Source organism: Pipistrellus kuhlii, unplaced genomic scaffold (genome assembly GCF_014108245.1).
Source record: "Pipistrellus kuhlii isolate mPipKuh1 unplaced genomic scaffold, mPipKuh1.p scaffold_m20_p_10, whole genome shotgun sequence".
NCBI lineage: Eukaryota > Metazoa > Chordata > Mammalia > Chiroptera > Vespertilionidae > Pipistrellus > Pipistrellus kuhlii.
This window is the reverse complement of record NW_023425405.1, coordinates 36,791,789-36,935,967: the sequence shown is the minus strand read 5'-3', so window position 1 is coordinate 36,935,967 and position 144,179 is coordinate 36,791,789. Positions and strand designations below refer to the sequence as shown.

Genomic DNA, 144,179 nt, shown 5'->3' with positions numbered 1-144,179 from the left:
TCCTGAAGACCACCAGGCTGGAGGGAGCGGGGCTGAGGGTGGAGATGGCTGAGGAGTCTGAGCAAAGCAAAGAAGCATCTTGTGGCATTATCTGTTTTTATTTTCAAACGGAGAGAAATACTAGTTCTAGTGAGTTCAGCTGAGTAAAAGTGTGTTGAGAGAACAGGATTCGCTCAACCTGGAACTGAAAGAAGTAGTGAGAGATCAGAATTTACCGGCCTGGAGATAGTAAGAAAGATAAAGGTGGCTAACCTATGGGGTAGATAGGAATGGGTTGGAGAGGGAAAATACTAGTGCAGAGGTGCTCACTTGGAAAACTTTGAATAAGGACTAATAGAGGGCTCAGTGAGGGGCTGGCAGTGGAGATAGGAGAATAGCTTTGAGCTCTCAGTTGGAGATAGAATCAGGCCAAGCTTCTGATGGGTAAGGACAAAGACAGAATCAAGGATGACGTCAAGGATATTAATTTTGCAGTACAGGCAGCCCTTGAGTTACAATAGTTTGATTCACGATTGTTTGACTTTACGAAGGTATGAAAGTGATGCGCGTTCGGTAGAAACTGTGCTTGGAATTGGCAATGTTGATCTTTTTCCGGCTAGTGCCACGCAGCAGCATAGTCTGTCCTAGGCTGGGCAGTGGCAGTGAGCTGCAGGTCCCTGTCCAACACTCGACCACCAGGGTAAACAGCTGCAATTCTACAGCAGCCATTTTCAACCAGTGCGCCACAATAATTTTTAAAACATGCAATACCTGTCTATTTAGTCAGGGGCACTGACCTTGTTTCCCTTAGGTCACATGTGTCAAACACAAGGCCCGCGGGCCAAATCCGTCCTGCCAGGCCTTGCAATGTGGCCCGCACCGCGCTGTCATCACTGCACTCCGCTGCGTTTCCATCACAATGACAGTTTATGACTGTTCAGTAAACCATTCGGCCCGAGATTTAGGCTGGATTTTAGATTTTGGCCCCTTCTCTGATTGAGTTCGACACCCCTACCTTAGGTTGTCAAATAAAATAAACGACAGAAGCCAACACAATCGCTGTATGATGGGACTGGATCAAAATTATACCCATTTTTGGTCAGATCAGCAAAAATAGATAATTTTCAGTGTGCTGATTTTTAATAATTAGTTTATGTGTGCCGTGAGATTTTTTTAAAGAAGGTTGAAAATCACTGTTCTACAGTATACTGTGTTGACAGTGTATTTCGGATATTGTGTTCTGCACATGGTTAACATAAGCTAGGCTAGTGGTGGCAAACTCATTAGTCACAGAGCCAACTATTAACAGAACAATGATTGAAACTTCTTTGGAGAGCCAAATTTTTTAAACTTAAACTTCTTCTAATTCCACTTCTTCAAAATACACTCACCCAGGCCATGGTATTTTGTGGAAGAGCCACACTCAAGGGGTCAAAGAGCCGCATGTGGCTCTTGAGCCGCAGTTTGCCAACCATGGGGCTAGGCTAAGCTATGATGTTCGATAGGTTAGTTGTATTAAATGCTTTTTTATGGTATCTCCAACTTGCTTTCAAATAGCTCAGAAAAACAAAACCCTCTATACTTGAAAAGACACAGCAATGCTGCAAGCTGATGGCTGGTGATTGGTAGATGTAGGTAAAGTGAATGCAGGCAGTCATGGAACTGGCTTTTCATTTTTTCCCCAGCTCTAAACTTTTCAAAAGTTGGGAGGAATTGGTATCTCCAAATTGTTCTCTAATCACATTTGCTGTTACTTCTAATCACTCAATCTAATAAATCTATTTTCTCATTTGTTGAATCTCCCATTAGAATATAGGCAGTGTCTGGTTCACTATTGTATCCTAATGCCTAACTCAGGAATGGCTACAGAGAAGCTATTTAGTATACTAAAAATTTTAAAGTGAACTAAAAGTTATTTTTTGTTGTTAAAAACTATACTAGACTCTTTTATCTTCTTCTCTGTATCTCTTATTTTTTAATAGAATAAAAATCTTGGAAACCAGGAGCAGAAAGCTAAGAGAGCTACTGGGATCCTCCCAACCATTCTCCTTCTCTCACCCATGGAAATTCTTTCATGGAAATCCACGTGAGTAATGAAAAGTACAAGTAGCCAAAGAAAGGTGCGGGGGGTGGTGTAGTGGTGGGTGCTATCAGTTCTTCACTGCTTTGCCAAGTACATATTCCCCCGTCTATGTAAGTTGTGACTCCAAGAAATAATTAAACTGAACAAATCAAACTCTAGAAAAAAGATCAGCCTTAGATTATTTATTATTAACCAGTTACATAAGCAATACACAAAATGAGACCAAAAATGCTGTAATGTAGCTTATATTTTATTTTCTTTGTTCCCCGTATGAGATATTCATGTTTACATTTAGCTGTTGTAGAAGAATGGAGGCAGTGTGAAAAAAACCAAAAGGATATTTATTATCACTCAACCAGATCTCAGATGAAAAGGAATTAGCGCACAGACACACACACACACACACACACACAGGCACAGGCACGTGCTCAAGACCTATGTCCATCTGGTGGTGGCATAGCCCAATTGCAATTTCAGTCTTTTTTACTGACTTGATCTCTTAATAACCAACCAAATTGTGAAAACTCAATATGTGATCACATAAGAGCACCATAAATAAACACACAATATACTTATGATATTAATAGGACCCTTCGTGGCCCAGAGGCCAAAATTTATTTAAGAATTATTTTGTATTTCTAAGACAAGGAATACATGTGCTTATTAACTTATATTTACTTTTGTCCAAATAAAATTTTCAGTAAGTACAATATAAACAGTTTATTTTGTACCTACTATATTCTGATACTTTTAACAAAAGTAGCTTTTTAGATAGTCATTGTTATAATCTAAAATTAAAATTTATGCTTCTTGGTTTTGGCTCCCTAGTGAATAGTATTTAATCTTGCTTTGTTCATCTATGACTTAACATTTTCCCATGGATAATGGAAACAGCAAAAAAACAGTAATTCTTTTAGCAAAAAATAGTTCCAAGACACTTTAGTAACAGAGTACTTAAAAATTAAATAAAAACACAGGCCAAATGAAGAGAGGCCAGGTTTAAGAAAACGTCTATAATTTACATGAAAAAGCCATTAAATGACGCATCTAAAAGCAGAAATCCAACTAATATATAAAAAAAAAAAATGAAAGAAACTATATATGAAAGAAAAGAGTAAACAACAAGATACTCGTTAGTTCTGTGGCAATAGCTTTCTAGAAAGTGGGAGCTGGTCCAGCCTCTGGCATCAGAAACAGAGGACCACCCCTTCCTGGGTGTGTGACTGAACATCTGTGAAACGTTAACAGTGATATAACATCAGTACCTACTCTCTCAGGGCTGTACTTGAAATATAGTGGCAACCATACTTTGGTAAAAACTGTTTGAATTTTAACCCTTCTAGTTTGGCTCTTGCACCTGATTAAACACGGGGGGGGGGGGGGGGAGACACGATGACGACTATTTACCTTAGCTTTCAGGTGGAGACTTGGAGGCTAAGGCAATTTTCCCTTGCCTAGGACCAGGACCACAGGAGAGTAATTCTTACTAACTCAGTAACCGTCGGAGATAGAAACTGTAGATAACCTCTGAGCTCTCCTTCTGTGTTATTGGCTATCGCAAGATAGAGCCACATTCCAATGTCCAGCAGGATGTGATTAGCAACGACCCTGCTGGGCTGACCCCAGTCTTTAGAATGTAGTCTTTAGAATTTAGAACAAAGGAAAATTCCTGTGGTTTGAACCTTTAAAAGGGACTTCCTACCCCTGAAACGGTGCAGTCGTGTGGAGACCACCTGCGTGTGATGCTCTCGCGGCTGTCCTGGCCAGATATTTCAAACATCTTTGCTTGCTTTTTAATTAATTATCAGCCTCTGGTGGTCTTATTTTGAACCCAGGGTTCGACCCCACAACAGTATTTAGGATTAAATGAGATAATGAATGGGTCATTTCTAGTGCATTATTTGGCACTTGGCAGGTAACAAATATTTTGATGATAATGATGCTGAAGATGGGGAAAACCATGAGAAGTGCAGTAAAGTGCTTTTTGGTACGCTACCATGGAAAGTCTCTCTCAAACGCTTAAGATGGGTTTCTAGGAAGTACAGTGAGTGGAAAGAACTCTCTGCCATGAGGCACACACCCTTGGCTTTCAGCCTAGGCCCTGGACAGCTGACTTCAATCTCTCCTGATGAAGTTCACAGTTGAGTTCAATGAGGAGGTTGCTTGGCCTTCCAGCCCCAACATTGATCTCTTCTTTGTAGGTAAAGTAGGAAGAGAGCTGATGGAACACTCCTTACTGATAGAGAATTTGAGTTGCCCTATTTAGTTGATTGTTTTATTTTATGCAAATAAAGAGCTCCTTGACATTCAGCTTTCAATGAGAAAGGAGAGAAATCAACATTGCCAAACACTGCCATGCCTGCTTGTCCCAAAGAAACTCCACGAGGAAACAGCCACGTTCCCATAGTCCCCGAGGACCTGCCTTGAGAATGAAACACAGACCCAATGATGATAGGATTTTAGTTAATCTTTAATACAACTCTAACTCTTTAATAGTAAACAGAGATGTAAAAACAGAACATCCAAACACGCTACCTATCAGTAGTTCCGAATGGTCACAGTGGTCACACTGTTAGAGCAGAGGTCACTCACATGTTAAGGAAATGGGATCTACCCTGGTTCAGTGGAATCCGTGCTCTGGCAGGTGGAAGGAGGAGGGGAGCCTTATTTTGTGCAAAGTATATTCACTTTACCAAGAGCAGCTTTCTTCTCTTTCCTTTACTTGGCATTAAACACACACACACACACACACACACAAAACAAACCTGTTCTTTTTCCTTTATGTTAAAAGTGCAACAAGGACTTAAGGGGCCTTTCCTTCCTAAAATAAAATTAACTATACACATCATACTTCCTGGCTCAACTTTACTAGTTACATTCCCTCAGCAGGAGCCATTCATAGAAAACGAATTGTTAAGAGAAGTGAGCACACTGGCATACCCGAAGTCCACGTTAGAGCTCACAATACAGGGCTCTGTGGTACAAAGTGCCTATGAGCAGCTTCCTATCGTATACAGAGGCCACGGAACTTCCCTGGAGAACAGACCCATTGTTGGCATAAACGATGGTCACTGTAGGCTTCTCCGAGAGAATATTCTGGATGCGGAGAACCTATTCAGGGGAGACAAAGGATTACTATAGAACCACCATACATTCACATCTCTCCATCACCAATGATCCCTGTCTCCCACAATGAAACAATGATTAAGAGAACATGCTGTTGAAAAATAGCAGTTACCAACCTTTTTTAATGCTTAAATTAAAGTACTTTCTTAAACCTTCAAGGAAAGTACTTTCTTAAACTATCTAGTTATTTCCTGCCAACACAGGATTTAGTGTTATTATAGTAATTGAGCATTAATAGGAATACTTCCACACTAGTGTGCCTACTTTGACACAACTTTAGTTCCAACAAAAGCCATGTCATGTGGTGAGCTGACAATAAGCCAGTTATTTAAAAATTGCCAGGATACCACATAGGGGGCCCACATGCCTTTATATAAATGCCTTTTGACTAGCTGCCACCGTAATTTCATACATCAAAAGACTACCTTTCTAAAAGTATTTGAACAATGTGAAAGTCTGCCAATTATTGGCTTAAAGCAATTACAAAACCACTACATTAGTTTACTGTATTATTGGTTGAAAAGGACTACATAAACCATCCCCATGACAGTTTATTGTACTAGTAGTTCAAAAATACTTGAATAATTAAGGTTGAAAAATGAAAACTTAAAAACCTGTGAGGAAGGAGGATTGTTCGGATCATAAATGAACAGCTTCTGGCCGTTAGGATGACAGCCTACCAAGATGTCCCCCGAGGAAGGATCAATAGATAAATTATCCACCAGGGTATCCAACTTGAGTACCTTCCAAATTAAAAATGTCAATAGTTAAATGATGTGGGAAACGTGATTAAATAATTTAAGGCTAACCTTTCCTGCCTCAGTGGCTGAGAAAGGGGGGATTACACACACCTCCCTGCTGCCAGCCTCTTAACAACAATATTGGTTCAAATAAATTTAATCAACTGGTTTAGAGTCACTTTTCATCTCCCCTGAAATTAAGGAAGTTAGGCTAATAACCAACCTTTAAAAAAAACGAACCCCTTAAAAGGTGCATAATGATCAGTGAGTTCAAAGAACTCATTCAAACCAAAATAGGAAATTCTTAACCAATCTAAAATAGGTGTTGTCAAGTAGGAAGAACATAATAATGGTGTGGTACCCAATTTCTACCTTCATTTATTATTGAAAGGAATGACAGCATGCATAAATCTTCATTTCAGAATTCATCTATTAGTCTTTTCAATTGAGAAAATTCTTATTGGAATGCATCCGGTGACATATCACTCCCAGCCCACCACCACATGTAATGCCGGTCAGTTCTCATGACTGCTGGAACAGAAGACTTGGCCGGTTATATCACGGGGATATTTAAAAACCCAAAATAGCAACACTGGCATCCATAGTCTGTTCTATGTGAAGGTATTGCAAAAGCATAATTTAACTATGCAATTTCAAAGTATATTAGATTGATGTTGACTTTATATATATATATATATGAAAAGAAATATTTTACCTTCACTTGTGTTAAATTCATATTATGCTGTTTTTCCAAAACATGAATTTCATGAGCCAATATATCAGCTACATAGATGTACCTTTGCAGAAAGGACACGCTGGTTAGGCTCCATGACAACATAAAGATTCATTAATACAGTATGCAAGAATGAGTCTTAATAACCTGCCAAGAAGTTAATCAATGATGGGCCCTCAAGCAATGCTTGATAAAGGTCAATTTTTATTTAAAAAGCAAGCTTTCAAGATCAATTCTGTGTTGCTACACCAATCACAGAATTGTTCAATTATTTTTCAAAAGGTTTGTAAGGAAAAGTTAATATAGGATGTCATTGTGAATATAAAGTCTGTGATATTTGCCACTGAAAGGACAATAAAATAGATGTTTGGCCTCAGAAAATAAAGGTTTTATATTCACAATATAATTTGATACTTCTAGATGTCATTTACATGTTATGGTACAGAGCAGAACACTAGAATGTGTATTAGCGTACTTAATAGCATATTTATTTACATATTGAGAATTTTAAGCGTAAAAGCTAAGAATGTATTCAGAACAGTCTGTCTGAAGGGCGGATTAATGGACTACTTTATGGTAATTTCACTCACTGAATTGACCGTTCCTTGGCAACTGTTCTATTGAGCAGTTATCCCGTGTAAAGCCATGAACTCAGTATTGTGACAGATAGAAACATAAAAAAGACAGCCTTTTTCCTGAAAAGTTTATAGTATATTGGAACGATCAGACTGGCTTATACACATTAAACAAATAATGCAGCATGACGGCTACTATAAGAAATGCTTCCGGTCTAGAGGCTGAAGAAATATCATAACTCTTGAGAACACAGAAGGGCTCACAAAGGAAGGGGGATCTGCAGGGATATGGAACTAGAGGCTGGAGTTGAGGCTATGAGGATAAAACACCTTCAAGACAGGAGAAAACATGTGAGCAGAGGCACGGGGGCAAGAATGAGAAAGGCATATTTGCTAAATAATGAGTTCTTTGTCTAAGCATGGACTGTACTAGAACAGTCGAAAGGGGAGGCCTGAGTTAGCCTATCAAAGAAATTCCATCCTTTAGCCTGCCTTGATTTAGCAATTGGGTTCCACTGAATTTTTACAATAACAATGAGGCATGATAACAAATGGTCATTTCCATCCAACAATTACTGGGCATTTGCTTTGCACCTGGCAGTGCTGAACATGAGTCAAAGATTAAGCAGACAGAGCTCCCTCTTTTGGAGGCTCGTAAAGGCTAGAGAAATATAGAGAGAAAAATTGGCAATGGTGGCAGAGAATGGAAGCAGACTGGAAACAAGTTGGAAGGATTTCTAACACTCCAGCAGAGAGGATGAGAAACTTAAGATGTCAGAGGAAAGGAAAGAGGGTGAGAGTAGGGGACAGACACAAAGGTAGAACCAACACAACCTGCTCACTGTTTAGCAAGGAATGGTGCAAGAGGAGGAGTTAAAGCGAAAGCCCCTTTTATTATTATTTTTTAGCTTGAATGATTGCAAGGTTTGACTCTCAGAAAGATGAGAGTTGGAAAGAAAAACAGATTTGGCTGGACAGGTTGCACTGGGTCAGTTATAGACAATTTAAATTAAATGATTAGACTTTCATTTTCTGTAGTCAACAAGAAAGAAGAAATTGTGTCATGAAAATAAAGACATTTAGTTGTCAAGGACTGCAAAATTTATTTCATATTTGTAGTAGTTTAAATTGTTCAGAGGGTTAAGGCAGTACAAGGGAAAGTTAATAAAGACTATAAGACTATATCATCCTGCCATGGCTGGTTTGGTTCAGTGGATAGAGCATCAGCCTGTGGACTGAAGAGCCCTGGGTTCGATTCCAGTCAAGGGCACATGCCTGGTTTGTGGGCTTAATCCCCAGTGGGAGGCGTGCAAGAGGCAGCCAACCAATGATTCTCTCTCATCATTGATGCTTCTATCTCTCTCTCTCCCTTCCTCTCTGAAATCAATATATATATATATATATATATATATATATATATATATATATATATATATATATATATATTTTTTTTTTAATATATCATCCACCGAAACCGGTTTGGCTCAGTGGATAGAGCATCGGTCTGCGGACTGAAGGGTCCCAGGTTTGATTCCGGTCAAGGGCATGTACCTTGGTTGCAGGCACATCCCCATGGGGGGGGGGGGTGCAGGAGGCAGCTGGTCGATGTTTCTCTCTTATTGACATTTCTAGCTCTCTATCCCTGTCCCTTCCTCTCTGTGGAAAATCAATAAAATATATTAAAAAAAGAAAAAAAAACAATATATCATCCTTTCTATAAGCTGTGGTTTGAATATATAAAAATAGTAAGATACTTATGGAAGGCAAGTTGACAGTATCTATTAAAGTTGTTTGAGAGGCTCACTCTAAGAGCAATCAGGTCTATTTGAAGGGTCTGTCTGTGCAAATGTGTAAGAGGAGGGGCTCGTTAGCACCACATTTAGCCATTGCCCATCTGGTATTTGAACCAGGGTCTGTATGACTCCCAGATCTGAAGATTTAACCATTATACTATACAGCTACCCTAGGAAATTTTTCCTTTTAAAATATTTGGATAAATTTAAGGGGTAAATGAAAAATATAAGATGGTATTTATACAGAAGAAAATTAACAACCTACATATCCATCAACAGAGAATGGGTTAAATTAGTTTAGTAATACATAGCCAATATAACAATGAGATATTCACTTAAAAGGAACCACCTATCTGATACTTTGATATGTATATATATGATCCCATCTTATTAAAAATTACATTTATAAAACTAGATTCTATAATGATATATACCAAAATTTAGATATTGTATATAAACATATACAATATAAATACTAGAGGCCCCATGCATGAAATTTGTGCACTCAGGGTGGGGAGTGGGCTCAGCCCGGCCTGCACCCTCTCGCAGTCCAAAAGCCCTTGGGGATGTCTGGCTGATATCCTTAGTGCTACCATGGAAGCAGGAGAGGCTCCTGCCACAGCCACTGTGCTTGTCAGCTGTGGCCCTGCTCAGGGCTTCTGGCTGAGTGGTGCTCCCCCTGTGGAAGCACACTGACCACCAGGGGGCAGTTCCTGCATTGAGAGTCTGCCCCCTGGTGGTCAGTGTGCCTCATAGCGACCAGTGGTTATGCTGTTCAGTTGATTTGCATATTAGCCTTCTACTATATTGGATAGTACATATAATTTCATAATTAACATATTAGATATACATATTTGTGTATCACATAATACATATAAATATCATATTATATAATAAATATGTAATGATTATAATGTTATGTTAATAATATAAAATACATATAATATTTATTTAAAATAGCTTCAGTAAGCTATTTCCACACTGCAGAAAAAACAAAGTGAAGAATTTGGCCCATGACCATGACTGAGAAGCAATAAAATGACTTTTATAAGGGATCATACTTTTTATCAGGTGAAATGTTGATTCCATTAGGTGAGTCAAATCCTTCTGCTACCACTTTAACTTCATTTGGACTATAGTAAACAACATTTGTCCAGTGTAAGTTCAAGTATGTTTCCAAATACTTTAAGAAAGGATCAGAGAAATAGTGGTCATTGGTGGCATAGAAATGTGCAGGTCCAACAGCTATGATATCATTCACACTGAAAGAGAAGAATAACATGTGAGAGGACATAAAAAGCCAGTTGGTCTCCACTTTAAAAATTAGGACTCCAGAAGGTTTACACAATACATGCTTTAAATTTTTGGTAAGAAGTTTCCCAAGAAAAGCTCAGCTAAAATCACATGGCTAAAAAATAAAATAAAATAAAATCTCATGGCTATTGTCATATACAATCTACTATAAAATCATTTGCCAAAGAACAATTTTGTATGGTAACAGGTCATTGGAAGACATGTCATTTAGCAATGAAGGCAGGAATATTATAAAAGATAAAAGGTCTTGGTGCCAACAGTATGTTTTTTAAAAATATTTATTGACTTCAGAGAGGAAGGGAGAGGGAGAGAGAGAGATAGAAATGTTAATGATGAGAGAGAATCATTGATCGGCTGTCGCCTACATGCCCCACACTGGGGTTTGAGTCTGCAACTCGGGCATATGCCCTGACCAGGAATTGAGCCCTGACCTCTTGGTTCACCAACGAGCCATGCCGCTGGGCAACAGTATTGTTTTTTGATAGCAAGAAATGTAGGGAACCAGCTATCTTTTATAGAGCTGGATGAGGAGCCTCCTTGGCTGGTGAGCTGGTTGGGAAGCCAATAACATTTGCCTTGCTTCCATTTACTAAGTTGCTGGATTTTCCCAAGTTTCTCTGCTTAGTAATTAGTCAAACTCAGGTTGACTGTTCAATTTTTACCAAATTCACAGAGCCAACCAGCCGAGAATGAACAGGCACTCCTTAAACACTTGCAGAGAGATGGATGATGAAATTGCCATAATACCATGCTTCAGGTGAGAGATTTATATGCTAAAAACAATTACATTTTTAAAACCAGTTAGGCAAAAGTGTTATTAAATTTAAATTCCAATTACCCGATGCAAAACTGTCTGAAAGAGCTGCTTCCTCCTTTGTTAAATAAAAATGGAGCTACAGGGTCGGTGGGTCCCCTCATTCTGAAAGAGCTCTGTCATGCAGAGGCTCCCAGGGTGGTATTTATGTTCCTATTTATTATGAATCATTCCAGAAGAATGATTGGAAGTTACATGCTTCCCTAGTTAGGGAAGTAGAAATTAAAAATATCCATCAAGTTCAAACTTTAAAGAAGCAGTCGGCTAATGCAAACTGAGCTGGAGAGGAACACAATTCTCTCTCAGTCCCATTGTCAACCAGTTGTGTGCTCTTGAAGTAGTAGCAACCCACTTCCAACCCGAATCTCCAGTTCTGTAGCCCACAGCTACCACTAACCCTGTGAAAGCTCTTTGTGTTAGTCCCATACAAAACATGCATACTCCATATAAAGCAGGCTACCATTCTTTGACAGGCCAGGTATTGTTAATTGGGTGCTGAGTCATCTGAGATGGAAGGTGAAAGCAGGAGAAATGGTGAGGTTTGTCTAATACTCCCATGATGGCCCTGAAGAGCATCTCCCCTGTACCACGCATTTCATCATTTCTCAAGAGAGTCCACATTGAACACTGATTACTGTCATGAGGGACATTGACTTTCCCTACTCTACAAAGACACACACACACACACACACACACACACACACACACACACGCATACGTGAGAGGACCACCATGATGGGTATCTGAAAATGTTGGAGATAGCTTGGAGAATGAACAAAAAGACTAAGTACCTTGGCAGAAGCTCATGCCTGACTGTTTTCAGATGCAAGAGAGAATTATCTTCTTCTTGAAATTTAAAAATTTCCACCGTATTCTTGGATTCTGGGTGGTTTACCACAAAGAGATAAACTGTGTCATCTGAAAAAAATTGAAAGAACAGAGTTAATTTACAAGACAGCCATAGTACCTTCAGGCAGACCCTGACATTTAAATACCAGGCAAGGAAAGGTTAAATGTCTAAGCTGTTAGATGACCTAACAGATCATTCTTCTTCCCTGTCTTTCTCATCACAACTTGTCTGGTGTTATTTCTGATCATTGGTCCCCTGACCTTTAAGAAAGAGTGTTTCTCACTCCACACACAGAACTCATGAATAATCTGTTTATAGTTTAATTCATAAATATAGCTATTTTTTAATGCAATGATCATAGGTATGTAAAAAGGTCATGAAATCTAAGCTTTCTTTAAGGCGCTGTTAAAAATTTCAGAACGCGGCATAACTTAACAGCTAGTGGCAGAGGCAAGAAAACTTATTTGTATGAAGAATTCAGGAATAATTCATGAGTTAATTGTTCTCTTACTTCAGACATGATCCGAATCTATTTTCCACAGTCATTTACAAACCATTATAAGTTTCTTAATGTTGGGAGCTCATCAGCTCTTACCGCTGTCTATGAAAGTGCTGATACCATGTGGATTAAATGAAGCCAAATTAAACCCACGGCTAATTCTTAATTCCAATGCCCTGGGGTTTTCGTCTTTTAGATCCATCATTAGTATTCCTCCAGGCTTGTCTGGTGCAAAGCTGTGAAGTCCTGGATATTTTAGACCCTTTTCAAAAGAGAGAGAAAGGTTAAGTATAAAGGCTTAAGTATTTTTATGGACTAAAGTGGGAACTATAAATAAAAGATAAATAGAGGCTTTGGTTAAAAGGTGATGGCATAAAGCTACAAACACAAAGAAAGCCGAGGGGAGACAATAGGAAAAAAAAATAATTGGGAGCCGAAAAGATGAAAGATGCACAATAACTGATTTTTCTGAGTAAGGGTTCAGTCTCTTCAGAGGGCATCCAGAAGGTTTGTGGACTAGGAGACACCCGGTGGAGTTGAAGGTGGGAGTACAGGAAAGTTTACATACTGGCTGTGGACCCTCGAGCCCACAGCCTGCACTTTGCTTCTATGAAGCCGGAAGACTCGGTGAATGGAGTCAGTCCAGACTCCCCTCTTTGTCTCACATCCTGTTGACTCTCCTTGAGAGTATGTCCCTTCCTAAGGATGTGAACATCTTTCACCACTTCCTCCATGACTGCCCCTGTCCACACCACCACCACAATTACGCAGTAGCCTCCTAACTGGCCTTTCTGCTTCTGTCTTTAAGTCTCTGCAGAAATCTAGTCTTACATCGATATCCAAATTTTGTCAGATGATGTCACACATTGGATCAAAAACTCCCATCTTACTAGGTTAAAAGCAAAAATTCCTAGGATAGCCTAAATGTCCTGGTCACCTCCTTTACTGTACCCCACCCCAAACATCCATCTCTGCCCCTTCACCCCCTACCCTGTCCTCATTCATGTTGCCTTGGCCATTAATGCTCTTCAAACAAACCAAGCACATTTTCTCCTCAGGGCCTTTATACACCCTACCCCCTTTGCCTTGGAATCCCCCCCCCCAAAAAAAAAAAAAAAACACACAAAAAAAAACCACACACACACACACCATGATTTAGGACTGCTTCCCCCAATTTCTTATATCTACACCAAATGTCACTTAGTGCTATTTGACATATACTCATATATATACAAATATAAATGGCAGTCTGACGCTACCCTCACCTTAGCTGCCACTCTCCAATGCCTCACCTTATTTTACATGTTGCTCAAATGCTGCCACTCTCTGACATGTATTTGTTCTCCCCCCACTGGAACATGAGTCAGAACTTTGTCTCATTTGTTCACTGCTTGAACCCGGAACTGGGTCAGTGTGTGGCACCCAGTCTGTCCTTTTCCCACTGATTCCGAATGTCACCTTTATCATGCACTACATTCCTGTTTACATACTGGTCAGTTTGGGGACTAATGCATCTTCACATGAATTACTATATTATTATTAATTACTATAGCTTTATTTATAAGATATGAGATATAGATAGATATGGAAATATATGTATATGTCCCCATATTGCACACTCATCGCTTGGTCTTTACACAATAGTCTTAAATATTTCTGCTCATTTATTTTTCTGTATAAATTTTGGAGAATTTGGTGTGCTGAATAAAACATCATCATCATCATTATTATTATTATTATTACATTTTCTATTTGGTTTTTCTTAGTGCATGAGAAAGCCATTTAGTTTTATATGTTCATTTTGAATCCAACCATTAGAGAATTTAAAAACCAGACCCCCACACTATCTGAAAATAATAGCAGTTTTGTCTGTTTTTTACTTCATATTTCTTTTTCTTGGGCTATGAAGAACTCTAGTAGATTGATAGTGGTTATAGTATTAGGGGGGAGCATTTTCTTCCTTCTCTAAACATTAATGGGAAAGCAGCTAATATTTAATCACTAAGAACTATGTTTGCTATAGGTTTCTGTAAAGTTATCTTTTATTTCTAGTTTTCATGGACCTTTTAATCAGGTTGAATTTTATCAAATACTTTTCTGGCACTCACTGAAATAATCAAGGTCTTTCTTCTTTTAAAAGTTTTCAGTCATATTCTGTGCAAATTTAAGAGTACTAAAAGAAGTCTCATTCTATGCACAAAATTGGACATAAAAGAAATTCTCTCCAATTAAAAAGAAATCTATCAAAATGACACAACTTCATGGCTGGCAGGGCCAGCAAGTAGAATAAACTGGAACTTCGCGATTGCGATCTGGCAACACCACTTCAGTGGTTAATAATCTCTATTCTTTATCAATATCCCATAAATAGCAGGGTTTCCACACACAGGGGATGGTGATGACTATTCCTGGTTATTTTAATTCTCCCTAACATTTAAATCTGTTTTTCCTCTTCTTAAAAACATTATTTTATTTTTACTCACAGTAAAAGGCACACAAACATACCACTTTCACCATACCAGGTGTACCGTTCAGTAGTGTTAAGAGTAGCCATACTGCCATTTAAATCATTTTTTACGGTCGACTCTATGTCATCCAACTCCTCATTAAGTGCGATGTTAATTTTGAGGTGACCCTCAAATCCATTACCGATGAACAGAATGTGTTGATTGAACTAAATGGCTTGGAAGAAGAACAAACAACTGACGTGATGTAGGAGTCAGTCATGTGGAAAGGAGCACGTTCTGGGAAATATTAGAAACAATGCTGAGTAAATGAAAGAAACAAAGTGGGCTCATTTCTAAATTTGAAAAAAGGAATAGAAAAGCAAGTTATATAACCAAGGAAGGATATATACACACACAAAACCAAACACAAAACAAAACAAAAAAACACCAGAGGCAATTCTGTTGCAGACAGTTATAAGATCACTGTGGCTACCATAAGCCCCTCTGCTGAAACTGCTCTCGATTTATGTAGTAGGAGACTTCACTCCTCCAAATTCAGATTTATTCCTGTGGGGAGAAAATCTTGAAATGGGGGTGTTCTGGGTTACACAAATCTCTGACAACACCTCCTTTTCAAAAAATTAAAAAAAGCATCTGCCTTCTACTTTACTCAGAATTTTTGCATCTCTAGTTATGTATAATTTTAACTATTAGTCCTACTTTTTTTTTCCCCCCTAAGCCAACAGACATATGTGCAAACAGACCCAAGGTCCTACAAGAAGTATCATTTTACTAATTCTGTGTAGGTTATTACATCAAACTTTTTTTTTTACAACTGTCTTTTAAAAATGTAATATCAACAGTGGTGTTTCTGCCAAAGCCCACGGCAGTTCCCTTTCCCCTCAGTGCTAACAGCCAGCCGCTCACTGTCTTTCATATAAACACCACCAGGAGCCTGGCGAGCGGTCTCGCCTCATTCTCATCTAAGCTGAGTTCTCTCACCTTCCTCCTAAGTCTGACAACTGTTTGATTAGTGTTGTGACTCTCTTCTAGAACATCTTCAACTTTTTCACATCTTCCAGAATCTCAGAGCCTGAGAATAAGGGATGCTGAGAGGGAAAAGAGTAATGACAGGCTGCCTTCAAACCGGAGCCTGCCTCCTCAAGCAAAACTGAACCCACGAAGATGCCCACCCCGCACCCTCACTTGGGCCTTGGCCAGGGAAGAAAGGCGGTCAGAACGTCCCCTCAGCCCACGTACACAGTTTTCCAGTTGCCCTGTACACTGATGCAAGCCAGCATTCCACAGGCCAATCACCCTGGAGGTCTTTCTAACGTATGCCTGCAGAGGTTATTGCTTTTAAGCATATAAGCATGGAGGAACAGTGAAGGGGTGGAATAAACTCAGTGAATGACTTTCTATTTATGATAGGCTATTCAGCGGGAAAGGAAGAGAAAGGAAAACATTGGCCTTGTCTGGGAAAGTTGTATATTGTCTGAAAATAAACACATAAGTACATAAATAACAGCAAGAATATTAGTTCCAAATTGAATATCGAATGGGGAAAAAAAGGCAGATGCTGTATTTGAAACAATATAATGTAGTCTCGAATATTCGCAATAATGCCCCAAATAATCTTTTTCACAACAAACTTTTAAGACACAGATTGCCATGGAATATTTAGTGCAATGGGATATTTAGTGCAATGCAGCGGGGATATAAAGAACAATAAATCAACTACTAAAGAATTTTTCATCTCTGAATTCAAATAAGTTTGAGGTAGTTTTCAAAAATCCTATTTGATCTGTGTTGGTTTTTTCCTCCCTCAAAACATGTTTTTAAAAGTGAGGAATTTAAAGCATAAGATACTGCTCTGCGGGCCTCATCAAACCCCCTGCACCTCCTCCTCTTGGATTGGGGCAAAAGAAGGTACTCACCACACTAAGGAAAGCCAGGCCATTGGGAAGGATGTCAATGTCTTCAGCGCCAGCTTCTGCAGGTTCAAGAAATACACAAATGTCACATTCAAATTCTGTTGTTTGTTAAGCAGAGCATAACTAGGACTTTGTTTACTCTACCAGTGTCCATCTTTAGGAATGGTTCTGACTTTTTTCCAAGGAACTACCCTCTTCAATAAACGTCAGTCTAAATCCCTGCATGCAGTGAACTTCTGACTTTAAATGTTAGATATTTTATGTTTACTCCCATCAAAGTCAAGTAATCACCACATTTCCAATGATAATACAGAAAAAGTTGACATCTGCACACGCTGCCGATAAAATCCAGATGTCTGCACAAAAGTAATTGACATCAGGGGAATATTACTTTCAAAATGAAGGGCTCCTGGCCATTTAACCATGCAAATAGCCTTGTCCCTTTCTCTGCTCATTCAATCTGAAGCAATCACAGACATCTCCCTCATTAACGGAGATAAAACACCTGGGATTACATAGTCCCTCTTTAAAAAACAATGCCTGCTTGTTCTCATGAGCAAAGAAAGCTTTCTGTTTAATCTTTAAATTTGGGCTTTAAATTACAGGGGGGGGGGGGGGGGGACAAAAGAAAATTAATGAAAAATACCAGGCACCTAAGCCAGTTGAAGCTTCTAACGCTTGTCTCTGAGGCAGACTACAATTACTATTGATTGTTTATCGATTGTCTGCAGTACACTCCACACAGCACAGCAAATAATTAGACATAAAGGCCTTCCCAGCAGTCTCACTGTGTAAATTCCGCAGACAGATAATAGACCCAAACACAAGAAAAGAGAAATAAAAATGGCTTAGATTAAGCCAAATCATGACATATTCTTTGAGTCCACAAAATCCAATCTTCCCTTTCAAGAACTTTCCATAGGATTATTGTCTAGGTTGTCAAAAACAAAAAAAACAAAAAACACAAGAAGAAGAAAAAAACAACAACAAGCAAACAAAAAAGACCAGCATCTACCTGGCCATTTTCGTTTTGATTCATGAGTTTGCATTTGGCTGGTTGTTTCCAGTGTTGCTGGCTCTAACATAGCAGAGAAAAGGAAAAAAAGGAAAAAAAGGAAAATGCCAAGAACTTCACTTTGTAAAGATCATCTGCCTGTTCCTTAGAAAGGAGATTTAGTGAAAGAACTTTTAACCTGGGGTCTGTGAATCCCTAAGGAGTCAAAATGGGTTGTAAAGAGTCTATGAATCTCTTGAAATTCTAGGCAATGTAAAATGTTTTCTGTATGTGCAGATATTTCTGTGAAAAGGGTTTTGGGCCTTTAGCAGATTCAAAAAGGGTTTGAGATACTCAAAAAATTTAAGAACCACTAGGCTCTAGTCCCATGGTGGGGCTCAACTAGTAGCGAGTAGGGACCAAAGGAACTCTACAGTACATATACGTGATGTCCCAAAAATGTATGCACACTTTAACAGCTTTTTAGCTCAATTTTGGAAATGAATTATGTTTTAATAAATGCTTTCTTTATAATTATTCAAAGAAATAACTGTGTGTATATACATTTTTTGGGACACCCTACACACACACACACACACACACACACACACACACACAATTCTAGTTCAAGTTTTGCTTTCTGGATCCATTTAGTAGGAGCTCAATTAAAAGTTGTAGTTCCTAAAAATTATTTAAGATCATTATATTTCATTGTATACATCCTTACACACAGGGGAAAAAAATACATAGAAAAAAATCAACAATGTTTCTTTGGATATTAGGACTATGAGTGAATGAGTGATTTTCATTCTCTTCCTTATACTTTTCTTTAATTAAAATTTTCTACAAAATTAGTATTGTTTAAATAATGAAGAAAGAAGAATGTTTTAAAAATATATTTTCATTTCAACTGTATTGTAACTTCTTTATGTTGAATCCCACGACCTAATTCCAAGGGGGCGGGGAGGGCAGAAATGTCTTACCTGTAGCTTTCTTTAGAATGTTTTCCAGATCTACTCCCTCATCTCCATTTCTACTGCCATTACTATAGTAGGTGTTTATCACCTCTTCTCACCTCTGTGACCTCTTAGGTGCAATTACTGAAAGGTAGTCAATGCTGGAGAAATATTTTCTCCAACAATAATCATAGTAAAGTAATGGGAGTAGCTATTTACAAATATTGTTTACCAAGTATCAGGCTCCTTTTAAGTACTTTATATACATCTTTTCATATAACTTTCATAACCCTAGAAAGGAATAATCATTATCTCTTATTTTGGGGTACAAACTATGGAGATTTTGAAAGGTTAAGCAAATTATTCAAGATCACAGACTGGAAAGCTGGGACTTAAATCCTTTTGTTCTGACTTAAAAGCACATTGGGGGAGAAATACAACCTCACATTTAATGAATTTTCTGTCAGAACCATCCCCTGGTTCCTCTCTACAGACACTTCACTTTGTAAATTCAACTGCGGTCAATTCCATATGTTGGCTTTTGCCCAAAAATGCTTGCTTCCATGCCTCTCACCAAGATCTTTACCAGCTCATATCCTGTTCTTTTCTTTCAAACTTTTCAAAACTTTTTTTTCTAGACAGTCTTCTGGCTTAGCACATCTGATTTTGATCCCTTCTTGTTCCGCTAGCAATTACCTCTCTGTGTCAGAGATGGCCACCTGCTCTCCAGTATCCATATTCCCCCTTTTTGGCTACAGGCACATGGCAACAGAGCTTTGGATATTTCCTGCTCTTTCCTGCTGGTCATTTGTCTACGTTTAGGTTAATGGGATCTGATAGTACAAGATGTATGCAACTACCAGGTAAAATAAAGTAAAACTAATATCCATGTAAAGTTTCATTCTTCCCCTTTCTGATGGGAAATGGCAACTAACCCGAGTTCTAGTCTTGGACCAAGAAAGAAGCGATATGTAAACAGGAGTTGTGTTGCTTCACCAGCCTTTGTCCCAGGATGACCAATGCCATGTAATCACTAAGCCATTTGCTTATCTTTGGACTATCATGTAAGGGGAAATAAGTTTCTCTCTTCTCTATGATCCTTATTAAAACTTTAGAACAGCAAATCAGCCCTTGTCATACCCAATAGAGTGTCCAATATGTAATACAGCCTATTTTTTCTACTTTTAGTTTATCACTTAGGCATGTGTATGAATCACTAAGAGAGAGCGATACTAGAAAGAGAATTTGCAAAGGTTATTCCATCTCTCTGAGTCTTGGGTCTTTATCTGTTATAAAAAGAAAAGAAAAGTCTATATCTCTTAGTAATGGGTTTTTGTTGTTTTCCTATTCATAGGCATACTATAAAGTACTTAATGACAAAGGCTACAAATTTTAATGCTGTTTTTAAATCTCCCAAGTAGCAGTTGTTGTAAAGGTCTTGATTGCCAAGTATATAAAACTGTTAAATCACTTGAGAGAGATAATATATTCAAAATTTTGTTTTAGTTCATGTCTCTGAACGCAAGCATTAAAAAAAAAAATTAGAAAATTTTGCAAACTTTCCAGCCTCAAACAGAGTTAACTAGTTCTTATTGTTATTATTTCTATTATTTAGATACTGATAGAATGCCAAATCTTGGTTGGGTAAAATTTTAGTTTATTTCTGTAAGATATACTGGGAAGAGAAAAAAAAAATGGAATAGTGTACTCATTCTCTGTTCCACAGGAGGTATATATCTTATATTTTATGTGGTAGGTGATTATTATTTATTAAAACAGAGTATGTACCTATGTATAAAGCACCCAAGAGTTGCAAACAGTTTATTTCCAGCCATGGTAAATGCAGAGTTGGTGTGTGTAGCATTGGGGAGCAAGGGTGAGGGGAGGAAAGGGTCCCGGGGTAGTGGTCTTATCTTTTGGAGGAATTACTTGGTCTCAAGTGTAGGCTACTACTGTTTCCAAGATAGAAACTAAAAATGAGAGCCTCTCTATCCAGGATGCATACCCTGAGCAGTGCTTTTGCCTACATGGGAAAGTATACCCAGCACACCGCTACTCCTTGTAATCAAAGACCACCGGAAAGACAACTGTTGTTAAAAACGTGTAACTTGTGGTTACGAGCTATTATTATCCATCATGCATCGCTAACATAGCGTTCGACAAATGTTCCTATAGTGTGTGCTAACCACAGAGCATAAGCCAAAAGAAAGAAAGGGGGGGGGGGGGGGAAGGCCCAATTCTAATTAGATCTAAAAATGTATCCCAAATGTGCTTCTAATCACTCATCGTCTCCGCTCTGTTGCCTTTTGAAGCGCCTCAGAGGCATTAAGCACTTTGCGGGAGGGGCCACAGGTGACATATTTCCCGTTCTTTCCCATTCCAGACAGCAGCTCACACACATCACCACATAAAGGTCAGCAGCACAGACAGATGTTCGTTCGGAATACAAATGTTGTTGGGCTTGTTTTTCTCGGAGGAGCCGTCCCATCCCAGGGAGTTGTAACAGCAACCATTTGGCAGTTTGTCCTGTTCTGTGTCTGGCTGTGCCCTCCTGTCTATTCTGGGACTTGAATTCACAGGAGGCGGGCTTCACAAGGCCACGGGCCGCTTAATAATTGGACGATTATTAACTCAGCAGCGAAAGGAACCTTAAAGATCACTGCCTCGACCTTCCAACCTTGTACAACACTCCTTCCCGATGCCATCTGGCTTTGGCTTGGTGACCAATTCTGAGGGGGGGCTCTTCCTGATGGCAGCCAGAAGGCAGGGGGCCTGGCTGAGTTTCTTGGGATTCCAGGCAACGTTAGTTCTAGAACTGTGTGATCCGGCGCAGATCTGGCCCATCTGGTCCTGGAATATGCAGTGTGTATCCTCCTGTGAAGTGTTTGGGCAACTGCAACAAAGAGAAGCCCCTCGAGGAAGGAGTCCAGGGGAAGAGAGATGGGACCAGGAAGAGCAGAAAAGCAGCAGCGGAAACAAGGAGCCAGAGCACATAGGAAACAGATGTGCGGAGGAGAGGCGAGGAGCGGAACGGAAGAAACTTTGAAGTGCAAGAGGCTCTCTGCAAACGCAGAGGGGTCACGAGCGTGGAGCCTTCCTGGGTGTGACTAAGAAAGGTCACTGCACTTTTATTTCTGCCGGAAGAACACTTTGAACCCTGGATGGAGAGAAGGTGGCCATAAATATGCAGTACTGAGACTATGCGTGGTACCTACTTGAGGGCAATATAGCACTGACTACCCAAACTTTAAACATATACACTCACGGAACAACAATCCACTGCTAAGGATTTATCCTACAGACAAACAAATGCAAGAGCTCTGCCTACAATGATGTTCCCTAATATGTGTGTCACTGCAAAAAAAAAAATTGTAACCACGCAGATGTGTATTAGGGGGAAATGGTTAGCAGAGTCATGGTACGTGGAAATATTAAAAAGAATGAAGAACGGGTTAGATACCTGAGCTGATGTGGGAAGCTGCTCACGTGTTTGGAATACAGCAGGTTGCAGAACATAATCTTATACTAAGATGCCACTTGTGAAAAAGGGTAGATATATACTCGTATGTGCTTCCCTGATGTTGATTGTTTTACAAAGTAAAACAAAGACCCTCCACTAGCAAAAAGACTGCAGCTCACTTGATTGTGATAGTCACTTTATTGCAATGGTCTGGCCCCAGACCAGCAATATCTCTGACGTATGCATGTATTTGTTTACATCTGCATTGGAAATATCAGGAATAGAGATGTTTGTGGAGAGATTGCTATTTTTCTATTTTATAACTTCTTTTCCTTCTGTCTTACCGCTACTAGCTGACTACTAGGCTAATGGAACCCAGACCTCCGTGGCCAGATACCATAAGGAATACATCCTTTATAAAAAATAGTTCAGAATGTCACTGAGCAAGCAAGAAAGCAAACAATAAATGTAGGATTATACAAGTAATAAATTACAGTGAGAATAAAAGAGAAGATTAAATAAATACAAGGGGCATGAGATCAAAAGAGATTGGCTAAACATTTAGTTGTTCTCATGTGATTGTTCCTCTGATAAACGGTAAGTGGCGTGCCAGAACACTGTTAATGAGTGGTTGGATGTTGGTGGCCAAACAGCGGAAGGTATACAAGCGTTTTCTCGTACTCACCAATGCCTTTAATCAGGCGGCAGTTCGGAAGGTCTACGGATTCTACTTCACTGGAGGCTTTAAGTCGGTTCCTGTTTAAAAAAAAAAAAAAATTCACCTGTTGATGTATTGTATTCCCTGCTTTGTTGCAGAAGGGGTTTAAGAGGGCTTACAGCCATCCAGAATACACAGCATAAATCTAAAGCAGAGAAAAGAGAAGACAGGAAGACGAGGGAAGGAATATAAAACATAGAATGACGTTAAAATAACAATGCATATCACCAAGTTCCATAGGTAAATGTGGATTGTGAAAGAAAGTCAACACTCAACTAACGCGAGTTTCTGTGCAAATGTGCACCTGGCCGCAGGTCGCACAGCTCTGGTCTTGTGGGAAGAGCCCAGGTGTATAACCAGAAGCCCTGTCTGCCCTTGAGGACCCAGGGGAGCCAGGAGATGCAAAAGGGAGGCTGAGAGAGAAGGGCCCTGTTCAGAGTCTGGCACATCAGAGCCTGGCACACAGAGGACACGCCACAAGCAGCTATTCCGGGAGAAGTGGAGAGGGTCCCATCCCAGGGACAGTATCTATTGGAGTGAGAAGGTTGGGGAACACCACTTACTCTGGAAAAGTACTTGCTGTTGTTGTTTCAGGAAAATTAAAGTGCAGAAATAATGATGTTGAGCTCTAATAAAGTATCTTCCCTCTCCCCTCTCAGAGTAGGCCACAAAGCAGTCTGGGCAAACACATTTGGGTTATATTGTTTTGAAAGCTATGCACTGCAGGATTCCCCTCTCCTCTCCCACTGTCTCACCTTCCCTGGGTGTTCTCTGCAGTCATAAATAATGCCAAGAGTGCAGAATAGTTTACATTTTCAAAGTAGTTCACCCATCCACACTTTTAAGAGACCAAAGGACAATTTGCCACTTGTCTCTCACCTATTTATCTCCTTGACAGCATCTGACTTCCAGACACTGAATATGGGGGAGAGACTACTGGTTTCTCAATAAACACGCGCGCGCGCACACACACACACAACAACAACAACAAAAACAAAAACAAACAACAACAACAAAAAACTAAGCCTAGATAACCTAGAATTACCAGCAGCTGGTGGCAGCTACTATATATTTTGGCATATGTCAAGTTTCTAGTTAAAGTGTTAATCACCATGTATTTGAAATCATAGAACTCGAACAGTGGTAAATTTCTTGAAACAATATAGCAATAAAGCAATAAAATATGAATGAATAAAATAAGTCTATAAAATATATGAAAATGAAAAATAAAGTAACTAAAACTTAAAAATTATAATAACTCACGTTTGTGAGTTGCCGGAGTGACTTAAAGGGGATGACAGCTATATTTAGCCTAATGTAGTAGCAGTGATGAGGATGCTGTGGCTGATAATTATGGGTGGTAAAAGGAAATCAATAATAAAAACAGCTAAGAGGTCATTGATTCTGCCACGATTCTATGTGATTTCCCTGAGTGAATTCATTTAATTCTCAGCACAGCTCTAGGAAGTGGGTACCACTATTCCTTTTTCAGAGATGAGAAAATTGACTCAGAGGTGAAGCTGAGATTTGGCACCCAGCTAGGAGGTTCCACATTGAGACAGTACTCGCATCGGCTCTTGCGTTTTTCTCAGAAAGGAGTGAAACGCTGTGTTTCTATCGCAGCAGTAAGACTGCATGACCACCATCAAGTCAGTCCATTTCCATAGGCCTCGGTCTGCTTTAGGTGTGAAATAAAGACGAGATTAGATGACCTCCCAGGGTCAGCTGATTCCAGGTGAAGCTAGGTCAGTAGGTCACAGCTGCAGTATCGCTTTCTAAGTGCCGATTTTATACAACTTACTATTACACCCATTTGACTGTACAAAAACAGGGATAATGATGATTACATCTACCTTTTTCGGAGATGAACTATATGGATTAAATAAAACCCAGATGTGTCTGAACAGTTCAATATGGGGTATTTTTCAGAGTCAACTTAGTTTGCATAAGTGACTGATGATTACACTTTGCTAATAGGGCAATCTTCATCAGCTAGTTTAGTTATGCAATATTATCTCTCGACATGCAGACTGCCTGCTATGAAAATTGACGAGTTACACAAGGGCCATGCATAACTTCTAGTTAATCAAATCATGTTTTCTTGTCTTTCTGATAAAAGAGAGAATTTCACTTCCAATCTTTGGGACCCATCACGTTTCAACTTCTTTCAGTAGAGAACTGCTAGGCTTTTCGTTGGCAGAACTACCGGTTCCCTGCTCATTAGTGGGCCTCTAATTCCAGAATGGCAGACCCTACTAGCTGACAAACCTAAAGTCATTCTAACCCTCTTTCTTCCTCGGACCTTTTCACTGCAGAGGCGGGCAAGCTGAATATTTGCTTTCCCGCTCCCTTTGTATTTCAGGATAATCATATAACCCAAGCTTTTGGCAAAGATAGTTTTTGTTCCTGATGGAAAAGGCAGACACAAGAAGAGAGCTGACTGGCACCACTCTTTCAGCTTGGGACTATAGCGACCATTCAGCATCCTTAACATGACAAGTGTGAAGTCATAAAGCCGTTAGTAAAGGATCTAAGAACAAAAATATAAGAACCTTGCTCCTTTATGTGATCAGTGACTCAGTCGACAAGCTCTGAAATGATTCACCTACCTTGCCCAGCAGGTGTGGCTCAGTGGTTGAGCACTGACCTATGAGCCAGGAGGTCACAGTTGGATTCCTGGTGAGGGTACAAGTGTGGGTTGCAGGCTGGATCCCCAGTTGGGGGCATGCAGGAGGCAGCCAATCAATGATTCTCTCTCATCATTGAGTTTTCTATCTCTCTCTCCCTTTCCCTTCCTCTCTGGAATTAATAAAAATATATATATTTTTTTAAATGATTTACCTACCAAGTTTTTATAATGTGAGAAAAATAAGCCTCTATTTGTAGAAGCTACCATTAATTTGACATATGTTCCTACAGTTGAAAGCACTCCTAACTGGTAATAGATTTAAGAAGTTTGGAGAATATATGAGAGCTATACAAACTTGTTTGTACTAGCAAATTAAAAGGCCTAAATACATTTATGCTAAAAACAAAACAAAGCAAAAAAACAAAAAGAAAAGAAAAAAGAAAAATGGTACAAACACAAATAAGTGATATTTTTGCTACTGCTTATTGCTCCCTAACACTTTATGTCCATAGCATGCTTATGAATGAACTAAGTCAGATGGTATTAGCTGTTTCCACTCCATTGTCATGCAGACATTGCTAATCAATCACAGAACTCCTTCCTATAACCCAGAGCTAGCTTCAGACACAATGTTCCAGGAAACCACTACCAGTATATTAAATTGGACATTGAAGATGAAGGCTATTTGCCTTCTGTTTTAGATTCCTTTTGTTTTTCTCACTTTCCTTTTCTTTTTTCATTAAATTGTACTTATTTTCCTTTTAGTTACAAGTATACACTGGGTGGCCAGATTATGCATTCAGAGATCATAATAGTCTGGCCCCTCAGTGTATGGTAGGTGCAATACAGGAAAGAATACGTACTGCTTTTCTTTTTTTCTTTTTCTTTTTTTTTTTTTTTTTTCAATTCTCCAGATGACAGCCACCAAAAACATATACCTCAGGGTTCTCAAACTGGGGTCAGTGACCTTCAAAAGAAGTCCATGGGTTAAAATTAAGGAATCCATGAACTTGGATGGAGCAAAAATACATCTTTATTTAAACCTCTAACTGAAAATGATATTTCCTTTGATGATGAGTATAGGCAACAAACCATAGAATCTTCTACCAGCAGTACCAGCAACTCTGTCACTAATAGAAATTACAGAATTGTTATATCACATGTCAGTTGTGGTAGAGATATCTAAATATCATTTATACTCACCACTACTTCAAAATATCTACTGTTAGATATGCAATTACCTCTAGATATTTTTAAGGCTTTAATAAAGAAGGCCATGTTGCCTGGCTGGCATGGCTCAACGATTGAGTGTCTACCTATGAACCAAGAGATCATGTTTCGATTCCCAATCAAGGCACATGCCCTGGTTGCAGACTTGATCCCCAGTGGGGGGCATGCAGGAGGCAACCGATCAATGATTTTCTCTCATTGTTGATTGATTCTCTCTCATCATTAATGTTTCTATCTCTATCCCTCTCCTTTTCTCTCTGAAATAAATTGCATAGATAGATAGATAGATAGAGTGAGCACCAGGTTACTATATCATATATTGGATTTAAAAAATATTTTGGCAATAGTATTTAAGCATTTAAATGAATTGCCTTAGTGTTTAAGTTTGTCTTGTGCTCCCATGTATTTTCTTTTATGCTTTTAGAAACACAATGCTGAGAGTCAAGGCTTCAGCAGACTGCTGAAGAGATCTACCGCATAAAAAGTCTAAGAACCCTGCCTGCACATCCTTGCCATCACAGGTAATTTTACATCACATGCGTCTGACATTGTTCTATCACTTTCCAAGAATGACCTCATTTATTTTTCTCTGCCCCACTATGGAGCAGGTTGGATTATTATTATTCCCATCCTCCAGGTTAGGACACTGAGACACAGAGGTGAAATAAAAAGCTAAGGTCTCATATAAATAGTGGACCTAGGAAAGGAATTCAGGGTGTCTACCCACAAAGCATGAATCAATATTATTACTATGAATTAATCAGTATTTCATTCAGGAGAAATAGTATGACCCACCTGGAGGGGACTAAGACAGGGGCGGTTGGTTACTCCCTCACCTTGCTGGGCGGTAGCAGTAAGGGAGCACCAGGCTGTGGTATTAACATGTCTTAAGCAAACTGGAACACGGACTTACTTCCAGGAATTACTTTGTTCCTTATCTCACAGCCTGAATGTATAAGCCACTGATGGGGCTTTATCTTTTAAATACAGACTTAAATATGGACAAACAGGGGCTTTATCTTTTGTATACAGACTAGTAAAACCCTTCGGAATTTACCAATTGAGCCTCTGTAATGCTTGCACTTAGTAACCTAGAATTTGGGCTTAGGCACGCAGAGTTGGGGAAAATCTATTCCAATGGCAGCCAAGCTCGGAGGCTGTGGGGGAGCTGGTAAGCGGTATTTGGGTATTTAGCTTAGTGTACAGGATCAGCACTAATTACCTGTTGAACTAACCGGTTAATGTCTCCCAGCCTCAGTTTTTACATGTATAATATAGAAAGGAAGGTATAATATAGAAAAAAAAGGTATATATATATATATATATATATAGATAGATAGATAGATAGTCAGAAATGTAAAAGGGCCTATCTTCCAAAGGTCAGAAAAAGTACATGTTGGTTTAATATAAAGAACTTGGACACTTCTGACACAGCGACAAGCATACTGTAGTCACACAATAAATGCTAAGGAGGGTGGGGTTTAAGGAAAGAGCCTGACCCTTCAGAGGTATTCAAAAGCTGACTGGATAGCGTCCGGGGGAGCTGTCAGAAAGGGTGTCAGGAAAGAAGCAGAATGTTCAGGCGCTTGTTTGGGGGTTTCTGCCCACACACAGGTCTCTGATGTACTCAAGTCCCATGATTCATTCCAAGGTGTGTACTTTGCATCAGGGAGCAACTGGCCTGGGGATGCCTGTGTGTTTTCTATTTTCCCTTTTATTGTTCAACCAGGGAAGAGTAGGAAAGTTGGGTGTATTATACCATCCTCCCCTGGGAACCTTGGCCAGTTACAGTTCAGAAGGAAAGAGACAGCTTTGATTCCATTTATCCATCTGGGACATACTTATGCTAAAAAAATATTCAGTGTTTATCTGAAATGCAAGTTGAAATTTAAGTGAGCAGACTCTGGAGGAGAAAAATAACTTGAGTGCCAAAGTACCGTCTCTAAAAATCTATACTATCGATACGTAATAAAAGGGTAATATGCTAATTAGACCAAGTCAACTGAACATCTTCCGATGACCGACTTCCTTCCAGACAAAGCCACAGTGGCGGGGGGCCTAGGCAGAGGTGATTAGGGGTGATCAAGAGGGCAAGAGAGCAAGTCTTTAGGGGCGATCAGGCCTGCGTGGAAGAGCAAGCAGTTAGAGGTGAGATCAGGCCAGCAGGGGACAGCAGTTGGGGGTGATCAGGCTGGCAGGGGAGCGGTTTTGGAGGCAATCAGGCAGGCAGGCGAGCAGTTAGGAGCCAGCAGACCAGGATCATTAGAGGGATGTTCGACTGCTTGTTTTGGGACTAAACTGGCAGTCGGACTTCCCCCGAGGGGTCCCAGATTGGAGAGGGTGCAGGCCGGGCTGAGTGACACTGCCTCCCCCCATGTACGAATTTTGTGCACCGGGCCTCTAATAGAATAATGAAATAGCAGGTACCAGATTACAGCAAAAAATAAACCAACCACACGCACACCCCACACAATTTTTGAAGAACCATTTCTTATGGGGATATGGAGATATGCTGCTTTTCAAAATAGACTCTAAGGTTCTGAAAGGAGAAATGTTATGTATGCATTTGAGCGCTCCACCAAACTCTGTAAACAATAGGTACTTGATATTCTACAATCATAGAGTGGCCAGCTACAATACAAGATTCCCAGTTAAATTTGAATTTCATATAAATAATGAATGATATTTTAGTATAATTATGTACTAAGTATTATATATGTTATGCTTACACTAAAAAAATCATTCGTTGTTTACCTAAAGTTCAAATTTAATTGGGCATCCTGCACTTTTATTTGTAAAATCTAGCCCCCCACCAGTCATTCCAACATTCTCACATCAATCCATTTGGGACTTCAACTATCCAATGAAGCTACTACCCTATAAAGTCTCTGCTCAATAACATGTATTATAGTCAAATCTTTATTAAAAAGTGCATTAAATTGCCCTGACAGGTTTGGCTCAGTGGACAGAGTGTCCACCTGCGGACTGAAGGGTCCCAGGTTCTATTCCGGTCAAGAGCACGTACCTTGGTTGCGGCACATCCCCAGTAGGGAGTATGTTAGAGGCAGCTGATCGATGTTTCTAACTCTCTATCCCTCTCCCTTCCTCTCTGCAAAAAATCAATAAAATACATTAAAAAAAAAACTTTAAAAAAAATGCATTAAATTATAAATTATCTATCAGGTACATTTTATGTACATAAGCTTTATTTACTTTTTCTTAGGTTTACAACAATGACATCATTTAAAGGAACTTAATTGTAAAACCTTAAAATCAGTAAGAAGAAAAGCTTGTTGAGAAAACTTCAGCTGGTAGTAATACTGGTGGTTTGAAGTTTAGGGACAACTTAATGAGCTTGTTTGAAGTTTGACGGACTTGCCTTGGGAACTGAGAGCTGGTCAGATCAGACAAAATCATCCAACTCAAGAATGTTCCGCAGAGCAGGATGGGCATTTACATAACATGAAAATTAAGGTTAACATGCCCATTGTCATATCATTAAGCGAGCCTCCTCCAACTCTAACTACTAACACACACACTCACTGGTCCTCCTCTTTGCATCCCTTCATGTGCAGATGAAGCGACAGCTACTGGACAGTAGAGCTGAGAACTCTGGTATCTATCACCTGTGACTGCTCTCATTTCTGGGGTTCCAGCGTTTGGGCCGCTGCTATTCTCTCCAAGCTATTGCAATACCTTAACTAGTTTCCCTATGTCTATTCACTCTCTAGCCTAGTACTTCTCAACTCTTAATTGCACATAGAATGATCACAAATTTATAAAAAACACACATGCCCTGGCCCCACCCAAACAAAATGAATCAGAATCTGTAGGGGTACAGCCCACATACATGCACAGCCAAATGCACTGAGAACTACCGCCCTACTCCAATCCATCCTTCCAAGTTCATCTCTACCCACCACAGCTGGCTGTGCTGTGTGTGGTTTCACAGTTCTTGTTTAAAACAAACAGAACATATAACAAACAAACAAAACATAAACAAGCATCACTGCTTCCCCTTTGCCTATCAAAGCAGGCTCCAATTTTATACCATAGTTCAAAATATCTCATCTCAAATCTGTCCTCCTCTCTCTTCCTACTATTCTCATTTGGGCCTCCTTCTTCCCATATATGTTCCATTCATCCTTCAAGGCCAATGTCCAATGTCTCTGCCCCCTGAGCTCTACCCGTAGGGGATGTAATCTTGCCTCCTTTAAACCTGTAGGGGTAGATTGTACCTGCCTTGGAGACATACACTGAGTGGCCAGATTATTATAATCTCCTAAACGCATAATAATCTGGCCACTCAGTGTATATCCTATATAATCCTATATAATAAAAAGCTAATATGCAAATTGTCCTTTTGACCAGGAGTTCGACCAACAGGCAGGCCGGCCAACCAACCATGTCCCTTCCCCCTGGCCAGGCTGGCCGGATATATCTTCAATATATATACTGAGTGGCCAGATTATTATGCATTTAGAAATTTAAAGATCATAATAATCTGGCCACTCAGTGTATATCCTATATAATAAAAGGCTAATATGCAAATTGTCCCATTGGCCAGGAGTTCGACAAGTAATCAGGCCGGACAACCGCCCATGCCTCTCCCTCTCCCCCCCCCCCCCAGGTTGGCTGGACCCCACCCATGCACAAATTCATGCACCAGGCCTCTAATATATATTATATATATACTGAGTGGCCAGATTATTATGTGTTCAGAGATCATCATAATCTGGCCACTCAGGGTATATGCTTTTTTCTCCTCCCTGTAATAAAGTAAACCTCTTAAGGGTAAGACTGTGCTTCATTACAGGAGCCTAGTAAAGCGCACTATACACAGGAAGTGCTCAGTAACTGGAATTCTTTTGCAAGGTGGCTTATAAAGTTTGAGTTGGTCATTTAGGAACGCTGACGTCCACCCACCCATGTTTTTTCACAATCACTAAAGTGTGAGATGGACTAGGCTTGTGCTGCCTGGCACTCAGGCTTCGGGGTTCCCGAGTGAAGAGGTAAATAAGGAAGTGATGTAAGACCAAAAGCTGGACATTGCAAGTATTTTTGACCCGCCCTGCCTGAGCCAGAGAGCCAGCTCCGCAAACTAAGCAGCAGGGAGATGGAGCGCAACTTGATGAAAGGGGGGAAAGCTGGTTTGGGCGCCAGAGAGCAAGCAGCGGCAGTGACCCGGAATGAACCTTTACAATGAAGTTTCAATGCCTGAGGAATCGAGTTGTTTTCCAGTGAAAGCGCTCAAGTTTGCCCCTGCGAGGGCTTGCAAAAAAAGCACTTGCTTGCCCATCAAGGGAGAACAGAACTTTGCAAACGGCAAAAAGAGTTGTAAACTTTCCAGAAAGTCTCCAGATTCAGCCCAAACGCTGAATGCTGGGTTTTGCTGGAAGGTGGGGGTGGGCCCAGGGGTTCCATGAGGGGAGGGGAGAGGGTGCACAGAGCAATCAAGAGAGCCATCACCAGGCCGATCCTCGAGCTAAGCTAAGCCCTCCGCGGCCTCGGCCCCTCCCGCAGTCCCGGCCACCGGAGTGCGGGACACGCGGGCGGGCGAGCGGGGCTGGGAGGCTCTGGGCAGCGCCCGGACAGCTGGATCCCAGGGGGCCCCACTTACCTGAGCGCCAGGAGCCGCTCGCCCACCAGCCCCAGCGCGATCCCCAGCAAGCTCAGTCCCACCAGCCGCCCCATGGCGCGGAACGGAGCTGGAGCTGGCGCTGGAGCTGCGGCTCGGCCGGGTAGTACTGTGGGCGGTGCCCGCGTCCGGCTCCAGGGCGCGGGCCGCTCCGCCCCGTCTGACCCCGGCGGAGGCGGGTTCCTGACTCTGGGCCGTGGCGACTCCGCCCTCGCCTGGCCCTGGGCCTGTGTCAACCCAAAGCTTACCTCCCCTGACACCTAACCCGGGACAGGGAGCCGCCCTCCCCTGCCCCAGTTTAGGCTTTCAAAGGGAATTCCCTCCCCTCCTTTCCCAAAGAGCAGGCCGCCCTGGGCCTTTCTCACTGCCCTGGTCTCCAAAGACAGTTCTCACCCCACCTGCCCCGGGAGAAGCTGGAGTCGAGTTTTAAAGATTCTTTATTACAGGGAAGGATACAGGGTCCACGTCTTGTAAATAGTTCATGTTGGAATCACTACTTTTTATGATAGGATGTGATGTGGGTGAAAGGTAAGAAACATCCAACTTTTAGTAATGCTTCATCCAGAGACATAAGGACTTGGGCGCTGCTTTTTTACCTAAACTTATGGGAATAAGGATAGTCTTTCTTTCTTCCTTCCTTCCCTTCCTATCTTCCTTCCTTCCTTCCTTCCTTCCTTCCTTCCTTCCTTCCTTCCTTCCTTCCTTCCTTCCTTCCTTCCTTCCTCCCTCCCTCCCTCCCTCCCTCCCCCCCTCCCTCCCTCCCTCTCTCTCTCTCATCTCCCTTTCTCTCTTCCCTCTCTCCCTCCTTCCCTCCCTCCCTCCCTCCCTTCTTTTTCTTTCTTTTACTTTAACAACCATAACACGAATAAAGAAAACAGTATAAAAGAGAAACTTACCCATTAAGATGGAGACGGTCATAAAAAGTGAGCAGGCCTGAAATAAGCTGCTCATGGTGCCAGTGTTTAATCGCCACCTTACGGTATGTAGGCAGAAGATGCCACAAGTGCCGAATTTCAGCTACTACCAGTTTTTTAAACAAGTAATAAATAAAAGCCACCTGGCTGGGTGGTCCAGTTGGTTGGAACATTGTCCCGTACACCAAAAGGTTAAGGGTTTGTTACCCAGTCAGGGCATATCCCTAGGTTTTGAGTTTGATGGGAGGCAAATGATCAATGTTTCTCTCACATTGGTGTTTCTCTTGCTCTCCCTTCCTTTCTCTCTAAAGTCAATAAAGATATATCCTCAGGTGAGGATTAAAAAGAAAAAAAAAAAAAAAGCAGATGCCAGTTTGCCCCTTTCCCCCACTTAGAAAAAAAAGAAAAAGACCCTTCTACTTCTGCTGTGTGTATCTCTGATTGAGTCCTAGGGGATATTAATTTATATGCATGTTAGGTACAGGACTAAATAGCTGTCCTTTGAAAGCCCAGGAGGTTTACCTTGCTTTGTGCCACCGGCCCCTCTAGCAGGCGTACAATCCTATAATATAGGGGTGTCGAACTCAATCAGAGAAGGGGCCAAAATCTAAAATCCAGCCTAAATCGCGGGCCGAATGGTTTACTGAACAGTCATAAACTGTCATTGTGATGGAAACGCAGCGGAGTGCAGTGATGACAGCACGGTGCGGGCCACATTGCAAGGCCTGGCGGGACAGATTTGGCCCTCGGGCCTTGTGTTTGACACATGTGCTATAATACATCATCTGAATACTGTATTGTGTATTCACCACCCCCAGTCAAGTCTCCTACCATCACCATTTATTCCCCCATAACCTTTTCTGCCTCTCCACACCCTCTTTCCCTCTGGTAATCACCAGGAATTTTATTGTATATAGCTTAGCAATCTTTTGAGATACCTGGGTTTATAGGCTTCACCAAGAATACAACCCAGGGTTCATGCTATTTCTTGCGCTTAAATAATCAAGTTACTGAATACAAACAAACTTGTTCTGGAACTTGTTTGTATGCTGGCAACTCCCTTCACTTGGCATGAAACACTGTTTCTCAAATAATGACATGCAACTAGTTTACAATTAGAAATGTAATGGGACTTTGGCAAAATTTCCCAAACAATAATACCTTTTGTCAGTGCTTCTTAAATGATGTGTAGTGAAGGACAGATTTTTCTTTGACTTTCGAAGTACAATGAAAATGAATTACCAGGAAGTGAAATAAATGAAGTAAAAAAAAATCAGACATACAGAAATACAAGCTCGAATCTTTTATTATTTGATTCAACAGATGTAAAATTACTTTGTCAATTTTCTATAATAGTTTCTAAATGCCTACTCTCCAATTCTCTTACTTATCTCACCATGGACCAGAAACAAAGAGTCCACTGACTAAAAATGCTCCTTGGAGCACACTGTCAGTGGACTGCCTTTCATGACTGTACTTCTAACTCTTTAAACTTCTCTGCAGCATGTTATAAAATACAGTGTTCCTGGTAATGCCTGAAATAAATGACTCATGATTATGGCCATTTTATATCCTATGTGTTAGGGAGCTGGTCCCTCCAGATCCCTTTTATTTCCTTCCTCTCCTTACCTCTGTTTTAAAAATGGGGCAAATCCTTTAACCCCAAAATACCTTCAAGGGATGTTATAAAGGATCATTATTACCAGTAAAAGAAAGATTTGCTTTGTAAATGCTTCCCTCTAGGGCTTCTCAGATGGTAAAGGAGACCCCCCCCCCCGCCCCCACTCCACCTCCCCCACACACACCCGCTCACACTCCAAGCCATTTTCTCAGACTTTCAATACATTAAAAAGTGAAGATAAGAACAAACAGAAAAATGATTGCATATATTTTTTAATATTTATAGTTAACAAATTAATATTCTTCAATTATTAGTTTGAACAGTGTGAATTTGTTGTTTATAGAAAACACACACAAATATAAAATATAATTGAGTATGCTAGCTACAAATAATTATGCAATTTATTTTAAAAAATACTTATTTCTGGTTTACTATAGGAGTGGTCCAGTAACAGAACTCAGGTTTAAAATGAATGAGTTTTTCAGTTGTGTCAATGTATCTTTATGGCAGAATAATAATAAAAAAAAATTCTATGATAATGCTGAAAGTCAACCAGATGCTCCACCCGCCCCTGCTAGACCCAAACCTATTTCTACAGGAGGCTGTAGGATTGGTCTTCCAGGAGCAGTCAGACCCTGAAGGGAGAGGAATGAGGGCTAAAAACACTGGGAGAGAGAAAAATCAGGGACATCAAGGACAAAAACTTTCACTTTCCTTCATGGGCTGTCTATGAGATGGCCTGAACTCTAGAAAATATATGCATGTTTTCCAATGTAGCAATAATGTTTCTAGATTTTGTTTTTGTTTTTGTTTTGTTTTTTTAATGGACTGCACTTACAATTCTTTCAGAATAACCACCACAGCTATTATGAATTGAACATTTCCTATTCCATACATTTTTTAAAAATATATTTTATTGGTTTTGTACAGAGAGGAAGGGAGAGAGATAGCGAGTTAGAAACATCGACGAGAGAGTCATCGATCAGCTGCCTCTTGCACACCCCCCACTGGAGATGTGCCCGCAACCAAGGTACATGCCCTTGACCGGAATCGAACCCCGGACCCTTCAGTCCCCAAGCCTACGCTCCATCCATTGAGCCAAACCGGTTTCGGCTATTCCATACATTTTATATCTACCACCTCATTAAATCCCCATATCAACCATGTGAATTAGGTACTATTATTATTTCAATTTATGAGTGGTGAAACTGAGGCAAGAGCTTAAGGATCTTGTCCAGGATTACATGCTTGGAAAATGATAGAACCAGATGTAACATAAGAATACCCACATTTCCACCTTGGATCTATCTTTTGCTAATTATCAAATTAAAAAGTTGCTATTCCTTTGCTATCCACAGCAAGAACAGAGATGAATGAGCAGGTGGTGAGAATTGTAGAAACCCATCTCTTGTCAAGTCTTGTCACTGGTGAAGGGGTTCTTGTTCTCCCTCAAGATAGAAATCAGAAGAGGTGGCAAAACAGATTCAAAAAAGAGGTTTACTGAAAACAAGGTGGAGGGAAAGGGGAGAGGGGGCATCAAGGGAACATACACTAATGGAAGGACGTCTGCCGGAACTGCTGGGTTGGGCTTATGTAGGGCTAGGTTCTTCACACAGGCGCGGACATTTCTGTGCTTCCCAGGCGCCAGTGCTGGAGTCTCCCACTGCAGGTGCAGAGCGAAGCTCTTCAGGGAGTGCTGAAAGAGAAACTTTAAACTTATTTAGGAGAGGTTTAAAAAAAAAAAAATAACTGCCATCCGGTTTGTGTATTGACCCAAGAATTAGCTGGATTCCTGGTCAGGGTTCAATCCCCAGTAGGAGGCATGCAAGAGACAGCTGATGATGTTTCTCTCTTATCGGGGTTTCTATCTCTCTATCCCTCTCTTTTCCTCTCTCTCTAAAAATCCATAAAAACACTAAAAAATAAATAAACAAATGCAGAGTATTCCCTTCCATTTAAAAGAGGCCCAGCTGCTGCAGTCTTTTTCGCCACAAGGGTTCAGGAATCAGGAGAAGGGGTTGTGACGTAAATGAATTGAGAGACTAGACAAGAAATATAAATTTGGAAGGCATGGGGGAAAGCCAGGCAGAAATTTAGCTCTAGTGACTAAGCTCTCAGAATCTCTGGACCCACGCTTTTTAAACACATTTTGCCTTTAGCAAAGCAGATATACATATCAAAGGTAAGGTTTGCTAAACAGTGAAGGATTATCAGATTAGGGGAATTGCCTTCAGCTGTTCGAGCAGCAGGTAATAACATGCAGATTTTCAGCCCTGCTGAAAGAGTCCATTCAACATTTTGAGGACTTCTTGCATTTAGTATGACCCACTGGACTTACATTCCAGCACCCAGCCTGTCTCACTCTCATGAGAGCAAGTCTTTAAAACTACCTTGCTTTTGCCAAAACCGGTTTGGCTCAGTGGATAGAGCATCGACCTGTGAACTGAAAGGTCCCAGGTTCGATTCCGGTCAAGGGCATGTACCTTGGTTGCGGGCACATCCCCAGTAGGGGGTGTGCAAGAGGCAGCTGATTGGTGATTCTCTCTCATAGATGTTTCTAACTCTCTATCCCTCTCTCTTCCTCTCTGTAAAAAAAATCAATAAAATATATTAAGTAAACATTTTTTAAAAAGGGGGTGTGCAAGAGGTAGCTGATAGGTGATTCTCTCTCATCGATGTTTCTAACTCTCTATCCCTTTCTCTTCCTCTCTGTAAAAAATCAATAAATATATTAAATTAAAAAAAATACTACGTTGCTTTTTATGTTTCCTCTACCTGCTAGCATTACACCAGTTAACATTTATTGAGCATATTCTGCATCTCCAAGCAGTAATTGGGAATTCAAAATAAAGGAGGCACATTTTCCTGCCTTGTGCGAGGTCATAGTCTAGTGAGAAAGAGAGGCCGCTGGACAAACATATGCGGTGTTCCATGTCAAAGGCTAAGAACTTCGATCTGTATTCTGTTTGAGAAGGGAGAAACAGCTGCGTTTTACAAAGGTCATTTCGCTGGCTGTGGGAAGGTGAGTTGGAGTAGATTTCCCAAGTCTACTAGAGAGAAGTTACAGATCTGAACAAGGCAGAGGCAGTGGGGAGGGAGAGGAGTAGGAGACTGAAGGAATTTTAGAAGTTGAATGAATAGAAATGGTGACTAACATGATTTGGGGGAAAGGAGAAGGTGAAGATGACTTGGTTTGTTCAAATGGGCAAGTGGGTATACACTAACTGGGATGGGGTGGCAGGGAGAGGAAGGATTGAAGAGCACATTTGATGCAACGAAAGCCCAGCAGACAATTTCAGGCAAGTTCTGGTTCTCGGGATTGAGGTCTTGTATGGACATGGGGACTTGTATGGATAGAAACACTGATGAGAGGGAAACACCATCCTCAGCAGAGAGTGCAGCATACAAAGCAGATGGCCTTCAGGGAGGTTCAAGGTTGTCACCTGAAGTGAAATGGTACATGTGAAGGTCCTAAATGCTTTGTGTGAGTGTTAGTGGTTAAAGGCAGGCTGAAAAGTGGGGAGTGAGATGAAGAATTAGGAATTGAACCTAGTTTAGGGATTGCCTTAAACTAGGGAGAGTAGACCCTGGTATGGAGATGGCCGCTTGGCTTGCCTTTTCTCCTGAATCTGGATGGGGCTTTGAAGTTGCATCAGAAACTCACTTCCTGTCCACAGAGAATGAAACCCGTTTGCTCCCCATCCCTAGGGACTGGAAACCACGTAGAAGATGAAGGTGGAAAAATTGCAAAGAAATCTCCAGAGTTAGTTGTGCTTGACCTAAAATAGCCCCTCTCCTAGCCTTTACATCTCCTCTGGCCGGAGGGAGAAGAGAGCCCAGGGTCATGCTTCTGACAAGAATTCTCTTTTCGGCACTCTCTGCCTCTCCTCCAATATCTGTGTCACCTCATTAGAACCTTTATGAATATGATATGCGATCACCATGAGACATCCAGGCTCCCTAGTAACTGTCATCCTTCAGATTCTCTTTCTTTATGGCTGTGTCCTTTCTCCCATCTCTCTATTCCCAACCCCAACTTCCCAAACTCTTTTGTTGTGTCCTCTGGAACTCATTGTCAGTCATAACAAAATCATCTTATAAACATGTGTCCTCAGCATCTTCTCTAAACATTCTCTTCAACTTTCTGTGTTATGTACTGACCTCTAACCCTGGGACACTTTCCTATCTGTCCTAGAAGGTTCTTGCTCTTGGCTCACAGTCAACCCCTTTTATACTACATTGTGAATATTCTCGGTGATTTAATCATCCACATGTATAACCTTTCCAGACCCAACTCTTTTGTTCCACGGGCCCCTTTCTGCCAATGGCTTGATCACCTAGGTCTATGGTGATACTTTAAGATGTTGCTATTGCCGGTAATTACACCACCTCCAGAATCTCAATTTTAGAGTATCATTTTACAATCACCACCTCTCATCTTTTTAGCTCCCTCCTTCTGGTACTCCTCTTTCACACTGTTTGGATGTCTGACTTCTTTTTTAAAAACCATTGCTTTTCACGACATACTAACTCCATTTAATTCCCCTTTGCACAGTGCCAGCTATTTATAATGTGATGTTATACTGAATTAGCATAGGCATTTGTCAATACAATGTAGTATACTGTAACTATATATATTCTTCCTAAATTCTGAGGGCATCCATATAATCTTATCCAGTAAGAACTGGTGAAAAACTATTCTGGCATTTTCTTCAAGTAGAGGAGTTTTCTGAAAAACATATAATTTCCTTCTTGAAGTGCCCCTGCATGCCCTTTGTTCTTTGTTGTGGTGAACAGCTTTGACTCATACAGCAGGAAGTAGAACTGGACCTGCCACAGGAAACAAAGGGAGAACCTCAGGATGGATTTTAGTTTTAGACAGAGACTGAAGGCTCATTCAAAGAAATATCCGAGGGACAGAAGTAGAGATTAGCCAGCTGACTGTCGGATTCTGACAGTAGGCCTTGACATTGTCAGGGACATTGTGACCTGACTACAGCCTGGTCAAGAGGACAGGCCAGTGTCTTAAAGAGTGGCAGCTGAAAGCAACCATTGTTGGGGTCAGAGAAGGGACAGCAATGGGCAGTAGGAGAGGCCAAGAGCTGTCTCCGGAGAGGGCGATGTTTTAAACACCAGGACACTGCTCCCTTGGTTAATGCTCCCATTTCCAGAAACACCCTTTCCCCTTTGCTCATGAACTATGTGTGCACAGCACAGATGAGCAGGAGGAATTTAGATTTTATTATCTATTCTTTTAGAAGCGTAGAACCTTAAGGAATTATTTTGGAGACCTATTTCCTTCTCTGCCTTTCATTTATTGTTTTTCTGCGAGCAGTGTTTTATTATCATTATTTCTTTTTCAGCCTGTACATTTTCTTTTATTATTTTATATTTCACAGAAGCTATCGAACTTGAATTTGTCTGGATGCCTTAGGGGGAAGATGAGCTCACTTTTAGTGTGGAAATTGCAGGGCTGGCCAATTCCTTTCTTTCAGACACAGATAGTGGTTATCATACAGGTTGACCTAACACGCTATGATGTAAAAGCACACTGGCTGTTTACACAAAGTATGATTAATTGCAGAGCCGGAGCAAGGCTGCTAAATTAAGTCCTCAGTATTCTTTGTAACCTGTGATTCATATCTGATAATTTCTCTTACATTCTTTGACACTGATACACATGTATAAACCTGTCTCTTTAATGTATTTGAAAACTTGTGCAAGCCCATTCTCACAGAATCTAGTCCAAAGATTCCTCAGCATGAAGTTCAGGCATCACCTAAGCTCAGTTCTATCACCCTTCTTTCTTGCTTACTTGGAATTCTCCACCTCTGCTCTGTGTCTTCTCTCTCTCCTCTCCACCCTGTGGTATGCAGCACCCAAAGAACTAGCCAGATAATTAATGCATATGGCACTGAAGATTCAGGTAGTGGGGGATGGAGGAGAGTCACATCCCAGCTCAACCAAATGCAAGTTGTTATTAAGTATCCCTATCATGCCTGCCCTTGTTCTAGTTCTCACACATCTCCATCCCTGGACACCTTTTTCTGGTCTTAGTTCTTTTTTTGTGCCCAGTTATCCCAATCCATTTATCCAGTCTCTCTCTCTCTCTCTCTCTCTCTCTCTCTCTCTCTCTCTCTCTCTCTCTCTCTCTCTCTCTCTCTTTCTTCCTTCCTCCCTCCCTCCCTCCCTCCCTCCCTCCCTCCCTCCCTTTCTCCCTTCCTCCCTTCCCCCCTCCCTCCCTCCCTCACAAAGGACAAAAACAGGATTCTTTTTTTTTTTTTTATTGCCCCAGGGGAGCACTGAAGAATGTTTCTCTATAAATCCCTATTGCCCTTTCATAGATTAATTGTATCTAACATCCTATGTGGGAACAAAACTGATCTTTATTGCCAGAATCCCTAGACACTGCCCTCTGTGGTGGTGGTGGGGTGTGGCAGCCACTGGCCACCTAGGATTCCTGCAGAATTAAGTTCTGCCCAGAAATTGGGTGTCTCACCTGGATAGCCTGGGACTTCAAGGCTTAACTTAAAGGAAAATTGGGTCAAATATTTCAGCTCCTGGCTCTGGTTTCCAGGTCACAGTGGGGCTGTCTCCTGATCCAGGCAAGTTTTTATAGATAATTTAAGCAATGAGTTTTGTAATCCTATTAGGTATTACTAAAGCTTTAGCCATGGAAGACAAAATGTACTAATGATGTTTTTCTTAAGGGAAAAAAGAAAATTTAAATCCCATAATTTTACAACCTAATAAAATGGTCTAAGCACAAGTTTTTAACAGATAATAGAAATATGAAGTAAATGTCTCATTTTCCAGGAACTTTTGTGTACCCGCTCCAGTGTTGCCTATTTGTTCTTTAGGACAGGACCATAGATAATAATTTTAAAGGGACCTTGTTCCAAGGATACTTGGCTTCACTATTAGGACCCTCCCAGCTTTGCCCTAAAATGCAATCCTTATGCCAGGGATTTGAACCTTCTCTTTGTTCTGCCTTCTCTTCCAGATCACACCCTAAAGCCTACAATTTCACACCTAACCTGGCTGCAGGTTCTTTTGCTAGCAAACAAACCAAGAGACCTAGCTCCTCCTTTAGCTCTTTAAAAATAAGTGTTTCCATCTTGAAAAATATGGCCTTGTGTGTCAATAGCTCGCCATCTCAGAGCTCCTTTTCAATCATGCTTTCCTATATCTTTCATTGACATTCCTTAAATTATAGGATGTTTCACCCCTCACCATGGTAATATTGACAATACAACTAAACACTCAATGGTGGCATCAAAATTATATTCTGAGTCTTAGTTGTATTTTTTAGTTTTACCCATTATATAGAGCCCCTCAACTGGGGAGGTGGTTGTAAACAGTAGTGCTAGGACAGTGGTCGGCAAACTCATTAGTCAACAGAGCCAAATGTCAACAGTACAACGATTGAAATTTCTTTTGAGAGCCGAAAATTGACTTTTGCACATGGGCCACAAAGTTTCAATTGCACTGTACGTGTGTGCCTGCATGTGGTAGTTTGTGGAAGAGCCACACTCAATGGGCCAAAGAGCCACATGTAGCTTGCAAGCTACAGTTTGCCGACCATGGTGCTAGGAGAATGGCTTTGAGTTCATCTCAAAAGAGTGAAGTTTACTCCCTTTGTCACAGAGTTGGAAGTACATATGTTGACCCTGAATATTGAACCCAAATGGGTACACATAACTTGACAAAGGACTTGCTTTAATTTATTTTTACTTACACAAGAAACACAGGAATACTTTCCCATAGCAAAATATTCAAAAGTGACTGATAAAATAAAAACCTTCCTGACCTTTTTATGAGGGAAAACATCTTTCTTTGTTTTGTATGTATTCTTTTCTTTGTCTATTATTTTCTTATATTTGTATCTATAGAAACGTAAGGTATTAATGTGTGTTTACTAAACAATATTGTCAATTCACTTTTTTTTAATTTTATGCCTTGAGGATGGCTTTCTGCTATAGAAAACACATTCCAGAGATATCTTTGGTTTTATTTTTTAATTTTTTAAAATATATATATTTTTTATTGATATTTTACAGAGAGGAGGAAGGGAGAGAGATAGAGAGCTAGAAACGTCGATGAGAGAGAAACATCGACCAGCTGCCTCTTGCACACCCCCTACAGGGGATGTGTCCGCAACCACTGTACATGCCCTTGACTGGAATTGAACTTGGGACCCTTCAGTTCGCAGACCGACACTCTACCACTGAGCCAAACCGGTTTTGGCGGTATCTTTGGTTTTAAAAATTAGTAGTATATTAAAGTTTATGAAACCTAGATCTTAGGTGTAAGGTAGAGCTTACAAATCTTATTATTCTGTTCATAGAAAATTTTAATAATCACTTGTAAGAGGCCTTTTATTAATATTATATCTTATTTATTTAAATACATTTATAACATATAGATCAGTAAATCACTTATACAACATCATATTGATTATAATTTTTTAAAAAATTTTTTTTGATTTTTTAAAAAATGGAAATGTGTTCTTATAAATGTCTGTTGTGCAGATATCTAAGAGCTTATTTGGGGTGTATCCCTAAGAGTAAAATTGCTGGGTCATGCAATACATGTACTGTCTACTTTCTTAGGTATTTATAAATTACACTCCAAATAGGTTACACGAGTTTACACTTTGGGTATAAAAACATCAATTTTTCTTTATCCTTATTTGCCAGTTTGATGGATGATTTAAATACAGGATGGGGCAGAAGTAGGTTTACAGTTGTGAGTAGGTTTACAGCAATGTGAATATATTTTCCTCTAATATTTACCTGTTTTATTTCTTTGCCAGACTTTTGCATAAAAATAAATATTTTATTTTCCTTTTTATTTGTGTTCTTCTGAGTCTTTATGGGGCCATGTATCTTTTTGGATATTCATTTGCCATTGTAATTTTTCTGCAATTTGGCTTTGTGTATTTTTTTAATTGATTTTTTAGAGAGCGAGAAAGGGAGGGAGGGCTGAAGGGAGAGAGAGAGAGAGAGAGAGAGAGAGAGAGAGAGAGAGAGAGAGAGAGAGAGAGAAGATAGAGAGAAATCTTTGTGAAAGAGAAACATCAATTGGTTGTCTCCTGTATGCACCCCACCAGAAGATTGAACCCACAACTTATGTATGTGCCCTGACTGGGAATGGAACCTGTAACTTTTTGGTGTATGAGACAATGCTCCAACCAACTGAACCCCCTAGCCAAGGCTTTCTTCTTTATTCATGAGTCTTTTCTAGAATCTTTATTTTTTATATTGATTTTTTAATCATGCTAATAACACACTATTTAAATCATTATGGATTTATAATATGATTGCATATTAAGTTGAACAGGTTTTATTGCCCCAGACCAGTTATTTCTTTTTAAAACAAAAATATGTGGAATATTCTTTAAAATTCCATATAAATTGTATAATTAGCACATCAAATTTATTAAGCATTCTATTGATCCTAGACATGGGATATACTAAATTTATAGATTGATTTTTGGAGAATTGACATAATTAAAATGATGACTCTTACAATCCATGAATTTGGATTTAGCCAACAGGTATTGAAGTCCCCAGTTATAATTTTGGATTTCTCCATTTATTTTGTTTCATGTACTTTGTAATTCTCTCTCATATTAAGTGCTTAAGATTGTTATTATGTAACTAGTGGCTCTGTGCACAAAATTTGTGCATGGGGGGTTGTGTCCCTTAGCTCGGCCTGCACCCTCTCCAATCTAAGACTCCTCAGAAGATGTCCAATTGCCAGTTTAGGTCCGATCCCACAGGGACATACCTCTCACAATCCGAGACCACTGGCTCCTAACCAGTCACCTGTCTACCTGCCTGGTTGCCCCTAACTACTCTGCGTGCCAGCCTGCTCACTCCCAATTGTCCCCCCAATGGCCTACCCCCAACTGTCCTCCCTTGCTGGCCTGATTGCCTCCAACTGCCCCTCCTGCCGGCCTGCTTGCCTCCAACCAACTGCCCCCCTTCTTGCCAGCCTGCTCACCCCCAACTGCCCTCCCCTGCCGGCCTGATCACCCCTAACTGCCCTCCCCTCCTGGCCTGATTGCCCCTAACCTCCTTTGTCTTAGCCACACCACCATGGTTTTATCTGGAAAGATGTCCAGAAGGTCTCCCAGTCTAATTTGCATATTACTCTTTTATTATTATAGCTAGAGGCCTGGTGCACAGGTGGGAGCCAGCTTGTCTGCCCTGAAGGGGGTTCCTTGGGGGTGAGGCCAGCCTGGGTGAGGGGCCTGGGGCAGTTTGCAGGCCAGCCACACCCCCATCAGGGTGGGGGTCCCCACTGGGGTGGTGATGGCCTGGGTGAGGGGCTGGGGCAATTTGCGGGTGGTTTGCAGGCTGGCCAAGGCCCTAGCTTTTTCCGGAAGGACTTCCAGAAGGTCTTCTGGTCTAATTAGCATATTACTCTTTTATTAGTATAGATGAATTATATAGGATAAGATTGCTTCATTGGGGCAGGGGGAGCCTTTTTCATCAAGAAGAAATGCTCTTGGCAGACAAAAGTACATAATCCCTATATCTGGACCCATATCCAGACATATGCACTATACTGCCAAACCAGTCATTAAAAAATTGAATCACTTTCTTATACCTTACACCAAAAAGCTGGTGCTCTTAAAACCCCTCCTCAGCCCTCACCTCAGGTTCTGCCTTTGCAGTTCATCCAGATTAGGCTTTGATTGGTTGGTTTCTATGCCAATCAGTGTCAAAAGCTCCACCTCCTAGGCAGCCATTGGCTCCTTGCACTCAGCAGTATGTGCTGGGTCAAGGCACCCTTAGCTGCAGCAGTCAGTGCTAACTTCTGGTCGGTCGAGCCTTTGGTTGTTTTGGATGTTATGGACCCTGGGTTTTTATATATTAGGATAACAACCCTACTGGCAAATTGACGCTTGTATCATTATATAAGGTCTTGTTTTGCCCCTGGTAATTTTCTTTGTTCTAAAGTCTACTTCATCTAATATTAACATAGGCACTCAGACTTTCTTTTATTTAGTGTTTGCATGCTCTGTTTTCTATCTTTTACATTTAACCTACTTATATCATGACGTTTGAAGTGAGTGTGGTATACACCAGATTGTCAGTCAGGGTGTATATCAATCTTTGCTTTTAATTTATGTGCTCAGGCCATTTGGATTTATGGTAATTTTAGAATTTATCTGTGTTTTTTATTATTTGTTTTGTTGGTTCCCTCCGTTTTTTATTCCTCAGTTTCCCCCTCCTTTTCCTTTCCTGGGCTACTTGATCATTTTTTTTTAATATTCTATTTTAATTTATCTATAGTGTCATCTTTTCATATAAAGTTTATTTCTTCATAGAGGTTTTTTTTCTAAGTGGTTGTTCTAGGGGTTACATATATAGGTTATTATAATTTACTATTATCAATATTTTATCACTTTAAGTGGGATATGGATACATCACCATCATTCAGGTCATTTTAACCTCCCCTTTATGATGTAGTAGTTGTCTAAAACATTGAGAACATTTTTATCAGACATTATTATAATTTTTACTTTTAACTGTTAAACAAATTTTAAAAAAATTGCAAGGAAAAAATAATCTATTGGACTTACCCATATATTTACCCATTAAGTTGTTTTTTCTTTATTTCCGATTTTCTTAGATTCCTTTTGGTATCATGTTTTTCTGTATGAATAATTCCTTTCCCTGTTCTTTAATTCTGCTGGTGATAAACTCTCTTTGTTTTTTTAAAAAAATTCAAATGTATAATTCTTATTCCTGAAGTCTACTTTCACTAGATATAGAAACATTTTGTAACACTTTCTCTGAACTCCATGATTTTTTTTTTTTTATTATTCCCTTATTTTTTTTTTTTATTTTTTTTTAATTAATTAATTTATTTATTTTTTACATATTTTAATGATTTTTTTTGCCCCCCTCCCTCCCTCCCCCATAGCCCCTCCCTCCCCACAGTTTTATGTCCATTGGTTGTACTTATATGCATGTATACAAGTCCTTCGGTTGATCTATTATCTCCCCCAGATCCTCCTCCCCTCCCCGCTGTAATTTGACAATCTGCTTGTTGCTTTACTGTCTCTATATCTATCTTTTGGTTCATCAGTTTATAATGCTCTTTATTATCCACAAATGAGTGAGGTCATGTGGTGTTTCTCTTTCATTGATTGGCTTATTTCACTCAGCATGATGTTCTCCAATTCCATCCAGGTTGCTGCAAATGATGAGAATTCCTTCTTCTTTATGGCAGCATAGTATTCCATTGTGTAGATGTACCATAGTTTTTTGATCCAATCATCTGCTGACGGGCACCTAGGGTGTTTCCAAATTCTGGCTATTGTAGATTGTGCTGCTATGAACATAGGGGTGCATATATCCTTTCTGATTGGTGTTTCTAGTTTCTTGGGATATATTCCTAGGAGTGGGATTACTGGGTCAAATGGGAGTTCCATTTTCAGTTTTTTGAGGAAACTCCACACTGTTCTCCACAGTGGCTGCACCAGTCTGCATTCCCACCAGCAGTGCACGAGGGTTCCTTTTTCTCCGCAACCTTGCCAACACTTGTCGTTTGTCGATTTGTTGATGTTGGCCATTCTGACAGGTGTGAGATGGTACCGCATTGTTGTTTTGATTTGCATCTCTCGTATAATTAGTGACTTTGAGCATGTTTTCATGTGCCTTTTGGCCTTCCTTCTGTCTTCTTTTGAAAATATTCTATTTAGGTCCCTTGCCCATTTCTTAATTGGATCATTCATCTTCCTTTTATTTAGTTGTATCAGCTGTCTGTAGATGTTAGAGATTAAACCTTTATCAGTGGTTGAACTCCATGATTTTTAATGAGTAATCAGCTATTATGTACTTGAATCATTGTTTCTCTGTAGGTGATGCATTGGTTCTTTTCTAGCTACTTTAAAAAGTTTTTCTCTTAGTTTTCAGAATTTTGACTATGATGTATTTAGATATGGATTGCTTTGTGGTTCGTTCAGTGTCTTGAATTGTAGGTTTATATATTTGATCAAATTTGGGGAGATTTTAGTCATTATTTCTCAAATATTCATTCCTTTTTCTTTCTTTCTGGGACTTTGATGACATGAATATTAGATCTCTTATTATCCAGAGGTCTCTATGGCTCAATTTATTAAAAATATTATTATTTTTATTTTTTAATTGAATAATTTGTGTTGATCTATCTTAAAACAAATTGATTCTATTCTTGTCCTTTCCATTCTGGTATTGAACCCATCCAGTGAACTAAAAAAAAAAATTTTTTTATTGATTTCAAGAGGGTGAGAGAGAGAGAAACATCAATGGTGAGAGAGAATCATTGATTGGCTGCCTCCCACACAGCCCTGACAGGGTATCGAGCCTGCAATCCAGGCATGTGCCCTAGACCTGAATCGAACCTGGGGCCTGTCCGTCCACAGACTGACACTCTATCCATTGAGCCAAACCAGGCAGAGCTCCAGTGAATTTTTTATTGAGTTTATTGTATTTTTCAGTTCTAGAATTTCCATTTAGTTTTTCTTTACATCTTCTATTTCTTTGCTGGTATTTTCTGTTTTTTAAATTTGTTTCAAACTGTTCATAATTGCTTGTTAAAGCATATTGTGACAGCTTTTGAAAAAACAGTTTATACAAATTCAATATTTGTTAGATATTATCAACCGTTGATTGTCTTTTCTCATTTGAGTTTAGATTTTCCTGAGTTTTGGTATGAGAAATCATTTTGTACTTTATTTGTACAAATCATTTTGTACATTTTGAATCTTGTATTATAAGACCCTGCTTCCTATTAAATCTTCTTTATCAACCTGATTAGGTTCAGAATGCATATCCTAATTCTCTTTCTGTGTGTTATAGCTCAAATGTCAGTTCAGGTTATCAAGTTCAGGTTAGTTCAGGTCAGTTCAGGTTATCTGCCATGTTATCCTGATCTTTTTTGCTTGTGTGTTGCCGCGATGACCGCACTGCATCCCACAGTCTAAGAACTGAATGGGTAGGTGTAGGGGTACCACCTCTTTACTGCATGGCAGAGTTTGGAAGAGAAGGTTTCATCCTCTGACTCACGTGGGGAAGGTCACCTCCCAGGAGTTGAAGCGGGGCTTTACAAGTCAGAGAGATCTGGGGTACAGGCTCTGTGGTTAAGGGGCACTTCCCTGTTACCGCAGGAGGAAGGTCAAAGTCAGAATTCTGCCCAAAAACTCTGCAGGGAGGAGCACTGCCTGTTGCTACAAGGGGGCCTGGAGAGGTCAGAGTTCTGCCCACGGGCACACCCCTCATTACTATAGAGCAGTGTTTCCCAAAGTGTGGTACGCGTACCTCCGGGGGTACGGGAAGAGTTTGGTGGGGATATGTGTTGCACCGGAGTTTGGTGGGGATATGCACTGCACTGTGCTTAGCTGCACCTAATTCTATGTTCTCATGAGTACGAGGGGCACTCAGCGTTATGAAAATCATAGAAGGGGTACACATATGTCAAAAGTTTGGGAAACAATGCAGAGGGAAAGAATGGAAGCAGAGTTCTTCCCACTGGCCCTGTCACTGCAGTACCTATTGTGGTGAGGGCAGGGTATGGTATTATTTCTTTCCCCCTGAGTTTCACACCAAGATCAGGCAGGTATGGTTAAAGTGTTTCTGTTCTGTTGGGCCAATGTTTTCCTAATGCTCTGGTTAAAGAAAGCAGTCATCTAGAACCAGAGGATAAAGAATGTTTATTTCCATAAATGTATTCTGGGTAAAAGACATAAAATATAAGACTAAAACATTTAAAACTCACTTAACAAATCATGCTTATTGAGAATGAGGAAACCATATGCAAAGCAATACTAATTTCAGCAAAAATATCAATTATTGAAGCATATGAATATTTAAAACTGGAATATTTTTTTTATTTTACATATATAAAGGAATACCACAGAGACAAACTGAGCTATTGGATTGAGCTGCTTGTGAAAAATCCGACAGCTATTGATTTGGGAATCGTTACTATGGTTGACTCCATGGCAACCGTTGAGATGAAAGGTGAACGAGAAGAAGAAAGAGGAAGAATTTAGGTGATGGGGGGAAAGGAGTACCTATGTAATACTTTCAACAAAAAGATTAAAAAGAAAAGAAAAGGGAAATTGCACAGTTCACTATGAAAGTTCTTCATTTATAACAATTTATCCTTTTTGTAGCAGAACTTGTTAAAATTTCCCTAACTTAAATTTATCATAAAATTGTTTGGTCAGGGGGAAAAAAGAATTTGGGTGAGAATCCCAAAGGAAACCCAGAGAAAAGAGAAAGAAGGAGGGTCACAGAAGGACTTCTAAAAAGATTTATCAAAGGTTTAAGAGGGGACTGGAGGATCAGTGAGGTCTCTGTGACTATTGAAATAAGAAAAAATAGGGGGGTGGGGGAAGTACCATTTTAAAAAACAACCATAAGTTGTCTTTAACGTAATCATCCATTACAATAATTATTATTACTGTTTTACCACTAAAATTAACATAATTTATAAAATTAAATAATTATAACAGTTATGGCATTTAAGGACTTTTTGTTGTTGTTAATCCTCCCCCAATGATATTTTTTCCACTGATTTTTAGAGGGAGTGGGAAGGAGGGAGCGAGAGTGGGAGAGAGGAAGGGGAGAGAGAAACATCCATATGATACATCCACATAGATAGATTGCCTCCTGCACTTGCCCCAACCAGGGCTGGAGATTGAATTTGTAATCCAGATAAGTGCCCTTGCCAGAATTTGAACCTAAGACTCTTTGGTTCATGGGCCCATACTCTAAGCACTGAACATACTGACCAGGGCCATGTAAGCATTTTACTTAAAGATGAGACACCCTATTTCATTAGATAGCTTAAATAAATTATTAATCTGATGAGTATGTGTGTAAAACAGATTGATACAAGTTTTATAGCTTAATAAAAAAATCATTGACAGGTTTTCAATATTTACAAGAATGTTTTATTTATTTACTTCATAGCAGTTTAATCTTTTACTATACAGTTGAGAGTGTAAAGTCAGAGGTTATCTGTTAAATCTTTTTGAGTAAATTAAAAGCTAACTCATAGCCTCTACCCAAAAATGAAGTTTAATTATGTTAAAAATTCTGAATCGTATTATCGATATTTGAACATAAATGCATTTATATGATTTTAAAGTAATTACAATAACATCGGTAATGAATAGCAAAACATTACTGGAGATTCTTTTAGACCTAGATTAATAAATGAATTAAAATTATAATTAGCAGCTTATGAGCAAATAGTGCTTAAAAACAACAAATGCAAATAGTGCTTGAAAACAATGCCTTAAATATCTCCCATATTTTGTAATTATTAATTAGCAAACTAGTCTTTTTCAGATAGGATCAAAGAAAGCTTCAATGAAGTTAATGAAATTATCATAAATTTAAAATTACCCTGGCCTGAATTATATTTTGTTCTAAAGCTAAAAGCTTAATTTATATTTTAAAATTTAAATGCTTTCCATTTTCCTTCTCTGAAACCTTTTCTCAAGCCTAACAATTTTGTTAATCGTCGACCTTTCTCTCTATGAGTCACATCAATAGTAAATTGAACGAAAACAGGATTCTTTTCAGCCTTTTGAGAATCCGTTTAAATTGCTGAGATAGGGGCTATGTGCATCAGCTTTGAAGATACTTTATGTCACCAATCTTGACTTATAATTATCTCAATTCACACAGACTAGGGAAAGGTGGAGAAGTTTTATGTGTATCATCAATGGTAACTTATTTTTCTCCATATTAAACTCTACATTCAATCCTATAAAGAACCTCTAATAAAATCTTTTTTATACCTGATGACTAACATGAGTGTTACCTTTAGGAATACTACAATAGTCCATGATTTCTGTTACAGAAAAAAATGAAATGATACCTTTGAAGAATTAGAAAAATGATTAGTACTCATATGCCAATGATCTCAATAAAGCAAGGGGGGCAACGATGAATCCTAGGGGCGGGGGGGAGTATTTGAAAATGCAGTACTTCATTCTTTTCTATTCCATTTCAAATGTGATTTCATATCTAGTATTTCTACAGTCATTATTATTATAGCCATATTTTATCTGAACAAACCTAGGTAATAGCAAGGCACAACTGTGGGGAGTGTGTGTGTGTGGGGGTGGGGGTGGGGGGTACCATTTAAATTAGCACAACGTGAATGGTGCCCCCTAGAGGCCCTGGCCTCAGTGCTTGCTCCTACACAAAATACCACGATGTCAAAGATCAATATGATGGGAACAGTCTAGTTAGGGGCAACAAATATGTGGAAACAAAATTTTGATGGAATCCAAAAAGCAACAAAGAAATATGTTCAATATGCTATGGGAGTGCAAAGGTAGGATGTACAAGCCTGAAGGAGTCCCAGAAGGCCTCCCAGGCCCACAGCCTTCTTTGTTTTTAAAGAAGTGTCTACTAAGAGCAAGTCTTCACAATTAGAACAGGGCAGTTAGTTACAACAATGAGGTGCCATTCCCTGAACTCTTAGTATGCCCTAAGCCCTATGCCAAGTAACTAATCTGCCCTACTTTCTATATAATGCCTACAGCCATCGCATGTCATTAGTATTATCATCATCCCCATTTTACTGATGAGGAATCTTGAAGTCTGGAGAGGTGAAATAGCCAGCCAAGGTCACACAGTTCTAAGACTGGAGGTGGTATGGTGGGGAGCTGGATCTAGCAGGTAAGGTCATGCAGTGAGAGGCCTCTTTGACACATCAGAGTGTGAATAGTGACTGATCCCTGCATGGGAATTGGGTGTATTCTCACTAAGGTTCAGGGTTGTGGATTAGTAAATGGTGTTTTTAGGAAACCAAGGAAAATAAAAGAAATAACATGCAGTCCTGAGATTAGCATTCTTTTTTTTAAAAAAATATATTTTTATTATTTTTTTTACAGAGAGGAAGGGAGAGAGATAGAGAGCTAGAAATGTCGATGAGAGAGAAACACCGACCAGCTGCCTCTTGCACACCCACTACCGGGGATGTGCCCGCAACCAACATACATGCCCCTGATCGGAATCGAACCTGGGACCTTTCAGTCCGCAGACCGATGCTCTACTACTGAGCCAAACCAGTTTCGGCGAGATTAGCATTCTTGAACAGAGACTTTTGTGGCAAATGTATAGCTTTCTACTACCCTTACTCACGTCTGGATTCAAATCCTGTCTCAATCAGTGTAGCTTTTGTGACTTTGAGAAAGTTATTTAACCCCTTAACCCTTACTACATGAATTATTCTTTGCTAAAATTCAATAGTAAGCACTTAATAAATGTTAAAGGTCTTACTATTGACCTCAGGGAGTAGGGTAGGTTGAGTTGGGGATGAGGGTCAAAAATACTGTGCGAAATTTTGTGTGTGAATGCGTAAAACTATAGAGAGAATGGGAACTTATATTTATATATAAATGTGTGTGTGCAAAAACATCACATTCTTTAATAAACTTTAAATCCAGTTAAACTTGACCTTAAGGCCCCATCTGCCTTGGACAGCAGCAAATCCAAGCTTGGTCATTATTGATACTCTCCCAGCCCCATCCTTGGGCAGCACAAAGGTTCCCGAATTTTCTGGGAGGCCTCCCATGAATGGATTGGATTGGCAGGTTATGCTCTACACAACCTCAGGGGCACCATTCACATCTCAAGAGACTTGACCACATTCTAGGAGCAGGAGGGAGGTACAAACAGAGCATGAAACAACCCACCAATTAACATTTCAATAAATTATCCAGTCACAGGCATTTTTTTTTCTTTTTTTTTTTTTGAGGGAAGAAGAGAGTCCATACCTTTCATTAGATTCTCAATGCAAAAAGGGAGGCTGATTTGACCCAGCAAAAGAGATGGATGTCAAACGTCTGCACTCCACAAAGCAGGAAAACATCACATTTGCATTGATTATAGACCCTTTTCATAGTACTGACACATCTATAAGCTTTGAGTGGCCTCATTATTATTTTTTTTTATTAAATTGGGAAAGGGTGGGGCTCCCCATTCAACCTAAATGCAGATGGGGATTGAAACGCAATCTACACAATAGGTAATAAATTCTGGGAAAATGAAATCTGTCATCAGACCACTCTTTCACACAACAACAACAACAAAAACTGAGATGGGGTGTAACATTGGGACTTGAAGCAAAGAAGTCTCCGAGATAATGAGGCAGGATTACATTCACTGGGTTATAAAGCATTTGGGGGCCTCTTCCATGACAAAACAGGAGAGGGCCATTATTGATTCAGTAAAAAGTATATAAAATGACTTACTGGACACAAGATCATGTAGATAATAGAAGGAGACTGTGGAACACAGAATGGTATTGTAAATAAATGTGGACCCCTGAATGGTAGCATCATTATCAGCCTCATCCTCAAATACAGTGAAAAATAACTTTCAGTGGGTTAATAGGAAAAATGCTCAGATTAATGAAGAAAGCCCACACTAAGTCATATCTGTCATTTTAAGTGCTTATTATAAGGATTATTTTTTTTTACCAGCATTTAATTTTTATAATGTTCAATTGATCAGACCTAAATCCATGATTAATCACTTGAGTATGACTAGATGTAAATGGGTACTAATGAGCAGTAAGCCAATGGGGACTCATAATAAGAGTCCCATTTTTAGTATTGTTCTTGCACTAAGATGTGTCCACTTTCTATACCCCATTGCCTTTGCATGAATCTGGAAGTTCCTATTTCTTGACAGTTCAATTTAATCTTTTGTCACTTTGATTCTAGAGTTCTTTAATAATTTAAAAATCAATGCTCTTAGAGTTTTTGACATGTCATACAATTGTACTTTTCATTTCTTTGTCATCACACATACAGAAAATCATTCATATAGATAGCTGAAGATTCTTCACTGGTGTGTGGGCAGCATGGTATAATGCAAAGTACCTGAAACTTGAGTTGGAAAGGTCCAAATTATACAACCTGTTTCTTTGTTTGTTAAATGGGAATATAGCACATACATTTCAGTGCCACAGGTAATGTACTAGTACTAGTGGCCCAGTACACAAAATTTGTGCACATTAAAAGGGAATTAAAGGAACTATTTTAATACTTAATTGCTATTTGCCCTTTCTATAATAGAAGTGTCAGAGATGAAAGAAAACTAGTAAAATGTATATGAATAGTGAGATTTTCATATACATTTTACTGTCATGCCTGTCAGAGTCTGGGGCATGCTGCAGGACCTAGAGTCAAGTCCTTGCCCACCACCTGCACACACATTTCGAAAACAAAGGAGATCCAGACCTGGCTGGCCTCACCCCTGGGCAGGGGGTGCAGCCTAAGGTCTCCCAACTGGTACTGGGGTGGGGGGGCATAGCCTGAGGTCCCCATCAAGCCCTATGGAGTGAGGGTCATGGCCTGAGGTCCCTCATCAAGCCCTGACGGTCCCTGTGGCCTGAGGTCCCTCGCCCCAGACAGGCGCCATGCTGACTCAGGTCCCCGCTGTTTGGTCGTGATGTTACAGCATCCTGGCTAATTTGCATATTCCTCTATTATATAGATAGATGTAAAATGTCTATCACAGTGTTGGGAAATGATCAGTTCTGAGTAAATAGTTTTTCTTAGTTCAAAATCAAAGTACTAAATTACTTACAGGCAGTCTATTTTATCTTGTGAGTTTTGGAATGATGGATGTTTTGAGCTGGAAAGGCCTTCCGTATAAACTCTTATTTTATAGTGAGGAAACTGAAGACTTGAGGTGTTGAAAAGACTTGTTGAAAGGAAATATCTGGTTTTATCAGTAAATAGCTATTTGTGAATTTAAAAAATGATAACATTACATCATCACTAGAAGCCAATTACTTATGTATCAAATAATGATCGATAGCCTGAAACAGTGATTTTCAACCTTTTTCATCTCATGGCACATATAAACTAATTACTAAAATTCTGCAGCCAACCCCAAAAAAATTATATATATATATATATATATATATATATATATATATATATATATATATATGGCCTATATGACCAAAAAATAGGTATACTTTTTATTTATTTACACCAGATGGCTATTGTTGTGTTGGCTGCTGTAATATATATATTACTATATATATATATATTACAATCTAAGGGAAAGAGGTCATTGTCCCTGACTAAATCGTCAGTTATTGCATGTGTTTTTTTTTAAATTTCTTTATTGATTAAGGCATCACATATTTGTCCTCAAACCCCCATTCCAATCTCCCACCCCCACCCCCACTCATGCCCCACCCCCGTATTGTCCTCGACCACTGGTTAGGCTCATATGTATGCACATAAGTCCTTTGGTTGATCTCTCCCTTTTTTCCCCACCCTCCCTTTGAGGTCCAACAGTCTGACCCATGGCTCCTTATCTCTGGGTCTGTTCTTGTTCATCAGTCTACTATGTTGTTCACCATTTCCCCTAGATAAGTGAGATCATGTCCTACTGGAAATATACTTATAATGAGACAAGCAATAATTGTTTTTGCTGAAAGGCATATGAATCAGTCTGTAGAGAGAAACTCTCTACAGGTATTGCATGTTTTAAAAGTTCTTGTGGTACACTGGTTGAAAACCATCCTAGAAGTATGGCCTGGCACCACATGTGACAATGTTAAATGTAAAATGTGAAAAAGAATGAGAAAATTTGAATTCTCTTCTTAAACATATTTTTCAATTTAATTTGTTTATTTAGTTAAATAGTGGCATCAACTTATTGTTCTAATTAATTACCTACTTACACTATTATCATTAAATATTCCATATTAAAAGGACTAAGTCACATGTGGCATATTATGAGAAACAATAAACCACGTAATTGTGGATCATTGTCCATTTATAACAAAATAGAATTATTGAAAATAGATTCATTAGCATATAATATGGTTCATTTGGCCTATTTCTGATGTTCAAAACTTAGTAAATTTTATTTCTCACTATATCCGTTGTATCAGATTTATATACAAAAGAGGTAGATTTCCATATAAAAGAAGAAGTCATGATATATGAATTTTAAAAAAGTGGTTTTCTAGAAATTGCACTGTGGTAGTTCTGCCTTCCTGTGGTTATTCAACAACACTTCAGCTTATATAATTACCACACTAGCCTCCCTTACAGAGTCCACAGGCTCCCAGGTCGGTCACCATGGAAACAGATTCTGAATCAGAGTGGCCCCATCCTAATACTGTGCAAAGAGCCTCTTCTTGGAAAAAGTTATTTTATTTTTTTATTTTAAATATGTTCTCCCAAATTACAGGTATACAATTTCTGAGTATTTGTTCTGGTTTCTGATAAGTGTAATCTGACCACTAAGTGTCTGAGCACACACAGTTTCTTGAACAGCAATGGAAAGCTGATGCAAACATTTAAACACAGATTGTATTTTGATTCTGGGCAACATTTTGAAAAGGAAAAGAAAATAACATTTCAAAGTAAAAAACATCTAAAGCAATAGCTATGGGAGAGAAAATCAACTCTCATCTTTATGCTGCAGCAAGAGCTCTCTTATACTTGTTTTTTAGAGGCTCTTCAGATGCATACATTTAAGCAAACAGGAGACTATTTTTTCATTAAAATATTTGTTAAAAATAAACAAACACGGGTGACCAGGGCCACGTTTGTAAACACACAATAAAATTGTCTTTCATTTGATTAGCAGGGAGTTCATAGTTTTGCTAAAGATTCCCTCGCATTGCCAGGAAGCCAATAAAACCTTTGGGGGCTGCAATGGCAGCTACTTTCTCATTTCCTGTTTGCTGTTTGGACAGGTTTTGCAGCTGTGATGGTGAATATAATCAGGAAGGCTGATAAAAAGCTCACAGTTACATAATAGGACTCCTCATCGAACTCCCTCATCAAACTAACTCATTTGAAACGAAAGGCAGGGTTTTCTCCCATCCTGTGCCCCTTTAGGAAAGATATTTATGTTTCATTTCAAGTTCCCTTCTAATCTAGGACCAAGCAAGAGAAAGAAATTCACACAATAACTCATTGTGTAGTATCCTGGCTACAAAGTCAGCTCAACTTTTTATTTCTTTTCTTCTAGAGCCTTAAATTCAGCTCTTACTTTATGCCATGTTTCCATGTTCAGCCGTCCTTGATACCACTGATGCCAGGCATTTCAAAGCTCTCTGAAAGGCCTCCCTTTTTCCTTTCCTCTTGGCTCCATTCCTCCTGTGTTTTCTAATGTGGATAAGCTTTCCCGACCCCCATCAGCCCTGTAACTTAGGGAGAATGTACATTCTTAACTGCACCCTCTAGATTAGGGGTGTCGAACTCAATCAGAGAAGGGGCCAAAATCTAAAATCCAGCCTAAATCGCAGGCCGAATGGTTTACTGAACAGTCATAAACTGTCATTGTGATGGAAACGCAGCGGAGTGCAGTGATGACAGCGCAGTGCGGGCCACATTGCAAGGCCTGGCGGGACGGATTTGGCCCACAGGCCTTGTGTTTGACACATGTGCTCTAGATGAACACATGTGTGGTCCCATAGAAAACAGGGCTGGCATCTGAGTAATGTTGGATCCCCAGAACTCTGGTCTCAGGGCCCCTGTGAATTTCTCATCTTTTTCCTGTGGGCTCCCTCATTTGCAAAACAATGTGGATTTAGGGCCTCTAGTTTGGAAATAAAAACAAATGTTCACATTTTTGGTCCTTAATGAATTTGAAGTCCTGGTCCAAAGCCCTCTTTTATCCATAAAGGAATGCTGCACCATAAACTTGAGTAGCTCAGAGGCCAATGGTGATAGCAACAGAGGGACTTGATGTAATTGCGGTAAAGGTGGCAGGTTAATAATACTTAATACCTGTGTACCAGGGACAATTCTGAATATTTTAGGTTTACTCACATAGTGTTTTCTTAGGCAGGTACAATTGTTATCCACAGTTTTATACATGGGAGAAACTGAGGCACAGGAAGATAAATAACTTGGCCAAGTTTGCACAACTGGGAGTAGGATTGAGCTGGTGCTCTTGCCGAACACAGAACAGAAAGCATAAGGATCAGAGAGGGAGAGGGAGTGTCCTCAGACTCACAGCAGAGGGAGGTGTGTGGATGTGCAATGGTGGTGAGGACTTATAACATCAGGAATAAAACTGGGTGGGGGCAATAAGTGTCACTTTGGACCCCCCCCCCCCCACACACACACCCCTGCATCCTGTGGTCAATGCCAAGGGTGGAAGAAACTGGACAAACAATGTTGATACTTGCACTCACATTCTCGCCCCATGGGCCATATGATGTGTTCAAATCACAGTCAAAAAGTGCCATTTTTCAGTGACACTTGAAATCAAATCCAGCTTCCTTGGCTCGAGACTTAAGCAGCTGTGCAGGCCCTTGGGCTCTGAATGACCCAGCCCTTGGATTAATGCTCTCCTGTCACCGTCTTGAAAGTCTTATTAATGTTTGAACCAGGGGTCTCGCATTTTTGTTTGCACTGCGGCCGTCGGCCCCGTGTGGAACCCTGAGCGATCTGCAGAAATCTGTGGCTCTGATCTTCCAAGGGAGGCAAGATTCTGGTGCCTCCGATTCCTCCGGAACTGCAGGGTTTAGCAATCTGCAGCTGGCTGTCAGCGGATTTGCATTTGACTGCAATGTCACGCTTCTCCTCACAGGGCAACGCAGTCAGCCCTCACTAATAGGGGCTTTGATGATGCTCTGCCAAGGTCCACGTGCACCGCCTGGAGGGAAGAGGCTCAGGCCAGACTCCAAATTCAACAGCGGGGTTAGCTACCAGGGACCCTCTCTGCAGAATGATAAAACACTGTTCACTTCTGCAATGTTTGCTGCTGGCCCCAAGGAGCATCCTGCAGGCTAGCGCAGGTCTGTGCATAAAACACCACTCCAGGCCTCCCGGAAATGTGTATCTCCCTTCCCACTTAGGCATGCTATAGTTAAGCCGAGATTTGCTAAAACCATTTCCCAAGTAAAGAAAAATCAAACTGCCTCATCCAAGGAAGCCAATCTGATAAGTCCTCTATTTCCTCTCTCGATGCTCCAGCTGTTTGGCACTAGAATAAAGGATGGCTCACCTGTGGGTTTCCATAGAATTGGTTGCTCCTGAGGCCTTTTCTGACATGAAGGGTAGTGAGCTGATTTTCTCCACGAGGGCAGACATGATACCAGTGAGAAGAAACTATAAGGAGGGAGGTTGGGGGGAAGGGGGATTTTAAGAGGGAAGGAAAGCCAACTTCCCAAAGAAGACAAAAGGGGACTTTTGCGCCTCTGTCATTCAGAGGAGCCTGGACACTCATCTTCAAGGAGATCCCGTGGGGCTGCGCTGAATGAATAATGACGGCTAACATCTTCTAGCATGGACTTTGCTCCAGACGCCCTTGTAAGGGCTTTACACATGTCAACCCAGTTAATCCTCACAACAGGCCAATGAGGTAGGCATCATTATTACTATCTCTACTCTGAAGGTGAAGGACCCCAGGCACCGAGAGGTTAGCAGTTAAGTCAGGAAAGCAGCTGCAGGCTGCAGGAGCTCCAGGTTCATCCAGGACAATAGCAGGCGGTGAAGAGTCCCCGGTGGGGCCTGGCTGCCTGTGCAGCTGCAGAGGCTGCGCCCTGTTCCCTGTTCATCCTCACAATGAACCCCCATTAAGGAAGGAAGCGCTATTGGCCGCCCTCGCTCTTGCAACCTGAAAGAGCCTATAGAATACAGATCTCATTGTGAATGCTTTTGTAATTTGGAGATTTCTTCTTCTTCTTCTTCTTCTTTTTTTTTTTAAATAGATCTAAATGGGATAATCAGCCCCTTAATGTGTCAGAGGAGAATTCAGGATAGGACTGAAGAAGCAGTTTGAGGCATTTGCAATCATTGTTGGACGGACAGAGCCAACAGATGGAGAATAATAGTGAGGGACTCGAGGGCTGGTGTAGGCAAATGCCAAATGCCCCCTGTGGTCTTTGGCCCTGAATGACGCGTGAGAGGAGAGGAGGGAAGGCTGTTCCTTCAAGGGCTAGCAAGTTAGGTGTGATGGGGGCTGGAAAGGAGAGACTGGGGGGCTTTGAGCATACTTTTTTAAATCTTTAGACTTCACCTACTTTGGCTGTAAAATAAAGTCATCAGTGATCTCAAAAACTCCTCCCAGATTTAAGATTCAAGAAATCCTGACCTTTATTGTTAAGGCTGGATTTTCATGTATGCTATCTGCTAAAAGTTGAGGCAAAGTGTAACTGATATGGCCCAGTCTGGAGACCACAGGGTCAAGGTTGATACAGTTTCCTGAGCTCACATTAGCTTCCAAGAGCATTCATGTTGTGAACTTTAGCACTTGAGCGTTCTTGATTATTCAATTTATTGATTGCCCCAGCCATATACCAGGGTGGGCAAAAGTAGGTTTACTGTTGTTCATATGGAAACATATATAATACAAGAATAAACTCTTCTATTCATGTACTCATAACTGTAAGCCTACTTTTGCCCCATCCTGTATATGTCTTAGCCATTTGTTATTTTTTTGCTTAAAATATAAAAATAGGATATATGTAGACTGTAGCACTTAATAGCTTCATGTTTTTTTTAAATATATTTTATTTTGATTTTTTTGCCCCCCTCCCTTCCTCCCATACATACCCTCCCTCCCCAGAGTTTTATGTCCATTGGCTGTACTTATATGCATGTATACAAATCCTTCGGTTGATCTATTATCTCCCCCAGATCTCCCTCCCCTCCCCACTGTAAATTGACAGTCTGCTTGTTGCTTTACTGTCTCTATATCTATCTTTTGGTTCATCAGCTTATAATGTTCTTTATTATCCATAAATGAGTGAGGTCATGTGGTGTTTCTCTTTCATTGATTGGCTTATTTCACTCAAATAGCTTCATGTTTTGATATTTTTAAAGAAATAAAATTTACCAAATGAAATAATCAGGCAAGTTGGTCATTATCATATACATTTTTTTCCTTGTGTTTTAATTGTTTTTGTATATTTCTTTCAGCGTTTTAAGTTATTTTAACCCCCAATGACTGATTATCATTGCTTAAAACACGGTTTCAAATCATCGGGTTCTTTGGCAAAGATTAAACACATTTTAAAATTCATTTTATGTCATTACATGCAACATATTTTCAACAGTAAAATGGTTTGTTTGTTTTTTCATCCCAAACTGGCATGTGGTTAAGATAAATCAATTATCTGGTATTTTTGATCATTGAAATATAGAAACCATAATGAAGGAAGAGAGACTCAGGAGGTATTTTTGCAGTACAACCCTTGGATGAGGTGACTTTCTCTAACCTGGCAACTATTCCATAGAGCCCATAAAGCAGTTGTTCTTGAGTGCCAAACCGCAGCTCTGGCATTAAGCCAGTTTTCAGGTCTCACCCAAACTTCCAGGGACGCAGCAGTCTGTGCTATGACAAGTATTCCCGAGGATTCTGAAGTACCTTAAAATTTGAGAGCCACTATCAAAATTAAGGCTGCCCATGGAATAGAATAAACCATAAATTATGTCTAATGACTATCTCTCCTTATACCAAAAGGTGTGAGTGCTCCCTGCTACAATGCCCCAGCCCCTCGCCTCCTGTGTTTTGTGTTCTCACAGTGCATTCTACTCTGACTTGTGTAGTCGGTAATGTCTACTTTCTTGGATTAGACTATAAAATTCCTGAGACCGGGGCTGCATCCTACTCATCTTTCTTCCTGAGTATATCAGTGTCAGACGCATAATAACAACTCAATAATTGTAGAATTGTGGGAGGGCTGCCAGCCAAGCCCAGAGAGTCATCGGATAGCTTTTGGACAAGGCTATTAATTGTATAAGTTAGGGGTACATTGCATGCCTGTCCCAAAATATTCCCTTGCAGATGACTGACATTCATTCTTTGGAGATTTATAGAAAGCTTACGCAACCCATGTTTAAAATACCAAATCCACCTAAAAGGGATAGGGAAACAGAAGAAAGAGCTGGAGGACGAGCCTAGCCCTTTTACCCCCTGGAGCTATCAAGAGGCAGCACACAGACACTAGAAAGGAACAGAGCTGGGAAACAGGAACAAATCTTTGATTTCACAGTCTTGCCTGGGGCCTTGACTGACAGTAGCTGCTGTTTTAACCTCCATCTGTGGCTTCACGCCTTTTTAGAAGAGACTCACGAAATCTCACTCTGGTCTTATAGGGAATATTTTCAGCCTTAGAGAAAAATTGTGAGCATGAGAAGCAAGCTCGCCTTGCTTTCCCACACCCAAAGACAGAGACTCATAAAACAATAACAACCTGAAAAGGAGAACCTGAACACGCACGGTACAGAGCATACTTAGTTGATTATTTTAGGTGCTCTTCTTCTGAACATCATTGTGTGAAACAAACAATAAACAGACAATCCTCTCTCCCTTATAATAATGATTAGTTTATATTTACATATTTATTTGCCACTGGTGCCTTGAAATTCATTCTATAACATCATAAACCCATGGCAAATTCTGAACAGAGAAATCCATGGTAGGAAAATAGGACCAGAAAGGATATAGTATATGTGGGTAAAAAAAAAACAACCCAATTTTTCATCCATATTTGTGATTTCATCTCAATCACGACTTATCTGCATTGGCTCAGATTTGTTTTTCTGGGATACTGCGGCTGGTTTTACAGACTCATTTGCCGAGGAACACTGCCATCAAGCGGCCGACGCGCTAAAGACAGGTCACCAAACGCCTGGCTGGCAGCAGGGTTTTCATTCCGATTCTCTCTTCAGAAAAATGCTTGTGGCTTGAAAATGTGCTTTGTTGCTTGCAGCAACAAATACATTTGTTGATGTATTTTTTTTAAAAAACAGCATCCTTCAAAATATTTGCCAAAAGATGAACTCCGTGTCAGCTTTTGAACCTCCCCCCCCCCGCCCCAGTAAACAGGGGACCACATAAAAAATATGTAAAATAAGCATTGATCCATGTTTATTTTATAAGCGTGTCAAGTTTTCAGAGATGCATCCACTTTAAAGAGGGTAGGATACCTTTATCATCTACCCCAATGTGGCTGCCTATCTCTTCCTCGCACCGACAAGTCAGTTTAAGGAGAGGAGACAGAGAACGAGAGCTGTGCAGATGCAGAATCGTGTGGTTCAAAAACTAAAAGTATGAAGCTTGGCACCAGGTTGGAGTCTCTCCCCTTTGCCACTCATCAACTGTGTTGTCTTGAGCAAGTCTCATAAACTCTCTGGCCTCAGCTTTTTCTGTCTTGACCAAGTGCACGAGTCAAAATTGTTTTCCAGTTTATCATTCTGTGATCCTACTTGACAAGTAAACACATTTTTGTAAAAGCAGAAATGCTGTGTGTTGCTGTTGTTGTTGTTTTTAAGGTGGATTATTTCCCGTAAATATGCTCCTGTTCCTCTCCTTGCCTCCCCCAGCCTGGACTGCAGCTCTGCCAGCATGACTCATCATGCAAACTTCTCTCTGCAGAACCCCGACAAAGCTCCAGCATCCAGGGGCTTGCATGCGATCTGGGGGCATTCACAGGTTAGGTATCTCGATGTATAGAAAATCCTGTGGACAACCAGTCTCTGCAATTGTAAACAGCTTGCTGGTGTCTGAGAACTGTCGATCTTAAAGAACATTCCAGAATATTAAAAAAAAAAGATCTCTCAAAACAGCTGGATGTCTGCAACACCTGAAAGGGATGGGCAATTTTCTCCTCTTAACGACACCTTCTCCTTTATACGTTTGTCTGACATGAAAAGAGGATGCAAATACCGCCTGGAGCACAGGCGTGAGGTTAATGTTCTGCGGAGACAAAATTATGGTAAATTATTCCCCCGGGTTGATTTTGTGATGGGTGAGGGATGGCAATACAAGCTGGTGTTGATGCTTAACTGCGCTGGAAGGACATGTAAATGCAAGCCAGTTGCTAGGAGACCCAGAGCACAGAGCTAATGGCCACCCAGTGTGCGCAGGGATGTTTTTATCTCGAGCAACCTTGTCTTTCACAGCCAACGATGACATTAAATGAGCAGTCTGTCAAAATTCAGGTGGACCAGGGCTTATTTATGGCTCGCGTCAATCTGGCCGTTCTGTCACCCGCCACCCATTAAGGGGATCATTGAAAGAGAGCAATGTCACATGGTTCCAGGGACCAAGATGCTCCAAGAAAGCTCCGAGTGATTCACTGCAGATTCACTTCCAATACTCTCTCTCGTGAGAGACAGCTGGTCTGTTCGCTGATATTAGCTCCAGGAAGGGTGCAGCAGTGGCTGATGAATGTCAAGCCCCATGAAGATGTGCTTAACGAGGACGTTGAAAAGCAAGCATTTCAGCCATTTGTGGCACTAAAAAAAAAAAAAAAAAAAAAAACACAACACAACACAATTTTATGCTAAACACATGCTTTCTGTGTTTAATTACTATAAAAAATAGAGAGATGCAGAACTCTAGAACTGGAAGGGCTTTGAGAGTTCTTCCAGCGCCCCCAGCTGGTGGGAGACGGAGGCTGAGCCTGCAAGGGCGATGGGCAGCCTGTTCAGAAAGGCATGGCAGGGACATCTATCTTGGTTAACGCTGTCAAGCTTTGCCAAGATCCAGGAGACACTGATTTCAACAGGAGAAAAGAGAACAAAAACAAACCGGAAGACTGAGGGATGAGTACAGTAGGTCTCATTTTACTTAAAAGAAACTGAGTCACTGAGAGGTGTTTTGAGGGATTGGAAACACACAGCTGATTATCATTAGAGTGGGAACACCACCCAGAGTCCCAGGCCAATGCCCTTGTATACAGGAGCACCATCTAATCTTCCTCAGGAGAGTTATTTACGATGTCGAGTTAGCACACTATTATCAATGGCAGCAAATAATAATCTTGGAATGCTTCTGTAATGCTTCACAATGTACAAAACATGTTTATGCACATGGTTTCACTGGAGTCTTACAAACATGGGAAATATTCTTACCAAATGGTACACTTTGTGAAGAGAATGGATCTGCACTGTTACAAAAGTCTAGATCTAATTGCACTAGTTTTCTAGATCCCCATTATAATCCTATTGCCATGCCCCAATCCCCAGGGTGGTATAGAGGACTTGGACAATAGAAGATTAACACCCTAATATGGTTTGGAAAATTTTTGTGTTTGCTCCATTTCAATATTGAATCTCTAAAAATAAAATAAAAAATGTGTGCTTTTCTGCTTATCTATGGAAAATATAAAACTATCATCACTTATAAATTATTTTTGAGAACCTCTCGTGTGCCAGGCCAGACACAGCCATTATGAAGATGCTGTTCTAGGTTTAACTTTGGGAGAACTGGACTTGGGTTCAAGGAGCAGAAGAAATGGAATAAGTGAAAAATCTCTCAGTTCCATTCCCATGCTTTACTGAGCTTCACAATATTTGAAAAGAGGTGAGGCATCCTAAGGAGGACAGCCTCCTCAGGTGACCTTTTCCTTGTCTTGGAACCCACCTGCGGTCCCCCCCCCCCCCCCCATCGGCATCACCTTGTCAGAAAGCTCCTCATTTTGTCCAAGAGCAGAGGACACTCTCCTGGCATGCTGTGACACACTAATAAAAAATTCATTTTTAGCATGGAACATTTTCATTTTGAAGAGCAAGAGGACAGAGGGATTTCTGTCAGGCCTGAGTAGACGGTGTGACATGTGTCCACTGTGTTAACATGGCCTTCTGAGATGGTGATTTGGAGACATGGTCTGAATAATGTAGGCAGGTCTCAAATCTGTTTCATTAGCATTGGTCACAGCACTTCCTATATGTTAGAATGACTTTGATGGGCAATTTAATTAAGCTCTTATTTGTTTTGTAAGCACAAATAATAATCTCTTAGTTTTATCCTCTGCTGCTCAGGTAAATTGGTCAGTAATTGATTTTTTTTTTTTTTTTTAGTACAACACAGATACTTTCTTAATTTTATACATTTCTTCATGATAGTTGACTTTGTTTTCTCTAATTATTCCACAAAGTTTAGATTTATTTATTTATTTTTACAGCTCTGAAATGGAATTGAAATAGCTTCTCTGAGAAAAATTAAAAGTCCTCTGTATAGGTTAAAATGGTAGTGTTTCAAAAAGTTAAAGCAATGCTATTTTATTTCTTTTTGAAATTTTTCTCCTTGAACCTTCATTCAGCCTTCAGGGTTTGTTAACCTAAGGAAAGAAAGTATTGGAGCACCGCAGGACAAACTGGCCATTGGTCAGGTTTTAGTGGCAATGCTGAGTTAGAAATAAAATAGTTGTGAAAATCAGGCATTAAAAAATGGGGATTTTTCTAAATCATGTTATCTTCTTTATATTAGGAATCATGCCTGAAGGATTCAGATGATGGGGTTCCTTCCATAATGCCAAAGGGCAACTCTTCCACCCTGTGGGGGAGGTCACCAAGCTTGCTGACCTAGGGATCAAAAGGAAAGGTCAACGGGGAAGTAAAAGTCCAGAACTGGACCCTTCTAGCCAGGAATACTGGAAGTCGTTAGACATTATGATAGGGGTATAGGTTGATCGAAGGGTTAGATGCTATGCTCTCATCTTTGTACACACATTTCTTCCAGGGTTGCACTTTAGAGAAGCAGTGAAGAGAAGAAGGGACTTAGAGGGAACCTGAGGAGGTCTGAAGACACTGAGATTAGTGATCCAGCATCAGGGAGAATATGGATTCTTTGGAGAAGTCCAGCCTTCTACTTAGGTGCATGCCCATTCTAGTCCTAAAAGGATGGCAAGAAGGCAGCTGCAGAAAGCTGCGGGTTCTTCATGGTTTTTATATAAAATGTGTGTGTGTGTGTGTGTGTGTGTGTGTGTGTGTGTGTGTGGTGGGGGGAGAAACAGAGTTTCTGAGTATACATTGGACTGACATAGTCAAGAGGCTACAGTGTTTATGGATATCAAAATAGGAGGCCAATTGACCAGGATCATGTACTCCAGTGTTGGGATCCAGAAATCTGAGGATAGCCAGATAAAAGAGTCACTCTGCCACGGAGATCAGTGAGGGCCCAGAGGACAATGAGTCTACCTGGGGACCCCCTCTCCCTTATATGAGGTCATATAAGCTGTCCTTCTACCCTTGACTGATATTTTCCTGGGATACATTTCGTCTGGCCACACTGGTTATTGATGGTCTATCTCTTCATTGGCACTGGTTGTTCAATATTACTATTTCCAATTTTGCTTCTATTCATGTCCCATATTTCCAGAAACCATCTTAGAAGGAAAGTCATAACTTTAAAAGGTATGGAATTATATCCAAAGAGACTGAGCATTTATTTAAAGAGACTGTTAAATATTTGGATCAGACTAAAGATATCAGATTGGAATAAGATTAAGTTACCCTTCCTTTATTACTATGGTGGAGAACCCATAAGGGGGATCAAGTCCATTAATTGGATATAAACAAACTATATTAATTTTTGTATTTGATTCAATGAATTGCAACTTTGTGTCAAATACTAGTATACAGAATACTGGAAAGATCTGAGAACTTTCATGAGCACTTAAATTCGTTAGCATTCAAAGGTCTACAAAAGCAAGATTTTTGTCTGTTTGGTGCGCTGCTGTAGCTCCAGTATTCAGAGTAAGTTCCTGGCACATTGTCGGTGCTCGGTAAGTATTTACTGAAGGGATTACAACTATTACATGAGGCAGACTTGCAAAGTGCCCCTAAGAATCCCAATAGAATTGAAAAAAAAAAAAAAAACCCAGTGAATCCCCAGTGTCATCCATCTTAATCCATAGTTGTCAGCTCCCTCTAGGAATATATGTTCCATTTTAGGCACCGAGATTTAAGAGGAGCATTCATTAATAAACTAGAGAGGATCCATAAGGGATCGGGCAAGGCAAAAGAATTCTGGAAACCGCCGGAGCCAGTTTGGCTCAGTGGATAGAGCATTGGCCTGCAGACTGAAAGGTCCAGGATTTGATTCCGGTCAAGGGCATGTACCTTGGTTGCGGGCACATCCCCAATAGGGGGTGTGCAAGAGGCAGCTGATCGATGATTCTCTCTCATTGATGTTTCTAACTCTCTATCCCTCTCCCTTCCTCTCTGTAAAAAATCAATTTTATATATATATAAAAGAATTCTGGAAACCACCCCAAATAAGGAACAGTTGACACTACTTCAGAAAAACATTATTATGAGAGATAGGATGCTATTTCCAAATGTTCGGAAGGCCTTCATCCACGATGAGTTTGAATGATTGTATGATTGTTATGTTCATACTTAGACCCAATGGGCAAATTTTGGCCCAATGTAACAAAGAAACTTCTGATGCTAATTTTCAAATAATGGAATGGATGGCTTTGTGAACCAGGATGTGATAGTTAATTATATATTGATTGTTGTCAAACTAATAAAAAAAGGATCATATTTACATAAGTATTCACGGGAGCTTCATCAGTTTTGCCAGGGCCTCTCTTGATCCTTTGATATTGCACTGATTAGTTATTATATTAGTAATAACATAAAGCAATATCTTTTATCTTTTGAATGACTCTTATTATGAAATTGGATCAGAAAAATTATCTTCCTCAGAAAATAATAAACATTCCATTTCATGAATCTATGAATTGTATAATTGCTGTGAACCTCAATGTTATTAAATATGAAGTGAAAAAAATGTTCCCCATAATTTGCTTTTATTTTTGAAGTTGAATTTTAAAAGACCCCCCATTTTGTGAAATTTGATCTTCATTTTGAGAAGAGTAAATTTTAGTGACCTTTGCACTAATTATCCTCACATAATGCAAAATTCTTGGATGTCTCTGTTTCCTATACTGGGAATGCTTTCTTCCTCTAGTTATGTCAAAAATGGACAAAACATATTAATAAATGCTATATATCTGCTTGAATGACCCAGAGGACTTCAAAGGAAGAGTATCATATTTGCCCCCAAGCATGTGCTCAGGACATTATAAATAATTAATGATTAATTTTTTATACATTCACTCTTTATTTATTCATTTGAGCTAGGTAGACACTAAGGACATGAGAATTATTCACTTCCCTCCCTCATGGAATCTGTAATTCTGTAGTTATTCTGAGTCAACATGTTATCCTTATTAATATGTTCAGCATGGAAATACCTTTTTATTACAAATGTAATATTTGCTCATTGTAGATGAATTCACAAAATAACAAAGAGATAAAGAAGAAATCTGACATAATCTTACCACTGGGAAATAAAAGTCGAAGATATTTAATAATAGATGCTTACAGACTTTCCTTCCTATGTGTCACATATAGTATATATATATTTATACATTTGGTGCATTATATAAATATATATAAATTTTATACATATATACAAATATATATTCCTAAATTATGTAAGTATAGATGTTTTAAAAAGATGTTTGTTCTATACATATTTTATAAATTGCTTATCTCACAGATATTTTAAAATAAATATAGATCTATCTAGTTATTGTGACTGAAGGGTATTCCATTATTTGTATATGCCATAATTTGTTTATCAAATTTTCTATGTTGATCTTTAGATTGCTTCTATTTTTTTACTATTATTAACAATGTAATCATCCACTCATACATTTTTATTTATTTATCCTTTTCTTGCAGGACAAATATGTTATACTATATTAAGCTTGAAATTTTATCTTCTTGAAAACTTAAAAATTAATAATATTAACAAAATATCCCAAACATGGAAAAAACAAGCAATGCTAATGTATATTGTTAGTTGTCAGGATAATGGTTGTCCCTGGAGTCAGGTGTATATTTTGATTGGAAGGAGTTTTATATATATTTGAAGTACAGTAGTCCTCCCTTATCTGAAGTTTCACTTTCCATAGTCTCTGTTGGCCACTGTCTGCAGTGGTCTAAAAGCATTAAATGTAAAATTCCAAAAATAAATCATATGTTTTAAGTTGCTGGCCAATCTAAGTAGCATGCTGAAATCTCCCACCACTCAGCTCCATCCTGCCCAGTGCTTGACTCATCCGTTTGTCCTGAGTATTCACACTGTAGATGATCCCCACCTATTAATCACTTAGTAGTCCTCTCAGTTATCAGATGTACTGAGAGAGCACATTCACATAACTTTTACTACAGTATATTACTACAATTGTTCTATTTTAATATTAGTTGTGTTTATCTGACTGTACCTAATTTATAAATTAAACTTTATCAAAGGTATGTATGTATAGAAACAAAACATCATTTAGTTAGGTTTGGTTCTATCCCATTTCAGGCATCCACTAGGGGTCTTAGGATGTATCTTCTGAAGAGAAGGGGACCGAATTCCATGGGGGAATTGATTTTACTTTTGTAAAAATTTAACAAGCCATAGACTTGACTTGTCACCTTCTACTTTCTTGTATTTATGTTACACATCAATGAAAGAGTTAAAAATTGTGTTATAATTTGCATCCATGTTTTACATCCTTTGGTAAATTCTAAGAATTAAATGCTATTATCACTTTAAGTTTTGACTCTCATCAACAATATATAAAATGTGATTTTTGATTCAAAATTAATACTCATGATCATTTTCTAGTTTCCCATGATTTATACATTTTAAAAAATTGAGTATTTTCCTCTTTAACTTTTTATTTGAAAACATTTCAAATCTAGAGAAAATCTAGAGAAAAAGCTAAGAGAATAATATAGTAGACACCAACTTTACACTTTTTGCTTAAATTTGCTTTCTCTTTCTGTCTCTACACACATACAAATACACACATACACTTTTATATGTATATGTGCTTGTATATGTGTATATTTATTTTTATATTTCTGAACTTTTTGTAAAGCAGTTTTAGACATCAGGACAATTTACCCCTAAAATATCCGTTAAGAATAAGAATATTTTTTAAATAGCCAAATACATTTACCACACCTTTAAAAATGAACAATAATTTCATAGTATCAAGTAATATCTAGTCCATATTCATATTTCCACAATTATTCCAATATGGTCTTTTTTTTAACTGACTAAAAAAAAAAATCCATGATTAAATAAATTCATCCACTCACTGAAAGTAGCTGTTTTGTTTCTTTAGTCTCTCTTTATCTGAAACAGTCCTCAGTCACCAGCACCCCACCGCACTTTCTTTTCTGACATCGAACATTTTCAAGTTCAGGTCACTTGAAACCCCTCTGTTTTCAAGTGTGTGTGACCATGCTCGATTTTGCAAGCTTATATTACAAAAGTATGATAGCTTTTTCAGAAGCACACGTATCAGCAACTGGAACAAATTTATAGTTGGGCTATCGGTGAAACAGAGCAAGACACTGGATCTCCAGTTGGGCACCAGATGTTTTTGCTGAGGGAGGGAGAAGCAGTAAGAGCTTTGAAATCTCACAGGATTACTTTGATCATAGTGACATTTCACCCTCTGAAATGCATCAGGAGGGTTTTCCTTCTTATTGGCATGGTGGTATTATTCAAGAATCAGTTAGTATAGGACCAGTTTTGAAGATCTGAAAATGCAGTGACAGCCAAGAAGGATATTTTGAAGTTTGAAATGATCCCTATATAAATAGAACGGATCAGCATAACTTTGGGATAAAATTAGCCGACACTTTGTGGGCTCTCCAGCATGTGCCTGTTTGCTTGGTGCCGCTCTCCTGATAAATCACAGCAAAGCTTCCAGAGGAAGAGGAAGGATGGACAGCACCGATCTCCCTGTCAGTGCACCCGCAGCTGCCAAGCTAGTTAAGAGAAATTTCCTTGAGGCTCTAAAGTCAAATGACTTCGGAAAATTGAAGGCCATTTTAATCCAAAGGCAAATAGATGTGGACACAGTGTTTGAAGTTGAAGATCAGAATATGGTTTTGGCATCTTATAAACAAGGTAAACATTATAGGTGTAACTGGTACTTAGTAAAAGTTTTAGGTGTAATTGGTAAAATCGATAGAAAATTGAGTTTTTTAATGCGCAGCGTCAGTCACCCACTCTCAATCAACTACTCTTGTTTCTTTAAATATGTATTTTAAAAATATTTCTAATTTAATCTTTTATTTCTTGTTAAAATAGATTGCAACATGGAGATATATATGTACTTAAAAAAAAAAAGAAATTGTGCTCTCCCTTTTTTTCTTTCTCTATCCTTGTACTTGGAATTTGAAATCCTGGCCAATCATTGAATAGAGCGATTTCCTTCTATTTCTAACTTTTCTTTTGCCTATACTGTCATAGAATAAAGAAAACATCTCTAGATTATGGCTAAAGAGACTGCTCAGATGGTATGAGTGGCTTGGGGACAAGCAGAGAAGTCTCTTTTAACACAGCCACTTAAAGATGTGTCATCTCTATGTCCCTCTCTATCAACAAAGTGGATTTTGCCCCCGTTTGGAGAGTTAATGAATGCGTAAGGCTGTGCCTTGATGCATCTTTTTGGTTCTCATCATTTTAATGAGTTTTCAGTTTAGTCAGGAAAGCTGAATCAAAAAAAAAAAAAGTGAACTTTTCCCCTTGAATAATAGATCAAAATTGTAGGTCTACTTAACACAGATTATCTGTGTTCTGAAGAACTAAGGAAAACAAAAAATCAGAACTGATTGTTTTTTAATCCAGGGACTTTCTGAAACTCATGGTTAATGAATCAGAAATAAATTAGAAGAGTACAGCTTCTGATTTCCCAAATCAGCTAGTTATGGGGGAACTTGAGTAGCGAGGCCATCTGGTGAGCAGACTGCAAACAAACACCACGTTCATCATCACTTCTGTTTAATAAAATAGATAAGGTCTTGTATGTGGCATTTAGAGAGAGACACCCATTCTTTGTTCATGTTTAAAATGCATTCCATGCTTATATAAATCATCAGCACCATCAATTTTCAGCAACTAATGTTAAGGGTATATAGTTCTATATAAATTAACTGTACTCTGATTATGAGTTCTGAAGGGTAGAATAGCCGAGGCCAGTTTATAATTAATACTTGCAGGCTTTATAATCAATTAACATTGCTATTTGATTGGAAGATAAAAATGAGGTCTGTTTTTAAAAAAGGAGTTGATAGATAGGGGGTTCTGTTACACAGAAAGAGAGGATACTATAAAACGAGGTTACTTACATCACATGAGTTTGTTCCGTGAAAGACGATCTGAATGCTCAATACATGTTTAAGGGTTGTGTTTTTTTTAAAATTTACATTAGGGCCCAATGTAAAATAACTTAAGTCTAAGTCAGTGGGTAATTTGCCTGACCCTGAGTTGTGAAGACTGCCTTTTCTCATCTCCCGAGTATGCGGAGCTTCTGAGGTTGTGAGAAAGGAAGTTTTAGGGGCAAGCTCCAGGGAAGAACGGTGCTGTTCCTCTTGCTTCCAAAGGTGTCACCCCCCCTAAATGAGAAGAATTTTAAATCCTTTCTGTCACTCTGCGCCGACTCCTGCGGTTCTCACAGAGCAAACATTTTCATTCATGCTAATGGGTATTTTCATAGTGTTAGGACTATGTGATGTGGCTTTCAATTAGGGAGACAGCAAATTACACCCTCTGGGAAAGGAAAGGAGCAGTTCTGTTCTTATGCACGCCAGATGGATGTATGCACAGAAATAATAGAATTTATGGTCATATCTTCAGGGTTGATGCAGGAAATTGTATGTGTCTGTATTTCTATAGAAAGTAATACACTCACTCTCTGTTTGATATGAATATGGGTATGAGACTAATGCAATCTGAAACCTGAATTAAAGCCTCCTTTTTCTCCAAAGTTTCCTCAAACTTTTTCACACCTCTTCCAGCCTAATTATCAGATCTTTTAATATTTTAGTCATGGTGGAAGTGATAAATAGAATCCCAGTTGCTAGCCAAGAAAAATAGACCTAAGTGGTTATATCAATTTCTTAAAGCCACAGAGGAATTCCTAGGGAACAGCTGAGCAGGCTACACTGGTCGGTTAGTTAGTTAGTTAGTTAGTTAGTTAGTTAGTGTGAGTTAGCTCCTTTCTGAATAATTCTAATGAGACCTTTTTCTGTGCAAGATTCAAGTTTGTGAGGCTTTATTAAATCACAGGAGACTTTTGGATGTGGAATTGTTATGCACTAGTTTTTGACCTTTTTAAAGCTCTATGCAGAAAAGTACACAAATCATAAGAGTGCAGCCAAATTAATTTTTATAAAATAAACAATCCTATGTTTCCAGCATCCAGGTGAAGAAGCTGAACATGGCTTGTTTACTTTTAAAGTGTGAGAATTTTCCTTCAGGCTTGTCATTTTTTTTCTTACTAAGCAAGACAATGTGTAAAACGTATAACAGATACCATGCTATCTCTAAATTTGCTTGTGTCATTAATAATATAATCTATGTTCAATATCCAATTGTCCCGGGGAAAATCAACCAGGGCACAATTAATCCCAAACCATGTTTCTTTCTTTTAGGATGTATAGCACTTTTCACAGGATTTCTAAGAGTGATCACATTTTCCCTCTAAAGATAGTATGTCTAAAGCCAGTATGAAAATTAATTTCATTAATAACATTGAGGTTATAATTTTTGGAAAGGTAACCCTAAATTCCATTGGCAAAGAAATCAACTTGGGATGTGAACGTTGTTCCCCCAAATCCACAATCCAATTGGTATACCAGCAATCAAAAGTTGACCTCCTGCACAAATATAGAACACAGCATCTGAAAATGCACTTCTCTTCCCTGTGTGACAGAGAACAGACTTAGAGGCCAGCGTCCAGAACTCAGGCTCACCCTGTGGGATCTGCCTAGCCCCAGAGCCTGCTCATGATTCTTAAGGTTAGATCTCATCTTATTGGGTCAAGTTATTTTTAAATAACTCATAATCCAATCTTCAGATAAAGTCATGTTTTATGAATTTGAAAAACTTCTCTCCCACTTTGTAAAGCAAACATCAAAAAACATTTCGGTTGGCATTTGAGGTATGTCCTGGAGAAGGGCAGAGATATGGGTCTTAAAAGCAAACACCAGGAAGCAAAATGACATCTCCCAGATGATCACTTTAAAATGGGGAGAAAAAGTTAAACAAGCGAACAACTTTTTAACTTCTAAATGCAATAAATAGCTGCCTCGCCCAGTGAGGTCAATGATATAAAGTTTATTATATGCCAAGAACACAGTATACAGGGCACAAGCCAGGTCTCTAAGAAAACTCAGAGCTGTTTCTCAGAATAGCGGAAGCATGAACATCCATAAAACTGTTTCCAAGGGTTCTACCAACTACACATCTCAATTTTCCTTCAGATGTCTCAGTCCTGGCTTATACGTGATCAGGGCAGAATATCATCCGTAGCTCTTTGGGGTGAAATTCCCTGGTTAGCAAGGTTAACCAGAGTCCTTTTATTAATCAGTGTAATGCAGTTAAGTCCTCTGTTTATGGCCTCGGCCACAGGTTCTTTGGTCGGTGGTGGTATTTTTAATTAAAATAACCAATGAGTGATTTCACTGGAAATCTTTCTGGCGGGTACTCTATCTACTTTACTAAGTAGCACCTGCCATCCAGATATCTCAAATGCTCTTATTTCCACTCTCTTCATGAATAATCTCTTTTCCACCTAATTTTCCTCTTAAGCTGGAGAAATTCACTCTCCAGCTCTCCTAAGACCCTCATGGGGTTCTCTTCTATTCCTTGGTGTTCAATTTTTTTTTTTTTCTTTTCAATTTTACTTGTCAAGCTTGCTTTTTTCCCTTCTCTCTCTCCTGGGAAAACTCTGAAAAGTACCCCCCAAATATTAGCTGTTAGCAAATAGCCAAGACTTGTGCTTGCAGTCTCTAATCCTTCGGGACTGTGTAAATACATGGACACAGTTGGAGCAAATGTCTGCTAATCCAGGCGCGAGCAAGGCGTGTAATCTCTGGCTGTGACAGCGGAGGCTTCTCGGGTGTGGGCCCTTCGAACTCAGTTAACATCGAGCTGGTAACTGTCGCAGAGCGCGGGCTTAGCCGAAGGTTTCCCCGAGGTTGGGGTGCATGCCTCCCCCAAATCTTGCAGCAGGACCAAGTCTTCTTCTTGAGGAGGGCTGAACCCTCCGCTCCATGCCAGGGTTCCTGAGCCTGGGGCCTACCCAGCTACGCCTGCAGCTCTCTTTGGTTTCTGATTTAAACTAAACACACATGGGTTAGTCTGCACATTTTTTTTGGTGAGGGAAGGGTGTCCAAATTATAACATTCCTTCCTCTTACAAGTGATCTGCCTCTTACAAGTGACATTGGTTTAGAAGTGAACTGAATGTCGCCTTCAGACTATCGAAGGCTAGTTAAGGTTTGGGGAAACCAGAATGTGAGTTGGCCTCTGTTTGTTACTTACTCAAACACTTGGACTTTATGCAACTGAATCCATACAAGGTGTTATCCTAGTCCCTGGCCTGTGTTAGCTCAGTGGTTAGAGTGTTGGCCTGCGTACTGAAGGGTCTCGGGTTTGATTCCCAGTGAAGGGGGCACATACCTGGGTTGCGGGTTAGATCCCCAGCCCTGGATGAGATGTGTGTGAGAGGCAACCAATCCATGTCTGTTTCACACTGATGTTTCTCTCTCCCCTTCCCTCCTTCCTTTTCACTCTATCTTAAAAAAAAAAAAAAAAAAAATCCAACGAGGAATAAGTAAAAAAAAGAAGGAAAAAAAAAAAGATATTATCCTATTTGTAAAGTGGAGGCTCTGTCAAGACCCTCTCTAAATCCTGTGCATGCTGATAATCTCTGAGATTAAGAAGGGGAATTACAGGCCCGGATAATGTGTCCTGGCCGGGGGAAGGTAAAACTTATTGGACACGTTAAGTCCACACGGCCATGGCCTGGGCTGGAAGTTCCCAGTGGGACTTTTGCAGAGGAGAAGGAACCTGTGCCCGCATGTCCTCAGTTAAGCTCCTTGCTCAAGCTGAGGTCTCCCGCCAGGAGCAGCCGTTGCACCGTCGGCAGACCCAGGGCCAGCGTGTGTGTGTGTGTGTGTGTGTGTGTGTGTGTGTGTGTGTGGTAGACATATGGGGGAGGCAGCAGCTTCTTCACTGCCCCCAACGGCTTTGCTCCCCGGTTCTGCTCCACCCGGACCTTCCTGCCGTCTGAGGACCTATCTTTCCAAGACAAACGCTAAACATGAATCACACTCTAGGCTCTGAAGCCCTGGGACCATGCTGCTGTGGAAACAAGGGAGGGAGTAAGATATGACTCTGCCTGGTTCACTCTGTTTCTCTCAGGCTGTGCCTGTGGGGGATGGCGTGTTGGAGGACAAAGGCAGATCTCTTGACCTAGCAGCATGGACACCAGTATGTTCATAGGTGCTTCATGTTTGTGGGTTTTTGAACATGGCTTTGCCTCAGGTTTGCTCCTCAGGGAGGGCAGGTGTCGTGGTGGAAAGGACACGGTTGTACACAGTGACCTGTGGCCTCAGCCTCATTTTAAGTTGGTGATTGTATTTGGGTGACCTCTTGGGTATGGGCTGCTGCTGTCTCTGCAGCAGGCTTTTCTGCTATGCTCAGAGTTGAATTATCCAGAACACCCTCCCCTCACACCACCACCAAAGTTCTGCAACCCAGCACCAAGCCACACCTCAGGAGGCCTTGATGGTCTCCACCAGTCTGACCTCTTCCTATTTCCCCCACCTAGGGGCACCACCCACCTGCACTCATCCCCATCTAGGGGAGATACACTGTTCCATGCAGGGGGTCAGCTGAATTCCAGGACCTAAGGCTGTCCCAGCCCAATGTACTGCTTGATTATTATAGGAGACGAAGATGCAGCTGACTGAGAGGCCAAGGATGATGGATGCATGCAATAAATGGGCAGGATAGAGTCTCTAGGTGCTACTGGGAATTTAAGAGGCAGAAAGAAATCAACAAGCAAAGGCATTTCCAAATCAGAGATGTGACATGTTATAGATGAATCTGGGATCTTCTTTCCCGTGATTTGTGAAGCAGGCTTGGTGCTAAACCTATTCTGCCTCCACGGAGACAAAGACAGATGGGAACCCTGCATTGCAGATATCCCGAGTTCATTAGTGGGGACCGAGGCAGGAGACGTATGGCTTCAGCAGTCTGAGAAAGTGGCAGTTTTCTCATCTGGAAAATGAAAGACTTGGACTGGATAATCTTCCCTCCAGCGCGAACATTCTGTGTGTCTTTGATTTTACATCAAAATGGTGTTTTCTTAATCAGCTCTCTGCTGCTGCCTTTCGGGGATCATTTTTCTTCCCATTGCAGAAGCAGGCATGAATTCCCAATCAGCGGCCGCATAGAGCTGTCTAATCTTTGCTGCTAATCGGCAGGCAAAACACACCCAAGGTTTCAGATCTGGAACCAGCTTCTTTCCAAGACAGTCAGAAAAGACTGCCTTTGCAAATTGCTTGTTGAGGAAGTTTGAGCATGAAAATGACTGATAGAGCATTAATGTTAAACATGATTCACTCATTATCAAAAGTAGGTTGCAAACAACTCTGTTTTGGAACACAGATGCAATGTACACAGTTACATAAAGATGTATAAATGGGTGTATACACATAGATTATGTGTGCATATTTATTTACACACACACACAGGACTGGCATTCTCCAGCTATCTGATACTATTTGTCTCTGCCAGGGAAAGTCCGTATCACCAAATGCTCTCCCTTCTCAGCGACAATAATCTCAAATTAGTATCTTAGAACTGAATTCTCTTTGTTGTATACAGATTTCTACCCAAATTCAGATAATCCTAAGAGGGCCACACTTTAAACCATCCTCAGTTAATTATACCTTAGTGTGAATTAGATTTGTATTTCTTTTTAAAGAGCAGATTTAGATCATGGAAGATTTGGGAAGAAGAGAAAGTAAAATTCTGGTGGGATGAAAAAGAGATTAAAGCCGAGACCGGTTTGGCTCAATGGATAGAGCGTCGGCTTGGGGACTGAAGGGTCCCGGATTCCATTCTGGTCAAGGGCATGTACCTTGGTTGTGGGCATATCCCCAGTAGGAGGTGTGCAGGAGGCAGCTGATCGATGACTCTCTCTCATCGATGTTTCTAACTCTCTGTCTCTCTCCCTTCCTTTCTGTACAAAAATCAATAAAATATATTTAAAAAAAAAGAAAAAAGAAAAAGAGATTAAAGTGTGTGTGTATAAATAAATATGCACACATGCGTGTGCACACACACACATGTGCGTTAGAAGGTGGGCTGCAGAAAAATAAACTTTGGTTTGGGTTCCTTCATTACTTCAGAATTAATGAGCATTATGCATGACCCTATAAATGGCCTCTCTAAACTAAATTATTTCTCCCCTCTGGATAGGGGACAATAATTTATTTTTATAAATAAGAATACATATATGGGAGTGGGGTGGGGAGGGGGCAATGATAAGATATGTACACTTATGATATCTTAATAAAAAAATTAAAAAAGAATACATTCACAGAGCACTAAATGTAAAAGCTCAAAGAGGGCATTAAAGGACAAGGAAATCAATGGCCTAGTTCCTGATCCCCAGTTCTTAGAGATCACCACTGTACCTTGTTCTAGGTGTTTATAAATACACACACATATGATGGTATATTATACACACTGTTTAGGTCTCTCTCTCTCTCTCTCTCTCTCTCTCTCTCTCTCTCTCTCTCTCTCTCTATACTGTATCTTGAGATTTTTCCACATCAGTAAACACAGAAGTACCCCCTTCTTTGTAATGGCTCCGTAGTATTAGATTGTATGGTTGTACCATAACTTATGGGCACTGAAGTTGTTTGTAATCCTTTGCCATAAAGAACAATGCTGTTGCTGGGACCGGTTTGGCTCAGTGGATAGAGTGTTGGCCTGCAGATGAAAGGTCCCAGGTTTAATTCCAGTCAAGGGCATGTACCTTGGTTGTGGGCACATCCCCAGTAGGGGGTGTGCAAGAGGCAGCTGATGGATGATTCTCTCTCATCAATGTTTCTATTAATAACTCTCTATCCCTCTCTCTTCATCTCTGTGAAAAATCAATAAAATATATTTAACAAAAAGAAAAAAAGAACAATGCTGTTGTGTGGTGCACATGGTAGTGTGTATTTTTGACCATAGGCCAGGCGGCCAAGATTCATAACTTCTGGGAACTTCATACCCTTCACAAAGAGTTCCACATTTCACACTTGAGTGATTATACTTGTAGGATAAATACCCAGGAGGAACACATATGTAGTGTTTTTCACTGAAATTAGAGAATTTAATACCTGATCCCCTAGTCTTCATCCTCTGACTGCACCCAGATGCTCAGAAATATCACATATTCTAGATTTATTCTGATCTCATTCTAATCAGGGAAGAATACAATTTTATTTCACTTGTTCTGGGCCCTACACTTTCATTTATGAAACTTATGATTGGATTAACTTTTTGGCAGCTCCATCCCCAGTTGGCTCATTTTGAGATTACTGTTAACTCAAATCCACAGGCCTTCTCTCAAATAAATTACTATTAAATCATATTCTGCTTACCTAGTATGTGTATAGTGGAATTTTTATAACCTGAAAGCAAACTTTTGATTTATCCATGTTTAACTGTATTTTGAGCCATGGCTGGGTAGCTTAGTAGGTTAGAGCATCATCCCAATAAGCAGGTTCAATTTCTGGTCTGGGAACACACAAGAATCAACCAATATATGCATAAATAAATGGAACAAATTGATGTTCTTCTCTCCCGATTTGCCTTTCTCTTCTCTCTCTCTTTCTCTCCCTCTCTCTCATCAACAAAAGAATTTCAAAAATGCATTTTGTTGCTTCAGCCCTAGACTCTCTTCTATGCTATTGAACTATCTCTGCATCTTCATCCTGCCATCTACATTTCATCTTTCTGTACCTATTTTCTTTTTTAAATCTATTTTTAATTGATTTTTTACAGAGAGGAAGGGAGAGGATAGAGAGCTAGAAACATCGATCAGTTGTCTCCTGCACGCCCCCTACTGGGGATGTGCCCGCAACCAAGGTACATGCCCTTGACCGGGATCGAACCCAGGACCCTTCGGTCTGCAGGCCGATGCTCTATCCACTGAGCCAAACAGGTCAGGGCTTTTTGTACCTATTTTCATTCCCCACTCATAGTGAGCTTAATGCCATGGCTCTAGGTATTAACACTGAAAGAAGATTCATAAAGTTATTTTTGTTATAGCTTGTCAAATATGGCAATTGTTGGAGCCTTGGATAAAAAGAACTAGCCCAGTGTTCAGAAGTCAGAGGTTAGAGAAGGGAAAGGAGAGAGAAAAAACATTTCCAACTAATGAGAAAAATTTACCTAAGATCTCACTTCTAGGAATAACTATGCTTCTCCTGACCAATTACTATATATATAGTTTGTGGGCATAGTTAATTGCATAGCATAGGTTTTCCTGTTTATTTCCTGCCAGGAAGTTCAAAGGCAAACTGATAGTGCAGTTCTAGTGTGTAGATATGGTGTGAATTTTGTGTACCTATCTTACCCTTGACCTCTTTTTATTTCCTACCTTATTTTTTTGCACTTATTTTCTAGGTTATTAAAAAATTTAGTGTAAAATTTGTGAGTTTCCTTAAATTCTTCTTTGGAAAAAGGTATTGTATAAACTGACAAACAGGCAAATAAAATCTTGGTATGACAAATTTTGTAAAGACATCAAATATATTCACATCTTAGATTGACAACAACAGTAACAACTATTTGAAAAAGAGCTGTGATGGAATAAAAATTTTAAGCTTGTAATTAAATCTTTGACATCATTCAAGACAATAATGGGGATCTTAACAATTCTTAAATACTAGGGGCCCAGTGCATGAATTCATGCACCCTGAAAGGAACTGTGGGCTGAGAGGCAGCAGTGGGCACAGAGGTGGGTCTTGACCCATCTGCCTCACCCTTGCCTGGTTCCTCCCTCCATGGCCCTGGTCTCCTGTCTGCTGGCAAACCTGCTCCTGCTGCTTCCACTCCCATGCACTGACAGTGCTGGCCCCACTTGCACCTGCTGATGGTGTGGAGTGATTGGGGCCGAAACCAGCAGCAGGTACAAGCGGGGCCAGTGCCGTCAATGGGTGTGAGCAATATCTGCTGCCCCGATTGCCCCTCAGGAGCAGGGGAAGGTGAAGAAGCCCTCAGGGGTGATTGGGGCCAGCAGCTGCCATTCATACCCACTGATGGTGCTGAGTGAGCATGGCTGGTGCTGGGCACCAGCAGCGTGTGTGAGTGGTGTCTCCAGTGCCAGCAGAAGGTGCCAACACTGGCATTGGCAGCAAGTGTGAATGCCCAGCAGCACCATAGCATGCATGAGCAAATAATTTTTAGTAACTATCCTGCCTTGGTCTGGCCCCCCTGGTCACCTGCTACACCATCTCATCAGAGCTGATCCCGCCATGTTCCATGCTCTGCCACCTGCTGCCAAAGCCCACCATGTTCCCATGTGCCCCCTGATGGTCAGCGCATGTTATAACCACTAGTTGTTTGGTTGTTCAATTGTTCTACTGTTTGGTCTATTTGCATATTAAGGTGATACACACACACACACACACACACACACACACACACACACACACATAGATGAGTCTTGTGTAACTTACCATATAAAATAAAATGCAATTACAAAAATGAAAGTCTCAAACTCAAGTGCCTGGGAGAGCCAAGAAAGTAAAGTAAGTATTGATAAAAGAACAAACTAATAGAGGCTGGTAGAAATAGTAAGTACTCAAGAGCACCTGTCCCCCTTTGTACATCCAAATATGACACTTAACTAAACATTTGTAAACCCATTAGTTACTAGTTTACAACTTCTGAATTATCTTCCTGCCCCAGTTTTATAAATGTGACCAAAGTAAAATACTCTAAAAGTCCTCATAAAACATGGGGAAGTCCTAGGCCAAGAAGCTAAATTTTCTTTCTCTTTCTTTTTCAGGTTATTGGTTGCCTAGTTATAAGTTAAAGTCCTCTTGGGCAACAGGCCTGCATCTCTCTGTCTTGTTTGGTCACGTGGAATGTCTTTTGGTGCTACTGGACCACAATGCTACAATCAACTGTAGACCTAATGGGAAAACCCCTCTTCATGTGGCTTGTGAAATGGCCAACTTGGATTGTGTTAAGATCCTTTGTGACCATGGAGCAAAGCTCAATAGCTACTCCTTAAGTGGACACACAGCTTTGCACTTTTGTACAACTCCAAGCTCCATTCTGTGTGCCAAGCAATTGGTTTGGAGAGGTAAGCCTTTCTGGGTGGCTGACATTGTCATCTATTTTCACATTCATGGGCTTGAAACTTGGTGATCCTGTCTTATCTCAGACAATGTAGTAGGTATATTCATACATTAAGCATTAGTCAGGGGCCCCTAAAAATAGATAGATAGATAGATAGATAGATAGATAGATAGATAGATAGATAGACAGACAGATAATGTTATGTTGGTGCAGGCCATTCAGTGATGATCTCATTGGAATCATGTTTTTTGTTTGTTTTTTTAATTGTTGGAGGCTTATTAACTTACACAAGTATTTATTTAGCTCCTATGATGTATCAGGTAATGTGCTAAGTAAGTGAAAAAGAAAAAAAATAGTTTCTGCCTTTAAGGAGCTTATATTCTAGTAGGTGAGATAAATGTTATAAAAATAAATTCATAAATATTAAATTATCAATTGGGAAAAGAGCAACATAGGCACTATGAAAGAAAATGTCATGCAGGAACTATTACAAAATGTTTAAGACTTTTCTAAAGATATGATATGTAAACTGAACCTTTTATAATGGGAAATAGCTAGCCATTAAAAGGTTAGAGCATCCTTCCAATACCCCACTGTTGCAGGTTTGATCCTTGATCAGGAAAACATATGAGAATCAACCAATGAATGCATGGATAGGTGGAACAACAAATTGATGTTTGTCTCTTCCCTGCTCCCTCAAGTCAATCAATAAAAATGTTTAAAAAAATTAATTGGTTAAATATGTATGGTTCTATATATGTATGGTTTGGTATACAAAATAGATATACAAACTTTAATGGAGATAGCTCAAGTTTAAAACTGAAATATATTTTAATAAACACTGCATTATTATTTAAACTTTATAGATAGATAGATAGATAGATAGATAGATAATGTTTTCTGGATAATGCTCCACCGACTTGATCGCTGTAGATTTATACTAATTTTCAAAATCATTTCTAATCTAGGAATGACTCCTCCAAAATTAGTTTGGAACATGAGAAGTTTCAGATCTCTTTGACATCAAAGTGACTAAGTAAAAAATGCACTTGACATAAAAATATGGATTTCAGAAAAGAGCTCTGGACTAAAGCTGTCAGTGTAGAAATTATTGGCCTATAGACCATATTTGAAGCTAAAGAAATCAATGAAATCACCTAGATCAAGTAGGGGTGTCGAACTCAATCAGAGAAGGGGCCAAAATCTAAAATCCAGCCTAAATCGCGAGCCGAATGGTTTACTGAACAGTCATAAACTGTCATTGTGATGGAAACGCAGCGGAGTGCAGTGATGACAGTGCGGTGCGGGCCACATTGCAAGGCCTGGCGGGACGGATTTGGCCCGCGGGCCTTGTGTTTGACACATGTGCTGTAGAGAGTGAAAAGAGAACCTAGGGTCAAACTCTGATAAATTCTTATATTTAAATGTTATGGAATGGAGAGAAGCCAAGAAATGAGTGTAAAGGGGATTGGTAAATAAACTTGAGAAAGCACAAGAATATTTTGGCATCACAGAGACTAATAAAGAGGCAAGTCAAGAAGGAGAGAGTGGTCAGCTGTACTGATAACTATTTAGAGGTTTAATTAGATGTTCATTAAATTAAGTGACAGAGTTATCACTGACAAAAATAGTTTTAATGAAATGGTGGGTATTAAAGCCAGATTAGAATGATATAAGGTGTAAATGGGAGGTTAGAAACTAGAGATGGCATATGTTAATAATTGTTACAAGAAGCTTGGCTGCAAAAGTGAGCATAAGAATAGAATGATTGCCCTAGCCAGTGTGTGGCTTAGTTGGTGGGAGTGTTGTCCAATACACCAAAAAGTGGCAGATTCAGTTCCTGGTTAGGGCACATACCCAGGCTGTGGGTTTGATTCCCAGTCAGGGTGCATGTGGGAAGCAACCAATCAAAGTTACTCTCTCACATTCATATTTCTCCCCCTCTCTCTCCCCTTCCCCTCTTTCTCATTTTTAAAAAAAATCTTTATTGTTGAGATTATTATAGATGTCCCTCTTTCTCCCCCCATTGTCCCACCCCAGGCTTTCGCCACCTGATTGTGTCCATGGGTAATGCATATGTGCATATAAGATCTTTGTTTAATCTCTTCCAACCCCACCTCCCATACCCTTCCCTCTGAGAATCATCAGTCGTTCCATTTTCATGCCTCTGATACTATTTTATTCATCAGTTTATTCTGTTCATTAGATTTTTTATTCATTTATTTTTAGATTAAATTGTTGATAGATATCTATTTGTTGCCATTTTGTTGTTCATATTTTTTTATCTTTTTCTTTTTCTTCTTCTTCCTCTTCTTAAAGAACACCCTTCAACATTTTATGTAACACTGGTTTGGCAGTAATGAACTCCTTTAGCTTTTCTTCTCTGTGAAGCTCTTTATCTGACCTTCAATTCTAAATGATAGCTTTGCAGGGCAGAGTAATCTTGGTTGTAGGTCCTTGCTATTGAATATTTCTTGCCACTCCCTTCTGCCCTGGATAGTTTCTGTTGAGGAATCAGCTGACAATCATGTAGGCATTCCTTAATAGGTAACTCACTGCTTTTCTCTTGCTGCTTTTAAGATTCTCTCTTTGTCTTTAGCCCTTGTCATTTTAATTATGATGTGTTTTGGTATGGTTCTCTTTGGGTTCCTCTTATTTGGGACTCTCTGTGCTTCCTGGACTTGTAAGTCTATTTCTTTCACTAGGTAGGGAAGTTTTCTGTAATTATTTCTTCAAATATGTTTTCAATATCTTGCTCTCTTTTTCTAGCACCCCCATAATGCAAATGTTGGTACCCTTGAAGTTGTCCCAGAAGCTCCTTACACTATCTTCATATTTTTGGATTCTTTTTTCTCTTTGCTCTTCTGGTTGGGTGTTTTTTGCTTCCTCATATTTCAAATCATTGATTTGATTCTCAGATCCTTTACTGTACTGTTGAATCCCTGTGTATTATTGTATTTTTTATTTCAGTCAGTGTATGTTTAATTTCCTACTGATCCTTTTCCATTTTTTTTTTTTTGAGGTTTCTAGAAGATTATTGAGTAACCTTATAACCCTGGTTCTGAACTCTATAACCAGTAGTTTGCTTTCTCCCATTTCTTTCATTTGTGACATGTTTCTTTGTCTCAACATTTTGTCTGCTTCCCTATGTTTGTTTCCATGTATTGGGTAGACCTTTGATTTTCTTTTAAAAATCCGCAATTACTTAGTTGCCGACCCAATATATCCCTTTGAGTTGGTAGAGTGGCCTTGTGTAGTAGGTGTTCTATAGGTCCCAATGGCTCAGTTTCCCCAGTCACCTGAGCTGAGAGCTCTAGGTGTACCCCTTTGTGGGCTATGAACACAGTCTTGTTGTAGTTGAGACTTGATTGTTATTGGTGTCACTAGGAGGAATTGATGTCCAGACCAGCTACAACTACAGTGGAAGAGCTACTGTGCAGGAGATACCCCTATGGAGCAGGACTTGCTTCAGTGGGGCTTTATTGCTCACTGATTCTGCCCCTTGTGTATGTCACTTATGGATGTGAAGAGTTGTAATCTGATATGGTCTGACACTGACCACTGGGTCCACTGGCTCTTGTATCTCCAGGGAGGTGCAAAGTCAACCACTGCCTGAGGCCACTCAGCAGGAGCTACAGAGAGATCTGCAGATTCCTCCTCTTTGTATCAGGATTGAAAGTGCCTAGATGAGGCCCAGCTGTCAAGCAAGACAGGCTGGTGCTGGTGCCTGGTCTTGGGTCTTTTATTGATAGGTTGGGGCTCCCTGATCAAGCTGAAGCTTGTTTGAGATTTTAGCCTGAACAAGAACAGGGCATTCATTTGCAAAAGCTGCTGCACACAGCTTGAGTGAGGTTGTAAATTGGATGAGGTTGAGTCTTAGAGAGTCACAAGGGCAGAGCAAGCAGAAATGGCTGCCAGTCAGCCCTATGACCAGGGAGGTCCCAGCATAGGAACAATGATTCCTACAAGCACCCCCATATGGGAGAAATCCACCCCTGGGTTTCCAGCCCTGATGCCAAACATTCCAGTTCCTCCTTGTATGTGTCTATGTTCCCCAAAGCCTCGCCCTGGTGCTGGAGCTCAGAGGAAGCGGGACCTTGTAAGTTCATTTCATGGTTCCTGCCTTTTAAGAGGAATAGCTGGGTCTCCAGCAGCCTCTGTGTCACTGAGCCACAATCTGCACTGTGTTTTTTTTTTTTTTTTTTTTTTTAAATATATATATTTTATTTATTTTTCACAGAGAGGAAGCGAGAGGGATAGAGAGTTAGAAACATCAATGAGAGAGATGTGCCCGCAACCAAGGTACATGCCCTTGACCGGAATTGAACCTGGGACTTTTCAGTCCACAAGCTGACGCTCTATCCACTGAGCCAAATCAGGTTTGGCATGCACTGGTTTTTATAGTCCATAATTCTTACTGTCCATAGGGACTTCTTTTCCTAACTCTGGGACCCTTGGCTGGTGTGGGGCTGGGACCCCTGTTCCTCTGGGCAGCCTATGCGGAGACAATCTCCCCCCCAATTAAGAAGGAAGAACATGTGAGTGCCAGCCTAGCCTGGTTCGCACCTCTGCACATCCTACCAGTCTCAGTGTGCTTTCTTCTTTACTTCTCTAGTTGGAGGACTTCCATTCAGCCAGCTTTCCAATGGTTCTGGACGATGCTTGTTCTGTATTTTAGTTGTAATTTTGATTTGGTTATGGGAGGCGGTGAGTACAGGAGTTTACCTAGGCAAACATCACCAAATCTCCTCCTTCCTCTCTCTCTCAAAAAAAAAGAATATCATGATTGCTGAAGGGGAATAGGGGGTCACAAGAGAGTATTGGACCCAAGACCAGGCACCAGTTGGAGAGAAAAGAAAATGTTTGTATACTGAATGGAATGATTTGTGGAAAGAAAACAGTTGAAGATGCATTGGACAGGATAAGTGAAAGGTCCAAATTTTAGAGAAATTGAGACAAGATAAAATCCAGAGACCATAAGACATATTCTCAATTTTAACAGATGTGCTGAAGTACAAGATTGCTTTAAATGCCAGAGGCATTCATAGATTTGGTTGTGGTTTGATGACAGTTAATATTTGATGGTTTTTCCCTCTGAATAATGTATAAAGCTAAGTCATCAGCCAAAAAATGAGAGCATAAAGGGTGAACATTTTGATGAGAGAGGGGAAAGGATGGAAAAGTCATGGGGAAATTATGGGAGAACGATTAAAGAGTTCCATGGCCTTCTCAACCTGTGAGAATTAAGGAGAAAGCAATTAGCCCAGCTTATGCTCCTTCTTGCCTGCCCTTGGAGGAAGGGCCTAGTACAGAGACACCTGGGGAGTGGTAGGTGTCATCAGTGGGAGCTTATCCACCTAACTGCATGTGGCCATCACCTCCTTTCACAGTTAGTTATGGATTTAGTTTCAATTTAGATTTTAATTAATGAACTTAAATATTTAAGCTTTTTTATTTTTAGATTGTTAATAAATTATATATTTGTTTAATTCTTGACTTTTATATCAATGCCTTCATCAACCATTGGCTGACAGAAAGCTGCCATCCCTGTCACTCCTCAGAGGTGTTATCACACACCTTTCCAGGAGGACACAGTCATTTCCCACCTCCTTTATCCCTGTTCACAGAGACACACTACCCAGAGATTGGAAGGATTGGGCTGATAACAAAGAGAAAAAGTGGAAGTCCACTTACTCTTTAGAAGAGCCTTGGCACCAAAGGCCAAAGCCATAATGAAAAGAAAGACAAATTAGATGAAGCAAAAATATTCAATGTCTGTGTAGCAAACAGATCTTAAAGTTAAAAGGCCATTATAAAATGGGAAAAATATTTGAGACTACATGCAGGGGGAGGGAGAGAGGGAGAGGGGGAGGGAGAGGGGAGAGAGAGAGAGAGAGAGAGAGAGAGAGAGAGAGAGAGAGAGAGAGAGAGAGAGAGAGAGAGAGAGAGAGAGAGAGAGAGAGAGAGAGAGAGAGAGAGAGAGAGAGAGAGATGTAAGAGAGACACATGGATTGGTTGCCTCCTTCTCCACCTTCTCCCCCCCAACTGGGGCTGGGGATTGAACCTGCAACCCAGTTACCTGCCCTAAACTGGGAATTAAACATGAGACCTTTCAGTGTGTGGGCTGGTGCTCTAATCACTAAGCAATACCAGCCAGGGCAACATATAAAGAAAAGTATTAAAACTTGAAGGAGGTTAACAACTAAGAGAAATTTTTAAAGAAAGAAAGAGCAAAAGGACCAAGAACAGGAAAACATATTTCAGGGGGAAAAAAATGTCAAATAAAGATAACAATGAACCGAAACCTGTTTGGCTCAGTGGATAGAACGTCGGCCTGCAGACTGAAAGGTCCAGGATTCGATTCCGGTCAAGGGCATGTACCTTAGTTGCGGGCACATTCCCAGTAGGGGGTGTGCAAGAGGCAGCTGATCGGTGATTCTCTCTCATGGATGTTTCTAACTCTATTCCTCTCTCTTTCTCTCTGTAAAAAAAAAAATCAATAAAATATATATATTTTTAAAAAGATAACAATGATCACCTACATTGGTAATCAGTAAAATGTTAATTAAAATAACAATTTATATCACTTCTCAGCCTTTTGGCTAAGATAAAGTGTAAAATAACAATTTATTGTTGTTTATTACGTTAATAAAGATACAAAAGATTATAACTCGTATGATGACTAACTTATTAGGAAGTGCTTTCATATACTCTTAATGAAGTGTAAATGCACAGCTGGGTGGAAGGGGAGGCAATATCTAAAGCTTAAAACCTTCTTTCACCCAAAGTTCACTTCAGGGATGAGACACTAATTTGAGACCCTTTGGTTCAGGGCTTTCAATTGTGTAGAGCCTCAAAATCAGGCTGTGGATTATTATCAAACAAGCTTATACACTGAGTCAAAGAGATAACTGATGAGAAAGCAAGACATTTATCACTTAACAGAATTGTGCTAGGTCACATGATCTATATAATACACTAGAAGTGGAGACATTTTCCTCATTTTATAATCGTCTTCAAAATAGTGTAGTTATAGTGTATTTTATTATATATTTTTGCATTAGAATGTTTGATTGGTTAAAGTATACATTTAAATATACTACAATTTAAATGTAGGTATATTGGCATTTATTATTTTAAAACATATTTTGTCTCAAAAAATTGTCTGAGTTCTTTTGCCCTTGAAAAGTCATTAAAAAAACTTAAAAAATATTTAAATAGCTAATAGAAGAATTTTGAGCTGTATTACCTCCACACTATACAGACATTAATAATGATATTGTCCAGGAATATTCACTGACATGGAAATATTTAAAAAAAAACTTTATAGGAGAATATGAACTGAATAAACTTATTTTTTTGAAAATTTATATATGATTATGCATACTGAAAAATAGTATCCAAAGTATCACATTCAAACTTGATGCCAATGGTTAGCAACATGAAAAAGGAAATGTTATTTCAGATACTTATTCCTAGGATAATATACATGTGTTTTGAGAGTGGTACCTGGAAAGTTTTTCTTTTTAAATGTGAATAAAATAATCAGGGAAGTTTTTTACCCATTTTGTGAATAGATAAATAGAGAAAGAGGCAAGATCAATGCTTGGAGCTGAGTCTGCTGATCTGGAAACTCTTGATGACTGTGAGCATTGTGTATCCTTTCTTTTGTACTTTATGTTCTCAGCTCCTTGGGCAGGCCTGGGTATATTGGGAGTACTCCATAAATGGTCCCTCACTGATCTCGGAATGGCTCCAGGAGCCCTGAGTACATGGATGGGAATGAATGCCATCTAATACACGGACACTGTTATTTCATGGTTAATGAAATGCTGCCGTTGGTCAGTGTTACCCTCTCAGTCTCCAGGGAGAGAGCTGAAGGATAGAGTTTCTCTCTCTTGGATTACGTGGTAGGCACTATGAGGAGAAGTCCCATACATTACTTCGTGGCTGGACAGAGAGTTGAAACAGCCTACCGACAAGAAGATTAAGTCAGGCTAACATTAAACTCGGGAACAGAGAAGTCCATTAGCGGGAAAACCAATGCCATGGCAACTGAAAACCAATGTAATTTCATTTGCTATTTAATGGCCTCTTTATGGAAAAGTGCTCTTTGTGGAAAAGGCTAATTGAGGCCAAAAAATTGCATGCAATTTTCTCTTAAAGGACTTTTCTCTCTCTCTTTTTTTTCAATGTTGCAGAGCCTGCTTTGTCCCCATGCTGTATTTTTGTCTGCTAATTTTCTGTTGGCCTTTATACGTAATGCTCCCCATCTCCTGGCCTTTGTTTCCTTTGGTATTAGTATAATAGTGTTCACCGGTTGAGAGGGCTTATTTACCTCAATGAAAATGTCCTCTCCCCAAATCCTGCATTTCCCTACCAATAAAGAGAGTTGGGTCAGGTTTAGCTGGCTGAAAAGCAGCATATTAATTCTACCTATTTCCTTTCGGCAGAGGAAAATAAAAGCTTCTTGCTTTGCTCTGCAGGAAGTAAATCCTGACAGTGGGAGGAAAATCTGGTCCTGTCAGGAGAGCCATAAAAATTCAAATGTTTCCTGGTGGAGCATGGGGCATGAGGGCAATGTAAAAAAGACCGTGCCTTTTCAAAGATGGTCCCTGCTTCTTGGTGTGACAGTGACACAAGTTACCAGCATGTTAGGAAAGTCCCTAGTGAATGGGGACGACAGAGTAAGGCGAGATGTCACTAGACTTCTCTGTTAGTAAAATAAAAAATAAAAAAAAAAGGATATTCTGGCTTGACAGACACCTGTCTCACACCCATCACCTCCCATCTTCACTTAGGTTATCCCTTGTAATAGCACACATCTGATCACCGTACTCATTTACACACAACTTGGAGATGTTTTGCCCCATCTGCTCTATTGTTAGAACATAGAAGGTAATAGTAACAGTAATTAATAAGTAAATTCTTGACTTCCATTGGCCAAGACCCTCGACTCTCAGATGGCAGAGAATGATCCTAAAAAGCCTTGTCTTCTGGTCACTGATGCCTCTAGAGGCATTGTCTCCAATCATTCTGTTGTGAATGAGTGAACTTGCAGTTCATTTGAAGGCCACCTCTTTTTCTTTTTCTTTCTTCCTTCCTTCCTTCCTTCCTTCCTTCCTTCCTTCCTTCCTTCCTTCCTTCCTTCCTTCCTTTCTTTCTTTCTTTCTTTCTTTCTTTCTTTCTTTCTTTCTTTCTTTCTTTCTTTCTTTCTTTCTTTCCTTTTTTTCCCCATATAACATTTTATACTATATAATGCTAGGGCCTGGTGCACAAAATTTCATCCATGGGGAGGCGTCCTCTCTCTCAGCCCAGCCTGCCCCCTCTCACAGTCTGGGACCACTTTCTCCTTACAGCCTGCCTGCAGCAGAGGCAGAAGAGGCTCCTGCCACCCAACCTTGAACGTGGCTTCTTGCTGAGCAGCACTCCCCATGTAGGAGCACCCTGACCACCAGGGAGCAGCTCCTGCACTGAGCATCTGCCCTCTGGTGGTCATAGCCACCAGTCATTCTGCCATTTGGTTGATTTGCATATTAGGATTTTATTATATAGGATATAGTCCATATTGAATTTTCTCTACTGGCCCCATTACTGTCATTTACACCTATTCCCCCCCCCCCCCCCAATCCAGGATCCTATCCTAGATCACACACAGTCATGTCTCCTTAGCCAACTTTAATTCCATCCAGTTCTCCAGTCTTTTTCTATTTTCTATGGCATTGATATTCTAGTAGTCCAGCCAGTTGTTTTCCAAAATGCCCTTCAATTTGTATTTACCTGATTGTTTTCTCATTATTGCATTCAAGTTAAATATTCTTGGCAGGAATATCACCAAAGTGATATTCCTAAAGATTTAATTTTCTTGAAATTTAGTGGCTTAATTTAAGATAATTGTATTGACATTAAGCATTGTATAATAGGTTTTGTGGAATAAAGTACCTTTTCCATTTCTAGATTCAATTCCTTCTGCAGTTCATGGGAATGTTTTTGTATTTTGTCATTAACTATAGTTGTCTCCATTAGCTCACCTGCATCTGTCTGTCATATCTATTAACTCTCTCTGATTGTGTTGTTATTGGTGTTTTTCTTCTGCATGCACTGTAATGCACCCAGTCAGGCAGCAGGTACCCCTGCCTGGTAAAGAATGTTCCACATAAAGTCATAGCACACTTTTGAGAACCACTGCCTTAAGCAATGCTTTGTGAGGTTGATGGTCTAGTTAGAAGCATCTCCTTCAGAGTCAGAAGTGAAACTAGTTCGCTGCTCTCATCATATTTCCCCGGGCTCTGCCTGGAAGGCCTAGCCAACCCAAAGAGAAATAAAATATATGAAGATGGGAAAGCAGGAGGCAACACCACCATTATTTCACACACACTGTTTGTCTACATAAAAAACAACAACCAAGACAGTCTAAGGTTCAATGGTTAGAATTTATAATTGAATTTAGCAGAGGTACTGCATTTGAGATCAATATACAAAAAAAATCAATTGCATTTTTACATACCAGAAACAAGCAGCGAGAAATTATAATGTAAGGAAAGATAGATTTACAATACCACACAAACTTAAGGGGCCCAGAAAATATATTCCACAAAAGGGTGGGAAAAAAATACAAAAATTGATTAGAAGACATTAAGAAGATACTCTATTTGAGGTTTATTATGAAAAATGCAGCTCTTGATTATTCCCTCCTCACAGGCAATCACTTTCACTTATTTTAGCTGAGGAGTTCGATATTTATCTCCATATTGCTAAATAAATACCATTTTTCTATGCATAAAATTGAGAAGAACAAGTAGCAACAAAAGTAGTTTTCTAATAATCTATTGATTCATCATAAAAGAAGGTGAAGATCTGGCTTCTCTTCCTTTCTCCACCGCCCCTTTCCCCCCCAACCCTACCTGCCCCCATACTGGAACCTTTCCTGCCCTCCATTCTCACAATGGAGTTATAACTACGCAGTTTGTACTAAACTAGGATGCCTTTTCCTTCTCTTTACAACATTATGTTTTTCCCTACAGTTAACTGTCTTTTTTATTTTTTTGCTTTAGGCTTTAGTTTTCTTTAAAAAAAATATATTTTATTGATTTTTTACAGAGAGGGATAGAGAGTTAGAAACATCAATGAGAAAGGATCATTGATCAGCTGCCTCTTGCACACCCCCTTCTGGGGATGTGCCCTTGAATGAAATCGAACCCGGGACCTTTCAGTCTGCAGGCCGAAGCTCTAGCCACTGAGCCAAACTGGTTTCAGCTAGGCTTTAGTTTTCTATGTATAATCACTATTGTAATCCCCAACCTTTTGCCAGTAGTCTTAATCTTTTCTGAAAATATTTAATTCAACAGTTATTTTGTCAGTTTATTTTCTTGCAAAAGTTCCTCTGGAGCCTTCAGATCTGCTCCAACCATTTCCATCCGGGAAACTCCATTTCTGTCCAGTCCACCCGGAGACTCCCTGTGCATCCCTGCCGTGTTGCGTTTCCTGTTTCCTGGATCCAGGTTCCTCTTGTCTCTTGCTTTGTTGCCTATTTGGATTGCATGAATCCTCTTTCTGAGAAAATTTGCAAGAGAGTACACTTGATCCACAAGGCATTGATTCTCCCCTGATTTGGCATAGAATTCTGGATTGATAACCATTTTTCTTTAGAATGATGAAGGCATTCCTCCATTGCCTGCCAGTTTTTAGTACTGTTACTAAAAAATCAGAAGCCATTTCATTTCTTCATCCTTTTTAAGTGACCTATTATCTTATTCTGAGGCGAAAAATGTGTGTGTGTGTGTGTGTGTGTGTGTGTGTGTGTGTGTGTATATAGAATTTGCATTTTGTCTTTGATGTTCTGAAAATTGAATGATGATGTGCCTTGATGCATTTATTTGCATCCATTGTACTGGATCCTATCAACCCCCAAATTTGCATGTCAGTTCTAGTAAATGCTTTTGGATTACGGGGTGGGTCAAATGTAGGGTTAGTAGTGAGTATTTGAAACACAAAGTTTATTCTTACATTATTATTTATTAATTATTACATTACTTGCCATACGAACAACTATAAACCTACTTTTGCCCCACTCTGTATTTACTGCATGATTTCTGTTTTCTGTATGCTATCTTCCTTGCATTGCTATTATTTAGATACTGAACCCCTGGACTGTTGCTCTAGTGCCTTAGATTATCTCTTTGGTTTTTTATTTTTTTTATTTTAATGCTTTATTTTCAGAGAGATTTACTCCAGATTGTTTTTCTCTGTTTTCCATTGTCTCTGTCTGTCACCTAAATCTATCTTTCAATGTTTTATTAATTGTTGGTGGTCTGCTGATACTTAAGACTGAGTAACTAAAAGGTGATTTGGAATATAGGTGAAAGGGTGGGGTTGGCTGACTGTTAGCTTCACTTTGGGGGATGTGGCTGTACCTTTTATCTGATAAATCCCTGACATAGTCACCTTAGATCTTTTTTCTTGGCTGGTAAGATTCTCCAAAGAAAATCCTACCAGGCTTCTCCTTGAAGGGCCAAGCCCTGATTCCAATATTCTAGGTGCCAAGTTGGGGCAGGGAATGGGAATGCAAATGTAGTGTAAATTCTTTTTAGAATGCTCAACTTCTCCTCTTGACTGAACTTTTATTCCTATTTAAGGCCTTATTTCAGACATCAATTTCAAATAATTTTAATAATTCCCTTAAACCAAGGGGGGTTCCTATGTTATTCTGTAGTCTGCAGCGTGTTGTACATTTCCTTTGTGGTATGTAACACTTCATTTGTTTAACTCTTTGATTATTTTCTCCCTCACTTAGAGCAGAGTTTGTTCCTCATAGTCCAGTACATAGTACATATGGGTTGTTGATTTTTGAATTTTTATTGAATGTTCAATTAGGAATATAAGCATGGATCAGACTTTGGAATCTCAGAAGGAAGGCAGTGGAGGGACAGTGGGTGAGAAACGATCAACCAAAGAACTTGTATGCATGTATACATAACTCATGGACACAGACAAGAGGGTTGTGAAGGCCTGGGGTAGAGGGTGGGGGCAAGCTAGAAGAGGTCAGAGAGGTGGGGGAGGGACATATGTAATACTTTCAACAATAAAGATTTAAAAAAAAAAAGAATAAATGCTAGAGCTAGGGAAGAGTGTGTGGTTGAACCAGAGCAATTTCATCACCATCACTAGAAAAATGACTCTGAATTTATGGCTTACTGCACCCATTACTTCTTTTCTGCTATGAAGAAAGTATGTCAGGAAGGAGGGAGACATCAGAAGTGTCGAATACCATGGAGAAACCGAGTAAGTTGAGAGTTAAAAAGTTTCCATTGGATTTAGTGACATAAAAGGGCTTGGAGATTGTAGCCATCAGTTGTGTGATGGATAAGGAAATCAGAAGGGGAGGGATGGCTAACTAAGAAGAGGTTTTCTATGAGGGTGAACAAGTAGTGTTTGTGAAGAGAAAGCAATAGGGTAGACGAAGAGGGAAATGCATTTAGAAAAGGTCTTACTTTTAATGACAAAAACCTGAGCATTAAAAAAAAAAAAAATAGGTGTCAAAACCCACGAAATGAAATTGAAGACAGAAAGGAAGGCTGATTTATGGTGTGAGGATTCTGCGAAATTTGGGAGATTAAATCTACAACCAAGTAGAGGAATTGGCTCTGGAGCGATCACTTGTTCTGGTGTAGCTGGAGGCATAAAGGGGAGAGGAAAGGAGTGAATGTGTGCGGTGGTAAGGCTTTAAGGAAGTTTCCATAGGAAATGTATTGCTTAGGTAAAGTAAGATGTGAGGAGGTCTGAGAGTGAAGAAAGAGAAAGAAGGGTTAAAAAATTGAGGAATGAAAAAGGTTTGAGATAATTATTATTGACAGGGAGGGGACAAGTTAAACAGAGAAATAAATAATGGGTTGCTGAGCAGTCTTGAAGACCCAGTTGCAGTTTTTATGTGTGACTTTATGGTGGTGCCAGTCTTGTACAGATGGCACATCCTCTGTAGAGTAATGTTTGCCATACATCCCTCAGCTGCATGGAACCAGGTAGGTGCTATGAAAAGCGGAAGGTAGTGGAAGGTCTGGGCAAAAGAGTTTTTGAAATGATGGAATATGGAACTCAGCTGGATAGGTAGGGGAGGGAAGCAGTACATCTAATGGTCAATGAGAACACAGAGGGGTTCTAATGAAACCAAGAGGTGAAGATGCAGCATGGGCAGAGAATTGAGTGTGGACATTTGTAATTCCTGGAGACTGACCAAATGAAAGTAATGTTTCAGTCCTGGTAGGACTGTGGGTGGGACAGTCACCAGGTCAGAGAGGAGGCAAAAAGTCTCTGGAGAAAACAAGATCTAGATATTAAGAGACCTGTGCCTTGGTACTTAAGGTCCTCTAGAATTTGTGTGGAGAGACACAAATCTTCAGAAACCGATGGGGAGATAAATGTATTCAGGGAGGAGGGCAGGTGGTACCGATGGAAAAGTAGAGCCCCAAAGAAGTAAGGATGTTCTTTTTCTTTCCTTTTCTTTTCAACAGAATTAGGGAGTAATTGGAGGCAGCAGCGGGGAGTCAAATATGTGAAAAAGAACACCCAGCTATATACCTCGGGCCAGAGTAAAGTATCCCGCATCCGTTCTTTGAGCTTGGAACAGGGCAAAGCTAGTTTGGTTGCCATAGTGATGAACGCCCTGTCTCTGGGCTCATTAATCCTGTGTTCCAAACTAAGCACTTAGCGATAGCTTCTGAATAAATGCAACAAAGCTCTGCATACTGAAAAGGGCATATTCGTGTTAAGCAGGGAAAAGGGTTTTCAATTTCATTCATTAAACTTGAGTAAATAATTTAATATATTTGTGCGTCAGTCCTGTAGCTAATGAATAAGGATAAATGCTTAATGGAAAATTTAGCCTAATAAAGTTAACAGCATTGGCTTTCTATACAAAGGAAATTGATGTTGCTGGTATATATGCATATGAAGGGGAAAATGAAAAGGGAAATAATGTATGTTAACCATCTGGGATGTGGAATGTCAGGTACTTGAAAATAAAATGTTTCATTTAATCCTAGCAACAACCATCTGAGGTACATATTATTCTCTTAATTTTATAGATTAGGAGTCAGAACTCAGAGGCAGTTCAATAAGGCCCTCATTCACACAACTGGTGGGATGCAAGTAGGCCCTATTCTGTATGGTTTGCGTCCATGATGGTCCTACTGTGCCTTGCTGAATATTGTATACTTCTTATCCTTTTGGGCCATTCTGATAATTAAAAAATAATAATAATAGGAGAAAAGTTTGTGCTAAATTTACAGTGCTTATAGAAAAGAGCTGTTTAAATGCTGTATTAGAATGCCATTTGCTTAAAAAGTTCACTACCATAAGATGTTTTTAAAGGTTTTTCTTGAAAAAAATTATGAGTCTTTTTATGAGTAATTCTGGGTTTGTTGGAAGTTTAACTAAAAGATGTGAAGAACTATCGATACTTCCCCCAGAATGGGTCCCCCTCAGATCAATCACTTATCCGTACTTTGCCATTTTCTGGTACATGGAAGGTTTGGAGTTGCCAAGAAGACCCTCAACGCAGAAGCTGATCTTTTCCTTCTGCCTTTATTTGGGTTTTCTGGATTTGCTCCCACAAAGGTGCAGCTAAGTGATTGAACAAGATATATTAACATTCCATTAATTAATTTTTCTTAAAATTAAACTTTAATTAAAAGCAACACTTTGGTTAATTTTCTAATTTCTAATTCCTACCTCTACCAATGTGATATAGCAAAGATTAAAATAAGTAGAAGCAAGAAGTGCAAGTTAAATATTCCTGACACTAAATTTAGGTGAACAACTTTTTAAAAGTCCCAATACTAATTGCTTTGGTATCCCCTATCTGACTACTCCAGGTCTGTTGTATGAAATTTGGGTTGCTCACTGCGGCCCAGAGGATTCCCAAGTGCTCTTTCAGAGGGAATGCTAATGACAGCCTTCTCTCCCCTTAGTACAGCGTTTTTCAACCGCTGTTCCGTGGCACACCAGTGTGCCGCGAGATGTTGCCTGGTGTGCCGTAGGTGCAGACAAGACAAGAATTTTATAATTTTTCACTATTTTGTTTACTTAATATTTCATAATAAAGTAATTACAAAATACTTTCTTTGTGTTTATTTGATTCCTATTCAAGAGAATTACTTTATATATAGTCAATATAGGCACAGAGTTAAATTTTTTAACATTTTCTAATGGTGGTGTGCCTCGTGATTTTTTTCATGAAACAAGTGTGCCTTTGCCCAAAAAAGGTTGAAAAACACTGCCTTAGTATGATAGGCTTCCTGCTCCCACCGGCTCCCCCTACTGTCCATTCTCTGATCTAAAGCTATGTGTGATTTGGCTGGACATGTTATCTTTGCTTTATAACTAGCCTCTGAAATGAGAAATTAAAGGATGAAACTTCCTTGGACCTGCTCTCTCTCTTCCTCCTTTCTTCTTTTCCTTTCTTCTTCTTCCTTCTTTTGTTTCTCCTCCTCCTCCTTCTGCTTCTTCTATTGTACCACTCTTATTTTTTTATGTTGTTTTACTTAGAGGATCTTATTATCCCCTGAAAAATTTTTTTTAAAAATATATTTTTATTGATTTTTTACAGAGAGGAAGAGAGAGGGATAGAGAGTTAGAAACATAGATGAGAGAGTCATTGATCAGCTGCCTCTTGCACACCCCCTGCTGGGGATATGCCCGCAACCAAGGTACATGTCCTTGACCAAAATCGAACCCAGGACCTTTCAGTCCACAGGCCAATGCTCTATCCACTGAGCCAAATCTGTTTCCACTCCCTGAAAATTTTAAACACCATTTAGCCAAAGACAGGTTTATAAGCAGAAATACAAGTGTTTTCTTTGTAATCTCCATAAGTAATAAACAATTTTAGAAGGAGACTCAAGGGCCCAGATTAAGAGGTGAATCAAACAAGAGCCTGAGGCCCCATCTCAGTTTTCCATTTAGCTAACCAAGAAAATACACAAATAGGGGAAGCGACCAAAACACCAGAATTGGAGGCTAAAATTCAAGCTTCCTGAAGTTTCTACTAATTAGTTCTACTAATTAGAACACCAGTGGGAACAGAAGCAGAGAGGACCCTCTCCTTTCTGAGGTAAGACGTCTCCGTAGCTGTCAGAAGGCGTATTGGCACCCCCACGGAGAGCCACAGAAGGCTGAATACTGCAAGGAGGCCCCAGAGCCCCTTTTGCCTTTGTTACCAGCGGCCTCAGAAGTCCCCGCAGCCCATAAGCTAATTAAGACCACGGCACTGACCAAAGAACTAAAGGCAGGAAGGAAATTCACTCCTTAAAGCAAAGTTGAATTAACCTGGGTTCAGGCAGGAGAAAAAGGTTGAATAAAAGTCCCAGAAAAGATCTGCTTGGATTTAATAATTATGCATAACCCCTAGACAGACAATAGTGTAGTGAAGGCCTGGGAAGTGGGCAGGAGCATGGTAGAGGGGGACAATGGAGGGGGGGAAAAGAGGGGACATCGTAATATTTTCAACAATAAAGATATATTAAAAAATAAAAGTAGTAACCTCAAATGGCATTTCTATTGCATGCTTTGCATTTTATCCATATCCTCTTTTAGTCCTCTCAACCATCCTACAGGATTAATGCTATTATCCCCATTTGAGGATTAAAACACTGAGTTGTAGACAAATTGTTTAATTTGGAAAGACCGGGTTTTGAATGCAAATCGACCTTGGTGCAGAGCAAGGCCTTTGCCACTAGGTGGTACTGCCTCTCCTTTGCTACTTAGAATCCCCGCAGAACTGCCCAGTTGCCCAGTCCAGTGACTCTCCATTATAGACTGGGTGTATCCATTAATAACACTGCCATTGGCTCACCTTCTAGAACTGCCTTGGTCACAGTTTTTGATGAGGGAAAGTGTAGGTTGTTATGTTCTGAAACACTGGGTCCTTCCCCACCACAGCTGATTAGATCAGGGGGCATCTTCCACCCAAGGGGCTCCAATTCTGTTTGCTATGAACGGTTAATTTAAATGTAGTGTTTAAGAGGATAGGTACTGGAGTAAGCTTGCCTGGTTTTAAATCCTGACTAACCCCCCTCCCCCCCAATCCCCAATCACTATCTACGTGAGTAAGCACAAGATTTAACCTCTTCAAATACCAACCCTCACTTACTAAATGGGAATACTAATAATAATCCAAACGTATTCTAGGGAGCTCAAGCAAGGACTCATGGATCTTCATGTGTGGTTCTTTCCCCATGTGTTACTTTTGTATTGTCTAGAAATGCATTTCCCAACATCTATTAGATTAAATACTGGTTCTGGAACTGTTGAACAGATATTACAAAAAGCAAGTTCCTAGGTCAAATAGGTTTGGGAAAACCCAGGTTAAATTAAACAGATTTCCTTACCATAATACTTTCTGAATCTTTCATATGTCAATGTAAATTGTAAGTATACAATGGTACATAGAATGCACAAATTTGGTTAAATTATTATTGTTTTTTAGTCCTCACCCAAGGATCTTTGTTTTCCCCACTGATCTTTAGAGAAAGAGTGAAAGAAAAGGAGAAGGGGGAGAGAGAGAAACATCAATATGATCGAGAAACATCAATTGGTTGCCTCCCACATCCACCCCAATTGGGGCTGGGGAGTATGTACATGCTCTAGACTGGGAATTGAATCTGATGGAGATCCTTCTGTTCTCGGGCTGACGCTCTAACCACTGAGCAACAAGCCTAGGCTACAGAGCCTTTTTTTTTTTTATGCCTCTTACAGTACTAATATATCACAGAACAGAAATATTGTCCTAAAAGAATGAAATGGGAGCATATAGTTAGAAATGGAATACATATTTGGTGCAGCAAGAACTGCATTTAGTTCTGTGTACATTAATCGTTCTTCCAGCTTCCTGAGGGCAAATTTTATCTTTCTATAGTAGCAGAATAATAACCATCCAAAGATGGCCACTTCATAACCCCTGAAATCTGTAAATGAATATATTACCTATGTGACAAAAGGAATTTCTCAGATGTGATTAAATTAAGGACCTTGAGATGGAGAGATGACCTTGGATTATCCAAATGGGCCCACCTCCTTAAAATTGGAGAATTCTTTTCTGGCTGGCGATATCACTCCCATTCATACCTCATCATCTTCCTATCTCATTGCAGACCTGCCTCTGTGTGGTAAGGGCCATTCAATCTTGGCCACCCCGTCTGGGCTCAGAACAGATAGAATTTTGTCTCTGGGTAGAAAAAGAAGTCATTATTCACTTTTGCCAAATTCAAGGCGTTAAAAAAAGGACAATAACAGGAATCTTCCCAGGATTAAGCCTCCCCATCCCCATTGGATGACAATAATAACATTCCTTTTCTTTAGCACAAACACTGTCCCAATCATAAGATATGGTCAGACTTTATGAGCCCCAACAGAAGTAGCTAAATAGTACATTTTCCAAAGTCCGAGTTAATCGGTCTTATCTGTGGTTACTTTACTAAATTTTAATCAGGGTGTTCTTTTTTTAATGGAAGAGATAAAAAATAAAATAAGTATAAGGTGACTGAGCTCAGTGCCTGCATGTGGATTGTTCATGTCTGGAAAGATAGCTTTTCCTTTAGGTTGAGTAAATTAAAAACAAACATAAGAATAAATACACGTGGGCTATATGAGAAAGAGGCTGTATATCCCAGGGGATGAGAAGCAATATTCTGTGCAGTTGAGCGATAAGCTTTGATATGAAAAAGATTTGCTTCAGGAGACAAAGGGAAATAGTTTGTTATATTTGCTTCATGGTTTTAATATGTTTTAAAAAATACAGGCAGCTGTCAAAGAAGAAACTTGCTGGAAGAACAGAGTATGTGAAAAAAGGGCTTGATTTAATGGCATTTGTAAAGCAAGCTGGTTTATACCCCTTCAATGGCTTTTCTTCAGCCCTGTTTCCTGGACTTGTTTCTCTTTTCTTTGTTTACAAGTTGGTGGGTCCCAGGTGAAGACATGCTTTTTGCATCTAGACTCACCTTGGTGATCTTATTTGGTCCTATCAGTTCAAATCTCACCAAATGGTGTTAACACCCCTATTTTCTCAGCCTGGCCCTCTCCTCTGAACTCCAGCTCTTCTACCTAGCTACATAAAAACCTATCTCCACTCACACTTACCCTGTCCACACTGAAACTGGGTTTCCTGTCCCTGCCTCCATGCTCTCCATCTTAATAAATGACAATTCTGCTTCTGCAGGTGCTCAAGCCAAAAACCTAGAAGGCATCTGTGTTTCATCACTTTCCCTCACACCGCAAACCCCCGACCCCCAAGACATGATGGTGCCATTAAAATATACAGAGTGGCCAGATTATGATGATCTCTGAACACTCAGTGTAGACTGACCACAGAGTTGGGATTTTTAAAATAAGGTTTTTCCATGTATAAGAAGTGCATTGTGGGTAGTTAGAAAGAAGCAGAGGACTTCTAGCCAGAGGCCCGGGGCCACTATCTCCTGGTCCCTTGACATAATCAATATTTGCAAGCTTCCCCTTATACATAAGTACACCGAGTGGCCAGATTATTATGCGTTCAGAGATCATAATAACCTGGCCACTCAGTGTGTCTCCAATCAAATAGTTTCAAACCACATACACTGAGAGTCCCTTTGCCCACATCACGCATTTCTTTATGGTTTACAATTATAGACTTCCAACAATTCTTCTGCTTTCACCCTTGCCTCTCATACAGCCCACCCTCCACACAGCCAGGCAAATGAGATCATTTCCCTCCCCAATGTTTCCCTCACATTTCAAATATGGTCTAAAGACATTCCTTGGTCTGAGCCTGGCATTGTCTGACCCCTGCCAGCCTCTCCAGTGCTGTTTCCAGCCACGTTCTCTGTCACTCACCTCTGATGATGCTTGCCTTTGTTTCATTTCCTGAATACATCCATCTTGTTCCTGCCTACCTCAGAGTCTCTTCTCTTTCTATTTCCTTCAGGCCAGGAAAGACTTTTCCTATTATCTCAGATGGTTACCTCCCTGCTGCACCAAGGTCACATCCTCAGAAAGTCAACATTATAAGTGTCATCTTCTTCCCTCACCATTCTCCATCACTTTACACAGCTTTACTTTTCTTCACACCTGAATTATATAACATCACTCATGACCTTTTTACATATATAAACATTATAAACGACAAAATAGACTCTATACATATATATATATATATATATAGAGTCTATTTTGTCTCTCTTCTCCACTTGCATGTAAATTCCATGAAATTCGGAACATTGTCTGGCTTATTGACTGTGGTATTCCATAGCATAGAACAATAGTGGTTCACAGTAGGGGTCAACAAACATTTGTTGATTGCATGAATGTACCAGGCACAAGGGACACAAAGACAAATAGAAATAGCATCTGTTTTGAAAGATCTTAAAAGGAGAAATTAGACACCCAACGCTAACATTTTTTTGCTGTGGAGAGACAGCCTGGGGGTGAAGGAAGGTTTTCTGGATGACATGGAGCTGACTTGAAGGATGAGTAAAGGCAGTCAATCAAGGAAGAAAACTGAAGGTCTTTGCAGTCTAGGAAACAACATAAGCAAGGGCATGTTGGCGTCTGCACAAAACCTGAGCACAGGGCTCATTGTCCAGGGACATCCAGCAAGGAGACCCCTTAAAAATCTCTCTAGGAACCTGGATCAGGGAGACAGACTTGAGCCTTGCCTCCTGTCTCCTTGCCAGTCAACCTTGCAATAAAACCTTTTTTTTTTTTTTTTCTCAAAAGCTGGTGTCATAGGATTATCTTATATGCACATTGGGCAGTGAGCCCTTGTTTGGTGATAAGATCGAGATGTTTGGTCAAGGTAATACAATCTGCCCCAGATTTCAGAATTCTGAGTGTGAATGTGTTGGATGGGTCATCCACTGAGGTATTACAGGATGATGTCAGGACACAGATAAAGGAGAGACTGCGCCAGAGACCTGTGTCTTCGGAGAAAATGGGGGAGTGACTAAGAGTTTACGAGATGGTAGATAAGAAGGGAGCAAGAGTAACCTTTTGGGTGACATCAGCCCTCACGAATGAGGGGTGTACACAAGGGTGGCAGAGTAATGGTTCCAAAGCACTGTGGTTGATCTGGAAGTGGGTAGTTCTCAACTCCAGACCCAGGAGAATGTGAGAATTAGAGAAATGGGGGCCTTAGAGGAAATGGGATTTCATTTAAGATTTCATTTAAGACAAGACTATGAAAGATACAGGGCAATATATTTGCCAAAGATTGTAAATTGAAAAGGGCAAAATTGAAACTAGAACAAAGCAACCAACTGAAAATATGCTTTAGTGACAGTTAATAACAAACCTGACACTGCACAGAATTGCAGCCTTGACAAAGAAGCGAACTCGAGAAACAATCCCAGAAAATGAAAGGCCCTGAATAGAGAGAGAGAGAGAGAGAGAAAAAAAAAGTCTAATATCCGAATAATAGATGTTTCTGAAGAACGCTCACTGTTAATAATAAGTGAGACAATATATGTAAAACTCCTTGCAAGGGCTTGAAAAATAGCAGATGTTATGAATATTTTCACAAAAGAACGCTGAACAAATGTGCTGTCTTTTTACCTGCACAAAAGCCTAGATGAGTACGGTTTTGAATGGAGACAGTGGAAGTTAAAGCTGCTGAGAATGAAGACATCTCTGACAAAACAAGGAGCTAATGAAGATTCTACACTTTTACCTCAAGTTAATAAGTTGAGCCGAATGTCTTCTCAAATTCTTCTTATTATAACCTATGATAACGCATGTCTCCTTACGTTCTCACACATATTGGGGGCCACTATAACCAAGGAAACTGAATACTTTTCATCCTGTTTTAGTGCTTTTTCTAAGAAGTCTCTAAGTTTCTAAAGTGGCATTAAAAATTAAAACCACAAGTAATTGACCATATTTTCACACATGCATTTGAGAATTAGGGCTTAAAAAAATTGTAAGAGGAGATTTCTTTTCAGTGACCATGCCTTGATAATTGGTGGGTGAGGACCAGTAAGCAAAAAGAGGTTTTTATAGTCTTCAATATATAAAACTGTTTTCTTTCTGAATCTGACCAATATTTTTAATACAGGGCAGAAAGCAATGTTTTAGTGTGTAGAAAAACACATCAGGTGGAGATGAATTGAGCAGGTTTGGTTCCTGGCAAAATAAGTTAAAAAATATATAAACCTAGATAAATCTTTAACAAAATACCAATTTTCAGCAATAGAAATAGTAAAAGTATACAAACAAGTGAGTAAATAAAGAGTAGATTGCTGGTAAAGGACCAAAATGTTGGGGGACTTCCATTTCTTTATAATTTTCAGTACTAGAAGAGAGTAGAACAAACTTATGGAAAATTATGGATAAAATCACCCAGGAATTCAACACTCTTTAAATATGAATTTTAATGCAGGATGACAATAGAAAAATAGTCTCAAGTCCTTGTATTTTTATAAAGTTTGCTAAAAGATGACCTCCCTTAAAAACTTACTAGACAGGTAACTATTACCTGGATCATGCAAAGTACATGGAATGTATTCATTTACAAAATGTAATTTTTGGTTTCCAGTATTTCTTTAAATTGTTCAGAGGATCTAGTCTATCCTCTACTGTGGGAGGAAAACTCAGGTGGGAGGATGTCTTCTCTGATAATGCTTAGGTAAGGAAAAGTTACATAGTCATTTTAAGTTTCCCAGGTGAGTCTCCATCCAAAAGTTGGACTTCCAAGGCAAATAATTCAAGCTGGATTTAAAATAGAGGATCCTCCCCTTTCCTCTTCCTCAAGTCTGCTGCAGACCAGAAGCATGCAGCTGGGAAAGGTGTGTACCCTTCTTCTCGCACTCAGCACCCGGTTCCTTTTTATCCTTCTTACCAATGGCGGTCTCCAGCCCCTGCAGAGCTGGTGCGAGGGAAAAGAGGGAGAGACCAGCCGAGAAGGTGAGGTCCTTCTTCTAGGAATCTAGCTGGGCCACCTTCTGGAGGTGGTAGATGTTGAAAGGACTGCCACCCAATAAGTGCATAGAAGTGATGAAAATAACTGTAGTTTAGTGATTATGAAATCAAAGGCATCAGTTAAAATTTTTTTAGAAGAGCAGACCAAAGAAGTGGAGGATTCTGTTTCAGATCTAGTCAAGGGCTGGATCATGTAGTTCTTTTTTTAAAAAAAATACATTTTATTGATTTTTTACAGAGAGGAAGAGAGAGGGTTAGAGAGTTAGAAACATCGATGAGAGAGAATCATCCATCAGCTGCCTCTTGCACACCCCCTACCAGGGATGTGCCCGCAACCAAGGTACATGCCCTTGACCGGAATCAAACCCAGGACCTTTCCTCTGCAGGCTGACACTCTATCCACTGAGCCAAACCGGTTTCGGCTGGATCATGTAGTTCTAAGAGAAGTCCTGAATAAAACTGCCTCTGGAAAGTTAGGGAATGGGCAGCTCTCCATATGTAGTCATTGTGTTTGCAAAGTACCCTCTCATGTTTATTTTATTTATTTTGCAGAGTACTCCTACATGTTTATTTTATTTATTTTTACAGAGTACTCCTACATGTTTATTTTATTTATTTTATTTTTCAACTACAGTTGACATTCAATATTATATTAGTTTCAGGTGTGCAGACAGCACAGTGCTTAGTCATTTAAAGAACTTACGAAGTGGTCCCCTGGATAAGTCTATATTTTAGAAGTTGATTATTTAGCTTTTCATCCACCTTTGATGTATCTGAAATTTAACACCCAGCCACATTCACACAAGCACTCAACACCCAAGCTCAGATTTGTGCTTGTACAAAACCGATAGTGTTTGGTCCCAATATTTTTATCAAACAGCCCATTAGTTCTCCACCAATTGGTACTGCCCCATCTGTCATTACAGATGCTGTTTGTAAGAAGGTTTGTTTCTGGGCTCTCCATTATATCTCATTGGTCTAACTGTCTCTCTATATATCGGTGCCACAGTGCTTTAATTATAGTTTGCTGGGATATCTGATAGGGGAAGTACCCCTTCTTCACCATCTATTCTTTCCTTTTCATCTTTTCCCACTTTTTTTCTAAGGTTCACTTGCTCTTTATTCTATACAAATTCTGTGAAAATAATGTTTTAATTGCATTATATTTATAGATCAATTCAAGAAGAATTGCCATCCTTACAGCAGTGAATCTTCCTACCCATGAACATAGCAAAGCTTGCCCTTTTATTTAAATTTAAGTCCTTTTACTTCAATAAAGTTTTTATTATTTTCTCAATAATGATCTTAGTATATCCTGCAAAATAAATAAGAAAAACACAAAAATCCCAATGAAATGTGCATAGAGGCTATGAATAGACAATTTATGCAATTTATGCAATTTATTGCCTGTAAACATATGCAAAGGCGTTCAACTTTACTGGTAACCAGGGAAATGCAAACCAAATCAAAACATCTTTTCATACCATCTAATTGGCAAACATTAATCTGTTTGACAGTATCCAGGGTTGGAAGTACTTAAGCTGTACCGATGTACATATAAATTGATATAAGCACTAATGAGTATAATTTTATATAGTTGAAAATGTTCATACACTACTACCCAGTAATTCTATTTCTCTCTCTCAAGAAACTCCTGCACAATTTGAAAGGTACTTGCTATTTTCAAAAAGCTAAAACAACTTAACTTTCTTTAGCAGAGGAATGCTTAAGCTGTACTTAATTATTCAATGTTGTTCTGTTTAGCAGTTGAAAAAAGAAAAAATCAGTCCCCCACTCCAATCATAATGTGATTGATCAAAACAGATTGCAAAAGTGAGATACCATTTACACCGTTTTTAAGAACATATAACAATAATATATGTTGTTTGTGGGTAAATATATGAGTAATAAAAGAACAAAGTTTACAATGACAAAAATCAACTTTAGTAGTTATCTTTGTGGAGACAGAAAGGGATGGAAGAAAGGCGAAACAGGCTGATTTTTAATGTAAAATTTTTTCTTGGAAGAAAGAAAACTAAAGCAAGCATGGCGACAGTTTCCATAGAGTCAGAGACCTCTTCTTGCTCGCACTGTCATGTAGCTTTTGAAGTAATGGTATTTGGGAGGCTGTGAGGGCCAACTGGAATCCTGCAGGGAGTAGCAACGCCCAGCAGATGGAGCCACAATGGTGACACCCAGGATCCTCCAACCTAGCAATAGACACTGGGAAGCAGTTTGACTTTGGAAAAGAAATAAGGAATGGGAGGTCTTATTACCAGGATTCATAAAATTATTCTTCATTGGAGGATTATAAAAGGTGACAATTGCACAGACTGGGAGAACAGAAACAAAATTAATACTGATTAGTACTGTGTCCCTCAGCAATCCTGGCCTCAGGTTATCTTTTCCTGGGGACTGTCCTGACCTAGCTGGCCAGGTACCATTTCTGTGGCCAATTCCCACTTTGTGTTCACATTGTGATCCTATCTCCTATCTCCTCTCTTCATCCCATTCTTGGTGCACACATATCCATGTCTCCTTTGCCTACCAGTGAAATCTGGAATGTTCTTGTTTTTTATTAAACAGTACAAATTAAAATTTTTAGTGCATTCATTTGCAATTATTCCAGATTACTTCTGGAGATCATCTTGCATGCATTAAAAGGTTCATGAAAGGCATTCTCTCATTTAAAATTATTTTGTCTCAGAAATAATTTACCCTGCTCCTGTAGAATGAAAATTACTGTAAAAAAATGGGGGTAGGGTTAGGGGTGGGATGGGATAATATAGTTTACAGAATGTAAAGAAAATCTTTTAGAGAAACAGACCATGTTTTTGGCTGGAAAGATTTTATATTGTAAGACTGTCAATTCTTCCTAAATTGATATCCATACCAAAATAAGTTCCAGATGAGTCCAATATTAAACATTTTAAAAAATCTATGATAAAACTGGATTTTAATTAATCTGGATAGTTTTGTAATCTCTGAGAGGAGTAGGACATTTTAATGTTTAAAGCACACACACACATACACACACACACACACGTTTGGCCCTGTCCAGTGTGGGTCAGTTGGGTGGATATTGTCCCATGCACCAAAGGGTTGCTGGTTCGATTCCTGGTTAGGGCACATGACTGAATTGCAGGCTCGATCCCTGCAGGAGGCAGCTGATCTATGTATGTTAAGCTCTTACATTGATGCTAAACTCTCACATCGATCGATGTTTCTCTCTCTCTTCCTCTTTAGCATCATTGTATTTAAGAAAGTCCAAGTAAACTGGTTTAAAATTTTATAACAATTATGAAAATACAAGATTACACTTTAATTTGATGAAGGACTCATATATATGTAAACAAAACAGAAAAGCTTTAATGTATAAAAGGACAAAAATTTTGGACATTTAGCCAAATAAGAAATACCACTTGTTAGTAATTACAAAAAAAAAAAATGTTCAAAATCTAAAAATTAAACGAATTCACATTTTTGAAAAGAGACCATTTTTTTTTACTTCTAAACTAACAAAACATTAAAAAAAATTATAACCACACACTGATGAGTGAAATAGCACTCTTTCACATCAATGAAAGAAATATAAATATAACATCTGGCAATTATTCATTAAGTCCTTTACAATAGTTCATGGTTCATCTTAATGACTCTATTTTTGGAAAATTTATGGCAAGGAAATAATCCTGAAATTTACTTATGAATTTTTAATTGTAGTATTAGTCATAAGATCAAAAATTTTTAGAAAAAAAGTTTTATACCCAATAGTAAGGTAAACTCACTCTATGGAATATTATATAGTTGTTTTTAAATGATATTTAAAATGATTATATGACAACATGGAAATGTTTACAATAGTAAACAAAAGGCAATGTTGGTCAATAAAAAATATTTAAATATGGCTAACTGAATTGTTAACTAGGAAAACAAACAGTCATATGCAATGAGATGTCACTATACACCCACTAGACCGATTAAAATTAAATAGACTGAAAATACCAAATGTTGACAAGCATATGGCACAATAAGAACCCTAACTCATGGCTTATGGGAGTGGAAACTGGTACAGCACATTTTTTTATACCCTCTAAGGCTGTCCAATGACTCAGCAATTCCTCTCATAGGTATGGAACTCAGAAAAATCCTACCAAAAGTCCCAGGGTTTGAGAATCCAGAAGAACGCTCTGGCAGCAGTGTTTGGAATAACCTGAAACTGGAAATGCCTAGTACCAGTAGGATGGATGAATTGTGGGTTACTCATGCTATGAAGTAGAACACAATTAAATGAACAAAGGAGAGTTAAACACCACAATACAAACTATTTTCACAAATATAATGTTGAATGAAAGAAGCAAGTCATAAAAGAATGTGCTTTTTAGTCCATTTACATAAAGTTAAAACTGAATAAAATCAAACTATTTTATTCAGAGATATAAATAAAGGTGGTAAATTATAAAGAATTACAAAGACATGATTATCATAAGAGGATAATAGCCCTGACCTGTTTGGCTCAGTGGATAGTGCTGGCCTGCAGAATGAAGGATCACAGGTTTGATTCTGGTCAAGGGCATGTATGATAACTTGGTTGTGGGCACATCCCCAGCAGGGGGTGTGCAGGAGGCAGCTGATCGATGTTTCTCTCTCATTGATGTTTCTAACTCTATATCCCTCTCCTTCTCTGTAAAAAATTAATTAAAAATGTAGATTTAAAAAAAAAAAGAGGATAATAATTATCTCAGGCAAGATGGAGGAGTTGAATAGAGAAAGATAGATAGGAAGGGGAGTCTCTGGGTCTGAAAGTGTTTGATTTCTTCTTCTTCTTCTTCTTCTTCTTCTTCTTCTTCTTCTTCTTCTTCTTCTTCTTCTTCTTCTTCTTCTTCTGTGTTTCATTTTTTGACCTGGGATACAATTACATGAGAGATATGAGAGATGGCTTTATTTACAATATTTTAAAACTGAACATATGTATTTTTAAATATTATGTAATGAATGTTACGTGTTATGGGTTGAATTGTGTACTCTCACCCCACCCCCCTCAAAAAGAAGGTATATGGAAGTCCTAATCCCTAATACTTCAGTAGGTGAAGATAGGGTTGTTGCAGATGTAATTAGTTAAGACGAATAGGAGCAAGATGGGCCCCTATTGCAGTAGGACTTGTGTCCTTATAAGAAGACAGGCCTGTGAAGACAGAGACACAGAACACCATGTGAAGATGGAGGCACATCTTGGGGTGACATTGACAAGCCAACGAACACCAAGGATTCCTGGCATCGCCATAAGCTAGGAGAAGGCATGAGACAGATTCTCCCTTAAAGCCCTCAGAAGGAGCCAGAGAGAGTTAGCCCTGACCACACCTTAATTTCGAACTTCTAGTCTCCAGAACTATGAAATAAGCTACCTAGTGTGTGGTACTTTGTCACAACAGTTCTAGGACACTAATGCATTGTGTTTCTGCATTAACAATATATTTTTAAAAATTCCCCAAAATCTAGAATTAAAAAATAGTCAAATCATCCCATTTTACGTAGTCCCTGGAAATATAAAGCATTCAAAGACACAATCCAAATACTATAAAAATAAGGACCCTCTATGCAGACAGGGAAACTGTGCAGCCTGTCTAGTTGTACCAAGAGGCCAAGGATCAATTACAAATGTCCAAGTACATTTAAAAATAAAGAATGTGGTTTGTTCCGATTTGGCCTGTAAAATTTTCATCCTGACCCTTTGATTCCCTTCCTTACTGGAAACTCTCCAGCATTTCCGGTGGCCCTAAAAAAGGCTTCTGGGAAGACATTCTTATTCATGGCTTTGCACTCCAGGGAAAAGAAAGGCTGACCTAAAGGGAGACCTGACCCAGGACTTCTCTGGGGCAGAATACTGATGAACACAGATGGCTCTGTGCTTGACAATCTTGGGTTATAATTCTGCTTTCTGCAAGTTGGGCTACTGACAATCTCAGAGTTTATGGAGCAATGTGCCCTCAGAAACCTCGGGGAGGGGGCGGGGGTTGATTTTGTACAGAATCCTGAGCACACTTGTAGGAGTATTGCTTTTCTCAAATATGTTCCATATGATCGGAGAATGCCATAAAAGGGGGCACAGAGGAGCAATATTTGGAGAACAGATATTTTTAAATTAATAAACTGCAGCTTGATTTCTATACTCATTTCAAGATTTCAATATCAAGCATGAAATACAGAAACTTTTCTAGAAAAATAACGAAGTGGAAAGAATAGAACTGTGGTAAGAGATTTTGAAATCAGGCTGGCTGTTTTTTTATTTTTTATTATTGATTAAGGTATTACAAATGTGTCCTTATCCCCCTCATTGTTCCCCCATGTCTCCCAGTCTTGCCCTCATCCTCACCCCCTGTTGTCTGCATCATTGCTTATGCCTATATGCATGCATATAAATCCTTTGGTTGACCAGGCTGTTTTCCAACCTCTTTACTTCTTTTTTTTATATATATATATATTTTATTGATATTTTTACAGAGAGGAAGGGAGAGAGATAGAGAGCTAGAAACGTCGATGAGAGAGAAACATCGACCAGCTGCCTCCCACCGGGGATGTGCCCGCAACCAATGCACATGCCCCTGACCGGAATCGAACCTGGGACCCCTTAGTCCGCAGACCGACTCTCTACCACTGAGCCAAACCGGCTTCGGCCAACCTCTTTATTTCTTAGCTTGGTGTGGTTATTAGCCTAAGTACAAATTTCTTTAGTTATAAAATTAGGGTAAAAATTGTACCTACTGCCCTAACTGGTTTGGCTCAGTAGATAGAGCATCAGGCTGTGGACTCAAGGGTCCCAGGTTCAATTCTGGTCAAGGGCATGTACCTTGGTTGTGGCACATCCCAGTAGGGGGTGTGCAGGAGGCAGCTGATTGATGTTTCTCTCTCATCGATGTTTCTAACTCTCTATCCTTCTCCCTTCCTCTCTGTAAAAAAAAACAATAAAAAAAGTATATTTTAAAATTGTTCCTATTGCAAAGAAATACTAGGAAGATTCCATGAGGCGATATATGAAAAGCTTTTAGCTTATAATGTTGCCCACATTAAGTGCTTAATAAATATTTGTTGCTGGCATAATAATAACAAATATCTCAAGATTTATACTTGAAGTAGCTATTTCAATATATGTATTTCCAGTAGAATCGATAATATAGTAGACCCCCAAGGGTCATTTGGGTCACCCCTTAAATTAGACAGAGAAGGAAAATTTCAGCTTCTCAAGTTGACCATTTTAGTTCTTAACATTTCCTATCAGAAAAATAAAACTCACATCAGTTTTCTGGCCTGTTTTACATAAGTGGGTTTAATTAAATAATTCCTAGGGAGTTTTCCAAGTACTAAAAATTTATTTCTAACAGCCATTATCTTTCTTTTTCTTTTAAAAAAATATTTTATTGATTTTAAGAGAGAGGAAGGGAAAGGTATAGAAGCATCCACGAGAGAGAAACATCAGTCAGCTGCCTCCTGCATGCCCCCAACTGAGGACCAAGCCGGAAACCCAGGCATGTGACTTGACTGGGAATCTCCCGGTGGCCCCGTTCTTAGGTGGATGTTCAACCACAAACCTTCACCACTGGACTTGTCTTTCTTTCAATGGGTATTTCCATTATTCTACTGGCTTCCTTCCACCCTTTTGATGGAAAACGACCTTTAGGCTAGTTTGGAGGTCAAAGTATTTGTGGTAGTTGTTTTCCCCCACTGTATTCCAAGGGAACCTGGCAGCCTTGGGCGGCTCTAGTTCTGTCTGTCAAACATGCCACTCAAGTTTGCCTGGACCAAACCTTCAGGCTTTTCTGCTTGGAAAGAAGAAAAACATGGTTGTGTGAAACATTCCAAGAAACTGGTGATTTTTAAAACTAAAATACTTGTATGAGCTTCAAAGATTGCGGTATAAATTTTCAATGATGTTTGCTATTTTACTGATTTAAAAAAAGTGATTAGTTATAGGTACCACTTTGTCTTTCCCAACCCACCTAAAAGTAAGAACTAAAACTCAACAAACAGCCTGAAATCTTTTGCTTTCTACTCGCACCCCCCTCCCACCACCACCCTTACACCCCACCCTAGTGCACTTGCTACTTGTCCAGCAGATGGCACTGTTGTGCCAAAGGACAGGCTTCCATGGGGCCCAGAAAGAGACTGGGGAGACACCAGGGGTCAGGGATGGCAGTCAGAAGTGGAAAGGGAAAGTCCTGTTTCCTGAACCTCCTTGGGCATAAGCTCAAAACAAGTTTGAATAATCGGCTTCCTCCTTCTCCCTTCCCAGGGGCGAACGTGAACATGAAGACCAACAACCAGGACGAAGAGACCCCCTTGCACACGGCCGCCCACTTCGGCCTCTCGGAGCTGGTGGCCTTCTACGTGGAGCACGGCGCCGTGGTGGACAGCGTGAACGCCCACATGGAGACGCCGCTGGCCATCGCCACCTACTGGGCCCTCCGCTTCAAGGAGCAGGAGTACAGCCCGGAGCACCACCTCGTGTGCCGCATGCTGCTCGACTACCACGCGGAGGTCAACGCCAGGGACGACGACTTCAAGTCTCCACTCCACAAGGCGGCCTGGAACTGCGACCACGTGCTCATGCACATGATGCTGGAAGCAGGCGCCGAGGCCAACCTCATGGACATCAACGGCTGCGCGGCCATCCAGTACGTGCTGAAGGTCACCTCCGTGCGGCCCGCCGCCCAGCCCGAGATCTGCTACCAGCTACTGCTGAACCATGGGGCTGCCCGAATATACCCTCCGCAGTTCCATAAGGTGAGGCTGTGTCTCTCCCTCTCCTATGACCACCCCCCTACCCCCCCTTCCCAAGCTTGAGGCTTGCATCTTTGGGTTAATTACTTCTGATCCTCTACCTGGCCTTCCGTGTGCACGTGTCATGAGAGCAGGCAATGAACAGAAGAGGGCCAGGCCATCTTCTCCGTCTTGGGTGAACACCAGGGAACTGGCAGTAGCTTCCGGAGGGACTGAACTGAGAAAGATCAGAAACCACTTGAAGTCTGCAGGAGAGGTGAATGGGCTCAGGCAGGCGTACACTTGCTGTCTCTCTTGAGCAGAACTTCTGATCTAAAGATGACTGAAACTGCTTGGGAATGAATTGGCGTGAATGGGCCACTCAACTTTGCATTTAGTGAAAGGTAATGTTTATTGAGTACTTATAGTTATATTTATTTTATATATATATATATATAGTGAGTTGTATTTATTCAGCACCCTGTGATAAGCATTTTGCATTTTTAAATTTTAATTCTTATCACAACCCTGTGAGAGGAACAATAATACGATCCTTACTCTATAAAGGAGGAAACAGAGGCACAGAGTAGTTAAGCAATTTGCTTGATCTCACACAGTGGCAGTGCCAGGATTCAACCTTACATCCTTTCGCCTAGTGTCTATTCTTGCAATATCACACTGCATAGCCTTTATTTATTTATTTATTTATTTATATATTTATTTATTTATTTATTTATTTTTGCATAGCCTTTATTTAAAAAAAAAAAGAATCTATTGATAATCTCAGATGGGCTAATAGGGGCCATATGTTAACAATGCTGATATGACTAAGACATAATACCTACTTTCAGGTAGCTTAGACAGGGGTCTTCAAACTTCTCTCATTATGAGAATCACCTGGTGGAGGTGTTAAAATACAGATTCCTGATAGCACTTCTTATAGTTGGGATCTGGGAATTTGTGTTTTAACAACTCCATCAGGTGATTCTCATAATGAGAGAAGTTTGAAGACCCCTGGCTTAGAATCTAGTGGGAGAGAGAAACACATAAAGAAAGAATTTTAATATGCCATGGTAAATGACCATAGAGGAATTAGGTTGATGACAGTAATTAGGTTGATACCAAGGATCTCACTTGTTCTAAAAAAATTTGACAAGAAGCAGAGGCATTTCAGGTTTAAAACAACTGAATAATGTAGGACCACAGAAAGCCGGTGGACAGTTTTATTAAGTTCACAGCCAAATTCTACTTCCTCCATTGGTCAAGTATCAGAGACTGATCTGAAGTCCTGCACTGTGAGGCTTAATTGGAAGAAAAGTTTCACTAAAGAATTTAAGGGGAGTGTTCCCAGTCATGGCAAACTCCACATGGACAACCCAGGGAGTGTTCAGCTGTAGATATGATGTCAGTGAATTTTGTAATCTCATAGGGATTTGTTTCTTGTCAATATTTCAATGGACAATGAAGTCATTTTCCCTTTAGAATTCTATGTAATACTCACAATGTTCTGGAACATAATAATTTTTTCATAGAAAATCTCAAATGATTATGATGAAAAGGAAAAAGAAATAAAAATAATGTTATGATAATGTCCTTTGTTGAGTTCTCAATTGGCTTTTACAGATTTCATTTTATTTTTATAATAACCTCTGAGAAAGACATGGGCATTACCTTCATTTAAAAGATAATAGCATTGAGATATTTTCCTAAAGTCACAGAGAATAAGTGGTCAACTTTATTCATTTTATTTTAAGATATATTTACTGAGTATCTACTATGTGCCAGGCATTGTTTTAGGAGCTAGAGATAAAGCAATAAACAACAGCAATAATTTAAAAAAAGGCCTTCATAGAATATACTCTCTAATGGGAGACAGGAAAAAAAAACAACAAAAAACAAAATAACAAACAAACAAATATACTCTGATCTGTTCGGAGCTATGGAGAAAAATAAAGCAAGGTAAAGACAATAAAAGAATGACCAGACATCTCCACCTATGTGTTTACATATATGCTGTTTTACAAAGGTGATTAGAGAAAATAAGGACACGGAGGAGCAAGCCATTTGACTACCTGAAGTGGGGGAAGACCAGCCGAGGTACATAGAAAAGCAGATGCAAAGATCCTGCGGTAGGAGAAAGCCTGTCTGAGGAAAAGCAGGAAGCCAGAGTGGCTGCAGTGGAGTGAGTAAGGAGGAAGAGAAGTCAGAGAGGTGTACATGAGGGTGTTTTACAGACCATATTTATGGCCTCATTAGGCCATGGTTATGTCCTTGGTTTTTCACTCTGAAGGAGAGAGGAAGCCACTGAAGAATTTTGAGCTGGGAAGCACAGTCTGACTTATATTCCATAAGGACCCTTTGGACAGCCTGTTGGAGAATAACTGTGGGGTGGAGTGAGGGGGGGAGGCAAAGGTATTGCAATAATCTAGATAAGAGATGAGGGTGGCTTAGCCCCACAGTGGAAATGGTGAATGTGCTAAGAAATGGTCAGATTCAGGGCAGGTTTTGAAGAGGGAGGTCAATGAGCTTTGCTGGTTGATTATCTGTGGGCCTTCAGGAATAGAGAGGAGTCAAGGATAACTTCAGGGATTTTGCCCAAGGAATAGAAAGAATCAAGGGCCATTTCCTGAGATAGAAGCAAGGCAGGTGGAGCTGAATTTGAAGCGAGGATCAGGTTCTGCTTTGCTTGAGATGCCTACTATTCATCCAGGTGGAGATATCAAGTAGGCAGTTTGATGTAGGAATCTGGTGTTCAGGGAAAGGTCCTGCCCAGAGGTACAAACTTGGGAATCTCCATCAGGACTACGGTATAGGAAGCCGGATGCAGTGAATGAATGATGGCTATACGTATTGTTATCACTAATGTCCTCTGAGTAGTGGAATCAGTGCTCCCGGGTCTGGTTTACTCACAGGGGCCTTTCCAACCAGGAGAGACAACATATGAGCCTGTCTAGAGACTAAACGCTGAGCTTTATTCTGAAACTCACTGCTGATTGATTGTGGACAAAACAGGTCTCTGAGCAACTAAAAGACCCTCTCCTCATTCTCCTTCAAGAGCCAGATTAGGGACAATGAGCCTTTAAACAGTGTTTCTGTCCTCCAGAAAGAAGTCTTGTGAATGTGAGGAAGGCCCCAGATCCTCTCCACAAAAGCAGTCCTCCGAGAGGGACCAACGAGAAGGATTAGGGGCAGCAGCTTAGTAAGCAGGGGCGTGAGTTTTGGCTTGGCCATTTACTAGCTGTATGATTTCTGAACAAGCTCCTCAATATTTCAGATTCCAATGTTCTCATCTGAAAAAGGAAGGTAAAAATATCAACTTTTCATGGTAATCTAAGGAGTATGTGAGTCCATCCTGGACAACATTGACCCTGGTAATGCTGCTCAACAAAATTGTTTCCTTTCCTCCTCTTCCCAAAGTGAACACTTGGTCCAGCGAAAGAGTCTTCCCTTTAGTCCCGATGGCTCCACTAGCCTGTAAAATAGGCACACAGTTATGTGTGCCAAGGACATTTTATCCACCATTAGCACGTTCTTATTCAGTTCTATTTTGCTCCACTGAGTTCCTCTAGTTTGGCCATACACTGAAGTGATTTAGGATCGAGTCGGCCACTGGTGGATGACTGGTATTATAAACATTCTGTCCTTACCCAACAGTAATAGAGAACTGGCTCCTTTCCAAAGGAAACTGAAGAAAAACTATATTCAAGTTACTGTTACTATGCAGATTCTCCGCAGTGATTTAGAACAGCTACTACCCAGCCCAACTTTCCAAAGAGAAAGTCATCTTTACGACAAGTAAATGAATGACTGACTCATTTATATAGAAGATGAAGTGATTTGTTCTCTTGTGGATGGGGAATTCTGTTTTCTTATTTACAAGGAACAAGGTCAGAGAGCTGAAGATGCTGTCTTCCAAATACAAAGCACATTTGCAGAGGGTGTATTTCACCGAAAGCCAATGTATAAATTACATAAGGTGGGGGAAAGAATTATATGGTCTGCAATTGCTTTCCAGGGTACAAAAGGACATTTGATTTTTCCCCTCTCAGCATAATTCAAAAAGCAGTGACACCCCAGGGAGCCAAGATTGGGTTTTCTGGTAGGGCAGGAAAGACATTTTTCTACGGGAGGGAAAGGTATGTGAGGGTTTGGGTGGGGGGAAGGATGATTTCTGCTGTTGAACTGTGCTGTATACGATGCCCAGGGTACACGATGTCTCTTTAACTAGAAAGTACCTTTCTGCACACAAATATATTAACATAAAAAGGAAGAAGTAGTTTAGAATTTTTTTCCTGAAGTGACTTAAGAGGTACCACTTGCCTTGGAAGGATGACAGGAGATTTATCTTGAATCTGTTCTATAACCTATGTTTTTAGGTATAGAATGATGAAGCAAAAAGTATCTAAAAGGTCTCTCCAGTTGCCACCACTGAAGAAAGAGCCCTTTTGACCAATTGTTCTCCCATGAAGGATGACTAGAGACACACAGAAGGTGCCGTTCACGGGGCAGCTTCTGTTTCTCAGGAAAAACAACAACAAACAAACAGCAGAAGCTTCTTGGTTCTAGGTCCAAACCAGCTCTTCCTCATGTGGAGGTCAAGGTTCCCAGGATGATTTAGAGTTTGCTGTCTCGTAAGGGTCTTTTGTGTTGTTGTTATTGCTTTGTGCAATAATTACTGAGGCCTGAAGAAGGGGTCCCTCGCTAGCTGTCTTAGTCCTATAAGAGCCCAACCGGCCAGTGAAGATGGCTGGAGGGTTGTCAGGCTAAAGGAGCCTTTCCCGCCTCAGGCCCTGTCTTTCTGTTAGCAGAAAACCTAGCCATCCGTGTCAGCAAAACCTAATGACAGCAGTGGGAGCTTTGGAGTCTGTGCATCTAAAGACTGAAGGTTAAGAACTATTTGATTTTTTTTTTTTTACTTTAATGAAAAGTGAGAAGTTATCTCCCTGTGATAGATGGCAGTAGGCCAGGTGCAAATTGAAGCTCCAAATGTGTGAAGTGGGGCTCCTGACCTGTGAATGAAGTCCCTTCCTGTGTCCATGACTTAGTCTGAACACTTTCTGAATGGGGGCTGGGAAGAGGGTGGCCAGACAAAAAACAGGATGCTCAGTTAATCTGAATTTCAGATAAAGTCTAAGTAATTTTTAATATAAATGTGGACTATGCAACATTTGGGATATACTTATACTAAAAATTCTTTGTTGTCTACCTGAAATTCAAATTTAATTGGACAGCCTTTATTATTATTTTTTAATATATTTTTATTGATTTCAGAGAGGAAAGGAGAGGGAGAGAGAGATAGAAACATCAATGATAAAAGAGAATCATTGATCAGCTACCTTCTGCACATCCCCCACTGCGGATCGAGCCCACAACCCAGGCATATGCCCTTGACTGAATCAAACCCGCCACACTTCAGTCCGCAGGTCGACACTCCATCCATTGAGCCAAGCCGGCTAAGGCCTTTGTTATTTTTATTTGCTAAATCTGGAAACCCTCGTTGAGAAGTAGGTAATACGTTGTAAGGGGAGAGTAACTTTCATCCACATCTGTTCTGTGTCCTCAGTGTTGGCAAGAAGGGAGAGGTAAGGAAGACCTAGGGACAAAGTATTGCGTTGGGGTGTGGGCACTCTGTCTTTAAATATATCCAGTGTGGCTTTCCTGAAGAATGTGTGTGGCCTGGGAAACTGATGCAGGGCCTAGAGCTCAGTTTTCTGAGTGGACAACTAAGCCGCGTGCAGAGCCTCATTATAAACTTTCTGACTTCTTCATGCTTTTTTGTTTTCATAATTCCAGTATAAGTATATGCTTGATTCAGGCCTTGGATTAATTTCAGCTATCATCCCTGTACTGGTAACTCTTAAATTTAAATCTTTATTTTGGGTTACTCCAAGTACTTACCAGCATACTTCTTACCATGGTTCATCCTTCCAGAAGGGCTGCATCTGGAGGTCTTTAGAGAACAATACATATGGAGGTCCGGATGGATGCTATTTTTATATCCCTAGCAACATCTTTGCAGTCACAAAGGTCCAACCTAAAATAATTGTGGAAGACAGTCTCTTTTGTTTTAAAATGTCTCTACAATGGGATTTGTGTCCTCAACCATTTATTTCACCAGTCATTACCTAAGGATATTTATTTATTTATTTATTTTTACCTAAGGATTAAAATAAGATCATGAGAATGTACTTAAAAGAGCACTAAACTCAGATGAAGGAAAAACAAGACTATATTTCCTCTTAATTTGGACCTCTCTGGGTTTCAATTCCCTTATCTCCAAATTAGGGGGATTGGATAATCTCTGGGATTCCTTGCAACCCTAACATTCTATGATACTATGATGGTAGTTTACAACTAGTGTTTGAAGCAACTAGTCAGCCTCAAGTTTTCTCTGTCTCTTTTGCATAGAGCTACATATATGCAATCCTCATTTCAGCTACAGGGGGAAAAAAAAAAATCAGGCCCATTTGCCTGCATTTTTCCAAGATCAAGATCCTGGACAATTAATTACCTGCCTACCATGACAGCCATGTACCCAGATAGAAATCCTTTGAATTACACTTTCTTTAGACTCAGAAATACTGTCTCTTCAGAAGTCCCATAGCAATAGATCTCTGGATCAAGCCCACCTGCGTACCCCTACGGGTTGATGATAGCGGATTATTCTCTCAGCTTGATATGTTCAATAGAAAAATGAAATTGATGTGTAACTCATGATGAGAAAATGTGAAGGAGAAAGTCCATGGCAGAAGCCACTTGCTTGTTGGCAAAGGAAATGAAGGTGACAAAATTAGGAATCATGAGTGCTTTTGCTGCTGCTGATGGGACAGAGATAACAGGTTTCTTGTGGACCAGTTGTAGGTCACAATGAAGAGCCAGCTGGGTCACTTTGAAATGAAAACAGGCCACACCCAAAGGATTTCCAGAGACAGAGCCCTCTTGGCAGAAAGGAGCCAGATGTCTTCTGGTGGCCACAGAAGCTGCTGGGAGGTGTGAGTGCTGTAAGGGCAGGGCATGCACCTCAGCTCCCACCTTCTTCGTTAGAACTTATTTTTTTCACTTACTTCAGGACGGTGAAGGAAATTAGTCTGATGTTATTAATCCTTCCATTCACCATGGGGGCTGGCAGTGTGTGGATACTTAAAGTCATGAGCCTTTTCAAAAGCATTTCAGCATTCGAAGGAGCCCAACAGGTCAATACGTTCACGACATCTCTGTGAGTGGAATGGCTGAATCATATATGTACATTAAACACACGGAACTCTGCTTCACCTGCAGGTGATCCAGGCTTGCCATTCCTGTCCCAAAGCAATCGAAGTGGTCGTCAATGCCTACGAACACATCAAGTGGAATGTGAAGTGGAAACGGGCCATCCCTGACGATGACTTGGAGGTAAAGAATCCATTTGCTTCCTCTGGTTTTCCCTGTAAAGTACTTACAGACTGCAATGCAAGTACCGGAAAGGATCTGTCTTACTATCAGAGACCCTGGATAGCTGCCGTTATGTAGAAAGTCTGGCCTAAAATCATCATTGTTGATTTCTTGGGATGGCAACAGGGGTGCTTTTCTGACTCTAACCTACCTCCCCTTTCTTTTCAGAGGTACTGGGATTTTTACCACTCTCTCTTCACGGTGTGCAGCAACTCTCCGAGGACTCTCATGCATTTATCGAGATGCGCCATCCGAAGAACGTTGCACAACAGATGCCACAGAGTAATTCCTCTGCTTTCCCTCCCATTGTCATTGAAAAAGTACTTGCTTTTAGAGCCAGAGGGAATCATTTATTAAGCCTTATGAGACAGGGGTTCCCAATCCCAGATATTTAAGTGGACTCCCTGGGTAGACACCGTTTACATAAATAAAATGGTACTTGGGTTGATTATAACACTTCGGGGATTTCAAAAACACTTTACAAACACTATGTCATGTCATTGATCCTAGGGTTTCATGGTGAGGGGAGATAAAGAAGCAAAGCCAAGGCATTCTCAAAGGCAAGAATGTATCCAGAAGGTACAGACAGAACCATAATAACTAATAGGAATAGGTGCTCTTACTAGGTGCCTGATATATTTTTGTAAAATTTTCCTATATTATCTCATTTGACATGGGACCCAGAGTTTCCTACAACCAATCTCCCTTATCAGGGATAAGTTTACATTCTGTTCATTTGGCAAAATAGCAGGCTTTGTGATCAGCCTCTTCTTAATCCTGGTGCCTCTCCCCCATTTCCACTTAGCTGATATTACTAGTTGCTAGTTTTGCACACTCCTGTACCCACACCGGAACTCCTCACCTTATTCTTAGTGAAGAAAGCATGTGAACGTAGTCCAAATAGGAGACCTTTTAGTCACCTTAGAAATGAAAAACAAAGGGCAGTCCATTTAATAGTCAGAAATGGACATTTCAACACCCTCTCATTGAGCAGAGCCTGGAGATGCAGAGATGAGCCCGAAGTAAGGACTCCTGCCCTCCAGGATCTCACCATTTTAGCAGCGGATCCAGACATACAAGCAGGGAAAGTGCAAGGTCAAGTGTCAGGGGCAAGAGTACAGGTGCTGACTGATTCGTAGTGCTTGCCTTCCAAAGTGTGGTTTTCTTTTAAGCATGAAGATAGAGTGAAGGGATTGTGTGATGTGGGGTGGAGGAGGGGGGTTCTCCTGCTGCTGTGAGTGGAAATGTCATCACTTTAAGTTTCTCCACCCATCTAGATATTGTTTTATTTCAGCATGATTTCCTGGTTAGTGTGAAGGGAAAGATTTAAGTTGATTACATTGTTCTTTTAATACAACAGACTTCATTTCAGAGCATTTTTGCTAGAAGGTCAGGAGTGCTTTGCTCGCAATGGCTGGCTATAGAAAGCAAAGAGACATTTTTTGAAAATAAAAATTTGAAAATGTTGGAGAGAGAAGTATGTTAGACAGGCTTGTTGTTAATGGTTTGCTGAGAGAGAAATATAGATGATGAACGTCTGGACCTCAAGGTTTATGAGGCCAATTTGCTTCTTCTTTCTTTCTTTCTTTTTTATTCCTCTTGTTGATCCCTTAGAAATGCTTTTGAGATGTCAGAGTAGAAGTCATTAAGCACACACACATCAGTTTGCCATTTGTGAGCAGGTTTCTTTCATTTGTGTGGTTCTCCGTCTTATTTAACTTTAGATGCTTGAGTTTTGAGAAGAGATGGTATTAAACCATCCTCTGAGAATGTGTTTCTAAACTGGGGTTCTCATAGTCTAGGAGCCCTGTAGGAAAATCATAGCTTTTCAAAGTATCAGTTTTACTCAAAGATTTTGGAAGAAGTACTTGGTACTAAGACAAGACTTAGAGTATGGAACAAAATGCCGAATTTGTCTGAACTGTTTATATAAAACGCAGTCCTTCAGAAGATAGTTTACAAACTTCAGAAGATAGTTCGTAGGTCACATGGCAGAACACTGAGTGCAGGCAGGTCCATGCTGGCCTCCACCTTCAGGAATATTCTCGTGGACACATTTGTGATGCACTGATGTGGGCGATAAAACAGACATGATGCTCCTTCCGTGAGAAAACGCTGTTTCTCAGTCTGCTTGCTTGTACTGAAACATCGGGTGTAATACATGACTAACTATTTCAAATCGTTTATCCATGGGTTTGAAGTTCTTTTTTCTCATCTTTGAACTTTTACTCGGAGGATGTAAATAAAGCTCTTCTGTTTCCTTTCATCTTCACTAGTTGTTTATTTACGGAGAAGATCTTTTTTAACTGACTTTCCAGCAGTTTGCCCTGAAGAACTCTACCTGTTTGATGGTTTTCTCCGACATTTAGAAAGAAAAAAGAATCAGGAGATGCTCCTGGAAATAAATAGTCTTTTCAAAAGACAGAAAAGGGCAAATGCAAAAATGCAAGCTATTGTGATAGGAACAAGAGTGTTTTAATAACAATTAGAAATTGTAGGGTCATTCTCTCCTGAGTTATCACCATTTCATTCCTCCTGGGTTTTTCATTTTCCTTAATTCTAACCATTCACACAACCTGGGGGCCTTAGCAACAGAGGAAATTATATCCTCATGATGCTTTTGTTAGTTTCTATAAGCAGTCATTTAATGGCAAAAAAAAAGTCTCTTTTTTGTAAGTTATATGCAAGAAAGCACCTTTGTTGGATATGAGGTCACCTATCTGGTTTTCTCCCTTTCTCAGGATCTAGACACACTTGTGTTCAATTTTTTAACTATCCAGTGTTACATCGCTCCTTTGCCCTGCCCTCCTGAACCCAATGACTTCTAATAAAAAACACAGCAGTCGAAGCTGATTATAGAGGTAAGGGAAGTATAATAGCAAGCCATTTGCAGTGGGCTAGCAATGTGGGGGAAAGCAACTGAGTCTCGTGTTTTTGTTACTCATCTGTTTGTGAAAACTTTATGAAGTTTTGAACTGGCACATATTCAAAATTTTTAAAAAAGAATCCAATTACGGGGGCAAGTATCCAGGTGCCGAATCATTTATAGTGCTTGCCTTCCAAAGTTGTGCTTCTGACACTAAGTGTGGTTTTATTTGAGATCCTTAGGAAGGTTCTCAAACCTAATTCATTCCAGAAGACTGTTCTAAAATGGAATCATTTTCTCCCATTAGAAATAATATAAATTGAATTAATTCATTCCAGATCAACACAAATATTCACAGCACAATTTCCTGAGATGTTAACAACGCCAGGTTTAGTAGTAAACTGACTCATACTCCCACATTCCTTCTTTCTTTTTCTTTTTTTATGTATTTTATTGATTTCTTACAGAGAGGAAGAGAGAGGGACAGAGAGTTAGAAACATTGATGAGAGAGAATCATCGATCAGTTGCCTCTTGCACACCCTCTACTGGGTATGTGCCCACAACCAAGGTACATGCCCTTGACCATAATGGAACCTGGGACCTTTCAATCCGCATCTGATGCTCTATCCACTGAGCCAAATCAGTTTCAGCACATTCTTTCTTTTGTCACACAGGTGTCAGCATGGAAGTTTTGCTGGGATGAGGACCAAAGTTTTTATTTCACAACTGAGACATTTTGCCATGAACAACTTGGTCAAGAATTGTTTGAGATGGGAGATGTTCAAAAAAGTTAGAGATGGGAGATGTTTGAGAACTGATTTTCTTGAATGTCTCCCAGTTGTTCTTCCGAATAATGATCACAATAAAACTGCATAATACTTATACAGTATTTTATAATTTTCAGAGCATCTACATGATGTTTAATATAGAGAATAGCCTTTCCCAATACCCTTCACTCTCTGCCATGCAAAATACATATATATATATATAATTCTGAAGATTTAGTTGTGAAGAAGATATTTAATCATAACATTAATGAATTCTTTTCTTCTCATCTAAGACACTCCAATCATATGGACTGATAGCCTCAAGCAAAAAAAAAGAAAAGGAAAAAAAAAGGGAGGGACTATAATCTTGCATTTTTTGAAATATCAAAAGCTAAATAATATTTTTCATTGCACAAAAAAGGTAAAATAAAAAAAAGAAAAGAAAAGAAATCTCTTACCCAGTACATTAGAGCAGCAATTTTCAACCCTTTTCATCTCATGGCTCACATAAACTAATTACTAAACTCCTGCACACACCAAAAAGATATATTTTTTGCACATCTGACAAAAATAAAAGTAAAATTTTGATTCATTCCTACCAGACAACTATGGTTGTGTTGGCTGTTGTCATTTTTTACTTGATGGTCTCAGGGAAACGAGGTCAGTGCCCTAGACTAAATAATCAGATATTGCATGTTTTAAAAATTATTGCAGTATACCAGTTTAAAATCACCGCCCTGGAGGATGAAGGAACAGAGGCAAAATTTGGAGTCCTAGGACCGTTTATAAGTCTCGCCAGGGCAGTGTTCAAGTGACAGAATCCCTGACATAATTGCAGTCCTGCAGGGGCCCGGGGACTCCCAACGCCACTGAACTCAGAGAGATGATGACATGCCTCTTCTTGGATGGTCCATTAGGGAAAGCTTAGGTGGAAGCAAATTGTTTCTAAGAAACCTGTGGCTAGTTCTCGGGCAGAGATACACGCAAAGAAACTGCAAAGCCATGCAGTGTGGCACAGGGGGGACGTTACGGATTTTGCGATTCCACAGTGTGAATTTCCATCCTGATTGTGCCACTTAATATCTATGTGAACTTGGGCCTGTGTCTTAACCCAAGTGTCCATCTCTACTTGAATAGTAATAATTAACTACCTGGTTTGCACGGTTGTTTGCTAACTACATGAACGACATAAGCAAAGCATCTAAAGCAACTTCTTGTGTGTAGTTGAACCTCAGTAAATGCTCACATGGCACCTCTGTCTGGTATGTGAGGGTATTTATGTAAACATCGAGAGTTTTCTAAGACATTCGTGGGCCTGGGACAGAGATGTAACTTGTGCTTGAGACTGCATTAGGACTACAATGACTTTCCTGTGGTCCAAACTCTCTGAGGCAAACTGTGGCAAGCTGACTCAGCAGCAGCTACCTGCGCTGGGCAGTTTGGCCTGAAGGAGGCAGTGGAGGAGCACTTCCTGCCTGCCATGAATCAGCTGGGGAAGGACTGGCTTCTCTCCTTTCTGAAGTGCAGCCGGGAAGAAAATTAAACAGGAAAGCTCAAGAAAGGCAAAAAGGTATTCTGTGGGCTACTTTCATAATGTCCTTGTTTTGGTTTCAAACAACTCTGCTCTGCCTTTCATTGGGAAGAGATCTAGGAGTCAGGAAGAGATCTTAGAACCACAGGGTTTTATCCTGTGGTTACGTAATTTGGAAGAAAAAAAACACACAACAACTCAGCTTCTTTTTGTGGAGCACTGAAATAGACAACTTCACCATTCATCCCATTCATTTAACTTCCTTTCTTTCTACCCTACTTCCCTTCCTCTCTCCTTCTCCCTTCTTGTCTTGTCTCTTTGGCTGTTTTTCTTCTGGTTGTTGCTGCTGTTTTTGTCTGTTTGTCCGGCCAGGACCTCAGTGTGAGCAATGCAGAGGTTCTGGTGGTGCTTTCCTGGGGGTTGCCAATGACTGATGGCACCAGTGTCTTCTGCAAAACTTGGCTTTGGATGCATGAAGGTGACACTGAAGCCACCCAGAAACTGGGAAATTGTGCGTTCCTATCTCCCTCTCATTCTTTGATTCCTTTGTTCTCAGTTTGAAAGCCACAACATATGGAGGAGCTTGCTTGCTTGCTTTATCAATAGATCACAGCTGAGAGCTATTGCCAAGCTAGAAGCAAAAACTACCAGAGGGTAACAAGGAGGAAACCTCCCAACACGAGGCTTTCGCACTTGCGTCCGCCCGGGCAATGCCCACGTCTGATCTGAGTTCCTAGTGTCCCACATATCGCTACACAGTCAGAAAACCTATCAGTAAGGGAGATTATCTGAAACAATCTAGCAGAATAGCTGGTCGCACAGACACACAAAACAGGGTCAGCCATGCCAGAGTTCCAACCCCTCTCTGCCATTTACTCCCCCTGAGACAGGTTCCCCCTTTGCGATGAGGGGCAGCAGTTGCCTTTTGGTAAAGTTGATGGGAGAGTAAATAAAATATCTTGAGCCTGCTGAATGCAATGCCAGGCGGATGGCTACTGTTTAATAAATTACTATTAGAGCCCCATTTTGCTTGATTTTTTTCAGCAGAATTCTAGATTTCTATAAATGGTTGACAGACCCACACTTTCCAGGGAAGTTTACACACACATACACACATACACACACACACACACACACACTCACACATACATCTAGCAAACAGATGTGAATAGAATGCATGGACATATCTCTCTTTGATATGCCTTCAGCGTGTGTTGTAGCCCACAGGGAGAAATAGGCCCATTTGAAGACGGTGGGAACATCTAAATAAGTCAAGATAGGCCCTCTTGCAATGTGTGATATTGGAGTTGCTTTTTAATAGTCCTTAAATATATATTTCTGCCTTGACACAGGGTTAACTGACTCATTTAACAAGTGCTGCCTCTGTCTAGCTTACATATACCAGTGTCCACTCCCTACCTACTCTTTCAAAAACCTTAATAAGCACCAAAACCGGTTTGGCTCAGTGGATAGAGCAGCCTGCAGACTGAAAGGTCCCAGGTTAGATTATGGTCAAAGGCATGTACCTTGGTTGTGGGCACATCCCCAGTAGGGGGTGTGCAAGAAGCAGTTTTTCGATGATTCTCTCTCATTCATCAATGTTTCTAACTCTCTATCCCTCTCTCTTCCTCTCTTTAAAAATTCAATAAAATATATTTAAAAAAATAAATAAAAACCTTAATAAGCTAATTAGGTGAAATGCTTCAATCACCACACCATGTTGTGAATATCTGTTTGCCTGCCTGTTTCCCCAGCTAGCCTGGAAGCTCCTTAAAGGAAAGAACTGTAATCTCTTTCATTTTATTTTTTAAAAATTAAGGTAAAATTTACATACAGCAAAAATACCCATCATTTAAATATCTAATTAGATAAATTTTTACAAAGTGTATATACCTGTATAATCAAAACTCTAAGATAAAGGACATGTTTATTACCCCAGAATGTTACCTTCTGCCTCTTTCCAGGATCTCCTCACCTCCCATTGGCAACACTGTACTATTTTATATCACCAGAGGTTAGATCTACTTATTCCTGAACTTCATACGAATGGAATTATACAGTCACCATATACTCCTTTGGGTCTGCCTTCTTTCTCTCAATATAATATTTTGGAGATTTCTCTATAGTTTTACCAGTAGTTTGTAACTTCTTATTGCTTAGTATTGTTCTATTGTACCAGAAAAATGTTTATTCATTCTGTTGACAGACATTTGAGTTATTTCCAGTTTGAGGTAATGATGGTTTTGATAGTTAATTTTAAATGTCAATTTTGCTAGGCTATGGTACCCAGAAATTTGGTCAAACACAATCTATCAATAGATGGTGCTGTGAAAGTATTTTTTAGAAGTGATTAACATTTAAATCAATAGCTTTTGAATTGACTCTAACTCAGTGGTCGGCAAGCTCATCAGTCAACAGAGCCAAATATCAATAGTACAATGATTGGATGTGGCCCACCCATGTTATGGAGGGTAATCTGCCTCCATAATATTCCATTACCCTCCATAACATGGATGGGCCACATCCAATCAGTTGAAGGCCTTACGAGAAAAAGACTGAGTTAATAAGCGCCAAAACCGGTTTGGCTCAGTGGATAGAGCAGCCTGCAGACTGAAAGGTCCAGGTTAGGAAGAAAGAGTCATGTGTCCAGACAGACTTTGGTCTGAAATACTGACTTTTCTCTGGGTCTCCAGCTTGCCTGCCTGCCCCTACAATCTCCTGAGACATTTCCTTTGTTGTTAGAGAACCCCGGCTAACACAATAGACAAACTTGCTATTAACATTCTTGCTTAAGTCTTCTTGCGGACATGTCTCCATTTCGTTTGGGTAAATATCTAGGAATGGAATAAAATAATCAGTCAACAGGCATACATTTAACTTTATAAAGAAGCAGCCAACAGTTTTCCAAAGAACTGCACATTTTTTTCACTTCTATCAGCCATCTATGAGAGTTCTGGTTGCTGCACATTCTTGTCAACATTTAGTGGTATCCGTCTTTTTAATTTTAGCTATTATGATGGGTGTGTAGTGATATGTCTTTGTAATTTTGATTTGCATTTTCTCTAAGGACAAGATGTTGAACAGCTTTTTAGTTGATTATGGGATATTTGTATATCTTCTCTGTTGGACTATCTGTTCAAATATTTTGCAATTTGTTACATTTTAAGTGTCAACTCCTAGCATTTAGTAGTCATTCAATACATAACTATTGAATGAATAGAGAAATTCTACTTGTTTGATTCCAGAAAGTTCTATGATGACCCATTTGTTTCATGGACCTACCTTGTCCACAAGCTTAGGTCTGTAATGGTGCAATCATGATCTCTAAGTCTATCCATAGACAGTCCACAACATTTGGGCTCCTATTAGAATTCCAGACAAGTGGATCTCAGTTGCCTGCCCATGGGGCCCAGGAGCTCATGGTCATCTGATCACCCCTTTTCTATTTCCTGGAAACCTCAGCATCCCCCTTAGGGGCCCCTCAAACCAGGCTGACTAATCCCTCCTTCTGCTCTGATTTCACTCTCCTGAAAAGGTAGTGTGAGGAGAAGGGAGTGAGTCAGTTCCTTCAAGCTGGCAGTACCCAGAGCAGGCGTTAATCTGTGTTATCTTAGCTCTCACAGGGTGAGTAATCATGCCTAGCGAGATCTAACCCTGGAAGACAGGTGCAAATTTCCAAAGGAGGCCTTTGTGATCATAACAGGAGGTTAGCTGAAACTCAATCTATATTTATTCCCTGCAACACAGTATCTTTTTGGACCATGGTCTGTAGGGACATTCAGGTTCCCTAAAAATTGATTTCTGCACCAATCACGTGGGCATCTCAGAAACACAGCCTGGACCGACTGGGGGGCTAGCCCAACGTGTGAGGACTTGCACAATAGGGCTAAGCCGAGACTTCCTCCTGACACCTCGGAGAGGCCAGGCCGTGGGAGGAGAGGCTGCGGGAGACAGAGAGAGAGAGACTAAGCCAGGCCCCTCCTCCTTGGCTGCATACACAAACAGCAGGAACATGCTGTTCTCTGGGAGGTTGCCAGAAACTTATGAGAGAGGTAGATCAATGCCAAGAATAGATACCAAGGCCTCTCTACCGCCCCGGGAGAGGGCATCGTGTGGTGCCGGCTTGCCATAGCCACTCCCTGCTCCTCTAGCCTCCCACCCCGAAAGTACAGACTGTTTCCCTGTGTTTATCAACCCTCAGTTAGGTTTTAAATGATTAGTAGAGATGACTATACATTTATGTAATCACACTGGCTGACGCCAAATGCAAATATGTTCCTTCTGTGTTTATTTGTTCTGCACCTCAAAGCCTCAGGCCATGGAGCATTGAGGTAGCACATAAGGACCATAACCACTCTCTTTGCCCGTTTCAAACAGGTCCAAGCAGAGTCTGCATGCGCTGCTGCCCTCCCAACTTAGCCTCTGCCCTCTAGCTTCAGCAAGGAACACAAAGGCTAATTGAAATTCTGCCAGTGCAGCAAAGCAGAAGAAAACTTTAATCTCTCGGAGGTAATAGACATCTCTCCATTAATTACCCAGACTTTCTAAATCCTCAGTGTCTCCATCTTGGCCCAGCTCTAAAGCCAATTTAGAAATATTCTTTCCTTTCTAATAACAGTAAGAATCAAGGGTCAACTTAAATAAAATAAAAAAAAATTAATATTTTTTTTACATATTCCCTGTATTTGTAAGAGGTATAATGTCTCCTTTGAAACTGCTTGCATAGCCAAGTTTCTAAGATTCAACTACCTTTTTTTGGTTTATGAACTTGACATAAACCAGGATGCATTCCCATGGTGTCAACTACCCGAAATGTAGGCATTCCCTCCATCCACCCCACATTTTTTGAGTTTAAAGTCTCTACAAGCAACTAACCCGCATTTATACCTTTAAAGTTGAGAAATTACAGTAATTAACAGATGACAAATGTCGCATAGATTCTTCTTGCTTATTAAGCAACTGAAGATAGAAGAAGCCCAGGGGAGAATGATCTGTGTAAATGGTAAAGATTCATCCATGGAGAGATTTCACCAACCATAGGCAACTGCAAGATATAGCAAGTCAAGCCCAGGCAGGATAAGCTCATTTGGGGGTTGGGACCTGCTAATTGATGTCACATATGTGTAGCTGGAACCCTCACAGGATTAGATTCTAATATGGGGAGAGAAATGAAATATTTCACTTGAAGATATGTCTGAAAGAGGTGTTAGGACACTGGACTGTGGCTATAATCAGTGTCAGGGTGAGGATGGCCCTTCATTCAGGGAGATATTGATGGTCAAAAAGAACTCAGTATGAATGCCATTTCACATTTCCAAAGCATGACCTTGGGCTAGTCATTCACATGATGCATTTATTCAACACTTACACAGTAATATGTATTGAGCCCCATTATGTGCCAGGCATGATGTGATGTGATAGAAATCCCCCTGCCCTCAGAACATAACATGATTTATGCTTCACTTTCCTAAGGTGGAACAATGCCTATCATGCAGAGTGGTGTGAAGTTCATGTACATAGTACATGTGAAACGATTCTGAGTGAGACTTTTCTGACTGTCTCAGAGTTTGCACTTGGTTCTAAAGTGGGAGATAGATAGATGATTGGGGTTTATTAAGCAGTGAGCTCATTCCACTGCCCAGGTTATTCCTCTCTACTCACTGAACTGATCTCCAGGGAATAAATGTATTGTAATCATCAGCCTCCGAAAGAGTTCCTGTCTTTTCCTTCCACTCCTGGTGGTGGTGGTGGTGGGTGCTCCTTTTACATTAAGCCATTGGAGTGTTTTAAGTAAATGGTTTGTAGATATGGAGGTGGAGGTTGCTGGCAAGTGGTTAAGCCTGGAGTTTTGATTTTATGTTGGCCACCAATATATGCAATGGACTTGCTGACCTGCCCTTAATGCCATTTTAGGAAAGGGGAAAAAATTTAAAGAAACAACTCAGGGTAGGGCACACTCCATTATCTGGCAGGGAAAAACACACACACAGATCTTCCTGTAGGTCAGGTGGACACCACTGGAGGCTTGAATTATTGTGATAAAGCCCCACCCTAAACCGTGACCCACTCAGAGAAGAGACCACAGCAGCAAGTATGCAGGGTGGATTATGTGAAGGTGGGAGCTGAGGGAGATTGGGAAAGGTCCACTGGAGCTGATTTGCTATGAGACGTGGCTGTGCAGGAAGGTGGCCTCCCAAGGGCCTGGCAGAGGGTCATAGGTGTCTCCCAAAGCAGCTGCATTTGGATGGCTGCCACGGGGGAGGCAGAGACCACCTAGCAACTGGTAAGTAAAAGCATTTCAGCTACTTTTGTGAATTCTCTCTGTCCTTGAAATAGAAAGAGACCCAGAAGATGCAGGGGGTTGGGGAAAGCATTGATGGAAGCCCCTTCTTCTTGCTCACATCCATGCCTCAGGGCTGTCCCTGGGTCTAAGGGAGGAAAGGGACATTGAATTTGGATGAAAAACTGAAGTGGATGGCACTGGAGTATGTATTTTACAACCCGAGATGGTCAGCAAACTGGCATCTGCTGGAGATGTCATAAAGACTTGGGAAGGAGTTCATGGTATTTAATAAGCTGCTGGCGAATAGAGATGCTTGGCAAATAAATACTTGGTGCTATGCAAATGGAAGATATTATCATTCCTAGTCTCCCAAAGAGAATAAATATTCAGAAAGTATCTATATATATTTAAATATTGAAGAACAAATGCAATGTTTCATGTGCTAGTCAATCTGCATGGCATCCATTTCCTCAACTGTAAATGGGAGTTTTGACAAGTACCACATTGAATCATTATAAGGTTAATGAAATGATTATGTAAAGCATGTAGCATAGGGCTAGGCACTCAGGTGATGTTCAAGAAATAACTTTTTCCCTTTTCTAAGGTTGCAGGGTCAGAAGATACCCCCAGGTTGAGAGGGTAGCATCAGAAAAAATATACTGACCACTCATTTGCTAATTCAGCTAAGAGTCATTTATAGGACATTATTAAGAGGAGCTATAGAAAATCAGGACACTATTGGACCAGAACCACATACTGGTATGTTCGCATTTATTTCATAATGTATTATTATCCTGGTATTAATACCCATAGTTTACTTAAAAACAGTGTTCAGGATTCAGGAAAAAATTAATTATTTGATATATTTTGCATATAAAATAACTATATATTATATAACATTGAATGAGAGTTAACTTTCAAAAAAATAAATATTAAACATATATTATCATTCTAATTTATGGTAGGAAAAACAATTAAAATAAGTATACAAAATAAGTTAAATATTACATAAAATGAAGACAGTCTTGAAAAGTGAAAATGAATTGAAATTTTTTTTGCAAGAACAATGCATATCAATGGCTTATCTTGGGTGGTGAGCTTAGTGTTTGGGCAAATTTTTTCAACCACTAGAAAAGCTTTTGCCTATTTTATGCTAATTGGAGGAACAGTGAGGGGATACATATAAACTAAATCCAACTATTTTTCTTTAAACCTTTATCTACAAATAATCTCATATGATACCATAAAGGCAATCTTTTGGAAATTTTTACTTCTGTTAAAGACTTTAATATTTTTATTGGCTATCGTGTTTGCTATTACTAAGGCCCAGCAGTCCATTTGCAAGATGCCTGGTTCTTAGCTTGTACTATGAGGCAGCCTTTGTTTAAACACACAAAATAAATCAATCTGACAGATAAGAAGTTTCCACTATTAGACACTGATTATGTTTCCTATCAAACTGACACCACTGGAAGTACAGCTATCTCAAGGGTAAGACTAAGTCTTTGTTCTTTATAATTCTCTTTTAGGGAGGTTCTCTTTCTTCACAAATTCAGGGAACACTAAAAGGAAAAAAAAAAAAATCCCAACTTCTTTGAAGAAGTGGAACTAGAGCGAATTTGATATGGGAAAATCTGGGTTAGTGGTCCAGTCTTTCTCACTTGCTCAAATACCTTGAGAGATTATAAAGCATCCCTTTTAATGTTGGGTTTAACTCTCTAGGTACTTCTCAAAGCATATATATTTCAGAGTTCAGATTTTTAAAAAATATATATTTATTGATTTTTTACAGAAAGGAAAGGAGAGAGATAGAGAGCTAGAGACATTGATGAGAGAGAAACATCGACCAGCTGCCTCCTACACACCCCCAACGGGGGATGTGCCCGCAACCAATGGTACATGCCCTTGACAGGAATCGAACCTGGGACCTTTCAGTCCGAAGACCGTCGCTCTACCATTGAGCCAAACCGGTTTTGGCAGATTTCAGATTTTTAAAATACCGAAATAATGGTAGCACACTATAGGGACAGAGAATTTTCCCTACTTTTCCCTCACAGTTTTTCTGGTAGCTCTAATAATCAAATTGACCTGAGACAGAGTAACTAAAGAAAATAACCAAATTCATTACCTATGTACATATGGGGGTTTCATAGCATATAGGGGTTGGGACAGATCAGACAGTTGAGGCTATATAGCATCTTGAGCTAAGGAGAAAGGGGACAGTGGTTTGGGCTTTAAAAGGAAGAAAGACAATTTACAGGTAGGATGAGAAGGAACAAACATTAGTTGAGCAAATTCTCACCGGGTCAACCAGAAGCACCAGGACACAGACAGGAGTCTAAGGAACAGGAGTCTAAGACTGGCCAGACTCCTCCCTGTCTGCTCACTGAGGTCATGTTTAACTGTGTTCTGTGGGAGAAAATGGGGTTCTATAAAAAGTAACTAATTACAGTGTTCTGATCTTAAATTCCTAACTGGACAGGTCATGGAAGATTACCACCATGCCTCAGGCATATAACTTTAGTAAAACGTTTATCTTGGCCTTAAGCAAGTCCTGTCCACTGTTTCTGTGCGCCAGGGAACACACCTTTTAGACCCTCCCACCCCCTTCTGAAGTGTGAAAGCTTCAGAAATCTTAACCAACCTGTAATCTAACCCCACCTTTCTATTATCTCCCTTATATCTCCTCAATTTCAAATGCATGAAAGAAACTGCAAAACTGCTGTAGTCTGGAGCATTTGCAATCTTGCTCTCTGGAATATGTCATCAGTTTGGTTCAAATAAACTCTAAAAACTCTCTACAGGTTTGGCCGTTTCTTACGTCAACATTATTTATGGTGATTGTTCTCTTCCTGGAACAGGCCCTCCATCTAAATTCTTTTCGGCATTTAGGGGGAAGAAGAGTTCTTCCTGAGCTATCTTTTTCTTAAAGAAGAACCAGCTTGAAATAATCAATATTCCAAGCAAGCTTATTTTTGGGAAACAAATTGCTCCCCTTAACACCAACAAAAATATCGGTGCTTTGGTACTTAATTAATGGCAGGCTATACTGGAGTTCTAGAATATTGAAAACCGACACTGAATCACTAATTAAAACCACCTGGCTCAGGAAGTTTTCCCCCATTAAGTGACTATACTGTCTAAATTCCAATTTTAGAGCAAGTCCACATTGATTTAAGGCAACTGTTTAATGACTTGGCATAAATTATTTATCAGCAGGTAGTTGAGAATGGGACCCAGATCAAGTCCATTGCTTTTTTTGAGGTTGGACAGGGGAAAGAAAACAACGTGTAGGGAGGAGCATAGTCCTGATTTTAGGATGGAACCCGAGAAGGGAGGTATTGCAGATTGGCCCTGGAACACCTTGGGCTGCCTCCTGAAGGCAAAGTGCACTTGGAAAAGATATTGTTGGAGTCAAGCTTTTAAAAAGAAATTAACTGACTAAATGTGAAGATCTAATTGGCATTGTTAAATGACTAGAGGCCCGATGGACGGAATTTGTGCACGGGTAGGGTCCCTAGGCCTGGCCAGCAATCAGGGCCAATCTGTGGGATGACTGGTGGGGCGATCAAGGGGCCCCCGCTGGCACCCACTTTGCTGGCCTGGGGCCTATGGGCTGGGGGCAGCTCCTGCATTGAGTGCGTGCACCCTCGTGGTCAGTGTGTGTCAGGGTGAACAGTTGTTCCACTGGTTGTTCTATTATTCAGTCAATTTGCATATTAGGCTTTTATAATATAGGACTCATGAATCAGGCAGCATCCCATATAGCAAGAAGAGAGATACCCTAAGGAATTGTACAGATAAAAGGTTTTTATAAGAAGAAGGATGGAGCAAGAAATCTATTAACAAATGAAAGAAAGGGTGTTTTTAGGCCAGGTCTTCTTATTTGAGGGAGAAGGCAATGGCAGGACTCTTTATTTTTCCTTCTTCCCCTGGGGGATGGAAGGAACCCTGGTCAGATTACTACCTCAGTGTTGCTGACCAGAAAATTCCAGATTGTTTGGTTAATATTACATTTTGGGAAGGAGCTGAAACTACAATTAGGTCAGCTACTAAATCTAGGTTTGGTATCACGAGCTTTATTTAGCATGAGTAATGCCGTTTTGGGCCTGTGGTTTTCTTTTTAACATAGTAAAAGGCTAGAGGGTGGATGGACATCTCATCTCCAGCACCTCAGTGATGAAATGATTAGTGAAGTATGGGTTCCTGTGGAGGGGGATATTTTGAGCCATATTTTGAGGAGAAGTTGGATGTGGATTAATGAAGAGGAAATGTCTTTGGCTTCTCTTACAAGGTGGTATCAATTCCCAGTGCCTTCTTTTCTGACAAAAAGAGGAAAATGGGCTCAGTTCTGGAGGTTTTTCTTTGTATATGAGGCTTTATAGAACTTAGAGAATCCAGTGTTTTTCTTGCTGTTTGTTGTTTTCTATAAATTAAGTTTAATTATGGTGTCTTCCCAGAAGCATAGTTTTGATATAGTGATTTTCTTTCTCTTTTGGGATTAAAAAGAAAGCTAAAGCTTTAATAAGATTTAAAACAAGAGCCCCTTTTTTTTTTCCCCTCTCTCTCTCTCTCTCAAGGAAAAACAATTTTAAGTTGAATTAAGACCAATTTCCTCAGATCATATTTTAAATAAAGGATTTTTTTTTTAAAGTCACAGTTAGGTCCCTTGAAGAAAATAAGAACATTATAAAAGAAGTGGCAGCCATAGTATTTTAGGTCTGCCAGACTTTAGGTGCAGACTTTTCAAACTGATAGGCTCTGATAGTCTGTAGATATCTACCAAATAGTTTAATTTATCCAATTTTTTAAATCTATAATTCAAATTTTAATGGAGTAGTTGTGATTCAATAAGTAAAATAATTATCAGATCAATTTTTTTAAATATATTTTTTTTAATTGATGTTTTACCGAGAGGAAGAGAGAGGGATAGAGAAACATCGATGAGAAAGAATCATCGATCAGCTTCCTCTTACCCCACCCCTATGGGGCTGTTCCCATAACCAATGTACATGCCCTTGACTAGAATCGAACCTAGGACCTTTCAGTCCAAAGGCTAACGCTCTATCCACTGAGCAAACCGGTCTCAGCTAGATCAATTTTTTTAATACCAAGGATATGATATTTTATTTATTTATTTATTTATTTATTTATTTATTTATTTATTTATTTTAGAGAGAGAAACATGGATATGAGAGAGAAACATCAATTGGTTGCCTCTCGTAAATGCCCAGACTGGGAATCAAACTCCACAACTTCTGTTTGTGGACAATGCTCCAACCAACTGAGCCACACAGGCCAGGGCTCAGATCAAATTTTTAGCATAACATTCAAGATTCTATACAAGCTAACAAAATCTCCACTGCCTTCAGCTCCTGCCAGCTTTGCTCTGATCAACCAATTTTTTTAAAGAATTTGAATTTGTTGCCAGCAATTTTCTGTTTCTGTTCCACCTGATCCTTTCCCCACACTTGAATTTGCTCCACCCGAGAAACACTGGGACTTTCTTGGGTTTAACATTGCATTATGGTGAGGGGTGAGATAGATGATGACGGATGCTACGGGTTGACTGGTGTCCACACAAAAGATGTTGACGTCCTAACACAGAGTACCTGTGAATGTCACCTAGTTGAGCAATAAAATCTTTGCAGATGATCAACTTATGATGAGATCATTAGGGTGGGCCTTAATCCAATATGACTGTGTCCATATGAAAAGGGACACTGAACATGGAAAGAGGGAGATCGTGTGAAGACGCAGGGAGGTGACATCTCCCAGAGCAGGAAATCCTAAGGCAACCAGAAGGTAGGAGAGAACCTTGGAACAGATCCTCACATCTTTAAGAAAGAATCAACTTTCAACACCTTCATTTCAGATTTCTAATCTTTATTACTGTCAGACAATACATTTCTGTTGCTCAGGGACCCAGTTTGTGGTACTTTCTTACCACATTCCCTAGAAACTCATACAATACAGGAGGGACCTTCACCATCACCTTATAACAGAGAGGAGTTCCAGGACAGTGCCAATGGAACCCAAGGCTTAAAGGTTGAAGTCAAAGCACTTGTAGTAGTTTTTAACCTTTAAAAAATTCTATTCAATGGTAACAGAGCTAGAAAACAAATATGAGGCACAGAAAACATCCTATACTTAAAATTTCAAAATTGTGCCTTCCCCTTCCATGGATCCTTACCTCTGAAGTGACGTTACCTCTAGCTTCATCCCCCAGAATATTTATTCACAAATGTCTTTCTGATGTCCATCCCTGATAAATGTGAGTCTCTCTTAAATGTAAAAGCCAAAGAAGGTATTTTATTTTTTAATATTAAAATTGGTATCTAATTTAACACTAATTTCCCTATACCTCTGCCAATCTTGAGTTTCACCAAAACTCCGATTGGACCTCCTCCACAACCTTAGTCAAACTCTTCAGGGAAGCCGAAACCAGTTTGGCTCAGTGGATAGAGCGTCGGTCTGCAGACTGAAAGGTCCCAGGTTCGATTCCAGTCAAGGGCACGTATGTTGGTTGTGGGCACATTCCCAGTAGAGGGTGTGCTGGAGGCAGCTGATTGATGTTTCCAACTCTCTAACCCTCTCCCTTCCTCTCTGTAAAAAATCAATAAAATATATATCTTTTTAAAAAACAAAACTCTTCAGGGAAGATCTGTAACATTCCTTCATGATCTGCTCCAGTGTATCATGTTAAACAAAACTGTTCACAGCCAAAAGCCTTCCCAAAATAAAGGGTCTATTGAGCTGTATGCTGACCAGAGAAGCCACAGGTATTGGGGATGAAGTCTGAACCAGTGGCGGTAGGGCTCAATGGAGGTGACAACACGTCTGTGGTCTTGGGGTTGATGGGCTTTTCTACACCTCACGTAGGGGAAGGAAGATGTAAGTTGCTTAGAAACAATTTACATGAGCTATAGGTAGAGGGGCTGTAAGAGGATGAAGCAGGGATAGTTATGGGGCAGGCTCATTGTCCACAAGGGAGAAGTGTTTGTTCCTTTGGATTGGTCAGGGGCAACAGTCAAGAAAGTTTATGCATAAGCAAGAAGCAGAACCACCTCATATTCCATGGTGTCTGGCTGTTCTCTTTAGGTGATTGCAAAAATAGCCACCTGAAAATTAATTCCAACTTACACTTAGGAATGTAAGTGGCCTTTTGTTTGTTTTTCCCTGCAGTTGTGAACAGATCCACTTTTCTTGTCTCTTCCACCCTCAGGCCTGCTGTCATTTAACTTAGGATGTCTCTGGATTTTCTCCTTGTCAATCACTTACTTTAAGAAAATTCTTTTGGGATGCCCCTTGAAACCATAGTTCAAAACAAGCGTTTGTTCTTGCATTATCTTTAGTAGAGATAAAAGCTGATAAAATAAATCTATGTTTGTTGGGGAAAACGTTTTAAGTTTATTTCCCAGTCTTTATTAAATTACCCTATTTCTTCTCATCTTAAAGGTTTTGACTTTCAACTTTTAGTCATCTTAATTCGTAGGGAGGGATCCAGCAACAATTTCTCCATGTATGATATATGTTGTTTTCCATAATGCTGTACCAATTTACATTTCCAACCGTAGTGAATTTTCACCGAAACAGTATGGCAATTTCTCAAAAAATTAAGACTTTAGTTACCATACCATCCAGCAGTCCCTCTTTTGGGTATCTAAATGAAAAACTTGAAATATTTATTCACAAATATTTTTACACAAAGATGTATATACCTTTATGCTCATTGCAGCATTATTTACCGTGAGTGGCCAAGGCATGGAGACAACCAAAGTGTCCTTCGATAGAGGATTGGATAAAGAAGTACTACTTAGCCATAAGAAAAGATAAAATACTGCCACTGTGACAACATGGATGAATCTTAAAAATACTATGCTAAGTGAAATGTCAGAAAAAGCTTAGAACCATGTGTTTCACTCATATGTGAGATATAAAACCGAAGCTCATAGACACAGAAAACAGTGTAGTGGTTACCAGAGTGAAAGGAAGGTATTAAAGGGTAAAAAGGGCCAAATATATGGTAATAGGAGATGATTTGACTTTGGGTGCAGAGCACACAATGCAGTACATAGATCATGTATCATAAAAATGTACACTTGCCGAAAACAGTTTAGCTCAGTGGATAGAGAGAGCATCAGCCTGCGGACTGAAGGGTCCCGGATTTGATTCCAGTAAAGGGCATGTACCTTGGTTGTGGGCATATCCCCAGTAGGGGGTGTGCAAGAGGCAGCTGATCGATGACTCTCTCATCGATGTTTCTAATTTTCTATCTCCCTTCCTCTCTGTAAAAAAAAAAAAAAAAAAATCAATAAAAATATATTTTTAAAAATGTACTCTTGAAACATATCCAATCATATTAACAGATGTCACCCCAATAAATTTAATCAAAAAAATCCCAAGGATGAAAAAGTTTAATATAAAGAAAAGATATAAACTAACCCTTGGAAATAAATTTTTAATGCATCAAGTAGGAATAACTACTTATGCACAATGAGAGGAAAATTTTTCACCATAAAATTTCTAGATATAAGTTAAAGTCTCAGCATATGTTTC

At 39.9% G+C, this 144,179-nt stretch overlaps 2 protein-coding genes and 2 long non-coding RNA genes across 7 annotated transcripts; 2 read left to right on the top strand and 2 right to left on the bottom strand.

Moving 5' to 3' along the window:
- Nucleotides 1-1,956: 1,956 nt before the first annotated feature.
- Nucleotides 1,957-30,395, top strand: LOC118714281. The gene is made up of 4 exons (XR_006740973.1): nucleotides 1,957-2,065; nucleotides 11,017-11,100; nucleotides 27,299-27,395; nucleotides 30,098-30,395. It is a non-coding gene; the product is annotated as an uncharacterized LOC118714281 (long non-coding RNA).
- PON2 (paraoxonase 2) lies at nucleotides 2,233-32,680 on the bottom strand. 4 transcript variants are annotated; one of them, XM_036429381.2, is made up of 10 exons: nucleotides 32,495-32,680; nucleotides 22,983-23,053; nucleotides 17,903-17,965; nucleotides 16,891-16,946; nucleotides 12,603-12,768; nucleotides 11,949-12,075; nucleotides 10,091-10,291; nucleotides 6,644-6,725; nucleotides 5,803-5,931; nucleotides 2,233-2,379 (listed from the first exon to the last, which is right to left on the bottom strand). In XM_036429381.2, the coding sequence occupies exons 1-10, from the start codon at nucleotides 32,566-32,568 to the stop codon at nucleotides 2,251-2,253; spliced, it is 1,098 nt and encodes a 365-aa protein (XP_036285274.1). In that variant the 5' UTR covers nucleotides 32,569-32,680; the 3' UTR covers nucleotides 2,233-2,250. The 4 variants fall into 4 exon arrangements, with proteins under 4 accessions (XP_036285274.1, XP_036285273.1, XP_036285275.1 ...); XM_036429380.2 differs by lacking the exon at nucleotides 2,233-2,379 and adding an exon at nucleotides 4,515-5,173 and having other exon boundaries at nucleotides 32,495-32,669; XM_036429382.2 differs by lacking the exons at nucleotides 2,233-2,379; nucleotides 17,903-17,965 and adding an exon at nucleotides 4,515-5,173 and having other exon boundaries at nucleotides 32,495-32,664.
- Nucleotides 32,681-65,531: 32,851 nt separating this feature from the next.
- Nucleotides 65,532-85,946, bottom strand: LOC123651960. Its single transcript, XR_006740974.1, has 3 exons — nucleotides 85,864-85,946; nucleotides 73,113-73,123; nucleotides 65,532-65,541 (listed from the first exon to the last, which is right to left on the bottom strand). It is a non-coding gene; the product is annotated as an uncharacterized LOC123651960 (long non-coding RNA).
- ASB4 (ankyrin repeat and SOCS box containing 4) lies at nucleotides 72,466-126,438 on the top strand. The gene is made up of 5 exons (XM_036429377.2): nucleotides 72,466-72,792; nucleotides 83,752-84,051; nucleotides 116,275-116,765; nucleotides 124,020-124,133; nucleotides 124,341-126,438. The coding sequence occupies exons 1-5, from the start codon at nucleotides 72,606-72,608 to the stop codon at nucleotides 124,527-124,529; spliced, it is 1,281 nt and encodes a 426-aa protein (XP_036285270.1). The 5' UTR covers nucleotides 72,466-72,605; the 3' UTR covers nucleotides 124,530-126,438.
- The last annotated feature ends 17,741 nt before the right edge of the window (nucleotides 126,439-144,179 follow it).

Excerpts from the sequence above, each read along its gene's own strand:
- PON2 (XM_036429380.2), bottom strand. The coding sequence starts at position 32,568 with ATGGGGCGGCTGGTGGGACTGAGCTTGCTGGGGATCGCGCTGGGGCTG. Across the intron at positions 12,769-16,890 it reads GCCTGGCTTTCCTTAGTGTG|GGTCTAAAATATCCAGGACT; the intron begins GTGAGTACCTTC and ends TCTTTTGAAAAG. Across the intron at positions 5,932-6,643 it reads TGAATTTAACACAAGTGAAG|GTACTCAAGTTGGATACCCT; the intron begins GTAAAATATTTC and ends TTAATTTGGAAG.
- ASB4 (XM_036429377.2), top strand. The coding sequence starts at position 72,606 with ATGGACAGCACCGATCTCCCTGTCAGTGCACCCGCAGCTGCCAAGCTA. Across the intron at positions 72,793-83,751 it reads TTTGGCATCTTATAAACAAG|GTTATTGGTTGCCTAGTTAT; the intron begins GTAAACATTATA and ends TTTCTTTTTCAG. Across the intron at positions 124,134-124,340 it reads TCCCTGACGATGACTTGGAG|AGGTACTGGGATTTTTACCA; the intron begins GTAAAGAATCCA and ends CTTTCTTTTCAG.